Source organism: Chroicocephalus ridibundus, chromosome 5 (genome assembly GCF_963924245.1).
Source record: "Chroicocephalus ridibundus chromosome 5, bChrRid1.1, whole genome shotgun sequence".
Classification (NCBI taxonomy): domain Eukaryota; kingdom Metazoa; phylum Chordata; class Aves; order Charadriiformes; family Laridae; genus Chroicocephalus; species Chroicocephalus ridibundus.
In genome coordinates this window covers 62,147,957-62,292,135 of record NC_086288.1, presented here as the reverse complement: position 1 = coordinate 62,292,135, position 144,179 = coordinate 62,147,957, and the positions used below count along the sequence as shown (strand labels likewise).

Genomic DNA, 144,179 nt, shown 5'->3' with positions numbered 1-144,179 from the left:
GGTCCCAACATTGAGCGGAACGTGAGGGGCTGCTCAGGCAGAGCCCGCAGTAGCGGGGGGACGGTGGGAGCCCTGCCTGCCCTGCAGCCAGCCTCTCCCAGGGGGGGCACGACGACAGGCAAAAAGGCACAGGCTAAAACATGGCACAGGTGAAAAAAATAGCACCAGCAGCAGCCCGAATTCCATTTCAGCCAGAATGCTAAAAACAGGCATCATATCACGTGCTTCGGCAACTAAAGCCCAGATAAATTTTTCAAACCTCTCTTATTATAGCTTCTCTAAACTTTTATTGTTTGTCTTGAATGTTTAACTAAAAGGTTTAAGAAATGCCCATTAAAATAAAACAACCCCCAAACAAAGATCTGCTGATGCTTCAGGGTAAGAAATTTTTAATCACAAAAGAAACCCAATATTGTTCCCCTCTTGCTAACCTTTCCTTACTCTTTTTAGAGCCTCTCCCCTCGCCCCCACCCCACACCCCCTCTCCTCCCTGCTCCTCTTCACTCTCTCAACCAACCTTATATTCCACATCCTCCCGTTGCCTCCCACGTTGGACCCATATTCATGAATGCAAATAGCATCTTCCCAACAAACGAGTAACGGGGAAGAGGAAGAAGAGAAGTGGTGAAGGGAAATGTGAGACCTCTTAAATAAATAATAATATTTACACTCTTATGTAAACCTTAATTTGCAGATCTCAAAGCGCTTTGGGAAAGCGCTTTGACTCCTTTATTATTCACAGACAGTTCAGAGATTATTTTTTTTTAAGAAATCCATTGTTTTCCTCCAACACCATTTGTTAACCCTTGGCCAACACTGGACACGGTGTTGCCGGTAGCAGGATGAGCAAGTATAATTACCAGCAGCCAACTGAGCGTGTTTACACTGAGGAAAAGACTCATCTCACGTCTCCAACCCATCCACTTCTTCTGCAGCTGCGTTGTACAGGCCGCTGGCCTCCTCGGGTACGACAGCCGTGCTTAGCTCTCTTCGACCCAAATGACTTCTGCCTGAAAGACGGATTTGAGAGTGATATCAAATGAGGACTTTTGCCAAAATAAATACTCTCCCACAAACGTCCCACTGTTTCAAAGGCCATATATGCATTGATTCTGTATAGAACTGTACATTACAAATAAAGCATTAAACACCTCAAACTCTTGTTCAAAAAATATGAATTATCTCATCAATGCCACCGTTTATTACTTATTGTTGCTAAATCCTTGGCAGTATCTCCTTTCTGAGCCTTCAGCTCTGAAAGAACTTTTGGACAACTCTAGGTGAGTTACCTAAAGGCCATCTGTTGCCACAAGGTGAGAGAGTAAATGTCTTTTCTTTGAACTTACTTTGCATACAACTAATTATCCAACACGCTAATTCTGTATATATATATCTCAGTAAACTAAATCTACAAAATTAATGGCAAAATTAAACTGTTCGGTATTTAATAAATCTCAAATACAGTAACTTTCCTTAAAATATAGTTCATGAGCCATTACCCGTGATTATCCGCTAGTACTTCTGCCAGAATAATCAGAAAAGGATGTCAAGTCAAGTCAAGGGCGAGGATGGCCCTTTCCAGAGTGAGCACTGCAGTAATTTTCTTACTGCATTAGGCCAACTAGTTTTGCCACATAGTTGTGAGATCTTGCAATTAGGAGACCTCTCTGTGCCACGCATCAGAAAAATCTTCTTCTGTCACAGCAACTTCTCCCAGTGACGCCTGCGCCACAGAAACTGGTTTGGTCCAATCCTACCGTCACCTGTAAAAACTGTGGATGGTTTTGGAGGATTTTATTCTCGCAAAGATGACGCTATAGGTGGTGCAGGAACCATCCCCAGTCTCCCTGCAGTTTAAATTGGATGTTGGTCCTCAGCCTTCACAACAAATTGCATGTGGAGCAATGTAATGCTTTTTTTCTTTAACATAATTCTATCCTCGTGGACTTTCTACAGACTTCAGGTGCCCGTTTTTAAGAATCATTTAACGAGCGACTGCGCTGGGATGAGAAGACAGTCTCCACCTGTTGAAGGCATAGCTTCTTGTAAACCATTGAAAACTAAGATCTACCACAGACGCATAATTACGGTTCCTGTTTACTTAGAAGAACTTACACGCACATATGTAAGACATCATATGGACTAAGGCATGCAGGCAATGCTTTTTAATTGTTTACACTTCTTCCTTTTCCGCAAACATTTTGGCTTTATAAGGAGTAATTCAGGGAGCAATGAGACCAATATTTGCTTTTCCAAAGGAAGACTGTAATAGATACAATGTACACCTAAAGAAGAATCCAAGACAGAAAGCATTTCCTCGCAGCCCTCAGTCTTAGCCAATAGGCAGGGCTTTCCCTGCCTGTTTTTGTTAAAAAAAAATAAATTGATGCGAGTGTTTTTATTGCCATTATGCCACTTTACAAGGAAAATATATAACACCCTTTCACATTGGGATGCATAAAGGAGAACTCAAAAGTATTGAATAAATCTCTGAACCTTTGGGCTCAGTGCTGGCAGAAAGATTCTTCGAGCGGTGAGGTGGGCAAAAGTAACCAAAGGATTTAAAAATCAAATCACAGCCAAATATTCTCTGTCCCGTTCTTAAGCTGAATTCATGGAACAGGAATTTGAACATTTCTTGGAAATACAGAGGGATACTTCAAGGATACCTGACTCCATCATTAACTTTTTTTTCCAAAGCAAACAGTTCCGAACTTTGGCTGATCACTCAAGTCCAAAGAGGTAAAACTACAGCAGAGACTGCCTTCTTGCTGTAAAAGGTGGGTGTTGCTAGCTATTAAATGATTATGAACAATTCCTCTGCATAGGAAAATATAATTTTACCTCTCTAAAACAAATCAATTGGTAAACCTCTGGATATACAGTTTGGCTGCTCTTTAAAGCCACTTCAAACTTAAGCCCAAATATTATGCTTATCGACGAGCATAAATTTCCTGGCATGATATGACCTAATTAAGCTGTTGCTGAGTATCTCTATCACTCTGTAGGAGCTTAGTCTTAATAATCCACTACTCGGCTAATGCACTGTCAGTAAAATTGTGTCAGCATCAATAAAATGACAACACCACAAAAATAAGGCTTCCATCACTTTAAAACTGAACGTTCCTTTAAGTAACAACCATAAATTAGTGCAGCAAGAAGACAAGAGTTGCTTCTTAATTGTACTGGAAGGACTTTTTTTTTTAACCTGAAGGTAACAAGTGTCATTTTGCACATATTAAGATTTAAAGAGGCATCTCTGTTACAGCTAATGTGTAACTCAAGACTCACAGAGTTGTAAAACTGTAACTTTATGCTAATTTCCATAAATTATGTATAGCCCATTTACAAATGCGTTACCTGCTGTCCTTGATCCCCACACCATACTTGTATTGGTCTGCTATTTATTATCGGCTTGGTCTCCCCAGGCCTCATAAACTGTTACTGGTTACAGGAAATAAGATTTGACTTATCAGCCTTCTCCCCTGTTAGCCGGAGCAAGGGTTTCCACGTGCCATATATCACAATAACACTTTGTTTTGTTATCACGTGAACTTGAAAAAAGCCCGTAGAGCTGCTTTATTTGCGAAATATAATTGAATAAAATAAAAGAGGGTTAAAGTTATGGCAGGGCAGTTTAGATTAGATATTAGGAAAAATTTCTTCACCAAAAGGGTTATCAAACATCGGAACAGGCTGCCCAGGGAAGTGGTGGAATCGCCATCCTGGAGGTATTTAAAAGACGGGTAGGTGTGGTGCTGAGGGACATGGTTTAGTGGTGGGTTTGGCAGTGATAGGTTGATGGTTGGACTCGATGAACTTGGAGGTCCCTTCCAACCTAGATGATTCTGTGATTCTGTGAAATATAGAGCTTAGGATACTCAGAGGTATTTCATAACAGACTTTTCAGATTAACTATCGTGTATGGGTTTTCTTCAAAACACTGAAGCCCTTGACCAGATTTAACTGTTCCTTACTTGCAGTTATTCTTTTCATTAAAACTTACCATCAGGAATAACAACTGAGCCTATTTTATCCCGGGTGCGTTAAGGACAGCAGGGCACTCTGCGCCTGGGCACACTGCGCCCATCTGAAGCGCTGGCCGGGAACCACGGCCTGTAGGGACAAATGGTGCTGGGGACATGGGGAGGAAGAAGCCGCATGGCCGCGCTCACTGCCCCAGGGTGCAGCCCCCCATGTGCCCCCGCTCCTGCGAGGGTGCTCAACACACTCTCCAACGGCCACACGGAGGCCTGGGGGCCATCGGGCATCAGTTCCTGGATGTTGTGCCTTGGGAAACACAGGGCTGTTTCTCATGAACGAATAAGTTGTGTGAGGAAGTACAAGCCCTGGAAAACGGGAAGACAGCGAGCTGTCAAGGTGTCCACTGGAGTTTACAGTGTGATTGCACATACCAAACAAGTGCACAAGACGCCATCCAACTCCTTCCCCTTTCACTGATGGAAAAAGTCCACATAAACGCTCTGAACGGTTGCAGTTTGTGTTTCGTGTCTGTGATATGTGCACTTGCCTTCAAAGATGAAGCACTCTTACATAGCAGGACATTATAGAGGTGAAGACCACAGGCCACGACAGCAAAGGGTAATATGAGAGAGGGGAAATAGTTCCCACAACCCATTTATTTGTAATCAAGCACATTACTGTGTCTGTTTTATTGACTTACTGATACTTCCTCTGGAAAGTCGCTGCTTCTTGGTGTATTAGTCCCACCGCTTCCTGATGGGTGCAGTATTTACTATGTGGGCAGATTCAGGTACTGGTTTTGCACTTTGAAGATTAAAGTAGACCATAAATGATATTAATGCAAAGCCAGCACAATCTGTTCAGGAGGCATATATAACAGTTTCTAGCACCTTCGATGTATTCTGTAAACAGAATACATAAGGCTAATTATGTCTGATAATAGTATAATAACAACATCTGATGTTTGTATAGCACTTTTCACATTAAAGGGAATTAATCTGTTGCAGCATGTTGAAGATGTCAGATTAAGAGAGACACAAATGGTTAAGAGCAATTCCTGGTGAAGGACAAGTTAGCGCTGCCTGGGATGGATACCATACCATACAAGAAATACCAACACGTCTCTATTTTGCAATCTTTGTTGCAAACTTGCCAGATGTCTGGTGGTCCTGAGCTTAAAATTGTTCTTTGAAGGGGGGGGGACAGGAAGATGCCCATTTTGAACAACCCTTTCTGAGAACTTTCTCTACTTGAAAGTGCTTCCTTAAATGAAGTGGCTTAGTGGCAGTTTCATCCATGCCAGTAAGCACAGCGACATTTGAGAAAGCTGAAAAACCTTGCTGGGACACTCAGCTTTGAGCTGGACTCCCCCAGACTGCCCTCAGTGCAGAGCATCCCCCCACCCAACACCTTCTTCCTCCTCCACCCAGGCAGGCAGCCACAGGACACCAGGTCCCAGGGCAGCCTGACCACAGTAGCCCACAGCCCTCCTGTGCTGGCCAAAGAGGTGAATTCGTGGCAGGCGGGAGCAGCCACGGGGCTCACACGGCTTCAGGTGCGGCGGGCGGCTGCCGCTCCGAGGAATGCAGGAGCAACCCAGCACGTCAGGGCTGCTCATCCCCCAGGCAGCTGCCCCGGCACCCCCTGCCAGCACCCACAAAGGTGGGCCATCCTCCGGGAACAAACTGGGGGCCCACAGCTCGGCGATGAGGAGGAGCTGGCAGGGCTGGGGAATGGCAGAAGGGTGCTGCTGAGACCCGTAAACCGTGCGTCTGAAAGCTTGGTTGTGGTTTGCAAGGACAGGCGGGCACGGAGGGAGGGAAGGCGGACGAGGGATGAGCTCTTCTCTGCACAGTCGCACTTGTTAATGCGTGAGCTGGTCCTCGCTCTCGGCCACCAGCAAATCCAGCTGTGCTGTTATTTGTTGCCGTGCAGAAACATTTACCAGCTCTAACACAGAGAGGGTGAGACGTGCAGATCTCATCCTCCCCCAGGAGTTTACAACCGGCCAGAAGGAAAGAAAGTTCACAGACCTGGAGGCTCGAGGCATAACATGCTGATGCTTTGTCTAGTTCATAGATCCTCCTGGTGATACAGTAGAACCACTCACTGATAAGAAAATGCAGAGGTTTTGGTGGGCTTTGGATTGCAGGTTTGCAAAAAACGTTTGCAAGATACAGCTCCACCTTTTCTTTATTTTTCCTATTCTGAATTAGGACAATCTGGATGCTAAGACCACAGCATTAACTCTGGCAGGTGGAACAAGCCTCACTAAAGGAATTTTTGCCTTGGCTTGAGATTAAAGAAGTTAAAATGTGGCATTAGAGCTACAGTGGAGTTTCTAGTGTTGGAAGGTGACTCCTTCAGTGCTACAGAAGAACAGGGAGCCAGAATTGGCTGGATGAGCTACTCTCCCTAGACTTACTTCTCCAGCTAATGCAAACAACATTTGACTGCTAATATTCTTGCCATACACCTGTTTTGTATTTAATATATATTTAGACTGATCTCTAAGTATTGCAGTCCTCCAGGTTTTTTGGTGTGATACTCTGAACCTTATCAATACTGATTGCCTGATATACATCTGACAGACCAATGTCACACTTCTCACCCTAATACTTCTCCAGACTTAGATATTACTTCCTCTCTGAGAATATACTCACAGTTTCACAGGAACACAGATAAGGAATTCAGCAGGCCTAGAAAACCAATGTTTTTATTTAAATAATTTGTGAGTTAGCACAATCTACTTGCACTTGACTTTCTGTTTTATCAGCCTCCATACATTAATAGTTCTTGCCTTAAAAATTCTTCTGAGACCTTGCACATTACAACATACCTGTATCGGTTTGATCACCATTTTCTCCCTTCTTACATGGCTAACATGTAAGAGGGCTAACCCTCACTTTTTCCAGTCCTGTTGTCTCCCTCGTGGACTAGCAGACATTTAAGCCATCAGACCCACAATTCCCTTTGCCCATTATTTCAGAATTTTGGCTCACAAGTAACCATCCCCCCCCAGCACACTGCAGCTCTTGCTGACATTTCAGATAGGGTCCATATATCCCCACACCTCTGACCCTAATAGCTACCCTATGTTTTCCCCTGGGAAGACCAGTCCTCTTCTTTTTTCCCCACCAAGATGCGCTGTTGACTTGGTGATCAATAGGAGACACAGATAGCCACGTAGCCCAATTTTTTTAGTGGTAAAGAAAGGAAGAAACTATTTGAGCAACATTTAACAAACCCACTTACCTAAATCCCATCATGGAGTAGATCCTCCCCATGCTAGATGTATAAGCGGAGACAAATTAGCTGCTATTTAAAGACAGATCACACACTTATCATTTCCACAGACAGAAAAGGGTTGTACAGAGGATTTGTTCTGTTTTATACTCGTGAGCCTTTTGAGGCTCTAGGCTTTTGAACGTAATATCGCTTTTCAAAATTCTCTTTTTTTAGATAGATCTTGGATGTGAGAACTGCCTTATGGAGCATGTCATCACCTCAGCTGCTGTTACATCAAATAATAACATGTAAGAGCACACTGTATCTAGGACTGCACGTGGAGCATGGGAACTTATTCACCAAATGCCGCTGCACACAACGCAGTGCGTCAAAAATGCCTGAGAAACAAAATTGGGGGACGCTTTCAGTCATTAGAGTAAATACTTTCCTACCTGACAGCAGAGAAATTTTACTTAGTGTGTCACGCAGAGCAGCTGGCATCGCCTTCATATGGTGCCGCCTTCATCTGGTGCCAAGTCACACAGCTCGTGCCTCTGAAGGGTACTTGCTGAGTTCAGGACTACTGCTCACAGCCAAAGACACAAGCAAACGGAGCCAGCTCAGGATGGCTGCTAAACTTGGAGTGGTAGGTCTCCTATGCCCACACTGAGATGAAAAGAACAGGAGAGAGGACGCCTCTGAGGAGGAGGAAACCACTCCATAGCTCTCGACTACAAAACTAGAAGCTGGAAAAGCCCACAGAAAAGTCCTCTCACCTTTCCTGAGACAGTTCATTGGTCAGGTTGGCCAGCGCAGTGTGAGCCTTGCCCAATACAGAACCCACTGAGTGGGAGAACCTGGAGAAGAAAGAGGCCACTCTATCACCCTCCGTTTTTAAGCCCTTTCAATTAACTTTGGTTTTCTTACATTTGATTCAAAACAGTTTGTATGATTTACTACTTTTGTAGAAGGCCAGCACAGTAAACATGGGCTTGTATTGAACAATAGCGTACGTAAAGGTAATCAGGAACTTGGAATGGAAATTAGATATGTCAAGCCACTTGTCACAGGTTGATGGAACAACATAATGTAGTGTCTCACAGGCCATATATTCAGAGTTTTGTCATTTAAGCCCTTCAAGAGAAATGGGAGAAGATCACTCAAGCTGCCTTTTTGACGCATTGCCTAAAACCGCAAGGAGTCAGAAAAGGAGGTGTTTGTGATCTTCCACTTCTTGGGAACGCTGATTTGTCAAAACTCTTTGTGATTCATACATTTTTTTAACGCTAAAACTGCTGAACAAAAGGGTTTCTTGGACTGGGAAGCAGACTGTTGTTCAAACAAGAGGAAAGGTTTGCGTGATGTGAGCCCAGAAAGTTTAGTTCATGAGTAAGTGCCAGTAAGGCTTGACTCTACATCCTCCGCCAACCACAGCCATTCCACGCAAACACCTGTGGAGAGGGTCATTTGAATAGCAATTGCTGGGGTCAAGAGCTACACAAGCTCATTTTCACTGGAAAAGATTAGGACCTGAACAACTCAGCAGCAGAGCTGGCTTTGGAGGAGAGGTGGCCATCTGGCAGGAGCTAGAAGATACACCTCGTTTAGCTAACACGATTGCCCTTCATACAATGAGAAAATGACCAAAAATTTTCAATAGCAACCAGCATACCAAATTTTGAATGTTTAACACCAAGTACCAATTGTTTGGAGAGTAAGACTACAAAGGAAACATTGTAAGATTAGAAACATATCTCTTATATTCATCTAGTGTTCAGAAAATAGAGAAAACAATAGCCTTTTAATTGTTGCCCATACCAGGTGTGTATCACTCTTGGATGCAAAAACAACTGACAGCCCACGTGTGAAGGAAATATTGCATCCCAATAATGGCAAGTCACAGCAAATCTCAGAAAAAAAAAATAATTTACAGGCAAACAAAACATGAAGGTCACAATAAATGGAAGTTTAAAAGTTTGAAGTTGAAAGAAGCAAAGGAGGAGAGAAAAAAGATAATGGGTACAGACAATAACTACAGTACCACGTGAAGAATGTAGCTAAATACAAAGCTTAACATGCTTAAAAAAAAAACAAACGCAAAGAAACAAACAAAACTCCAGGTGTACAAAACAGTTTCCAATTTTGATCATTTCCTTAAACGTATCTCTTCTACTGACTCATAGGAGTAATTTGAGGACAACACTTTTAAGAGATGCTCCCATGGAAACACCTCCCTCATGCTGTTGCTTGCCATATATTCCAGGTACATAAGCAAACTATAAGATAATTCCACCTTTCTTTGAACATTAATTCACATTAAAATTCCCTTTTCTCAACACTACCGCTTTTACATTCACATGATTCAGATGTGTAAATCTGATTAGGTCTAACAGTGACTGTTTTTAAGAATAACAAACAAATGCCAGGAAGAGGTAAAAAGTACTTATGGCTGTGATGAGTATCATCAAAGAACTCAGAGATCTGTAGAGTTTAATGGCATTATTAAAAGCTGGCATTTCTATAGACCAACAAGAAAGTACACGACTTTTCTAGTGCTGATCTTAACTTCCTCTGTTTAGAAAAATGCAGCTTCTCTGTAAATCCCTTATTACCACTGGAGAAGAAGAAAAGGAAGCTATTTCTGAATCCAGCGTTCATCCAAATGCTCGGTAACAAGATAAAGTAAAATCAGTTCTAGAAAATTTGAAATATGTTGAGCTGAAGAGAGAAAGAGGGCAAGATTTCAGCCAGTCCTTTCAACACTGGAACTTGCCCCCTAGAAGTTTCCGCTCCACAGAATAGAAATAAAGGACATTGCTGTTACATGGAAACACATGTTGAATACCCAGTTTAAAAGCAAGATTTTAATTGTAAGATATAGCTACTGATCTGTGCTCAGGCCAAAAGAATTACTGGTTTCTTATCACATCGGGTTTGTTCTGACAACATATACCTTCACTGCAGAAAGTCTTGGGGGTAATTTGGAAGATGCAGCAGATGGAAAGGCACAGCAAGAATATCTGTCTTCCGGAAAGAAGAGAGAAACAATTGGGAGTTGCAGAAGAGCGCGTGGCTGCATGCTTGTGTTAAAACGATTTTTAGACAAAGAATGTCAAAAACCTGAGAGCTAGTGACCAAGAGAGGCACTGAGACAGCCAGCGTTAGCCTCACAAGCTTACTCCCGCTAGTTTGCAGTCAATCACAATCAATGGAGAAAGGCCTGCTCTTCCTGAAGGTGTTCAGAAGACAGCAATACACTGCAATACTCCTGCAAAAAGAGCTTTTTTCTCTGCTAATTGAAGAGGCACCCTGCAAACATTTCCTCATTTGAATTCTTTCCCTAAACGAATTTTCTGAACTAAGTCAGTACTCTGTGACCCCTGCTGATTGATGGGTTACATCAAGGGAACACCTTGAGCTCCCAGAAGGCAGTGATAAGCATGTTTCCTGTCTGCTGGACTAGGTTGAAGGACTTGATGACTTTAGACGTAGCAGCAGTGAGTCTTCTTCTTGGGAAGATGGGGCTTCCCGAGCGAAGGCTTCCTGGGTGAGGCCAGAACACAGAAGCAAAGCACTATGAGTATTAAGGTATGATCCCTCAAAGAAGGAGAAGAAAAAGATGGGGAAAAAACCCCACCATGTTTCCAGTTATGCTGGAACGCAGCATAGTTCCAGTAGGCTGGAGCGTAGTCTGAGCTTGCCATCTACCAACAACCTTTACAGAGATCTCAGATATATTTACACGCCCAGTGGAGTCGGTATTTAGGTTTGTTGACCCATTGTCAAACCCCCTGCAGAACTGAAAGAGTGTAACAGCATCACCTAAGCAGTGCTGCGGAGAGGACACTGTAATTAGGCTGGAGATAGTGCCATCCTACAGCAGCAATACCCTTCAGGTGCCCTTGCGCTGCGACCACAACGGAGAGCCACGCTCCCCTGACCTGGAGAGCTCAGCTGGGAGGATGCTCGGTGCTTTGCAAACCTCAGCAGTTATCACCGGGGTGAAGACGGATGGGGTGTTGCCTTTTGAATTGCACAGTTCAGGAAAGAAATGTCATGGGATATTTAAACATACTAAATGCTCAGGAACTCTAATTTATGTCCAACTCACAAGAAGGAAGTAACAGCGCCCCAAACCTAATGGCATGCAAAGCATGACAAAGGAAAGATTCCCCTTGGCTCAACTGTTAGTTGTACGTACTACAGAAACCTCAGCTCTGCCTCTGCTGCCAAACAGCATGCAAAGTATGAGAAGATTACAAGGCAATGCTCCACCATTGCAAGCAAAAAAAAAAAAAAAAAAAAAGGAGAGAAAGGATAAATTAGATGATGTTTCCTATTGATGAGGAGATGCCATTCTCAGAAAAATGGCGAACTCCATAAAACAGGTGGTGCAGCACGGGTAGCGAAGAAGCTCTCCTTTCCCTTTTAAGTAATTGGGGAGTTACATCTCTGCACAGTTAAGATCCAAAACCAAGCCAAACCTAAGCAACACTGCTTGACTTCAAACAAGAGAGAGGAAGACTGAGTTTAAAATAAAGACACCCTAAAATATGCATGTGTTGTCTAACTCCACTGTTTTCGTCTTTCTGCAGTAGTGGAACTTTTTAGGTTTATTTAAAAAAAAAAAAGCGTAACAGACTAATAGCATAACAGGCTCCTGTTCAATATAAAGTGTAGTCCAGCTTCACCGTTCCCATTAGCTCAAGTTTCAATCTGGATTTTCTGTAGTGTCTTTCTGGTATTTCTAAAAGAACCTGAAAGAGGTTCCATCAGCTTTGTGCTCTAAGGAGCTATGCCTATTGCTCTGGATCTATGTGTATGTTGCAAACTTCTTTTATACTTACTTTAACTACTGTTAAAATTCAACGTGTATTCTAAAGCAGTTTCAGTTATTCCAGAAGTAACATTAAGACCTCAAATAGATGCTTTTACCAACTTTTTACACCATACTGCTGATTAAGCCATACTAATATACATAGGCCTAAATATGAGAATTTGTTGCTCCACCTGTAAGCCTAAAAAACGTATAGCCGTGTAATATATGATACCCAACCCCAAACGTGTGTCTTTAGCCTATTTATTCACATTCAAAAATCTAATTATTGATTTCTGTTAGACTTGTGCTACATTTATAACTACACTGAATATATACTATACCCAATTGCCAAAATCAGAAACAAACCGTACAACTCTTTCCGTCGACATCGCTGGGAAGGGCTGTTGACAGCTTCTGGATGAGCAAGTGCTGGCCAACGTTTGATGGAAACTTCACGGAATTCAATACAAATGTAAGATTCATTTGCATCCACAAAAGTGGGAAGGAAATGGGCAAGCGTTATATATCTGTGGTTGGTCTCCACAGACTGACAAAACAGGGCATGGGTACCCCTGAGGGAGCAGAATTCAGAGGGATTATGTGGTGCCACCACACCAGTGCGAAGCAGTGTCTGAACTACAAGGTCATATGTGATGGGGTGCAGCATTCTGTAATGCAACTGCCTTGATTTTGGATCCAAGCACGCAGTTCTGTGCAAAGGCAATGTTTGTGAATATATTAGCTTGGATTGGCACTACTTCAAGTCTTTCTTGTGCCATCTTTCAGTGGCTGGCGCTGATCTGTCCTCTGTGAATGAGAAGCCCAAATTCCACAGACTTCTAATGAGACTGTTTTTGACATTACCAAGGGCTTCATTTTACTGTGACAAACACTCCTCTCTGGCCAAAACAGCCACGTTGCAGGCACGCATGAGGAACCTCAACATCCAGGGTACTTCTTCAGTGCCCCTACTCTCATAGTTGTTCGTATGGTTGATCACCAACAGTCTTCATGTCCCTCTCTGAGTACAAGCTTTTCACCAAACACAGACAATAAATTTTCCCCATCATTTATAACACTCCATTCGGAGGGCTTTGCCAAGAGCTACTTGTTTTGCTCTTGTTTTTTATTGTCTGTCTCTGCTAACAGCCTTGTAGCCAACAAAGCAGATGGAGCTGAAATACAGAGGCAAATAATTAAGTAGAAAAGTTCTGTTAAAGGATTCCTCCATTTCATAGAATGGGAGAAGAACATGAAAAAGTTCTGCCAGAATATATATTTTTTACATCACTTCTACTTTTCTTCTATTTTGCAGTATCTGCATGCTTAGGATGTCTGAAGAATAGGTCTGTTTTGGAAAATTGAGAAAGTTGAGAGAGTAGAAACCGGGGAGCACTGGTTTGCATAACACAAATTGTAGGGAAGAGGGGCAAGTCAAGGCCTGCATTTTTGTGTCCTCACTCACCGTAAGCAGCACCTTTCTCACTAGAGTAGGCCTATTTAAATCACTTGCCCTATAGAAAAGCTTTCTCAACATAAATATCAACAAACCGCAGATATGATAGACAAAGAAGCTGAGAAGCCTAGACTTTTCCTGGCCTCTGAAAATGTCAAATTCCGTGGGCTAAGCCTCTCCTGAACATTTAACAATGCTTCATTCCTGCAAAGTATCACAGAAGACAGCTTTATGATCCAATTAAAAGACAAAGTGTTTTGTTTGAAAAGCTTGTTAGCCTTTCAGATAAAGTCAGCTTAGCTGCAAACCTATCTATCAAAGTTTCATTTGATTACAAATGAAAAATCCAAATAAAAAGGCCAAACAAACACCAGCCAAACCTGAAGACTTACATAGTCAGGGTTCTTGGATGCTCTCTTCGTTTTCTTTGGCTTTGTAGTCGTGATTATTCATTACTATTTTTAGCCCCAACCACGTGCTTCTCTGAATGTTAACAAAACAAGAAGAGTCGCATTCCTACAAGGAAAGGAAAGTCAAACAGACAGGCAAGCACCCCAGCCTAGTTCTAGGAAGACTACGCACTATGAAAAGAGTAAGTCCAAGCAAACAAATAACACCCGCTGTGAAGCTTGCAAGACCATGCCTTGACCAGACATGTGCACGCACAAGCTGGCATATAGTAGGACCCAACTGTTTTAATTCCTGGGCTGGTGATCAAAGGTGTGTTTCTCCGTCAGCAACGCACGCTCACCACCCACTGACTTCTCAGGGAAGAGCTGAGGCTTCCGCCTTTGCCACCAGAAAGAAAACAATATCCAGAGAGATGGCACTGGTTAAAAGGGCCTTGGCCGTAAGAGACAACATACAGCGCAGGAGCAAACGAACGACAAGGTTTGAAACTGCATAACACCCGGAGCTGCAGATATCATCAACGCTGACCGATTTAGCACTGCATACTTGGCATGTCTAAAGAATAGGTCTTATTTTGGAAAACTGAGAAAGTTGAGAGAGTAGAAGCCAGGGAGCACTGGTTTGCATAACACATATTGCAGGGAAGAGGGGCAAGGGAAGGGCTGCATTTTCGCATCCTCGCTCACAGTACGCAGCACCTTTCTCACTACAGTGGCCCTATTTAAATCACTTGCCCTACAGAAAAGCTTTCTCAACAAAAATATCGTAACCTAATGGATGTATTTTCCACTTACAGCCCTGGACCTCCTTCAGAAAGACAAGAGGAAAGACTCCCCTGATACCTCCGAGAGGGAGAACAAGCAAAGCCCATGCAGGTGCTTTGTCGGTGGGAGAGGAAGAAGCAATGGCACCAGCATTAGTTTACCAATAGGCTGGAGACTGCTCTCCGCTCTGCTTTCTCCTACAAGCCAGAAACTGCAGCTGCCATACCTTGTTGGTTAATTGTGATGTTAACTTTCATTGTTTCAGTACTTGAGAACATGCACTACATCCTTGAAATACATTCAAGAAAGTGCAGAGTTCTATAAAAGCAACAACTGAGGAAAAAGTTTGTATAGATATAAGAGGGGCTGATTATTCATTCTCTCATCTGATTTGTGCATCTGCAATTTCTGAATTTGAGCAAAATACTTTGCATCAAACCCACAAATTTAGATTAAGTTGAAGCATCTAGCTTACAGAAAATATTTAGTCTTGGTTTAAAGAGACCAGATGATGAAAAAGCCAGTAGATCCCTAAATTAAATGTTTCCAGGATAAATGATCCTCACAGTTAAAAACATGAACTGTATTCCAAGACCCTCTCTGTCCTTCCTTAAGATCTTGAATATTTTCCTTGATGCGACGCATTTAAATATCTGGTACTATTCAAGCTCTAGCTTGGGCATACTTAAAATAGTGTCTGCCTACCTGCTAAACTGAAAAATTCACATAGGAGTTTAAAAAAAAAAAGAAAAAAAGGATTTTAAGGGCAGAACAAGTAATTTTTCCAAGATCTTTTTTTACTTCAGAACTGAATGCTATAGGCAAATCCATGCACAAATCCATTTTCTGCATTCATCCTAGCATGTTTATAATTAGAAGATAAAATTAAATGGGTTTAAAATTGTAAATAGACTTTCACACATAAGATTAATATAAATGATGCTATCATTTGGAAGAAAAAAAAATTGCAAAAACTAATGAATAATTTCTGTGTCTATTTGTTTTGTTCTATGGTTTCTCCACCATTATTTACCTTGCACATTACTACTACCAGACCTTTTCTATGTCAAGTAAAATTTTAATTAATCTTGGCCATGTATTTACATGCAGCACACAGCAGTGGCTGGAAATCAGTATGTGTATTAACACAATTTTCCCATAGCTGGTAAAATGCTAATTCATCTCCACTCTGTATTTACATTTGAAACTGCATCACTTGTGACCAAGTGACACCCAGGGATGCTGCCAGTTGGTCAACAGACTCAGCTCCCAGTGAGCATACAGCTGGATCACACAAACCTCGTTCACATTCAGCTCTGTTCACCGTTCCTCAGTTATAATGTCATCAGAGACACACCGGAAGACGGCATTATTCCTGCCAGAGACAGCAGATCAACATGGGCTGACAATGTGCACTCACAGCCCAGAAAGCCAACCACGTCCTGGGCTGCATCAAAACAGCCATTTTGATGGTTCTGGCCAGCAAGGTGATTCTGCCTTTCTGCTCCACGCTCCTGAGACCCCACCTGGAGTACTACATGCAGCTCTGGAGCCCCCAACATAAGAAGGATGTGGATCTGTTGCAGTGGGTCAGGTCCAGAGGAGGGCCACAAAGATGATCAGCGGGCTGGAGCACCTCTCCTATAAAGACAGGCTGAGAGGGTTGGGGTTGTTCAGCCTGGAGAAGAGAAGGCTCCAGGCAGACCTTATAGCAGCCTTCCAGTACTCAAAGGGGGCCTACAGGAAGGAAGGGGAGGGACTCTGTATCAGGGAGTTTAATGATAGGACACAGGGTAACAGTTTTAAACTGGAAGAGTGGAGATTTAAATTAGATATTAGGAAGAAATTCTTTACTGTGAGGGTGGTGAGGCACTGGAACAGGTTGCCCATAGAAGCTGTGGATGCCCCATCCCTGGAAGTGTTCAAGGCCAGGCTGGATGGGGCTTTGAGGAGCCTGGTCTAGTGGGAGGTGTCCCTGCCCAGGGCAGGGGGTTGGAACTAGGTGGTCTTTAAGGCCCTTTCCAACCCAAACCATTCTATGATTTTATGCTTGTGGCCATGGAGATAGTGCAGTCCCTCTGCCTAACAATAGATTTCTGTAAATCCACAGATGACAACCAGGCATCCCTTTTTTGTTACTATATTTACTTTCTTATCCTTTGTTCTTCACAGAAAGCATTTACATAAATAAAAACAGAAGGGAGTTTAGTGATAGCGAGTGCCAGGTTACGCACAGATAGCCCAGAAGAGACAAAGGGTGCGAAAGGTCCCTGCCCTGCCCCTGTGCAGGAGGATGGTGTGGTTGGAGACCCATGGGTGTCACAGCTCTGCACCCAGCGGCACAGGGCTCCCCTGCACAGCACCTGCCAAGGACTGGGCACCTCCAGACATTGCAGTGGGAGAGACCGAAAAGTCCCCACCGCCCAGCAGAGTAGCCATCCCCTTCAGCCCCTGTGATGGGTGAGCGGGCAACGGAATTGTAAAGGACATTCCATACTGCCAGCGCTGCACCCTCGGGTTTGGAGAAGGTTGGCTACCTGCGAAGCAGGATTTCTCAGACTTGTTGCTGTTATGTCTATAGTTACTAAACGAAAGGTATTGGGCCACACCCTATCTCATGCCAGGAGACATTCAGATATAATGCAATATTTAATTTCATGAAACCTGTCTTGCCAAAGTTTGCAATGATCTCAGCCTAGGTGCTGCATCCTCACCTTCCTTTGACTCAGGCGCTTCCACTCTTTTGCTTAGTATGTTGGCCTTCCTTTTGCTTCGCTGGCAGCCTTCTGCTTTTCCTTTTAATTCTCTTACAGTTCTGATAAAAGGCATTTGCCTTTCCGAGTATTCTGCCACTCTCCTCTGCTTGCTATCAGTGTCCTACAGGTCTTTGACCTTGGTTTCTTTCTCTTCACTTTCAAAAATTCCTCCTAGAATCTCGAGTGCAAACAAATTATAACTACAATTTCCATGACACTTCCATGAAGTGCTAAGGGTAGAGAAGGTCTTATGGGTTTTGTTTTTTTTTTTTAGACTCATTAGCAAAATAAAACTAGCATCTTGTGCTAGAGAGCTTATCGAGTGTTTTGATATCTGGTTTTGTATATGACATCCCTAAAACTTTATATACAGTATAAAAAAATTAATCAAGCCAGAGCTACTGCAGAGCTGAATTCAGTCACGTTCAGTCTTACAAGATGCACTTCAATTTCATAGAATCATAGAATATCTCGAGTTGGAAGTGACCCGTAAGGATCATCAAGTCCAACTCCCCAAAAAACTGGGGAAAAAACCATGACCCGATGACGTATTATTTGAGAAATGGTATGCTACATAACAAAGACTTACGAGTAAACAAGAAGCAGCATGACTTTTACACACGCAGGCTTACATGGCTGTATTTTGACTTCTGAGTACTTGCTACAGGCGTTTTGTGTTTTCAGTGAATTCCTTGAGAAGCGCACCCACAGGTTCCCGACAGACAACTGCCGTGTGACATCCTTTGAGTGTTATGAGCACGGGAATAAAAAGCTATGACTGTTGCGAGACAAATCTTGGCCCTTCTGAAACAGGTGTCAAAATCTCTACTGACAACTCCAGCTAGCCTTTCATTGTCACGTTTACAATCAAAGTAGCCTACTTCTGATAGAACATGTACAGTCTGCACTAGATGCGAGTATTGCTATGCTTACAGGAACCAGAAGCACTCCCAAAGAGAGCAGAACACAAAAGCTCTTAAGATTACCAACAATAAAAAGAAGTAATGGGTTAATAAAAAGAAATAATGGGTTTTATACACAAAGCCACCTGAGCTGGCTCCATCTCAGCACTGCTCTAGACTCCGTGCTCCAGCATTGCAAAGCAGGCACCAGCCCAAAGCAGCAGGAGCCAGCACTGGAGCTAGGAGTGGGGAAGCCTGCTCTCACACACCTGCAGTGGCCTCAGTGACATTTGCCCACCACCAGGGCAGAGAGTGACATTTAACCCCAAGAAAGGCGTGTAGAAACAACAGATTGGAAGAGGAAACAGATAAGAGTCTGGCAAGAATCGATTATCTAATAGTGAGGAGTTGCAGTCATAGTTGGTCATCAGGGTTGGCTAGATAAGGAGATTAGGGTTTAGAAATTAATGAGTTGTCTAGGATCAGCAAGAAGGGAGACAGCTCTGTTAAGGCTGGTAAAGAGTGTGAGACAGAGCCAGGAAACAGGAAAGCTTTGAATGGAGGGGGAGAGTGGGGAAAAAAGTTATGCTTGAGAGGGAGGGAAAGATTAAGGAAAAGGGTGGTTAGGTGCAGTAGGAACCAGCTAAACAAGCAAAATGGGAAAAAGCTATTGGGGTGCTGATGGGGGACAGGATCAGGACACCCCAGAAAGGAGAGTGGTGTCTGGGGAGGGGGAGAGGTTCACAGGTAGGAAGCTCAACGAGCTTGGGTGGTGATTTCCGTAGTGAGCTCAGGGGGACATCTGGGACCAGCTAGAGGAGGAGACTGGTAGAAGATACCTAAAGAGAGCAGAGGAGATGACAAAGCAGCCAGGGTGCACAAGGGACAGGGCTAGGTCAGGCTGAGATTGGAAAGGCGGGGAGAGACGTGACCAGCTTGGGGAGAGGAGCAGTTGAGTCTGTGACACCAAGTTCACACTTCAGTCTCTGGGACGCAATCCAGTGCTTCGGAGCCTCTTCAGCCTTTCCCTGTGTCCAAGCTACAGTGTGGCTTTCCATTTTGAACAGTGGCACACTTGCTTTAAATGGCAGCGCCTGCAGGAATTAGGAGTTCAGATCATGTTATTAACCACCACCTAACCCAGACGCAGTTACAGATCTGTTACAAGAAACTTGAGGTTATTGGTATATCCCTTTCTGATCTTCGAGTTCAAGTGGTGGTTTTTAACCTAAGTATAATGCTGTTTATTATACTAATGCTTATTATAGCAAGCGAGAACAGAGAACTTGAAAAACAGTAAACAAGAACCGTCAACATTATCTAATGATTGATCTAGACTGGTTAAGGAAGCCCATTAAGTGTATTTCGAGATTTGGTTTGTCATGAGAGATAATGCCAGACAGTTGACTTCTACAAGGAACATTTTTTTTCTCATTATTTTAATCTTAGAAATATATTAGAATTACAGAAGAGTGTAATTAATTAAATCTGTTTCTTAATTTCATTAGTGTGGTAATGAATACTGTTATCAAAGTAGGAAAGCACTTCTAAATCAGCGTTTATCAACAAAGACGAAGTTGAGCCCAGGAGGAATCATCTGAAACCGGACAATTAGACATTAGCTTGATGAATTTGTTGATTGCCTTTCTGGGATGGCTGTCTAGCTACAGGGAAGAACATACGGCCAGTGCAGGACAGGGCTGCACACCTTGGTGACAACCTATTATCAGATCAGTTTACATCAGCAATGAAGACTGATCCCTTTGACTGTATCAACCAACTGTAGACTTGTATTCCAGCAACTCTTACTTGTATTTGAGAGAGCGGGTATTACATAAAACTGTTTCATTTGCACTTAGGTGGGAAAAAAAAAAAAAAAAAAAAGGCTTTTTTTTAAGACCATACAATGACAACTTGAGGACACGGCTTTCCTGTTATTCTTGGGATATATGACTTATATCTGTCAGGCAAATAAGAACAGTGTTGACAACAGAGTGATTTACTTTTTTGAACGTGCATTGAATTCTTTTTGCTACGCGTATGCTTACATATGCATGCGCAAGTATCCTTTGCAAAAGACAGCTTGACGTCCAGATTGTTATCTTTCAGGAAGGACAAAACCAAACTGAACCTACAGCAGCCATAAAAACATATTTACTCACTAACCTGCACTGATATGTTTATGCCAAAATCAGATGAGGGTCGTGCACTTCCCTCAAAGGCAGCATTCATTATTTCAGGATGCCCTGTAAAAATCGCAAGTTGTATCTTCTAGCTTATCTTCATGGACCCCTCTGTCCCTCCCCTACTTACCTCAATATTTAGAATGCCTTTCCTTGTGCAAAGGCCCTCAAAGTGGTGGTTTAAGGTTTCCCCCAGAGCAACAGGGAGTCACTCTCCTGTCTGTCCCTTGCAAGAGAGGCATTTGGTTTGGGTCTGCTCCAGTGTTGTCCTTTATACTATGATCTAAAACCCTCTCAGGTCTTGCATTCCCCATGCTCACCTGACCATGGCCCTCCCACAGGGATGTATGAATACATATTTTTCCCTTTTTTTTTTTTTTCTCCCCCCGATCTGCAGCTTCCAAAGTTTGTTCATATCACCGTGAGAGTCCTTGTCCCCTACGGTGCTAAATGATCTTAAAGGAAAAACAAAAATAAAAAGCTTATTCAGGAAGATTTCAGATGAGACTAGGAGACTGAAAACAAAAGTATCACAGGTGTTGAGCACAACCCAGCTGACATTTAACTGGATACATTCCAAGATGCTTTTGCCTCCCTTGCCTCAGAGTTCCCAGACGTATTCCATTAGCTGGAGCTGGGAACACAATTTTTACAGCACCAATGCGTCAGCCAGGTGTGGGCTAAGTTCTGAAGGGAAGGTCAGGTCTCATCTGCTCCTCCCTCCATCAATTTTATAATTATCATTACAATTGCAATTTTCATTTAGTACCTTCTTCTCAGTATTAGTGGCCTTAATATTGATAAAGCTTCTTGACAATTTCTTCCATGTCAGCTTTCAGTGTTTCCTTACTGAGTTTGGGGTTAACATCTTAAAAATAAGGTAGACAAGTTGCTAGTTTTGCTTCGTGAGCAGGAAGGAACTCCCTAGGATGACACCCTGTCTCTACTTTATGACTGTTAACTCATGCCTACACCTTATCATCACACTGAATTACCTGAACGCTGAACTCTGACCTCGTGTAGAAGATATTATTTGACTCAGCTTCTGTTCTGGGGTCTCATCTTCTTATTTAATGGAAAAAATTCTGATATCCTAGATACTTGGCTTCATCCTACACCATTTGTTCATCTCACAGCAGTTACAGGCTCAAAACATTGGTAAAATTACCTGTGAATTTTTCCATGTTTAACGATCTTCTTCCAGTGAAGTTTTCAAACTTCTATTTATGTATTAAATTAAGGCAATATTGTTAAAGTTTTCATAATAAACCATTTAAAAATAATTTTCCTTCAAGGGAAACACCTGGATTAGGATGTGCATTTACAGCAAATAAAACAAATAGAAATTAGTAGCACAAATTCCTACTTCACTTTCCTTCCTGTGACGTTCCTCACTCCTGTCAAGTTCCTTCAGACTGAGACCTCGAAGTATGGGATAACGCATAGAGGCTTCCTCTCCAGAAGAGCCAGAAAATAGAAAAAAGAAAAAAATTACTCTAATTTGTTCACTCTCCTCTTATTTGTAGTGCCCTTTTCTTCAGGAACAACTATCCTACCTTCTGTCTTGTAGGCAGGAACTTGCCATCATCCCTCTTACATGCTTGAAGCCCCTACTCTTCCTCTGGTACCAGAGCTGCTGAAATAAAGTCAGGTGTAAGGAGAAGACGGTGCAGCATTGGCCCAGACACAGGAATCTGAGCAAAGTTTTGTGCTTGGGTGGTCTGTTTGACATGTACCAGAAAGCTGCTAAAACATCCTAAAAAAGTTTAGCCACTTCTGGATGGTATTGCAAAATCTAGGGAACCAGGGACATGACTTAGTATTTTGAGCCTGCTTTATAATTAATAGAAATTTCTTTTCAGGATGCACTTGCACTCACATATAGGTGGACTGCAATCCAAAATCAGAGGTACAGAACATTGTTATCTACAATGTATTCAACACCAGATCAACAGCGTGCTCAGCAACTCTGGAAAATCACACCTAGAAAAAATAATTCATGAAGCTTGTGGTGTTTGGGGCTCCATATTCAAAAGGACACTGATTACTTTTATCAGTTACAGGAGGGACTAAGTGTATACACGTGCTGAAACACACACAGTAAACTACACAAAACAGGCGGAAGGGACACAAGTGCTGTGCTGACTGGCATGCTGAAGATTTTGGGTCTACCTCTATAAAATGAACTCATTTTGGTTTACTTCCCCAACACAGCTGCGTTACTTTCACGCACATGCTGTGTTTCTGCTCACTCTCCTACCTTTTACTTTAGCAGCATTTGCCTCCTTTGTGTCGGCACTTCAGGGATGCTGCAGAGCTCAAGAACTTAAATATTAGCAGTTATGTGTTCTAAGGAAGTATCAGGAATTGAGTATATTCGCCCAAGAAACATTATGCATCTCACTGTCTGCAACCTCCTCTGGAGAACAGTCGTCCTCCACCTCTTCCTCTGGGACCACTTAAAGGAGATGAATCAACTCGTGACTTGACACACCTAATTATTACATGCTGCTATCATTCAAGGATGCTGTCAGATAAAGAAGAGGGTGTAGCCTTCATGTGAACATGCTTTCCTGCTCTCAAATCAAAGGCCTTCCTTTAATTACAGTCATCTAATTAATTTAGGTCCAAATGCAGCTTCACAGGCACGGGGAAATCCAGATGAGGCATCATAAATAAGCAATACAAATCCTCATTCATCCTATAATCATTAGATGTTTTCAAAACAAGCTTTACAAGGAGGCTGAGGTCCCCTATTGTTTCTATCAGGAAACGAAGAAAAAGCTTCTTTAATTACTTTATTTTGAAATATATTTATATAGAAGATGACTAAATGAGTAAATACAGTAACCTAAGAATTTTAGAAAGCAATTAAGACAGATTTTAAACTTATTTAAAACAGCTAACACTATTAGAATGATGGGCAATCAAATCCTTCCCTTTGAAACGCTTCTGGCAATTAGTTTGTATTTCCTGACTATGGGAAGGATGTTCATGTTTTTAATTTAGGAATTTCTAACAGAGGGAACCATTAATCCACCCCAAACACCACATTTCACTGTAGTCAGAGATTTGCGCTGGATGAGTTTACATATTAAATCCAAAATTGAGTGGTATTCCGGCACCGAGTAATGGGTCAGACATCTAACCAAGATGTAGCTACCAGTTTCCCATTTGCTTTGGTCCAAACTACCTTTCAGTACACTCTATCCACTAATCCCAGCAGGAAGGGATGGCAGAATGAGTCCAGCGCTATTTTTCTAATCTTTTTTTTTGGGGCAGCAAAGGGATGCAAATGGAGGGTGCTTTATTCTTCTAGCTACACCAGCAACATAAGGGGAATGAGATGAGGAGAAAGAGAGTCCCGGTACAGTGGGATTTCCGCAACAGGAAAACTGGCTTGTCTCTCTTTCTTTGCACCTGGCCAGTGCTTATCTCCAAGGTATCACTGCTCATGCAGACTACGGAAACGCAGCAACTGCCCTGGAAAAAAAGAGCAGAGCTCATGCCGTGGCTTAGGAGGCAAAGCCCTGTGCAAGGAAAGAAAGGAGGAGTAGGGTCTCTGTTCTTACCTCGGGACTCCCACAGCCCACCAGCTCTCGTTTATCTGTGCTAGCACATAGTACACTACTTTTCCTCAAGTTCTTTCAGGCATCTTCTGAAAAGCATCTTGAGACAGCCACCAGACAACTGAATCAGACACAAATTTGGGAAATGTGATGGTAATGAAACATTCACAGCAACTCTGCCATTTCATCTGAATCCATACAGTGGAAAAGTCATTCTCCCCTCTTGATCCGATGAATTTAGACAAACCCCACTTTCAGTTACAGCAACTATTTGAGTGCAGGAGTAGATTATATTGACCTCAGAAGATGGTCACTAAGTTTTTTCAAAAGGCAGGCGAAACAGGTTTGTAGAGAGAAGTAATATTTTGTGGGTTTTTCAACCAATCATTTGCTGTAACAAACTTTCAGAGACCGAAGCAGCACTTTTCTTCCTTAAAACAACTCTACTTTTTTCCAGCTACATCTGTTGGTCTGTTAAAATATATTAGTTTCTCCCTATAAATACTGCCTTCCAGAACGTCACAGATTTATTAAAACAACCACAACTGATTGTGATAGGCTTGTATACTAAAGAGTCATTTTAGGACAAACCGTGAAGGAGGATTAAACCTGTATTGCTGACGTGCCAATAATACAGTCGTAGCATCTCAGACTGTGCAAATGAAGACAGGACAGATTTAAACAGGGCAAATGAAGTTATTACTAAGCAGAGTACACTTCCTCAAAGCACTTCGAGGATGAAATCCAAATGGCCAAAGCATGGGACGAGATTTCCGACACTGGCTGAATTACACACCTTCCTGTCGGAAGATTCCCAGACACTGCGATTAAGTCAACAGTGAAAGTGTAACGATGCCTTCGGCGGGTCATTAAGCAGAAGACACTGGCGTTTGAAGTGCGCATTTGATATAGAGAAAAACATTGCTTGAAGCCTCCCAGAAATACATGCTTACTTAAGATGAAGACAAAGAGGAATTCAATAGCAGCTTTTACAGTTAGAGAACAATGAATCCTGTAAATATTTTCCACTCGCTCAATTTAAAAACAAATCCACCTAATCTGTGTTCTCATTTTCTGCATTTGCTCTCTATGTTTATTATTTCAAACAATCTGACTCGGCGGATTATTTTTAGAAACTGACTTAAAAGCAATTACCACAAAGAGAACACTTTGAATTTACAATGCTAATTATACACACTGAAGGCAGGCTGGACTAGCGTAGCCTAAACAAGCTGGGGGGGGGAGAGAAAAAGCAATTCTGTGTAGTCCCAATATGCAAGTCAGAGTAATACGTAGAGCTGGCTTCTTAAGGCCCATACTCACTCCAGCCACATGCTCCCCCAGCTCCTAGTCTCCCCACCAGCACAGTGAACCCAAAGGTTTCTGAAATCAAACTTCACACCATAATTCCTCCTTTTTCCCCCCCTCCTGTTTTATACAACAGCGTGGATCTCATGGCTTCTTCTTAAAAAGCCTCATCTACTGAAAGAGAAAGATGGTCCTGCCTTTCTTCTCCAATTGGGTTCTCACACTCTTAACCATGCCAGATCTATTCCTATCTGGGTCTAACAACTGGAGGACCAGTCAAGAAGGCATGGGTAATGTTCCTTTAGAATCACATCACAGTCAGAAATGGGAAAGCGCAGGTTTAATCAAAAATCTTGAGTCACAAATACGGTCTTCGGCTGAAGTAGAAATGACATAAAGGAAAAAGGACAGATTCAAAAGCCTTCCATTGTTTCTGTCCCCAGGCACAAAGTTAAAAGTTTGGCTTTGAGAAAGTAATGAATGTGACAAACACCAAGGCCTTTAAAATAATTCCGGTGCTCTATGTACTAAAATGCATAAATTATCCAGCAGTCAGGAAGCAGTACCACCAAACTTCTGAGGGTTTCTTCCCACACAGACCCTCCTCTCCCACTCTAGGTGGCCATTCGTTTGGCCATTTTCCTGTGTTTTCTGGATGCTGGGTAACTGCTGCTCCAGTGGGGCTATCAAGGACCTAGAAATCCTTGATAAATGGCCACCCTGCATATACAGACCAACCCTACAACGTGTGCACAGTCACCGCAGCAAGCAGGTTGAAGGCTGGCAATTCTTTATCCAGAGGCAGCAAAAATAAAAATCATGCCTTTCACCAAAATCTACACCAGTTTGTTGTGAGCATGCATCAGGTCCACATATAGTTCCAGATGAGCTCATAACAATAGGAGCACGTGCACAAATGCCTCGGTCCCATTCTTGGGAAAACATTCCTGACTGAAGCCCAGATTTTCAGAGGTACCTGCCTGGTGTGCAGAACCTCTCACAGACACACAAAACACCCAATTAGTCCTGGTGAACTCAGGAATAACTAGAACCAACGTAGACTTACATCATCCAACGAAACTTGAGCATTTTTTCCTGCACATACACTCCCTACGCTCAGTAGAACCGTATCAAAAAGAAGGTTCAGGATGTTCTTTTACCAAAAACAATTTACATGACAGAAAGATACGAAGACATGACTACCTAAATGAGTTGCTGTAAGCTGAGGTAGGGTGTGGATTCACGGCACACACGGCGTTTCACAAAAACTGCCCTTGAGCATGCCCTTACCGAGTGGTGCCAGTGAGCTGACTCCACCACCACTGCGCGGTAGCTACCTTGCATGTGCTACCAAAGGAGAGCTGCGCGTGTAGGCTCTCACCAGCCAGTACCTTATTTTTAATCAATCCAAACACTTCCACCACTCTGCCGTATCTCGTCTGTGGATCCATACACGCTGGTCCAGATTTTTAAAAGTAACTTGGGCATTGATGGATTGGCACGAAGCAAGACTATGTTCAGTCACTGCATACACTACAACAAGGACAACTGTCTAGATTTTCTCTTTTAATTAAGAGATGCAGCACAGAGTTTTTTTAAAGCACAGCCCCCACCTGCCTATGTAAACCTTGAGTTACCCAGAGCTAAGCTAATAACAGATAGCCTTATTAGCATGCAGAAACAATACTGGGCAGGTATTGGGAAACACCAGAAAGGTGTGCTCTATTTTAATTCACATTTTTCCAGATAAGTAAGAAAGTTCAGTTAGATTTTAAAACAGAAGCATTACATATTTGGCACTGCATTAGTATTATCAGTATTTGCCTACAACACTTTGAAACAAACCTTTCATTATATCCAGGCATGATTTACAGATACACTCCTTCAAATAGAAACACTGTGTTAATTTTAAGACAAATCCTCTCTTATGTACAGATCTGATTTACAGTTAATTTCCTTCAAATAAAAATCTGTGACGCAGATTTCCATTTGCTTTCTGCCAGAAACTTCTATTTTTAGATGCAGGGCAATTTTATACTCCTTTAATACGCCTACCACTCCTGTATAGCAAATGGTGCACCTTAGCAAGGGCTGACACATTCCATTAGATAAATGAATTCTGCAGAATTGCTGACAAAATTGTATCAACACTGATAAGAACAGCAATGTGTTTGGACCTCCTACTTGTTGGAAGTCTGCTAAAGAAAATTACTTTTTTTTCTTTCTTTTTTTTATCCTTTTCTTCCCCTCACTTTTTTTTTTTTTAAATTGTCATTTTTCTGTGTGGAAATAAACCAGAAAAAGACCTAGCTTTCTGGATACACTCCATACTGGAACCAAATTGCTCTGACACAAAATGTCCACCTGCATCTGTCAAGTTGGGGCAGCTCTAGAAGTCTTCTCTGGCTCTGATTTTCAAGGCACAAGGTCTCATGTCATCAGCTTTGCCCAATACTGTCTCCACCTATGTCTCTCCCATTTCCTCCCACACTTGCCTCCCACTCTCCATGCTCTGCCCAAATTACTGATGACTGACTCTTTTGGATTCTTTGTCCACTCCCAACTGGGGACCTTTTCATATCCCACCCATGCTAGTAGAAACAACCTCTCAGCCAGTATCTACCAAATTTCTCCCTCCATCAAGAGCACCCAGAAAACTCCTGTTCTGAAAAAACACTCCACTGTTAAAGATTATGGGGATATGTAGACAATAGGAAATTACACGTACCATATGCGTCTGACCCTTTGTCTGATATATGTTCGTTAACATACAGACAATGCAGATAAATATTTTGTTAGCTAAAGGAAAGTACAGAAATAGTTTTCTTGTTTTGCTTTTCTTTTTCCCCAAGTGACAAAGCTGGGTTTAGGTTTTCAATAAAAGTGAAAATTTGGCACACATCTGATACACACATACAGGTTTTTTCTTTTCCCTTCCCTATCTCAATATCAAGTCAAATGGAATTTTCCCAATTAGAAAAACAGTTTTTCTACCTGTCTTGTCTTTGTGATGGCCTGTGTTTTATATTTTATAAAATGATAACTTCAAAAGCCTGTATTTGAATACATAATGTGAGAGGTACACGCATTTACTGCTCTTCCTGAAACTAAAAAGCTTATTATCCAAAGTGTGGAAACACAAAGACTTTGTTCACTATTTTCATTCTCCAGAAGGCCTCTGCAACACAAGTAATGTCAGAGTGCAGTGAAGATCACGCAAATCAAATACTGTATTTCAGGGATCCATAACACTCCTTGTTGCAAGCTCCTGGGAAAGAATCAACGTCTTCTGGTAAAGGTTTTCTTCTATTAGCTAAATGATTTTGAGTTATTTGAAACTATGAATATTTGTCCAAGTGTTTACATTACTGAGCAAATGTTAGGTAAATTCCATCCAAACAATTAAGCAATTTCCAGCAATAAGTAACAGAAATAGTGCCTCCCTTACATATTTACTTCCGCGAATATCCAAAAGCAGTCCCATAATCAGGTATTCCAATGAGAAATGAAAGTCACTGGGAGGATCGCAACATTTGGAACAAAAACTCTTTCACCATAACGTAGATAAAGTCTGTGTAGGAAGAGAGAGCTTGTACTCGCTTTCATCACTCATGGGTGTTCTCACTATCTATTCTTCTCAACACTTCCAAATTATTTCCTGCTTTGACAGAACAAAACTATTTTTAGAGAATTTCTCAACTCCAGAAAAATGTTTAAAAATAACTTGGAAAGCCTACTAGAATGAAAAAGACTTGCCCCCCAGCTTGGTCTAACTGGCACTATCGAATATTTCCCATTTTATTTAAAACACGTTGATAAATTGAGAAAACAAGATCCTGGAAATAATTATACTTAAAATAACCCACAGGTCTGATTGAGCCCAAATGCCGTCTCCCTCACATTAATGACCAGCTCCTTCAAAATCATCATATTATAGGACTGCAAATGTTTAAAATTAACCATTAAATTAGGACTTTTGTCAAGGATAGCGTTATATAAGTGTGTCCTTACTATTACATGTGTTAAAATTAAGAACATGAGTATTGAGTATGCAGGAAAAAAATCAGAACTGAGTTTTACCTGTAACCAAAAGTTTATAGTTTACTAAGGAAGCTATTAGATTACAAAAATACTGTTTATACTTATTTTTGCCATATGACATTTTCTCTATTTTCTACAGAACTAGTTGAAACAAGAGCGTCACCTATGCAGCTTACACAGCTGTCTGAAACACTGTGAATATTTTTTCAAAGTCAGTGCCTGAAATTTTTGCTGGCTACCTACGACTGACACATTCCCTCCCATCCCAGAACAGACCTTCACCTATCATGGAGCTGCAGCACCTTGTGTCAGCCCCACATTTTCAGAGGGCTTCTAGATATACGGGAGGAATGCTGAGATTTTAAATGAATGAAAGGTCTTCCTTCTCTAAAACAGACAAATAAAAAAAAATATTAAAATATCACAGGCCATGATCTAAAGCGTTAACAATAATGATGTGTATTTAGGAACATTACTGTAAGTAACTACAAAGTTTGCATTCGGATTAAATAAGGTTATGATAGGCACAGTGGAAGCAGTCTCCAAAGAGCAGACCAGAAAACGGCAACCCAGTGCTCTGACTGCAGAAACCAGAACAGGATTTCCACCACTGCTGCTTCCCTACAGGCAAATCCCAGGTCCTTAGAGAAGGCAAATCCCCACCTCTTATTACGATTGGCTCGAGAAGCAGACTTTCCCTGTAGAAATCTGCTATTTCAAAGCAGCTGTTGGAAAAATAAAAGGTAACGTATGGCATGATCCATGTCCTGCCACAGTTGTTTCTCATCCTGCAAAACAGACACTATTTCCCCACCTCAACGTGCAGCAGAGGGATGGCATTGTCAGAGACTGCTGAAGCGCTGACACACAACGCTAGTAATGCAAACTGTATTTGGCAAAGAGAGTGAATTTAAACCAAAACTCTCTCTTGGGAAAGGGAGTTTCCCCTTGGGAAAGGGAGGAAACAATCTCAACTGACATCACTTGCCAGCACTGACACCTTAGTGACATAATACCATGACGAAGCTTTATTTTACTGCCAAGTCTGGTATCCTCTTGTGAACCTCAGTTGGGCAAAGAGGTTGTCTTCCCTGCATGTTTACCACTACTCTTCAAGCAGAAAACTTTTTGTGAGCAAAGACACCTGGATCCGCTTGGATAGAAGCGGATATGCTTCTATCCAAGATATGCTGGATAGAAAATGGCATGAGCAACACTGACTTTGCAATAGATCAGCTCAGGAACAGTCACAAAATCCATCTCAGAAGTGACTGTAACAGACGAGGGCAATAATGAAGAGCTTGGAAAGATAATATAGTTACTAAGGCAAACATACATCCAACCTTTCGTGAGGACCCAGGGAAAAATGCTATCTCCTCAAAACACCAGTGGTGTTCTGTGTACCACCTAGAAGTATCTTGTTCGACTCCTGCCTCAGTCCAGCCATACTTAATTTCTGAGATAGCCGCAGAAGTTTGCTATAAAATCCCTCCCCCCTCCAATGCCTTTTAAGGATCGTTACAGAGCTTTGAACTTATTCACCACCTTCATATTAGATTTGAAAATGAAGTCATGAAATTACCTGGTAAGACACACGTGCTATAAATCCACAGACCTAGATCACAAATGAAACCATAACAGCCAACAAAAAGTGATTTGAGTTTAAAAAAATAACAAAACACACACCAAAAAAAACCCCTCACTAAAACCAAAACCCCACACAACAGAACAGCTCCATAAATCTAAAGTTGCTCTCAGTCTGTACTTCAAGCATCCTAAGATGTTCAAATCCACATGAAATCTAAAGGCAGAAAAAAATATTGTCATTGGTAACACTCAAATCAAGGCAGGAACTTGGACCTTGCAGAATACCCATCAAGTGCTGATTTTGCAAAAGTCAAGCTGATCCGGTCTGAATACGCATGTTCTTGAGGTCCTGTGGAAGGGAGGCAAGTTTAGTTTCCAGATTTAAACATTTCTCTGATCTCAACTCAATGGCTAATTTTAAAATAGCATCACTTGAATACAAACTTTGGCTACCTCCCCAAAGCACAGTGCGTGCAAGAAGACAAGTATGTGTCCAGTCTCAAGTCGCAGACAGATCCCAGCCTACAAGAGAACTAAGAACAGTGAAGATGGGTTTCTGTTAAAAGCATTTGCAGATGCTTTTGTGCATCTGCACAAAGTGCAAGTGGGCTGTTTCATTCATTAAGAGTGACCTGCAGCTTCTCAGATGATCAAGATATTACACTGGGGAAAAGCCTGAGGACACAAGAGCTCCCTTGTGAGTTTAGGCTGTTCTAGCAGAGTTTTGGAGCTGCAGGGCAGAGGACAGCAGTTTAGCCGCAGCTACAGCAAAGTCCCGCGCACGAAGCAGAGCTTAGGACCACACCGTATACGGTGAGAAACAGATGAAGGAGAGAAACACCGACTGAAGGACACAAGCTCTTCATTTAAAATAGGCTTCACCCTGTGCAGTTTGGAACACAGTGTGGCCAAACGAGCAAGCAACGCCACTTCCAGGCAGATGACTGCACTAGAGGAGAGCTACTCCTCCCGCACACAATGCCCCGGTATAGACTTTGCACAGCAGAAAGGGGAGGCAACCACGGCAAACTGGATTAACCTCGCTGGTGTTTTACTGAAAGTGGCTCACTATAGATTGGACAATCCCACTCGAGGACGGCAAGTTCAACTCAAATGACAAATTTAACACGGCGTTAATGGAGCCACATGTGCGGGACGTTATGGAATAAAAAGTAGCTATCATCTCTAACGCAAGCAGAAAAACTAAAAGAGAATTTGGGTCTGTTACAGAACCTTAAATCTGCAAGTCTCTAGTTGTAAGGCAGAAAAAGAAAAAAAAAAGTCAATAATCAGTGTGGGAAAACGGAAGGTGCAAATGTCACCTACGTTTGTTCAGGACCCCTCCCCAGGTTATAGCTAGCAGGGATGCGCTTATTTTGAAGTTCTGCCTCAGTTCACTTTGACACAACCCAATTCCAACATGCCTACAGGGACTTTGGCACAGCTTCACTTCGGCGAGAGACAGCTTTTGCAGTCAGAGTTCCTGATGGATTTTATTCTACAAAATACATAATTGGTGCTTTTTTTCTTTTAATGCACTTTATTTCAACAAATTGTAAACATTTTTCTTGTGTTTGTTTACTGCTCCTCTTTGACTCTTATTTCCTGAAAAGACTTGCAGATTTCTGCTGATGTTAACGTTATGAAGCGAATCAGATGAGGATGTTCAATGACATCTTCTAAGCTTTCCTTTCATAGCTTTTGAGGAAGGAGGGAGAAGAGGAGGGAAGCACTCTCCCCTTGTTGGGAGATCTCCTTCCACCAGGACTTTAGAACTAAAGACTGACCCTGGATCAACTCTGCTGAGTTAAGAACACGGTGGCACAGGACTTTGCCTAGAGCTGAGATCATGCCAGTAAAATGTCAATATACTCAACCATGACAGATAAGGTTGCTCCTTCACTCAATACTGAGCGATCAGGCTTCAGGTCAAGGAATCACCAGTAATCTACAAAGATAAAATACGCTGTGGAAACAGGAAAGAGGGGACAGCGTCTCTTCACTCTCCTCCAGCTGCAATTTGTTTAAAATCCCTTACATTTTGGTCATCTCAATCTATCGCCTCCCTGAAAACCAACTCAAACCAACTCTCAGGGTGTCATTCTTCCTGAGTGAGCCATCAGATCCCTGGATTTAAATCAGATCTTACTTTCTCGCAACCTTCAGTAACGTCAAACTTCTCCAAAATACAGACTGCATCTTTATAAGAGGATATCACATCCGTTATTCGACATGTGATCATTTCAATACTTCTGCCAACTATGGTGATTCTTCACATCAAAAAAATATTCATTCTATTTTTAGAAGTATTTTAAAATTTAATAGATAGGAAAAGGGAGAAAACCAAGACATATTGTAATAAGCCGTGTATTTATGGATCACCAGCAAAAGTCCTTGAACGTGAAACTCACAGGTACAAACCATGACTCTTATTTGGGAGCACAGCACACCTAGGATTGTAGATACCCCTGCAGTTGAAACAATCCCCAAAATCTGTAAGGAAGACAGACATCCGAGTGTGAAGTAACTGAAAAGTGAAAGCTCGGTCATAGAGTCACTTCTGACTTGATTAGTGGCTGTTTTTATTAGAAGGCAGAGATCAACCCTGACACTTAGCTACTACGCAGGGAGCTTCAACTTAGAACCTAAGTAGAAATGAAACATGTAGTTGGGAAACTGAAAGCCTCGGTCACGTGCTACTTGTAGGGCACTATTCCAGGAACATCAGTGTCTTTTTAAATTCATATGAAGCACTCAGCTGTGCTGGTTTATATCTTTTGTTACTGTAGTCTGGACATTGATAAATACAAGGAACTCTTTTTATCCATTTATTGTAGGTCATATCATTGACCCTCCATGACCACAGTATGTCCAATCTCTGTCGTAAGTTCTGGTGAGAAACCAGACCAAAAAGTCTGATTTAACCATTGCCATAAACATAGTAGGAATTCAACAAAAAAACCCTGCTTTTAATTGTGTCCAGGAGCCTCCAGTGACAATCAAAGGTGGAATTTGGCCCAGAGCAATTTGCTTTTAAGTTGCATTCAAACATCAAGATGATTAAATGATACCACAGAGAAATCTCTAGACTTGTATTTTAGGTCTTCCAAAATGATCTCATCAGGTACATTGCTGAAAATCTTTACATCCAGTTCTTGCTCTCCACTTTCCCTTCATGGTCTCTTTAGCCTGGGTCCATCCTTTCAATCTTTAAAAAACACCCAGGTACATCCATCCCTCCTCTTTGCCATTATTTCTTATGTTGCAGCAGCAACACAGCAAACCACAAAGCCAGGCAGCGTGAGAAGGGAAGCTGATTTCATTTTGAAACAAAACTGATTTCATTCACTCACACCTTCATATCCACACACTCACAAGCACCTGGATGTGTGTATCCAAATAGCCTGTGCAGAATTCAGGTGCCAAGACTCCTGAATCCAGGAGGTCTGTCTAGGACTCCTTGAGACAACACAGAGAAAGAGGGACGCCAGCTATTGAGTTCTTACCACTTTGTGCTCTTCTTGGTCTGGCAACCACATGCTGGTTTTGGATAGGCCTTTTTGTACCCTTTAAGAACTGTCAGAAATCAGTCTGTCCATCTTGTCCTGCCTCTGAGTCATCAAGATTTGCTCAGGTCCTTCGGCCCGTGACCACCTGCACATAGACACATGCTAGGATTTCGATGACCTGCTAATTTAAGTGACTTCAACATGTGCCAATCTAATAGCCCTCCTGCTGCTGTTATTCCTTCTGGTACCTCTACATTCTCACTCACATCAGTCTTAACGTGTCTATTACGATTCTCCAAAATTTCAGTGATCATCAATCATGGAAGAGAACTACAGAAATTATAACCCTCTGCAGAACAAAGCTGAGAAATTGATTCATTGCACAGCAGAACTGCACAGTATTTTAAGGCAAGGAGTGAACTAACCATGTTTTGGCTACAGGTTATAAACAAGTTGTCTTCTGATATTAGGTTCTTTAATAGTCTTCTAATAAAACCATATGTATTCCATGTTATCTCTCTCAAGGGATTACTATACGTTGAAAAACTTTCTAGAAAACAAACTAATTTAGAACAAGTTTATTTCTAGGTACCACAAAAAAAAAATAATCATGGAATCATAGAATAGCTTGGGTTGGAAGGGACCTTTAAAGGCCATCTAGTCCAACCCTGCCTGCAATGAGCAGGGACGTCTTCAACTAGGTCAGGGTGCTCAGAGCCCCACCCAAACTTACCTTCAGTATCTCCAGGCACGGGTCATCTACCACCTCCTCTGGGCAACCTGTTCCACTTTTTCGCCTCTCTCAGCAAAAAAAATGTCTTCCTAATATCTAGTCTAAATCTGCCCTCTTTTAGTTTAAAACCATTCCCCCTTGCCCTGCGGCAACAGGCCCTGCAAAAAAGTCTGTCCCCATCTTTCTTATAAGGCCTCTTTAAGCACTGAAAGGCTGCAATAAGGTCTCCCCAGAGCCTTCTCTTCTCCAGGCTGAACAACCCCAACTCTCTCAGCCTGTCCTCACAGAGGAGGTGCTCCAGCCTGCTGATCATTTTTGCCGCTCTTTTCTGGACCCGCTCCAACAGGTCCACGTCTTTCCTGTGCTGAGGGCTCCAGGGCTGGACACAGTACTCCAGGTGGGGTCTCACCAGAGCGGAGTAGAGGGACAGAATCGCCTCCCTTGACCTCCTGGCCATGCTTCTTTTGATGCAGCCCAGGATACGGTTGGCTTTCTGTGCTGCAAGTGCACACTGCCAGCTCGCGTCCGACTTCTCATCCACCAGTAATCATCCCCAAGTCCTTCTCAGCAGGACTGCTCTCAAACCCTTTATCCCTCAAGCCTGTATTGATAACAGGGCTTGCCCCAACCCACATGCAGGACCTTGCACTTGGCCTTGTTGAACTTCATGAGGTTCACACAGGCCCAATTTCCAAGCTTGTCCAGGTCCCTCTGGATGGCATCCTGTCCCTCAGGTGTGTCAACTGCACCACTGAAACCTGCCAAGGATGCACTGGACCCCACTGTCTATGTCACTGATGAAGACATTGAACAGTACTGGTCCTGGCATGGACCTCTGAGGGACACCACTTGCCACTGATCTCCATCTGGACATTGAGCTATTGACCAATACCTTCTGTATGCAACCATCCAACCAATTCCTCATCCACCAAACAGTTCACCCACCAAATCCGTATCTTTCCAACTTAGAAAGCAGGATGTTGTGGGGAACCATGTCAAGGGCCTTACAGAAGTCCAGATAGATGATATCCATAGCTCTTATCCAAAACTCTCATCTGCTTTGCTCACTGGTTCATATTCCTGCTTTAACAATACTTTTTAAAAAAATAAAACAACTAGAAATTAGGGCAAGTGGTCTGTTGTTTTTCATGCAACTGATCAAAATGACATCACCTCAAATTTAATATATGTTGTTTGGAAACTACAGCACCCACTGATGCCTTCCATCCTCCTCCTGCATTTCAATATTCTGAACATTAGCTAAGTAGTTGAAGCACTGAGCCTAGCATAGACAGACAGGGGGCATCACAAATACCACACATTTCTAAAAGAGAAAACAAAAAGCATTGTCCACTTGCTTTTAGCCTAGTAGGATTTCACTACAAAGGGAATACGGTTAATTCAACATATAGAAAGATAAAGTTTATTGTTCTTCAGATGATTGCAACACTTGAAAGCACCTGTCTTTGTGCTGTCCTCAGGAAACTGTAGGTTACCTTAACAGTTTAAAATAAACACATGACCAGATGGTCAAATTCCTTACCTTTGCCCCTGTGGTTCTTATCTGTAGTGTCTGTTTAAGAGATGATTTTCAGTACACCTAAGGGCAAGTCTTCATGTTCATTGCAGAATTTATATATGAATTCCCTTGAGAATTACAAGCAGCAAAATTAATCTCTGAAGAATTTGGTTTAATAACTAATTTAAGAAAAAAAATTACAGGGAGAAACGAGCGCACCTCTAAATCTGTAAAAGAATCACCAGGGTGAGAAAAAGAAGGGGTTTTCTCAAATCCTATTTTCTGGTTGCTTTGGAAGGTGGCCTTGAACCAGGTGGCTAGCGCATACCCTCATCTCCAAACTGTAGCATAAAACATCTTTTGGTCAAGCAAACAAATAACTGGTTTGTTCAAAGCAAAAGAGATACAATGACGTACTAAGAGAACTCCAACACTAGATCCAACATGCAACAGCTCTGCTGACATGGGACTGAATTCCTTTTGTATGACAGTAAGAGTATGGATTTGAAAATAGAGTCTTTTATTTCCTGTACTAGGCCCTAAGTTGTTCTTCGCAAGAATAGATTTACTCTAGGAGGCAGGGCTCCTGGTGAGAACTGTAAGAACTAAACCTGATAGGATTCTTTACTTTATCCTCTAATTTAAGTGTGAGAACTGCATAAAACCACCCAAGGTCTTCTGATTCACAGGAGCAAGCATGATTACATGATTTGCACAGAGCTGCCAGCAGAGCTGCAAAACTGCCAGCTGGGAGCAGTAGCTGTATAATACCCCCTGGGGGAAGAATGCGGGAACATCCGCACTACATTTATAAGCCATTATAACTTACTTCAACCCTTCAACCCATTTGCTGCCACCAATGGTCTCCAGACTGATCTGCCACCAGCTCTATTACATAACCTAAAGGTATAGTTAAATGCATTTTATTCTCTTCCACTTCCAGAGGTAGTGTGTTGGTTTTTTTTCCTTAGAACTCCTCCACAGTGGCATTCTCCATAGAGATCCCTATGTCATTTTGCATCTCCCTCCTTGAAATGCACTCTCTGACAATTCCTTTCATCCTCTCTCCTCATCCATCTGCATTCTCCTTACTGCTTATTATGGTGAAGTCCATGGTGAAGTCTTCCTTCCCCTCTCCAAAATGTCCTTCTTAGGCTGCTATCATTGCTCCATGGCACAAGCTAGGCCAGCTCTTCCCCTAAAACCAGCTTGTGATGCAAGAAATTAGACCGGAGTCTCAACTCCAAGAACAACAGCTAGTTTAAGGCAGCAAGAGAGATCTTCTCAGACATTACTGCAGTCTGTAACAAGACACATGAGCAAACTCTGAGTACAGATTAACACAGGCCACAGAAATTTACTAAAGAACTTAAGCACTTACGTAGATGGCTTTCCCATTCTGTCAAGGTTTACATATAGACTTAAAGCTGTTTTAAGGAGGTTTTTCAAAGCCAAGCAGGATTAGGACCAACTGGTATTGTTACAGAAATACACATCCCTTCTCCCCTCTGCAAAAAGAGACAGTTAATTAAAACAAGCTTTTGTTCACTATTGCCCTCCATCCATCTCCTGTCTTTTTGAGCAGCTGAAGTGGTGGTTTATGAAGGCAGGTGCGAGTGCGCAATGAAATCCATACAAGTGGAAGTCAATAGTACCACGGCACGCCCAGGTTGTGAAACAAAATAGCACCAACTGGTGAGAGACTGAAGCAGAAACTCAGCAATGGGGCAAGTTTTCAAGTCATGGAGATCAGGCAGAAAGGCATGCACAAAAGGTCTGGAAAAGGTGAAAAGCAGAAAATAAAAGCTGCCCAAGATCTTTAAAAAACTACAAATGCCACATACAACACAGGTAGACATTAAAGAAGAGGCAGCAGTAAATGACTGATTGATGGAGACATAAGGGCTAGTATTACAAAAAGTGGATTGTGTGCACACTTGCTGAGAATATAATAAAAAAATCTTTTGACTACAAAACTATCAAGGAAGAATGAGAACTCACAGCAGAAAAAGACTGAATGAGCCTTCAGTTAGCATAAAAAAGGACAATGAAGAAGAGATCGAAGTGGCAAATGAAATCACCACGTCCAGACACCACCAAAATCCTGAAAAACTTCTAAATCAAGTATATTTCCTATCGCCCTTTTGAAAACAGATGCATAAGCACATTACTGACACCTTTATTATTACAGAAATCTGGTAGCAAAATAAAAATAAGTTTGACAGAAGGAATCAGCAATGCATTCAGAAGCACTGATCTAAACTGGTGCATTCATATCGTGTCACTGTGAAATGCAGAATACACATGTGCTTATCCAAGCCAGAAACAAAACTCCCATTGACTCAAATCCATCCACGACTGGATTAGAAAGATGCACAGAATAATCTCAGGGAGATTTCTGATGGGCATGCCCCTGTGGCACAAGACACACCTGCTGTTAACACAAATTTAGAAACAATTATCAGCAGGACAAATCAGATTTCCATATGCCCATAGAGTAAAACTACTTCGCAGAAAGCACTGCAAAGCAATTGCTTCCAAGGATTCTACTCTGACAATTCTTAAAAGTTAGAACAGAAGCCAAAGTTTCCTGGAAGAACACAAGGCCAGGCTTAAGATGAGTCGATTCTGCTATAGTACTCATCAAGAGTAACTGCTCTACACAGAAAATCCACAGCACTTTTGAATGGGCATTTCCGCTCCTGTCCTACTGCTTCATTGTGCCTTCAACCATTAGCACATTAGATGAGAAAACTGAACAGGACGCAGCTTTCAAGGAGGTTGGTAAGGCAGGCAAAACGTAAGTCTCTCTCAAAACTGAACAGCTTTGTTTACAGTGGTCTCCCACACACAGTCCAAAAACTGCAGAAGTCCACTTAAGAAAAGCTACTTTAAAATGGTGTATTTCAAAACAAGAGGATAAGTCTAGTATTTGATTTGTGCAACGCCAAATAGCAATTTCAGCAGATTTATCTTTGAAGTACAGAATGGAGCACATGCATAATACCTGGTCCTCTTCACAAATAAAAGGTACACTCACAGTTCTGACGGAAGATCATGCATTTAGCAGCATTGTTCATTCAAAAAGCTGACTTATAAGCTGTCAGTTAAGACTCTGACAGCTAGTAGGGAAGAAGAAAGCATTTTAGATTTCTAAACATTGTTTCTAGCTTCTACTGCTTAGCACTACGCTATTCCTACAGCAAAACATAAATCAGCAAGGAACATGACGATGCTGAAGCGTATGCACAACATACAATGCCACATCAGAATAAAAAAAATAAAATGTACTCTCTATTGGCACTTTTCATTGCAAAAATACCAGATGGAGAATACAGACTTTCAGGAACAATCTCACAGAAACTAGGCAGGCTGAGACATACAAACATTTGGCAAAGCGCGCGCACACACACACAGACACACACACAGACACACACACAGACACACACACAGACACACACACAGACACACACACAGACACACACACAGACACACACACAGACACACAGACACACAAAAATGTTGCACTGAGGACTAAAGAACAGCACAGATTGAAATGACTAAAGAACAGCACAGATTGAAATACAGTGTTACTGAGGACAGATGTTATCAGAAGAGTTTTTAAAAGTACGTATTTAAATAACAATTGGTAAATTTGTTGTCTAACTAGTCTTATGCTGATCTGCAAGCTTGTTGTTGGCCATACACACTCTTAAATTTTGGCTCTACAGGAAGCTTCTGCACCCGTTACTAGAATACGAAGTCTGAGGAAAAAGAAGAATTTGGTCCTGAGTTTTGTTGTTTTCACATTCAAGTTCATTTTATCTTAATAACAGTATTCAGGACTGAACAGGTTAACTACAAAAAAAGTCAGTTGGTATTTCTTTTTCTCTGCACCTATAAAAAATTGCAAATGGAAAAGCTCTCAAGGAAATTTAGTTCATACCAAACCATGTGCCAGACAAAAAAGGGTCAAATAAACGTACTCCAGAACACAGACAGTCTTAGCTGAGAAGCAGTATGTAATTCTGACACACAACATCCTACTACAGCTCCTCGAGTAGGTTCAGGACACGTCATCTCAGCAGCCTGAAGTTAGATTACAGTCTTGTCCCTTTACCAGTACAAAAGCCTACGTCAAGGGTCCAGACTCGATTCGTGTTCTTCGGTTTCATCAGGTAGTTCTTCAGCAGACGCATCACACACATTGTCCTGGTTATCTGCAGACTGATTCGGCTCATCAGGTTCCCCAGCAGCAATCTGAGTTGTTTCTTCTTCCTCTTCTTCCTCAACTTCGCCATCATCCTCTACATCCATCTCAAACACCCTCACATGACGGAGATTTGAACTTAGCTATAGAGACATTAAGAAATTTCTGTTAGTAAGTAAATAAAAGCACCGATACCATTTTTCATGTCAGACAACTATTTTGAAAACATCCTTTATCTTTGAAATGGAGGTATCAAGGAAATTAGCAACCTTTTTTTATCACTCTGCAGGCTGAAAAGTAAAGCAAGTAGGTCTAATAACTTCTGTTAGTTTTGCCATGTGGTGTTATGAGAGACGTATGACTGTATCCTGACACACTGATAACAGATTATGACAAAATAATATATTTGTTTTAAAAAAAGTTCTGATAAATCTCACTAAATTAGCAGAAACAGGTTATCACTCTCTCCAGTCATAGCATGTTTTCTTTAATAGTTTACAGGCTTGTTGAGAGATACTTTACTTACCACGCAGGAAACTTTTCTAATGCCATTTACAGCAACATACTGAGCTTTCATATTCTCCAGCACTCTCCACTGACTCTCCAAGAAGACAGTACGCGTGGGTATCTCGCCACTTTGCTCATCCAGCCTGCACACAGCCAAGAAGAAACACACAATACAGTACATAAGAAACAATTACAATACTAAGAAAAACCTCCGTCAGTCCAGTTTTTTATGTCTAAGTTTTGTTATATCATATGCAACAAGCAGACAAGCATATGAAACCATCATAACTCTGCTAACAAATATTCTAGAGCAGGGGATCCAACAGATACAGCACGTATCAACTGAGGTAAAAAAAGATTACAGCAAGTGAGAAGGGAGGTGTAAAGCCTGATCTTCCCACAGCAAACAGTAGAGCAGGAGGATGAGGATGGCTCTTCAAACCTCTCCTCTGCAAGAAGAGGAGTTTCTGAACAAAGTCCTGGAGACGATGCCTCCACTTACACAGAAGTTTGGTCACCGTGACCTTTCAAAGGTGTATTACTCCAATTCACCCCCACTCACAGGGGATTGTATCCTGTCTATTACAGTGGCCAGGATTACTTCGATCTTGTTTTTAATATTTTCTGTTCATTCTTCAATACCCAATTTCTTTGTGGCATGAAAAAAAATATTTACAGTTCAGTATGGCTCTTTATTTTGAGGTAAAAATATACCTTAAGCAATCCACCAGAGAGGCATAGGGGGGAAAAAAAAAAAAAAGAGGAAAGATGAAGCAATATCTGTATATCCTTATTACAGAGGTGTATGAGCAAATACGCTGAAAACATCCCAAATTCAAGTATTCTGACCAGCAAAGTCAGCATCCTCTAAAGAAAAGATTTCTGATTCGACAGGATGTCTTGAATTGGTCCTCCCATTTCATGAGAGCCACATGCACAGGTAGTATTCAGTCCCTAAAAAGCAAAACCAACCCCAACCCAACCCCCCAAAAAAACACAAAACAAGCTTCCATCACCCCACTCTCCTTGGCACAAAAAGAGCTTTTGTCTTTAAAATATTTACACACACACAAAAATCATGAGTAAATGTACACAATTAAAATATTTGCTTAACCTGCGTTTCAGTTCTGCATTTTCAGACTTGCTCAACGTTTTTCAGTACCTTTTAGTAGAATCCCAGATGAATTCCCTATCTTGATCCTCATCTGTGTATAGTGAAGATAAAGGCAGCTGAGCCAAGACTCTCTCCTTGCCCTCTTGCTCCACGCTCTCCTTCAAAACTACAGTTACAGTTTCATCATCATAGAAGTGTGCATCTAAACAACTGTAGCATCTACAGGAAAAAATTTAGAAAGCATCATGGAATAAAAGTGAGTACAGAACTAAAATATTTTTAGGTTGCACAGCATTCATGTTAAAAAGTGTTCAGTAGTTAACAGTGAGCTTTACTGTAAACAATAAAAAAGGTCAGTCATGCAGCTAAGACACTGAAAGACAGCCATAACCACGGCAGACTCCCTTATTATGCAGGAAAAATGATTCTGAAGAAAAAATAACCAAACAAACAACCAAACCACACCCAAAAAACCCAACTTACTAGCAATCTTATTTTTAACTATTTCAGGTGAAATGAAAGAAACAATAAACACAAACACCAAAGAAAATTTAGAACGCAACTGAAGGTACCAAGGGCAATCACATCTGGCCTTTCTACATGGAAAGGGCAAAATTAGTTTGCCATGCCTTCTAAGACGCCTTCATTCAGGCATATCGAGTCTCACTCCATCTTACTTAAAGAACACCAGACATAAGCAAAAGCTGTTTCCAGCTAGCTTTGTTTCTTGCACATGTGCCAAAGGTCTACTTTTTAACTAGAAAACTAAATTTTACTTGACCTTGAGATGAAGTGCAAAATAAGACTCCCACAATCCTACAGCTTCATGCACCTGTGCCATTTCTTACAGCCTGACTCCCTCAGGGACTACAAGCCGGTACAGCATCTGAAGTAGTAACTTGTAGGATAAAAGCCAAACTATAATGCCCCAGAAGTTAACTTAAAGTAAAATAAACACTCGAAAACATGGTCTTCTATTTAGCAATCTACAATTCTGGAAGAAAAATCAAATATACTGACCTGGAGTCTGAGCTGTCACTTATACTGTTGTTCAAGAAGTTTCCAAACTCTACTGCAAGAATTCCATTACTGACAGACCTAGAAGAACAGTGTTCATTATCTTGGTGATTAATTTCTTTTCCATTCATAGTGAATCCAAAATCTCTAATGGCAGCTGTGGTAAGAGATGGTGTAAGCCTGTCTAAGCTTAGCACAATACATGGCTGCATCCCAAGATAATGTACCTGGTGGATGGGAACCTTCTGATTTCTTCTACCCCTCAGCAAAACGTGACTAATGGAGTCAAATGGGAAATGGTGTCTGGCTTGAGGGATACAGTTCTTCTTTGCTAAACTCTTGGCTCAACTGTCCTAGTCTCAAGTCCATTAAGTTACTCGTTACTACAGAAAACGAGTTTAGACTATTTTAGGTATCAACGAGGAAGGAAATAGGATAATTTTGTCATCAGCAGCTCTCAACTGTAAACACAAAAGATAGCTTCACCATGTTTTCTTCAGCAGCAAAACTTCTTTAAGAATTCTCAACCTTATCACAGTTATCTCCTCAAATTAGATAACACAGATTATAAATATCAGTATTTTACAGAGAGGAGTAGTTTTTGTTTTCTAAACCCAGGTCATTTCAGTGATCCCACTGACAGAATGCATCTTAAGCAGTTTTATCAGCACAACTAGGTAGTGACAAACTGTATCTTGGACACAGAAACTCCTGAAGGTACACAAAACTACACGCCAAAGATGTATTCTATTTGTTGCACCTATAAGCCCACCTCCCATTTTCCCTTAGAGTATTAAATTACAGGCTGCAAGGGGTTACTCAAAGAATAGTATTTACAGTAAGACAAAGCAACACTGAAAGCATGATTCCCTGTAATTTTTCACAAGTCTGCACAAGCAAGTAATCCTGTGAGGAGCAAAACTAAGGGAGCCTGATTTTTTCCTAAGCTTAAAACGGTCTTGTGTCTTGTGATTACATCTTCTGAGTCTAATACAACAGAACCTCCTGCTGCAGTTTCCTAATGTCCTCCTCAATTTCTCCAGTATCCAAGACAGACTGTATTCATGCTGCTCTTTATTTCTTTTTACAAAAAGATTCAAATTGTAATTGTCTCTGTACACATGTGCTCATGCTCAAGCTCACAAACCACTTTTCCCCCCCTTTTTGTCTTACCTGGAAGTATCAGTATGTCTTCTCAAAATGTGTATCTTAGAAATAGAATTTTCTAATATGGTGAAGAGAACATAATGTATATTGGATGTTTTGTCATTCCACCTGTAATGTAGGGGGAGGAAATGAAAATTTAGGTCATGTTTTGATAATTGGTAAGTGACATAGAAAAAGGAATAGCAGCATACTTACAGAAATGGTAGTTTAAATAATTGAGGTGTGGAATCTTCACTGAAAAGAAAAAAACAATCCAGTTTATAAAATGCTACTGTAATTCTGTGCAACTGAGCTTCAGAAATAATGTAAAGAAATACCTTTCAGAAGTTTTGTAAAGAGGCATGCAGACTGCTTGATGCACAGACTTTCCAATTACATCCTAACAAATATAATGAAAATAGGCCAAAAATGCAGGTAGTTATTCATAACTATATACCTTTTTAAGATCAAAAAAACCCAACTAAACAAAAACACCTGACTACATCTGAAAAAAAAAAAAATCCACTAATATTTATGCTGGAATAAACATCCCTATTGCAAACACTACTGTTACTTGATACACTTGTTTCATGTTTCTTCATAAATGTAGACTAATGTATTGCCAACTAACACAGTTACCTAGTACATAGTGCATACACCCAGCTAATTAACGTTAAAAACAGATACCAATAATGTGGGAACAGAAGACGTGAAACAAAAAATTCCCCATTACACTCTCACTAGCCAAAGGCTTGAGACATCCTGGCAGTGGTAAAGCTGGGCTACACGCTACCACCTAAGCTGTACTCACTCAAAGGCAAGGATTAAAACTTCACGCCTTACTAAGCATGACTACTATCTTCAGTTGACTGCTACCCGAAAAGAAAGTTATCATTTATATAAACAGAACTTACCGCTGGCTTTTGTAAACACTGATCAATGACCCTTTCCATTTGCCTTTTGACAAAATGCAGTGATTTCTCAGGATGGTAGGGAAACAAAAGTGGACTTTCTGGAAACAGATAAAGTTAATTTAAAAAATGCTTGTATCTCTATAAAAACATACTACACTGTTATTAAAGTGACAAATTGGAAAGAGTCAGTAAGATGATCGTGGGGCTAGAGCACACGCTTTTACAAGGAGAAGTTGAGGGGGCTGGGTTTGTTCAAGCCTAGAGAAGCGAGGGCTGACAAGGAAGAACCCATAGGTCTCTTCAGCTGCCTAAAGGAGGAATTACAGAGGACATCATTTCAAAGCTGCACACAGGGAGAGGAGAAGATGTAACAGTCGTAAGCTCCATCAGCAAGGGAAATTCCAATCAGATATAAGGAAAAAAGTTTTCACAAGGACTGGTTAGTCACTGGAACAGGGTGCCCAGAGAGGCTGCAGGGTCTCTATCCTTGCAGGCATAGAGGACTCAACTGCACAAAGCCCTGAGCAACCCAGCCTAGCTTCAAAATTTGCCCTGCTTTGGTTGGATTAGGTGACTGCCCAAGTTACTCCCTGATTATAAATTCTAACTCAAGTAACTAACTGGATTATAATATGAAACAAGACAAACAAATGAGAAAGAGAGGCCTGCCTGCCCCTTCGGCTATTCTTCACAGCCCATTCAAAATCGCAAAAAGATGGAATTGCATTTACCCAAGAGCTAGAAACACAGTTGTCATAAAATACCTTGTTTAAGCAAAACAATTTCCATACTTACAGTAACTATGATTTGGCTTCAATAGGACTGATTCATTCTTATGAAATTAACTACTTTGTAAGAAGACATTTAGCTTTTGAGGTAAATCTCACTACTTTTTTAAGTACATAACCTGTTTCTTTTCCCATATTTAGCTGGAAAAGTGATAAAAATTACGCCAACCAACAAAATACCAAAGGGTAGAAAGTATCAATGACAGAAGCGTTATTTGTCCTATAAACCTGAGAGTTCTGGAAGCAAGCTTGCCAAATTAATGCCAACAGAATCATTTACAAACCATCTCCACAAACAATCGCAAATCTTGGGTGGTAACAGAAGTGACCACTCAAGCAGTCTACACACTTAAAGTATCAAACGTATTTTCAATGTATGTTCAAAAATACATTTCTCTAAATACCACTTTGCCAAACAAAAATGTTACCAGTTCCCCCCTTTTTATTGAATTAAATAGGCAGAAAAAGGCAGCTATAGCAAATTCTATTACACAACAGCTTATGCTGTAGGATTTTTAGTTAAAGTTAAACAAGAATCATTTTCACCATCAGCTTGTTATAGTCTCTTACTTCTTTTTCACCACTAATTAACAAAATAGGCTGACGCCACTCAAAGAGAATAAGTTAGGACACTTCCCTCAGGTATGACCTAGATGCAATTATTACTTCCCTGAACTGGAATTAAGACCTCTTAAAATAGACATCTCCTGGGATTCCTTCCAAGCCAACATTTCTAGGACTGATACATAAAAGGTAGGAAACTCCTAATACCCAGGAAATGGTAATTGACTGGGTAAGTAGCTACATAAAACTGCGCAAAATAACAAGGCCCATTTATTTTATTCTGCCCAGATGAAGACCCATGACTGACGCTACAGAAATAAGCCTGAAGAAACAGATTAATCTTCCACATTTGTTACATTCTACATATATCTTTGATTCAGTTTTACTTTTTACTAAAGCACACGTTACCTTTAAGATGAGTACTATTTTTAAGAAAGTTAAACCACTGGTTTCCCTCTGTATTGGGTGGTGATACAAGGTCATCATCTTCATCTTTCAAGTACTAGAAAAGGAACAGACATTCATAAGACTACATTTTAAGAATAAGGGACATTAACAGGCCCTGCTCTTAAAACTAGATATTCTAGCCCTTCTTGAAACACTATGAAAAATCAACTACTGTCTAAGACCATATAGTGATATTCCCTTAAGAAACTGATTTTTAAATCAAGTTTGAGCAAAAACGTTTTGAAATCCAGTGAGCAATGTCATAAAGACAACAAACATGTCTCAGTTGTATGTTACTGTTGCTGGCTGCAAAGAAGTTTGACCCTTTTCCTAAAAATATAGCATGTGTGAGGTAAAACTATAAGAAACATTTTTAAACACACCTTTTCCTAGTAATAGTGGAAAATAACTAAAATACTGTCCTTCACCATTACTGGAATGTGCAACACAGAGTAAAAGGGACAGAGAAGAAAAGTGGGCACAGCTTTAAAAGCTTCTCCATCTAAGGATTTTCTCATTTATTCTTTTTCCATTCATTCCCTCGCTCTTTACCTGGCCAACTCTCTCCACATTGAAGTATTTTCCTTTACGATTGTAAAGTTCTGGTGCCTGAAAAAATAACGCAAACAAAACCGTTATTTAAGACCAAAGTTAATGAGAAGTAGTGTACAAAAAGATAACTGAATTATTTTATTACAAGATTTTTCAGATTCATTTCATGGCAGCAAAAATACAGTGAGATGCTGTACTTGGCAAACCAATACACCTTACCTCATTGAAGTGTTCAGTAAGAAAATCAGCAACAAACGTGATATCTTTTTGAGTCATCTAAAATTAAAACAAACAATGGTGAGAAAAGCAAAGGATAAGAAATGCAGCTCAATGAACACGTTCTGTAGGCTGAACAAGCACAGCTCCCTCACCTGCCCTCACAGGGCAAGTGCTCCAGCCTCCAACCTGCTTGGGAGCCCTCTACTGAACTCACTCCAGTTTATTCATGTCTGTCTTGTACAGGAGGGCCCTGAACTGGTGCAAGTATTCTAGATGCAATCCAAAGAGTGCTAAATGAGGGTAACTACTTCCCTTGACCTCCTGGCCATGCTCCTGTTGGCACAGCCGTGGTTGCTCTTGTCTGCCTTTGCTGCCAGGGTGGTCTGCTGGCTCATGCCCAGCTTGCGTCCACCAACACCCCCAGGTCAGTCTCAGCAGAGCTGCTCCCCAGCCAGTTGGGCCCTGCTGTGCATTTGCAGGGGTTTTACTCTTCCCTAGGACAGAACCTCACATGCATCCTGGCTGAACTTCAGGAGGTCTTTATCTGTCCATTTCTCCAGCCTGTTTCCCTCTGGAAGGCACCTCTGCCCTTAAGCGTATTAACTGGTTCACCCAGCATGATGGTGTCTGCAAATCTGATGCAGGTGTATTCCATCTCCTCTACCAGGACATCAGTAAAGATGTTAAAATCTCATTCTGGTTAACTTAGTCATTTAGGGCATATAAAGAGCTGCTATACACAGAGGTCTCACATTCACATATAGCGTACTAAAAAGACTAGTATTAACAAAGAAAACAGAAAAAGGTAATTCATGTAGGACAGCACATTAGCGTGAATCTGCAGGCATCACCTTTCTCAAAGAAATGACACAGGCACTTTCCTGTAAGTTTTGGAATAAAAATAAACCTATAACCTTGCGCTCAAGTCAAGCGGAATACAGAGAATACCACCATTTATTAGAAAATGTTACTACTACCTTGTTCAGTTCTGGAAGCACGTGATCTTCTGACATCCTCAACATGGCTGAGGGAAAAATTATATTCTTACTGCTTTAATATTAATATGTTTTCCTATTATTCTTAATTTTCCATGGCTATGTAATAAGACACTGCTGATAAAATAGGAAAGAATAATTTGTCAGAAGCAAAAGAGTCTGGAACGAAGGATTACGAATTGAGACTGAAATTAAGTCTCACTTGTCCCACCACTAGCTAACAGTACAAATCTTGGCAAATTTTTACACTTAATCTTTTCCAACTGCACCGTACCCTGTACAAGACTGAGATAAGATTATAAAAAGGGTTCCTAAGAATTTATTCATGTATATACTAAGAGTAGCAAAATGTATATATATAAAATACATGACTCCTGTCATGCCTAGAATAATGTGATTTAAGAGAATTGCATAGAAGTAATTTTAAATCAGTGAGGCTTGGATAAACAGCTCTCTGTTTAGTTTCAACACAAGCAAACACAGTGAACATTTAAATAATGAAAGTTCTAACGCTATGACAGAGAACTCTGACAGTTCTGCTTTCTGCAATTTTTAAAATTAAAATTATTGTATTCCTGCTACTAAGTGCTAACACTACGTTTCTGGTGCTTTTACAGAATCTGGTAAGACTGATCAGTTTTTTTGTAAAGTAGTTCTAAAAAGATCAATTAAAAATTATAAACCTACTCATAACCACTTTATAAAAGCAAGCAGGCTAAAATATAGCATTCTGCACTCCCTTCTAACATTTTACGTGCAGCTACCCAGCTAAAATTGGAGGTAGCTAGTAAGTGCATCTGGACATTCAGAGACTTTACCTTGGTGTATAACCTTACAGCTAACTAGGTGTCCACAGGAGAAAACAGCAAGTGACAGAGTAAAGGAGAGTTAAGACTATACTTCAAATTTGTTGTAAACTAAATAAAGTCCTTTAATTTCTCCAAGTCAAGACCAGCAAATTGCTCATGAAGCAGACAACAGTTTGAAGCAAACATTACAGGATAATATACACAATACCCACTGTACACACAGTAAGTATCATTGAGAACTATCTAATTTATGATCTATGTGTTTAATATTGTAACTATTCTTGCCTCATCAACTGTAACATTCTACATGTCCAGAAATTTTCTATGACAGAAATAAATAGATGGTTGTAACTAAGATTGGCTTAATTACTTGCCGACATTTCAATGCTTACAATACAAAACAGATACTGGATGCTTACTATGTCATCAAGCTTACCAACATACAGCCATCGAAAAAATGCTTTGAAGTTTTTCATGCTACTGTCGATAACTCTGAGCAAGAAACAAGAGAAAAGATTACCAGATCTAAGCGTCACAAACTGCTCCAAGCTCAAGTCTCATCTTTACTACCAAAAGGCCTGCAAGCACCATTTTTTTAAAAATGCCCAGTGCAACCTTCTAAATAAGACTATTCTTGGGGTATGAGTCTACGAGATGCAGCAAGACAAGACAAAAGCTTACCACCAACAGAGGGGCCTTGCTCTCCCAACCTCCTCGGCTCCCAGCCACATGCTTCCCCTTAGATACCAGACCCAACAGGCACGTTTTTTAAACTCTTCAGACTTTATACTTACTGAAGCAGCTCATTTGCTTTCAGGATGAAAGAACCAACAGCAGTAATAGCCTCTGCAAAAAGAGCTAACCATTATTATAAGGCTTTCAAAAGAGAAATCAGAGTAGGTAAATACCACACACACTACTGTACCTTCAATTCCAGATGCATCTAATCCCAGAGACTCGTATTTTTGTTTCCACAGAGCCATTCCTTTCAATTCACTCAAGTGGTATAACAGCGCCTCAGAGCCGCTAGGAAGGCAGAGGACAGAAGTACAATCTTTTAGTCACCCTTTGGAAATTCACTGCTTCACTGCATGCTACTATTTTATCTTTTAATGTCTAAAGTGGAGAGCTTTATAAGGTGGTCTGGCATGTAAGAGTTAAAGTATCACTTCACAGAAAAGCAAATATCGTCCTAATGATTTTAACCACCAGCCAAAGTTGCTGTGAATATTTTGCATATATCCTATAAATACATCAGACACTGATATACAGGTGATGTGTCATGGAGATTGTTCAAAATACTTAATAGTTCTCCGTTACCCAAAAGTAAAATAGTACATTTTGCCATGATCCCGGTCTCCGCACCAGCACACCTACATACAAAGAACCACCAGTAGAGCACACTGGCTTTTAGCAAAGCATATAATATGCCATTTTATCTATAATTCATTGGAGCTTCTGTGACTTACCTCTGCAAATGGCTTATGACCAACTTTTGTATACTGGAATAGGAAGACTCTATGGACTGACCAAGTTTTTTTAAACCCTGTTAAAAAAGAAATACAAACATATAACAATGTTCTGTTAACAGAACAGTGATTAAAAGATATGAAAACAGATTAATTTAATATGTCAAAAAAATATTAATATACCTTTACTGTCAGTTGGTTCATTAGTAATGCCTGAAGTTCCAGACTGAAATGGGTGGGGGAGAGAACAAAATATGAATTCATTTTGTATTTCAGGATCAAATGCAAATGCGTACTCAGATAACACAACAGTAACTACCTTGCTTTGCCCCATAACAACAGCTGCATAAACTCATCCTGAACAGAAGTGGTTGTATTCTTTTCCTGTCAGTCAAAATAATTGAAATAGAATGGTGAAATGATTAAATCCAGGCTATCAGATATTCTCACAAACACTTCAATTAAAAGTGTATTGGAAAACTCACTCATACCCTTGAATGCTGAAATCAGACTACCAATCACTGGAAATTTTTCAGTATTTTAAGCTATTTTCAATTGTATTACACAGTAAAAATTCTAGGCAGTTTGCCATCACCAAGAATCTATTTAAAAAAAAAATAAATAAATTATTTAACTCAATTAACTTCTAGCCATGGTCAATGCACACAAAATTTAAGCAAATCCAAGAGTATCTTAATCCTAGCATGCTCTATTGAACTAGGATGTAAGTGCTGGTGGGCTGTTACTCAACACTTACAGTATTCAGTTTATCAGTGACCAAAGTACAAAGAGCACAACCTTAAATAGCTGTGCAAGCTGAAAACTATCACCTTTGAATAACTTTGAATAAATAAAATAAAGAAGTATCAGAATACAATCGTGCTTGATTATACTCTGATATCTTCGGCGTCAGAACACTTGACACATAATAGCTTCCAGGTTGCCTCTGAACTTAGAGATTGTTATCTGGAGGCATTATGCTTAAACAACATTAAGATATGCAGTACGTTAAGAAGAACAACCGACCTACTGCAAAAAAATGTTTTTTTTTTTCCAAAAGAATGGTTAATACTGCAGTACCTGTACAAACTTTGTTAATCGTGAGTCCATCTGCATCAATATTTCTTCCCACGCCTCACACATGCACGTCAATGACAACTTTATATACTATAATACAGATACAGACATTAGGATTATTGCCTTTCCCCACCTTAAAAACACAAGCAAGAACTGGATGTTACAATGCAAAGGGAAGATATACCGTAGATATTACATGAAATTTATAATCAAATTCCAAGTTAGAGCTCTACATTTACTAAAAATCAACTTCAGCTTCTTATTAGAAAACGTTTATTTTACTTTACATCCCCTTATTTATTAGGGAAGATATACCGTAGATATTACATGAAATTTATAATCAAATTCCAAGTTAGAGCTCTACATTTACTAAAAATCAACTTCAGCTACTTATTAGAAAACATATATTAAGAACATTGAAGCCTGTAAGAACTGGGATATTAAAAGGATGTTGTAACACAACCGTACCTGTAACAGAGTTGAAATGTGAGTAAACTTCCGAGCCATTCGAGTTACCTCAGGTAAGTAACTTGATAATAGACTAGTGTCCAGCTGTTAACAAATGAAACAAACAACAGTTAACAGATTATTTGTCTTTTATGAAGTTTTAGATTACAGAAATGAAGAGACAGATAGGGAAGACCCACAGAAAAACTCATTTCCCATTTCCTTAAAGTTGGTTTTAAGGGGGAAATACATTTAATTCAAGGGGGCAATAAAGATTTTTAATACATCTATAAAAACCCTGATTAAGTTCCTCATTTTGGAGTTTTAACAGTAATAGTTTTAACGAGGACTGTGGACAGACTGGATAATCAACAGCATTGGTCCTACGTCTGTGTGCAGAATGATGAAAATTGAATAACTGTAACTGTTACTGAATAAATGAATGCTACCTTTAAAGTCGTATTTTAAAAGAATGCCTCAGATCATGATCATCAGTCTCATTGGTGAAACTGCATGTTAATGTGATAAATCAAAAAACAAAATCAGGGTGAATTTCAGGAAGGCTGGAAATAGTTTGTGGTTTTTCTGCAAGTAATGGGAAAGCAATAAAGCCACCAGAAAGTAATTTAAAAAGCAGTTTTATTAAAATTAGATTACTTGCCTGAAAATATGTTATCTCTGCTTCGCTGTCTGAAGAGTCTCGCATTTCTGTAATAACTGACAGTGATTTCAAATCACTAGACAAACATAGTCCACGACAAGAACCTGCCACCTGAAGGATTCCAGTATAAAAGTTAATGAAATATTGCATTTCCTCTAGGTGTATTTACTGCCCTAACACATCCATGCACAAAGAAGGCTGCATTCAATGACACGTAAAAACAAAGTGGAATTTTCAGCTACTGTTCAGGAGCAAAAGCACTCCTTTTACTGTGGATTAGTGTTGAACTTTGTTTCATTTGAAACAAGATGTTAAAATTGCCAGAGTTAAAATGTCTCTCCAACAATAACCGCACAACCCAATCGAGAGCAACGACTATTCCTCTCTTTAAACTTCAACAACCCAGTTTCACTTATGTGTAAGCATACATGTGTATTTTTTTTTCATTTAATTCAGCTGTAGTTTGGTATATGATGAAGAAAAAACATGGAAAGAAACGGAACGTACCCCAGTTACTGCAGCAATCTTAAACATTCCATAAGCATAAATCTCAATAAATCCTGAGCTGCCACCAAGGACAAGAGCATTAAGCCTATAAAAACAGAAGAATATGTGTTGATGAGCATACTGAAACAAATTCTAATGCATACAAATATAATTCCTAATACTTAAATTCCATCCCTTTACTAAAGATCTTCTCAAGAATCACTGAAGAAAAAAGAAACACTGTACTACTGTCTACAAACCAAGAAATTCAAAAATAAAAAACGTATTAGCTTGGATTCCACTGATAAGACTTGCCTCTAACACTTACAGAAAGAGTTATCAATTACTAAATTAACTGAGAGAATAGGAAAAAAAAAAACCAACACAATTTAGACACAGAAGTCCCTCCTCACTAACTTTATAGCTTCTAGAGAACAAGAGTAACACTTTCAAGCAACAGCCCATGTACCAATACAGGCTGCAAAGCATTCTTACAAAGCTACTTTTGTGTTCCCCTGAGTTTATCCTAACTACATACAGAGTAAGCTTGTCGCAGTCACCCAGTGGCACCCCCGAGCAAAGAACAGCCACAAGTAACAACAGCACCAGAAACAGAAACCCAGTTCAAAAAATGGGGTCCGGGACAGACAGGTCTGTCTTTTGCTCGCTTGTTAAAACCAACTTGCTGCAATGACTTGGGAAAAGGCTTCTCTATGGCCCCTCCATTGTGTCTATGTTTAAAACGTTAAACTTTGGAGAGGGAGGTTGTCTACTGCTGTCATACACACATCTTCAACTATGCACATTTGCTTGCTTTGCAGCGAGCGGTAATGCTCTACCACATAAAAAAGAAGAATGCTTTGCGTGTCCCCTTATAAAGACAAGAAAATTAACTGCAACTTCTCCCTGTTACACACCTAAATATATGTTAAAGGAGAATGTCTTCATTAAAATCAAGACAGAACTTAACAAAACAGTATCTGAAAAGCTTTTGGTTTCATTAATGAAAGGGATGAAGGAGCACAGAACCCAGAAAACTCCTACACCACCAACAGCCTCTCTTTCTAGCAAGTCCTGCTGTAAGAAGAGATATAAAGTCCTAGAAAGAAATAACTGGTGACAGACAGAAATGCAAATTTTGAAATAAGGAGAACAATTCTCAGTGGTGAGACTGTAAGAACAGGGAAAGAAAGTGAATGTAAATACAAGGCACGGAGGTTAAGTGCCCTCCTCAAAGATGCAACACAAGCACTCCACAAAGCCAGTCTCAGTCTGCTAAATTACACTTCCTCCAGCTGCCCATCATGTGTCTCCTAATAAGAGATGTTTATTTTAAACGCACAGCAATTCCCCATCTATAACAAGCATTCACAAACGTCTCCAAGACCAGCTGCACCCCAAGATGCACCCCAAGAAATCTTCTTCTAAGGAAAAGAAAGATATGGCACCAACAGCAGTTGTTGATAAAGTGCTTTATAATCTCTCTAAATTGAGGAGAAAAGGTGTAAACTGATGGAGACTTCTTTTTTTTATATATTTTTTGAACTTTATCTTTGTACATGAAAAAAAGGATCCTTAAAAACAGACTATGAATAACTTAAAAGTAACCCCCCTTATTCATTACTTCATAGCTTGAAAAAAAAAAAAAACAACCACCAACCAAAGGAAAAAAAACCCAACACGTAATAACCCACATACCTTACATCACCCAGCAGCTTCATAATCTCATCTGACTTTTCTTCACTGAAAATACAAAACATATGATTGGGGTTTATGTAGCTTGTCTCAATACCAGAAATCCAAATAAAACAAAAACGAGAGAGAGAGAGAAGATGACAATTTCTTACCTGAAAATTTTTGCAGTGGTACTGTAACTGAAAACAAAATAATTATTCTCAATAACAATGAGCAAACATGTAATCCAAAGCATCTGTAGAGCATTAAAGATGAATAACCAAAACAATGACAACAAAGGACAAATTATCTCTTCTCAAGCTTATCAGTATAATGCTTACTTTTTTGGTAGCGCTGGTAATTTAGGCAACAGGAGATTTGATTCATCCTCAGCATTGTAAAAGGAAGTGAGAACACTGAAAAACAAATAAGACTGTCTTTACCACCCAAGCTGTAAAAATGGGGGGAAAGAGGATTTCTTTCTAACTTCAAAGCTACAGCACGTACTCGATATGTCGTGTATGTTAAAGAGTTACAAATATCAGAGGGTAATCCCTTATGGGGCCTTCAATAATTTATCAAATAATCAAATTAATAAAAGAAGTCTGAAAATCTTTTTTTTATTAGCACCAAAGAATGCTAGAGTAATGCAAAATGCCGTTATTTTCTGGCTATTTTAAGACTGGTGTTTTCTGGAGGGGGGGAATGCCCAAGTCACACTTACTCCACCTCCCTTTTTTAAATAAATATTTTATTTAATTATTGTCTTGCACTGCAATAAAAGTGCATATCAGAGGTTTTTGCAAGACCACAGGAATAGGGACCACGATGTCCTCCAGCTCACAAGTGCTGCTGAGAGTTGTCTAATGCCACAGCGCTGATGGTCACTAGGGGCAATCTGACTTCTTCAAGCAAGTACATCCACAACAGAAATGACACTGGGGATGGATGTAACACCAAAGGCACATCGTGAAAGACGTAAGCACCAAACCAAAGATCTTGAAAACACAGGTGAAGAAAGATTTAAATATAATACTTACGAACATAACAACATTATTATAATGAGTTTAATAAATTAATGGGTACTGAAGTAAATTGGATCAGAAGTAAGCAGCTCTTAAGAGGTGGGCACCCAAGACCATGCTGAAATTTTTGTGTACACCCTGAAGTGCCACAAGACTCTTCATATCAGCACCAAAAATATTCATATGAAAACCATCTATTCTAACCAAAAGGAAAATTTTAGCCAACTGGTAACAAAAAGCTATAGCTACGTAACATTATATTATTTTTTATGACTGCTTGTAAGATACTAAGTATAAATTATTAGTAAGGTGGCACTAGAGTTTTTTGGACTCACCTGCTTTCCTCAGTTACTTCCATCCAATGCATGTAAGTAATAGAGGAGTCCACGGAGAAGGAGTGCAAGCTTTCAGGTTTTTCTACATCACACAGAATAATCCGCTTGGTATCAGAAAGGCCAAAAGCCAAAACTAGAGAAAGAGGAGTAAAATGTATAAACAACCAACATGCAAAACTTTGTAGCTACTTTATAGTGAAATAGAAAATAATGTCTTCAAAGACAACTACTGGACAGATTTTTCTCTTTGTCTATGTACACTTGTCATGGTTTCGGCGGGGATAGATTTAACTTTCTTACTAGCAGCTGGTATAGTGCTACGTTTTGGATTTGGGATGAAAGCGATGTTGATAGTGCACTGATGGTTTCGGTTGTTGCTGAGCAGTCAAGGCCTTTTCTACTCCTCACACCGCCCCACCAACAAGTACGCCGCCGGTGCACAAGAAGCTGGGTGAAGACACAGCTGGGACAGTGACCCCAACTGACCAAAGGAACATTCCATACCATGTGACATCATGCTCAGTATATAAAGCAGGGGAAGGAGGAGGAAGGGGAGGATGGTTGGAGTGATGGCATTTGTCTTCCCAAGCAACTGCTACACATGAAGGAGCCCTGCGTTCCCTGGAGATGTCTGAACACCTGCCTGCCGATGGGAAGCAGTGAACGAACTCCTTGTTTTGCTTTGCTTGAGTGCACAGCTTTTGCTTTACTTATTAAACTGTTTTGTCACTTTTACTCTTCTGATTCTCTTCCCCATCCAAACTGGGAGAGTGAGCGAGCAGCTGCGTGGTCCTAGCTGCCAGCTGTGGTCAAACCACAACAGTCTGTTTTGGTCCCCTAAATTGGGCGCCAAAAAAGACTGTCATTTAACCCCAGCCACAGCTAGGACCATGCAGCCACTGGTGCAGTTCTCCCCCATTCCCAGAAGGGCAGGGAGAAGAGGGGAAAAAAGGAGGAGAAAGGGGGAAAAAAAAGTCTTCTGGGTTGAGGTAAAGGCAGTTTAATAGAAACAATAACAGAAAAGGAAAATAACACTAACAATGACACAAGTTACTCTCACCATCTGGTGAACTGGCACCATCCCAAGCAATGATCACAGATTCCCACCCCCCAGCCAACCCCCATTTATATACTGAGCATGGCAGCTGTGGTACGGAATATTCCACTGGCCATTACACGGCTCTGTCTGTGCTCCTTCCCAGCTTCTGTGGGAAGCTGAAAAAAAGACCTTGAAAAATATAAACATCACCTGGCAACAACTAAAACAACGTGCATTACTGACATTCCTTTCACACCGAATGTGAAACACAGCAACCACTAGAAAGAAAACTAACTCTGTTCCAGCTGAAATCAGTACAACAGTCCTTCCAAATTCTCATTTGAAATCTACTCATTAAAATGAAGGTTTGAACTCCTGTCATACTTCAGGTGATAAATTTAAGTCGAAGGCATGATCCCACAATTATTTATCTACATGTTGAACTGAACACACTTCTAACAACAATTCTGATAAAGCAGAGGCTCAGTTTTTGCAAATTTGAGGCCAAAATTATACGTGAAGATGGTCCACTCGGAAGGTTTGGGTTTTATTACAACAAAATACAATTTAAGATTTGCTGAGCAACTTTTGCATCACCTTCTTCTTAACTTTATTAATCTATGAAAGCATATGGCAGGCAAAGGTTTCTATGCTTACTTGCTTGTAATCACAGGCAAACAGCTTAAAAATAAGTTTCTTAAACTCCTCTAACTCTACTATAAAACTATATAGGTATAGGTCCATGTCATGGACAAAAATTGTTCACATCCTCTGGCCTCTAATGAGTCAAAAAATTAATCAGTTTCCATCTTGGGTTTATTAAGCTACTAATTTCAACATTATTTCTGTTGACAAGGAAAAGCCTTTTTTGTCTTCTCTGGTGTATTATTAGAGCAATTTTAGCCTCTAAAGTTCAGTCTATGCTAAATAAGCCAAGCTCTTTTGTCAACCCTGATCAGGCAGCCTCTATCTCTACTCACACAATAAATTTTGTCATTCATATAAAAATATTTTGCTTAAGTTAAGAACTGAAGTTTTGCCATACCTTGAAAAAAAGTATTTTGGACATAAATCCACCTTGCAAATTTTTCTTGCAATTGCTTTCAACAGTGTAACTCTCTCTATTACTTTGAATAAACCTACATAAAATTAAATCACCCTTCTGTTTAAACATAGTTTACTTGAAAGTTTCCTTCACAGATAAGAGGTATGATCACAATAACTTTCACTGATTTCCAATGGGATTTTTATGGCACCATATCACCTCAGGTACTTGTCATTACTTTTGCCATCCGGTCGCCAAGCAAGAGCAGTCACTTCTTTTCCTGTATTTTCATTTGGAGGCAAACTCCACACTCGTTGAAAGTTTGCAAGCCGATGAAGTAAAACCTACAGAGCAAACACAGCAAAGACAGAAAAATAAAACACATTGACCCATTAATTCCAGTTTATCAATCACTCCAAGACACACTTTTTTTTTTACCATATTTTAATAATACTACATCTTTTACCGTTCTTTAATAAATCTACATCTGAAATATCAGCTGCTCCTCTAGCAGACGACTGACTCCTATGTTATTTTAGAAGACAGATTACTGTTTACTATACAGCAACACAGAAATAAGGTGTGCACTGTATCAGCCTCGAAGCCTGTAACCAACAGGGGCTCCCCACACTTTTCCATCAAAGACAGCCTGAAAGCACAACAGTCTGTCCTCATGTGTGATACATACAGCAGTTCCATGAACAAAACACCTGAAAATAATTTAACTGAAATAGGAAATTGCATGTGCTTTACAATCCCACAGATGCAGGCACTGAGAGCATCATCAGTGAATTCGTTTGGAAATTAGAGAGTAAAAAAGCAAGCGGCAATATGTATTGAGAATACTAATTTAATTTAAATGGAAAATTTTGCGTGCTTTAAAACCCCACAGATGCAGGCACTGCGAGCATCACCACTGAATTCGTTTGGAAATTCGAAAGCAAACAGGGAAGGGCCAATAATTATGGAGAAGCGTGATAAAAAAATCTACTATTCCCAAACGCTTGCCTGGACTTACAGGCATCATGGCACGGATAACAGCAAAGGCACCTCACGGAAGGCGCAGACCGCCGCCAGCCCCGCGGCGCGGCGCGGCCCGCACTCACCTCGCCCGCTCTGTTGGCCAGGGCGATGAGGTCCCTCTTGGGGGACCAGGCCATGAAGACCACCTCCTGCGGCAGCTGCTTCTCCCCGACCTGCCGGAAGGCGGGCATGGCGGCGGGGTGCTCCGAGCGGCCGCCGAGCCCCCGGCCTCCCGCCCGCCGCCCCCAAGCCCCACCGCGCCGCCGGCCTCCCGCCCTCCGCTCCCGGCTTCCGGGGGCGGTGCTTCCCGCCGCGGCGCGGCTGGGGCCTCGGCGGCGGGCTCGGGGGGCGGGGCGGGGCGGCGGGCCCGGCCCTGCCCGCCCGGCCGATGCCCCTCAGCGGGGTGCGAGGTCCCTCCCCTCCCCGGAGAGAAGCACCCGAGGCCTTCCCTTCAGACTCCCTCTCATCACACAAATAGCTAATCCTACACCCAAAAAAGGGTTATTTACACAAATACATGGTGCGTGCTTTACTTAGCTCTTTGCACGTGTGCAAGTAACGATGTATAACAAAAGAACCGGCACTTTTAATTCAATCAGGTTTTATTTTGGATGTTAATATTAACATTTTTAGAAAATGGAATCAAAGGCTGGCCATAAAAAAAAGTATTAACTAAGTATCGGCAAGCAAAGTCACATCTTTTTTTTCTTATTCTTTACTTTCTTCCTGAAGAAGACGGCATGCTTCATAGCTGATCTTTGACGGACCCCCGCCTTTATCCTCTTCAGAGTTTTCTGCTTTTGCTTTTTGTCAGCTCTGTAGATCAGAAAAGGAACACACAGATTAGGATAAAATGGAGAACATACTTCTACATTTGCTGGTATTTTAAATAATCTCTCCTTGGAAGTATATGAACTCAGAAGTACTGTCACAAAAAGCAAAAGCAACATTCCATCTTACAATGTTATGACATTTAATCTTCCTAAAACTGTTGTCCACTTTACTGCCATTAATTATTTTTCGTGTATGTACTTATTCAGCATTTGCCTTTAAACAGAGGCAGAAAACTTCAGAAACGCCACTCACCAAGTACCAAAAAAGCACACACAGACTTTTGTGCTCAATCTATAATGCATGAATATATAATGTAAAGGATTAGAAGAAAGTACATCAATTTAATAACATTACAAAGACTCCCACAAATAATACAGGACCTAAAGATAACTAGCAAGTGCACTGTTTTCTGTCTCTGACAAAGGATGTATTCCGTACCACAAAACATGGAATAATTTTAACAAATAAAACATACATATTTTTATTAGAAAAAAAGTCCTAAATTACCTTCTGCAATAAATCAGCAAAAGAAATAACTGATGGCCTAACGGGACTAAACCATTCCAGTACAACAGGAAGAATAATACCTTACTTGACAGAAGAAACAGATGAGGTTTCATTAATTTCTTTTAGTATCCTTTTTACTTTTTTAAGCAAAGAAAAAACATTGAAGGACGGAATTTTTAAAAGACATACGTAAACCAAAATATTGCTACCTTTTAGCTCTAATACTCCATAACCAAAACTCAGATTAATGTCACAGCAGGACATGAAGCAATACCCCTGTAGTCCTCTGCCTTCCAGCAGGCATCTGGTGAATCTCCTGATGCTGACCCAAGAGGTTCGCCATCTGAATCTCACTATGCAACGGATGTACGTCTTTTGGGAGGGAAGGTTTGCATTTCCACAGCTACAGCCGTTCAAGTCAAGAACCACAAACAAACCGACACACTCTGGAGAGGAAGTTACAGCTACCCCGAACTGGAAAGACTGAGCCAGCTGCTGGATCATCTTTTAGCAAATCCCCTTTCCTCTTTTCAGTTAGTTCCATCAGAAGACCATCACACACCTTTTTTTTTGACACATACAAGTATGTGCTTATGTATGTGTAAGTATGTGCTTACAGAAGCACAACCACGGTATAATGAAGTATTTAATGTGACCCTCACGAACACAGATCTTACATGGTGGACATATTACAGAGAGCACCTGAAACACCAGTAGGGAAAAAGGTGCCATAAGAAAGCAAAAGACACAAGAAGGAATGAGTGTAGTGACTCTTCTCTGTCCTTTCATAAGGAATCCAAAGGCAATAAAATTGCTTCAGTACTTTAATTCTGAATCTTCTTGACAGAGCTATCCCACACACCATTCACCACGTTTGGCAGCCATATAAATCAGTTTTGCAAGAAAAGTAACAATGAGGGAACTGGGAGCCACAGTAAGTGACCTTCATGTTTTTTATCATCTCCTCCTCCAGTATATACTCCCCAGCAATACAGCAAGTGGACAATAGTGAAAGCTGATGACACCACCCAAAGCCCAAAATTATATCTTTCTAAATCACAGAATCACAGAATAGTTTGTGTTGGAAGGGACCTTTAAAGGTCGCCACATGCAACCCCCCTGCAATGAGCAGGGACATCTTCAACTACATCAGGTTGCCCAGAGCCTCGTCCAACCTGACCTGGAATGTTTCCAGGGATGGGGCATCTACCACTGCTCTGGGCAACTGAGCCAGTGTTTCACCACCCTCAGCGTAAAAAATTTCTTCCTTATATCTAGTCTGAATCTTCCCTTTGTGAGTTTAAAACCATTCCCCCTTGCCCTGTGGCAACAGGCCCTACTTGAAAGTCTGTCCCCATCTTTCTTATAAGGCCTCTTTAAGCACTGAAAGGCTGCAATAAGGTCTCCCCAGAGCCTTCTCTTCTCCAGGCTGAACAACCCCAACTCTCTCAGCCTGTCCTCACAGGAGAGGTACTCCAGCCCTGTGATGATTCTTGTGGCCCTCCTCTAGACTCAGGTCCATGTCTTTCCATTAAAAAAGACCTAATCTCACCTGAATGCTATCTTTTATTACATCAATGCAATATCACACTTACTGGCAAGCTGTTCTGGCGTGGGAGAGACTGGGACAGGTACTGCGTTTGTGACCTGCCTTGCCACAGACAAAACAGCCAGCATCAGTCTTCTCACAAGGGTGGTTCCGAAGAGCGCAGCAGTTGCAATTGCTACAGTGAAACCAAGCTGCAAAGTAACATGATTTATGATCTCCAAAATGTTTACAATGATCACTCTGAAACCAAGCTTTAAATATAGGCTGCATTACTAGGTTTTCAATTTGGTTTTAGTTTTACAGAGATGGGTGTAGTCAGTTTCTCTTCCCTTATCACGTTTCATAAGGCTGCCAGGTACTTCTTCATTAGATATACTGTGTAACTATTTCAACATAATTGAATTATTTTGCCATTAGAACTATTATCCTGTATGTGATCTTAACAAATAACAAATCCCATAGCAAATATAAACGGGACTTAGTACGCCTTGGCAAGAATTTATCAAATTTCCACACAGTGCAAATATATCTAAGTTATTGAATGGCAACTTGTGCAAAATTGAGATTTTCCCTTTACTCTGTCTTCTGAATGATTACATTTTATTTCTTTTACAGAATATTTTCTCTTCTGGTTTGTCACCTCAGTTTCTTTGGACTACAGCTTAAACAGTAAGCATACTTTTATTTAGAAAAGTATTTTTCTGTACTTACAGGGTTTTACACATTTTTTGCAGAGAACACAATGTTTCCATTGTCTACCATCCTGCAAAAGATGAATAAATGCATTGTTTGTTTGTTTTAAAAAACCACTGATTCTATCTTAGAACTAAACTACTGACGTATGGTCCCCATTATTTACAGAAACAGGTCCTCTGTGGGAAGGACTGTAACTTAAAAAACAACAGTCCTGAGAATCTGTGACAACCACAACAAAACAGCTGTATTTTGAAGCTTCCAAGTTCTACAACTTCTGGAACAAGAAGAAATGTGTCAACAGACTACTGATGAACACGGTATGGTGCAAGTGGCAAGTAGCAAACTTTTCTGTCCTCTTTGCAACACAAAGGAATCAGAGAAACAGAAATTAATTCCCAGTGGGCTGTAAATTATGTCCTGTGAAGTTAGTAATAAGTCTACAAAACAGAACTGTCTGGGGTTTTCCAAGGAAATCGACGTCAGAATAGGTTTTTACCAGAGCAAAAATTACCGAAGTTATTATTTGACTATTCCTGAAACTTCTATCCTGAAAGCAGTCAATATACTTACTTTTGATGTACATGAATTGCATATCTCACAGTGCTGGTTACCAGAACTAACATACCGCTGACATATAGCGCAAAACCTGGAAAAAATAATTATAAAAGTATTGGTCCACTATTTGCTCAAGAAGCAATATAAATTGATTCTATACAAGCTCAACAATATTCATAAGGATTGCAAAGTCACTTTGATAAATTAAAGGTGATGTTTTTGACACATAAAATCACCACTTAGGCCCAGAGCCTCATAATCATTTAGACATAGTACATTCAAATAGTAAAATTCAGGTGCTTGAATTCAAACTATCAACACTATCAGCAGTAAATCAAACCAAATCCATTCCTTTCTCCTTGATGCTTCTCTTCGGATTCACTTTATTAACTACTGTCTCAACCAAGCTGAGTATCAGGGATAGCCATAAATCTCTGTCTCTCATATACATATACAACATTTCCTGTGGACTAGCCGAGGAATCTCATTATTCCACACTGGAAAACATAAATGTCTTTTTAGGCACCCAGCTCTCCTACACATTGTTTATAGAACATGCAACCTTTGAATGAGACAGAGAAATGTGTTCTTCAAGAGCCTGGCATCCAAAAATTAGGCATGACAATAATGAACAGCACCATCCCAAAGTCCTTTAGAGACTTTATGCCCTGATTAAGAACAAGCACACTCTTTCAGTCACTTGAGCATTAACACATCTTACCTGTAACCTTCTTCCACAGGGAGTACAATCATACTTGGGGTGAGGTTCGTGAAAATACGGACAGGGGACTGCCTACGACCTGTCTTGCCATGTTTATAAAGTGCATGATTATCATAGTCTACCTAGAAAAATAAAACCATAGAAAAAGAGTCTTAAACTGAACGCTAAGCACAGACAGAACTATTTATGTCATTAGTATCTTCAGAGACTTGTCACAAAAATTCTCATCTCTGAACACTAGCAGCAATGCAAAGTCTAGCCTAGCACAAGTTTCCAATTTTCTTCACCAAATTTCCATTCTCCAAGATACAAATATGTTGCCCAGAACACCCATGTCAAACATCATGCAGAGCTGTTATATGAGAGAATAAAACTTTAACATCATGAATACCTATGACCGGTCTCTCAAAAGTCACTGACGTATGCATTCCTAAACAATTTACAGAATGGATACAATACTGGAGAAGCTGATGCCAGATTACTGCTTTATCACTGTCAACTTCATTTATTACGTAATTCCAAAAAATATCCATTGCTGTAATTCTACTCTGGTCCCAGCAGTTTTAGAGATGAAAGACCTTAATTATTTTTTTGACCAGGCTGGGCATTACCCACCAAGCTACTGACATTTCAACACCTGGGAAAAATGAAACACTTCAAGTTCCCTCTCACCTCTGCAATATGCACCTGCTGAAATTAGTGCAAATTTTGTCACAAAGAAAACCAGGCAGAAGAAATGAGTTAACGGACGGATGACAGACGAGGTAAAGGTATGTAATAAACTGTAGGAGTGTGACAAAGTTATCAAAGGTATGACAGAACCTGGGGTTCACACGACGAGCACCACAGGGTTTGCAGTGCCTCCGATGCAGTCAAAATGAAAGTTCAAGAAGGCAGCTCATCTACAGACAAGCACAACCATTGTATTTGCTTTCATTCATGTTCCTGTCCACACTGCGCATGACTGAAATTTAGCAGGTTCACTGTGTTCAGTTATACCTGGTAATCCATCATACTGAAGCTTGGGAAAAATTCCAGAATACGAGACTCAAAGAAGTATGGAAATATCCAGAACGTGGGCATCTCTTGGCTATTATGACCTAGTAATGAAAAGACTTAGATGTACATTAAAGAAAAACAAGCTACGTGAAGCATGAAAAATTCTACCATAAATACATAAAAATGTGTATGTATGTCATGCTGGGCAAAAGAACTAGTTCCTTTAGGCGACAGCAAGTTTTGGTATATTTTATATACGCGGAGCTGTAAGCTCCGTTTCACTAACAACTCTTGTCACCTGCCTGCATTGGTAAGAAATGGTTCTGGTTTGATAGCTTATTCTTCTCTACCTTTAAAGTCCAATTTAATTGCAAAGTAGATTTTTAAACAATTTGTAAAAATTTTTAAGAGAGACTTAGGGAATTGAGTATTATTAAACTGAAAGCATCAGGAGAGTGTATTAGATAGATTCATCTTTAGAAATTATAACATGAGTGTGTTCACATTCACCTGAATAGCAAGAATCACAGACTTTTAAACAGGTACTTTTTCTTACAGTGATGTTACAGCTCAACCCGCTGATCTGGTTGTAATACATACCTCCTTCCTCTGCCTCCTTCCACATTGCCATCAGTTTTTTAAAACTAGAAGCCAGTGCTTCCACTAGACCTCCAAATGGGGGATCAGTTACCATAATGACTCTTTCGCCATTGTGTTGATACAAGAATTTCCTACAAGTTTCACGTGCAGCCTGTAAGAAACAGAGGTTAATTTCCAGACATATAGATTCAATAATGGAAAAAATATTGCATTTGGCAATAAAGTGATTATTTGAGAAGTTTCAACTTTGAGCATGGAAGTTATTTCCTCTCATGGAGGTGAATTTCCTCTCGTGTAGCATTTTAAAAAAATAATCAAACTAGATTTGAAGTACTGAAAACAAGTGCCCTGTTCAGGTAGATATAACATATCACAGGCAGATGCAGTTCAAGCTTCATAAGATAGTCTTCTTCCTGAGGGTACTAAATTTAACTTGGAAAAAAGATGATATTCATAGCAACAAAGCAAAGTTCAGGCTCAGAATACATTTTACTCATGCCCTTTAACTTTAGTTTTATTCTGTAAAGCATTATCAAAGTAATGGGAAAAAATTCAGTCCACTGAAAACTGATTCAATCCGTACTGACAACAAAAATATATATCATGTTAAAATTTTAGCAAACCAACCTGGACTCTATTATTAAAGGAAACGTAAAAAGTTCTGTATCCACTGCCATCTTGCAGTGTTCTCTCATCTATTACTTAGATTCTATTGCATTCCAAAATCAGATTTTTAACACTGATAGGCATTCAAAGGTGCTGCAATTCAGTCCTTGAATACACTGCAATACAGTGCTATTACAGGCGTCCCTCTTCACACCTTGAAAAGAATGCTACAGTGTTTATAATGCAGAAGAACAGAATCTTTTGTCTTAATTGAAAAATACAAAACTTGAATCCAGTAATGGATTAAAAAAAATCAAAGGTAAGGCTTTCAGACCAGCCTCCTGTTTCATTCTAGACAATTCTTTTTATTTAAGATCCTGTTCAAAATTAGGCCTTAGAATAGTAAAAATCCAAAAATTATCTACATAGTGTGATAGGTATAACAACAGACAGGTTTATGCAAATCAATGGTGGCTTACTAATAACGGCAGGGGAAAAGCGAAGAGTGAGTATACTATTGGGACAAATGTTTGAAATTAATGTTTGGAATTGAATTACACTGTGATTCCCTGTACAAAGCTACCATAAATGTCCTACTGAAGCCACAGGTTTCCTAATGAACACAAAATTAAGCACTTAATGTGACATTTAAAAAGAAACAAGAAATTCAGCATTTTTTTTTAACTATGACACTAATTCAACTTCATGTTATGACAACAAGGTTAACCTTTTGACCTTGCTTGCCTGGAATAAAGCAGGAAAACCTTCTCTTCCCTCCCACCTCAAGTAACAGTGAACAAGTCCCATGGCATCCATTGGGCTTCTAAGGGCTGTGAATAAAGCAATTAATTCTGTTGTAGCAACACAAGAGAAGGGCTAATGAATACTTACATAAGGTGACAACTCACACCAAATGGTTGTTTTAATAAAAGCAGCAGTTAAGGTGTGTATGTAACATTAGTTAGCATAAATTTAATAGGCAACTTTATCTTTGAATCAAGTGGGAGAGAATTACTGAAGAGGCACTGTTATTCTTTGATTTCCACTACTGTCAATCATTTTTATCTCATGCTGGTTGTTTTCTACTACACTACCCATCACTTTCTTAAATTCTGCATCAACAACATGTACTTCTTTACAAAGCACTCAAGAAATACTTGGCCTTACCTCTCCACCAAAAAAATAATGATTAAACATGTTGTAGTGGCAGAATTCATCTTCTGCGTAAAACTGTGAGTACCTGTAAAATAAGTTTTAAGTAGTAGAAAAATATAAATAACTTCTTGCCTGCCCTAAAGGGCATTTATAGTGAAATCAAGGCCTTAAGAAAAACATTTTTGGGTTCTGATTACTGACAACACATACCAATACTGGGAATTATTAAGAATAATTACTGTTCTCATAAACTGGTTTTCAATCGTGTATGTGTGCAGGAACAGAGATGCAGAGACAGAAAAGGGAAAACAACCACCAATTGATCTTTTAAAGCAGTAAGAACACATATCTTTGTACATACTCTTCAAATGGATAAACATTTATCAAAACCTACCTGAAATCAATATCTAGCAGAAGGCTTCTAACTCTGAAGTCTTCTTCTTGTGATGCTTTTGACTGGATGATTTCATGAAGCCTGAAGTATAATTGGAGCAAATAAATTTAACACATAATCATTGGCTTCAGAAATTATCTTGCAAGACAAGAATGCCTGGTACTTTACTAAACCTAAAACCAAACAGATAAAGAAAATGGAGTAATCTGAATTTGGATTATTCCATTTCGCTAATATTCAAAATTAGAAAAACATGTTAGTCTTAAAGATGAAAAGTCAGTGGAGCCTGAACAAAAAACCATGAACAAAAAAACCCCAAACATAAGCAAAGAAACTCACTGTCACTTCTGTACGAAAACAAGACATGTAAAGTGTGTGTGTGTGTGTGTTATTTGCAGCGCAGCTACAATCTTCTTTGGTACCCTATGAACTCAAGGCTAGACCCCATTAGACACTTGGATAATCTCAACCAATTAAAGCACAGAGAACCTCTTATTATTGGAGAATCCTTGATTATTTAAATATTAGTAAGCTGCACAGTTTTGAGACAGAAATACTATCTGAAAGTCTAGCAATTCTGACGTACCTGGGTGTGCCAACAGAGAGCACTCGTCTGAATCCTAAATCAATAATAAGATCCAGTAGGAACTGGCAACTTCTGTCTGCAAATAAATACTGTGCATTTGTTTTTTTATTCTCTAGTGGATACAGAAGTCGGCTGGGACTTTTTAACTGGGCAGTGGAGATATCACACAGGAACTGGTGATCCGAGTGTTTTTCCCATTCATCTGGTAATAGCAATTGCTGGCACTCCTGGCAAAACCTCCTTTTTGATAACGGCAACAGAACAAAATTCTTGTACCTTTAAATCAAAAGACAATAGGGAACAAACTTTGTAAAAGCCTCTATAAAAGATGTGAAGGGGAGCTATGAAGGGGGTTTCATGTTTTCTAAGAGTTCATTTAAACAGACAATGTAGTTTAAGCTGATCTTGCAGATCTCCACTATCTACATGTGAACAAAGTCATATTTATGAAAAAATATTAAGAGGACACTTTGAAAAAGCCTCCCCTGAAAGCAAGCATGTAATACGCTGGCCAAATATATTGAGAGTCCCCATAAAATAACTGGATTACAGAGTGAAGACTCTATGTCAACTACCAGCAAGCAGTCCTGTGCGTTTATACACAGAACTCGGATGTTATTTATTACTATATTACCTTAGTCAAGTTTTAATGAAGAAAATATACATAACAATACCTTTCCACGTTCTGTCTGTGTGTAAAAAAAGGCTGATGATTTCTATTATATTCTTCGCGTGCTGCAAGCCTAGTTTCTGACACCTGTAAAATTTACGTATATAAAAAGTTACAAAATGAACAGATATCACTCCACATTGTACATTAAATCTCAATATTAAACAAAAAGAGTGCATCGCAGGTCTCATGCTTTAGTTACTCGGCATAGAAAAAATACCATATTCTTTGGATTGCTGTTTCAGAATAACAAGCACGACTGCAGCACAGAGGCATGCTGCATAACAACACGAGTCTCTCACTGTGAATTTAAACTGTGCAAAAAATAAATAGAAGCATTTCACTCTTCGACCACACGTAATACTCAGGGAAAAACGCAAAACATGATTATGACGAAGATAGAAAGAGATATACTTTCCATTATTGCATGCCAGCAGCTGCATTCCCTCTGAAGAACTATGATCTAATCCTGCACAACTGATGACGGTATAAATGTTGCCCTAGTCTTTTGTGTGTGATTATTTTAAAAGCATGACAGCTCTTCTCTGGTTTTCTGCTTTGTTCCCACAAAACATACTTAATGGTTTCACAACTAGTAGTTTCAAGACATTTGTGCAAAACTTACAGAACTGATTTGTTTAAAGGGAGAGACAGTTAAATTCAATAGAAAAAAGACACCGTGATACAAGTGACTTCAACATGAAATGTCACTAGGAATACCATTTAAATCTACACAACCGAGTGATTAACCATCTCATTTTCTCTTTATACAACTTTTCAGTAATAACCAGAACAGCAATGAAACGCTTCCAAACCTGATGAAATTCCAGCCTGCCAACCTGCTGAGGACAATGACCACAACACAAGATACTCATTTAGGAAACAAAAAAAGTAACACAATATGTAGAGGACAAACACAGCGATAAATTCTCCATGAATACATGTCAATCCCAATTTTGTTCCTCTACAATTATCTGACCAAAGTTCCTCACACAAAGAGAAATTACTGCAGATAGCCTGAGACTAACGAGCATCACGCTGATCCCCACCATCTCACTATTTTGTATACCCTACTGTTTGCCTGTATCCATCAGATTTTCCCCGTCTTAATCATGAAAGACGAGGACATCTTAGGATCAGAACTATCCTATTTTGTTCAACGTTGCATAGTGTTGGCATAGTTCAGGTGTTCACTTGAACACCTGTGTGTTTTGGCAATACAGTAGCAAATGCCAGTTTTGCTCAAAATGTACATAGCCTTCCTGGGAAGTTATACTTGAAACATGTCCTCCTCACAGCAATAAGTGCTCTGCTAAATACAAACTATTAGACAAAGTTTACAAAACAGTAATCGCCAAAGATTTCCAGAAAAAATACACTTTTTAAAAAATTTTTCTGTTAAATAGAGGAAAAAATCCCCAATATTTACCGTAGTTTTAAGCAGCGCTCTCTTACCTTCTCATCTTCCCACTGGAAAAAGTTACAATCTTTTCTGTCCCTACAAGCTGAACAAGCATAAAATCTTCTTCCCTCCTCTTTTCCTTGGCTGGTCTTTACAAACAGGAGAGCGGGACCTGAAGGACAAACGCAATTATACGATGACACACAGGACACACGCTGTTTTAATGCCTCCGCTGCAAGCCCCAGGCTTCCAGAAGAAAGCATTGACAAAGGCTGCTGTAAAACACAACCCCCCTGTCAGGGCAGCCGCGAGAGCAGCTGGAGACGAGAAACAGGGACGCCCAGGGAGGTGCCAACCACCTCAGCGGGGCCCGTCGGAGCCCCCGGCCGGCTCCCTCCTCCGCCCGGCGGGGTCCGCACCACCCTCCCGCCCGAGGGGCCTCCTCGCCCCCCGCCTCACCGTGCGGGCAGCTGGGAGCCCCGGGCGCCAGGCCGAGCAGGGCCAGCCCGCCCGCCGCCGCGCCGCACCATCCCTCCCTGTCACCCGCCCCGCCGGCCGCCATGTCACCGCCTCCTTCCCGGCGGTCCCCGCCACCGCCCGGCGGGGAGAGGCAGCGCCCCCAGCGGTGCGGCGGCCCCAGCGCCGGGGGAAGAGGGAGCGTGAGGGAACAAACCCAAACTGGGGTCTGGTTATCGCAGAGCAAACAAGACATCTGAGCTCCGAACCCGTGCGGTTTAGACTAGGACATTTATTTCCTTCGGTAGGCACGTCTGGTACATAAACACCGTCTTCGGTTTCTTAATAAACTGTTCAGATAAAAACAGTCACGGGAAGTTTATCAAAGTGGTCACTTCAAATTTACTTTGAACTCCACTGTACAGTGAATTTTACACTTAAGGCTTAAATGTTTCAGTTAATCATGTGAATTGCCGACATGCTACATTAATGTTTACATCCACTCAAAATTATATAAAATACAAGCATTTTATTTTTTTTTTGAGTTCAACAGTATTGCTTAGAATTACAAAATACAGCAACATCTGAAATACTGAAAGTTTAATAAAAGCAGCAATTTTTCTCCCATTCCCAGTCTTAACTGTCCAGAAAATTACTGAAATAAAAAAATATTTACCATGTTACATAAGCCACAGATCTAGAAACGTGACCAGCAGGTCTTAAACCACAAAACTTAAACACAAACGCAAATGGCAACCAGCTGAGGGCACAATATGAAGTCTCTGTGCTCTATGTATTACAGTTGGGTTGTTTTTTTTTTCCTCCAGTCAAAAAATAACAGTGTGTTTAGACAGAAATTCAGAAGGCAGACCGGCTTTGTGATGAACACGTCAGTGCTTCTGTCGCTAATCGTGCAGAACCACCCTGGTGACAACCGATGGACACATTTACACACGTATGGCAAAACAAGCCGGTAACAACACAGTGCAACTCCTTCCTTGTGATGGCTCCATACAAGAAATATCACAATTCCCCACACATGTGCTCAAAGACACAAGTTCTAAAAGCTACAAGTGAAATTTCAACCCCTGGAACATACACTCAGTTGATTTTGTCACAGTAGGAACTGTGTGTACTTACTCGGGTTGAATTTTGCTGTAATTCAACTATTTAACTATTTTTGGTCCCCATGTGCAAAAAACCAACTTGGAGCATTTTTTTTTTCCGCCCTTCTCCCTTTCTTTCACTTGTCTGTCAAGGACAGATTGATTTTTTTTTATTTTTTTTTATTTTTTTTTTTTTTTGTTAGTGCATGACTTTTCAAGTAGCCTATGAAAATCTACAAACAGCTTAAAATATCAGGAAGAAATTCCAAGGAAAAGCATTTTCACAATCAAAGATAACATTCTATGCTTTTTTTTTTTTTAAGTCCATATAAAAAGAAACTGATAGTGTATAGGTTCTCACATTCATACTAAACAAAAAAAATCCTGTTGTATTCAAAAGTAGTTTCTCAGCATATGCAAACTGTGTATCTTCCTTTATTCAGAATACATTAATTTAGCCTATAAAAATACAATATGGACAAGTTCTTCTCACTCCCTGACATAAGAATTCACAATTTTGAGACAAAAATTGTAAACTTTTATTACATTCAAAATACATTTCCTAAGTCTTTAGAATTTAAGTTCTGAGGTGTCAGCAGTCAGAGCTCTTGGTATACAGCAGAAGTACGTTATTGCAGAACCTTTACACAGAAGTAGCTTTCTAAAGTTAAGACAAACTTACTCTTCCAACGCATTTTTTTGTTGCTACCAGGAGGAAAAGAAAGGCTTCCTGCTATGAAAGGTCTGTGTGAACGCATTACTCAGGTGAACAATCCGGCCCTGACTTCCAGTGCTGCTTCGCTCCACAATCACGCGTGGCATCTGAACAAGCTGAATGGGACTTTTTTCATCCTTTAATGCCTGAGTAAGGTTTAGTATCTGAAAGAGTAAAAGCAGGTAAGGTGAAGGCACACAAATAAAACTGTAGCTAACAGGCTTATAAATTTAGATGCCACTCTTAAATCAATTCTGTAGAGGACTGAGCCGTCCAATTGTTTTTAATTGATTACTCTATTCAAGTAGAAATATTTTATTTATTTATGTGGTAACATTATGACATCTTACTGCTATCTGACTATCTATTCTTTTCTTGAACAGTTCACGTAATCCTCTTGGAATTTTTGGAAAATGTTAGAGACAAAAATTTAAGAGCATTTTAAGTTTAGCACATCTCTTAAGAGCATTGCACCTTTAATGACAAAAAACCTACAAGAAAGTAATCAACATATATTTAACATTGGATCTACCAGGAGTTCAGCTACAAGTTATTTTCACATCAGAAGACATGAAGTCATATTATTAACCCACACCAAACCCAGTGCTAAGATCCAAATTCAGACCTCAGCTCCCAGGACTCTGTTACCTTCCTTCCAAAACTTCAGTGCTCATGAACTGCCCTGATAGTCTACTCCATGTTCAAGGTTATCCTGCTGAGAACTGGGGCAAGTATTCAATTTAGTTCTGGTGACAAATTTGCATTATCCTGAATAACAATCCTTTTTTTTTTTTTTTTTTGCCTTCCACAACACCCTTTTCTTCCTTGTGCAACTTAGTCATCCTTTGCTCATTCTGCACTTTCATGGCTGAAGAACCCTGACAGATAAAGTCATTTGCATGGTTTATTAAAATTTGTCTCTTCCAGCCAATCTACCTGGCATTTATACTTTCTAAGGCAATCCTTTCTACACCTGCCTTACCTGGTTGCTTAGTCTCTATATTCTTGAGAAAACTGCTTATCTTGGGTTCAAATATTCCAACTTCCCCCCCGCCCTGCTTCACAACAATATGCTTCTACTTTTGGTACCTTAGAGATCTCGTCCCTTACATGCAAGATATATTTCTTTTCAGCCTCCTTATCTTTATCAACTAGATTCTTCATTTTACAATGATTAAAGTTTTGATTTTTAAGGATATATTTACAGATGTTTTGTCTATCCTGCAAATTCATCTTAAGTGAAGGAATCCGTTATCACGTGATCTAAATACCCAACTCTTCTATAATGCCCTTGTAACATACTTTGGTTTTACACCAAAAGCAAGTCTAAAATCAGTGCTAAGAGGCATCATTTGCTGATGTATTTCTAATCACAACCAAGAATAACTCATTATCTGCATTGCTTCGCTAAATCTATGCCTGAAAACCTGACATCTCCCAGTGAAACACATTCTTATCTAGCTAGAGATATCTAAAAAGAAGTAACAACAAAAATAAACAAAACAAAACTCACAACAAAAACCCCAAATCTCTGCTGAAATCCGCCTCAGGGAAAGGGTACAAAGAAAGGGTCCAGATTTAGCCTTTACGGTGGGAAATTAATTTAGACAATCTTAGCTAGATCTCTCTCTTTCTCTCAATTATATAGATCAAGTTTTTTTCCTTAATCTTTTTGTTAAAGAACAGATGCCCGGTAGCCAATTGTCTCATCACAAAAAAGCTACTTCGCACAGTTCAAAATGGATGAATACTTCAGAAGTGACCTTCCAGTGACTGCACAAACTTCTCATAAAAGTTATTAAATTGAATTAGAGGAGTTATTTCTGAAATAAGTAAGGTTTGCTCACTTGTAGTCACCACACATAAGTAATGTTACCTGGGATTATGTTTGACTAAGCAGAGCTGCAGTCTTGTGCAAGGTACTTCTTGATATGGGAAACTCTACAGAGAAAGGTCAGATTAAGCCACTCTAGGAACTGTGAGTGTCTGGCTTTAAACTATCCATGCTGAATTTATGGACGCAGAAGTCAGTTTCAATAAATTCCGAGCAAATGGGACTATTAATTTTTCTAGTCCAATTCCCTTATGTTTTCACAAATCACCGTTTTATGCCTACAAAGAAATAAATAATTTGTTCTTAGCTAAAGCTTGTTTTCCAGTATGTCACACCAGTCTTAAATTTTAAAACAGGAAGATGGAGAAACCCTTCTCCTCTCTTCTTTCAGTATTAAAAAAAAAAAAAAAAACAAAACCACCCAACAATTAATTATCATCAAATTTCTAATCTAAAAATGACTGGATTGGTTCCAAGTATGGTTCTGACATTTGCTAGGACTAAGAAATTTTATTACCTAATATTGCTTTCTTGTGAGAGGTATTTCAATTATCAAGTTAACACTCCAAAATAAAGTCACATTTATTTTAATAACATAACAAAATTACCCACCAAATTTTCCATCCAAGTTTATGGCTCTTCTCCAGTGTTTCATTTTTAAAATACCCTCTAAGAATATATAGGTATTAAGTCCTCCCTTATCCCCCACAAAAGCAATAAAACACAATTACATTATTTAAGAAAGTCTTCTATAAAAATAAAAAATAATAATCAGTACACACCTTCTGCTGTCTCATCTATATGCAAATAAGAACAAACTCTAGAAACAAATTTAGTCTTCTCAGATGAAAATACCTTCAAGTGTCTTTCAGTTCAATAGGAGTCACTTTACATAACTCTAAAAATACATAAAAAAACCCATAAAGAAGTTGTCTTACCTGCCCCCTCATAACAGACATCTGGTTTTCAAAAGTAGCCTTGTCGAATCCTTTGTCGGTCTTTAATAAGGAAAACAAACAGTTGTTATAGGAAATGACACATTTCTTTTTAGCCATGTATTTAGCACACAAATTCGTCAATTTCATAATATGCATAGTCATATTTACCAACATTATAATAATTTTTGGAAGCTTCAAATAGTCATAGTACAACCTACAAAAAGGTCTATTTTTTGCAGCAAGTTTACATATGTGAAAATGAAGGACATTCCACATCATAAAAGTAAAATACATCAGTGGATACCACTTTAGGGCATTGGTAGGTAATCTTAATACCATCAAATAATGTTACACCACTCTCTCTCTCACCTTGACTCTCACAAAAGAATACCTCTTCCTTCAGATTTATTAAATACTTCCACTTCCACTGGGTTCAAGAGACAACCCAAAGTCACTCTGAATACAACTGAGTCAAAGACGCAAATATTACAAATGTGTTTCAGGATCTAGTTTTGACATCACAGCTGCATTTTCACTGAAAGTTTAAAATTTCCATTTTTTTTTTTTCCATCCTGATCATTTGGGTTATTTCACTCGAACAGCTGACACAATTGTTCATGGAGTGTTTCAGAGAAAGACACTCCTTCACATGTCAATATTGTAGCACAGTTATGGTATCTTTAAAATAAGTTTAGACTTACCTGATCAAGATTCCAGCATCAGCTTCACACAATATACGTATTTAAAATTAAGTATGTGAAAGGTGTGCAGTTACTTTAAGTTACATTAAATATGTGATTTTTTCAGGTTGATACAGTTTATCTTAAATGTATACACACCACACAGGTATGTTAAATGGAGTTTCTACACAGATCTGTGCTATAAAAGTTAACTAGCTTTAATTGATTATGTGAAGCAGATATAGAGAAGGTAATTATGTTTTCAGATGATCTGATTATCAGTTAGCCACATTAATGACACAGTTTCCTTTTAATTATATAAACCATTTCTACCACACCAGTGTTAAAGCTAAAATAGTACAGTATCATGACATACAGAAGTTAAATTCATAAACAGAAAAACCATCTAATTGTTCTATTTGAGGTATTAGCTATTTCAGTAACGCTCTATTCAAAGCGGCACTCGATTCACCTTAAATAGTTCATAAAGATCTTCACAAAGATCCTGTACGAAGTTCATATCAGAAATGCGAGGAAGAACTAAGTCTCTGGTCTCCTGAGAGAAAGGGACTTTTGCTTGAGACAGCCAAGCCCAGTGAAAGGGATCTAATGCAGAAAAACAGTACATTTACTGATTAACAACAAGCAAAAATGAAATACTCAAGTGCTTACTACTGACACAGTACTCTGCTGCCTACTGGAAGTCTCAGTAACACACTGTTTTTCACAATGTTGTTACCCCATATACCTCTTTGGCTACAGTAACAGAAGCAGTATTACAGCTACGGAGCCTTTTTCCCAAAGAACAAAAATATATTTTAAGTAATAAATATTTAGTTGAAGAAATATGTAAAAAAGGTAAATTAAAATATAAATAATTGAAATATATAAATTCAATACTGTAAGCAACAGTAAAGGCTTTCTCCTAGTTTAGTAATGCAGTTTCCTTTGGAGTAAAATAATGGCTGCAATCAGACATCAGAAAGATTTTTTACTCATACTGAAGAATTAACAAAAAAGTAGCTGCTATTTTTTAATAAAATGTTTAGTTTATTAAAATGCCTTCTTCTAAGCATGCTGCAAAAGACGTTCTTAATTTTTCACATAATCGCTATTAAATAGCTTTTTCAGGAGATATTTTAAGAGTAATTAATATTACCAGATGTTAAACATGACACCAAACGGTATCAGTTGCTGGAACTGAGGAACATCACTAGCAGCAGGCCACCCACTGAACTTTCTAACACTGCTCACAGTCCTTTGAGTCTGACAGTCCAGCCAGTTTTCCATCCACCCACCTCACAGTCTGTTTGTCCAGTTCGTATCTCACACTTGACTACAAAAATACTACGAGACACCACGCAGAAGACCTCGCAAAAGTCAAGGAGGAAAAAAATTATATCAGCATTCACTGCTCCCCCCTCATCCACTGAACCAGTCATCTTATTGTTAAAAGCTGTCTAGTCAGTCAAGCACAGTTTGTCCTTAGTAAATCCATGCTGGCTTCCCCATCACCTTCTTGCTCTTCACATGCTTGAACATGGCTTCCAAGAAGATTCATTCCACAGCCTTCATGAAGACTGAGGTTAGGCTGGCTACCCTGTCATTCTCTGTAGCCTGCATCTTGCCCTTCTTAAAGATGGATGTGATACTTAACTTTTTCCAGTCATCAACAACCTCCCACATCACTACAGTGTTTCAATAATGAGAAAAGAGCCTCACAACATCAGCCAGTTCCCACTGTGTTTCCAATGCATCCCATCTACTCCAAAATATGAACCTAACCCTACTCTGAACTTCTGTATGTCCATTTTGCTTAAGCGCTCCCTTTCTTCTGCTTTGGGCGATGACTCATTCACAGAAGCTCTGCTTATGAACTCCGAGACCTAAGAGCAAATCTTACAAGTGAAAACTGAGGCAAAGTCAGCATTGAGTAACTTGCTCTTTCTCATTACTTTTGTCTTTAGGTCCTTGCTGCACTTTTCTTCAGTTTCACTCTCACTTCTGATTTACTTAAGCCTTTCTTGTTGCCCTTCATGTCCTCTGCTAGCTTTACTCCAGCTGAGCTTTGACTCTCCAGACTCCATTCTTGCACTTTTGGACAAAGTCCCTGTTTTTCCAGTGGAGTCTCTAGATGGTTTTTTTTATTTTTTTTAAAAGGTCCTTAGTTTTTGTATGCCAGTTCAGTCAGGAGTTCCCTGTTCATCTATGCTGGACCAACTTCCTGCCTTTTGGATAGGCTGTTCCCTGGCTTTGAGGAGGTTATCCTTGACAACCAACCTGCTCTGATCACCAAGAAAATATGCTCTAGCCCTCAAGAGCCTGTGATTTTAAACAGCATTATGCTACAAGTTTACCTTTGCAGAATTGTCACAGGCTTGTCCAACTGCAAAAGAACTCTAAAGGACCACCTAAGATTATTACTTTTGATGCTGAAGTAAAAGATGGTATAAAATAAGCAATAATTGCCATGTCTCTAGAATAGCTGCAGAAGTGACTGTAGCAAAGAGATATGTAGGACAGTGACTATTGAGTATCAAGATATACAGAGACAATACAGAGCTCTGGGTGCGGTAATTAACTAGCCTTTTGACAGCAAAACTAGCCCACACTTAGCTGCCATAATTACCCGATTGGTCAATAGGCAACAGAGATAATTGTAAACCCTATTGGGCACTTCCCGCTAAACTATAAGTGGTAAGAAACATGGTCAGAAGCAATCTAGCTTTAACAGTAATATCAATTTTCAGTCTGCTCAAAAATTAACTTCTACAAAATAAGCTAAAGCTAAGAACAAATAAAAATAACATGTAACATGACTCCTTGTTCACCTAAAACATTACACTTTGTATTGAAATAGGAATTTGGCCATTAGAGAGACAACTTGCATATCCTTGCACTCAAATAATTTTCTACCAGTCCCACCATCAGTCAGCTTACATACAGTAGTACGTTTATGAATTTTCATGTATTAATATTGTTTAACAGTATAAGGAAAAAACTATGAACAAGGACTAAAATCATGTCTGCCATTGCAAAAATGGCATTTGTTGCTAACTTCATGAAGATGAGCATGTTATTTAAAAATTCAATATATAACTAGAGTGATGACTTCTTAGTTTCTTACTACAACGACCCAAATAAAAAAAAAAAAATACTAATTTGGAAGTTACTCTCCCAAAAGGAAGATGATTGAAGAATGCAATACTTACATGCCCTCCACTCATCAGGATGCTTAAAAGGAAATGCTAAACCATTGTCAATTGCAGCAATTTTAATAGTAGATTCTTTAGTTACAGTCCATTGGCTATCCTATGGAAGGAATATTTCAAAAATAAGCGATACCTAAGTGCTTACAAAAATTGTGAAAAACATTAAAAATACTAAATAATATACTTTTTAGCTTCACTGCTTAAAGTCAACTTCAACGATATAAAGGAGTATCCAAATAAACTCCAGCACATATAATTCTGACTCTACCACCATTAAGAAGGAGCTCTTCCCGCAAATACAAGATCAGCTACTCATGTGCTCTGCTGTTTTATTATAGCCCAAGCTAGTAAAGAAAAAAACAGCTTCTAGCACTGTTCTATCCAGACTAGTCTAATCCAAATATCTTTTCAATCTTTTCACCTAGAATAATTTGCAGTTATCACATTTCTTGAGACCATGCACCAGGATTAAAGCCACACATTTAATCCCCTGCAAGACCAAGTTATAAAACTAAACAATTTAAAGAACATAAGTTTCACAGTACAGTTTTCTTACCTTATCTGACAGATCAAGTCCATCATCTTGTTTTTCGTACCTGACTAACCAGTTATCGTTACCTCTGTCTTTAAACAGGAAAATGCATGTCACGACATGTCATTTATAAAGAAATCATCATCTAGAGTGATATACAATGACTGATATTGTAAATTGAGAATTTACCAAAGTAGTCAGGCAAAACTGTTCAAAAAGTTTCTTCTTTCACAATACCTGGGTTTTAGCTTTACTGAAATGTTTGAGACAACTGATATACTGGAAAGAACAAAAATTTACCAAGTATTCTTTGGTATGTATTACTGCTTTAGTTTCCCCAACTGGCTGAACATACAGCAAAATATAAAGAAAACTAAGAGAAACTATTTTCGTCCATTTTATACAGAAATATTGGCTGTATTGTGTATTTCCTGGGGAAAATACTGTTAGCAGCTGCAACAATGACTTAATTTTTAAGCTTGTTTTAATGCTGACAGGAAAAGGGAGAGGTCCTCAAAAATTATAGATAGTTCGATGTTTGATTACATGGAGAGAACATACTGTTCAAAGATGAGGGGCGGGGGCAGCTGAAGAGCCTTTCAGAAGCTAAAAATGTCTGCACTGTTCAAATAAAATTGAGACATTGAAGGCTCTGACAAGGTCTTTGATAGGGATGACGGCATGGATTTGTAGGTCCTTCTGTCATCTTAGGCTGCTGCCTTAAGTTTAGTTAAACATCCATCAGAAGATTTTCATGTTCTATCATGATTACATATACTAGATGAAGGTAAAATGATCCACATAATGAAGTTTTGCATTTCGAGTATTTTCCTTACAATTTCAAGAAAGTCACAGGCACAGTAATTGTCTGGAAACACGGGGATCTATCTGGTAAAGCTGACAGACCATAGCAGCATCTAGAAAGTATTACTTTCTTGTGAAATTTTCTTCTTTTAGTTTACTTATAAAAAGTCACATGTTAGAGTGACTCATTTTCAAATGGATTCCTTTCTAATAAGTGAATTTAAGAAAAGGAAAATGAACTAGAGCTGGTATATCTGAAGAAGAGGAAAGGTGCCCACCTCTGACAAAGCAGCAAAGAAAGTATTTCAAATATAAAACTGCCTTTGAATTCTTGAGGAAATAAATCACCTACATAGTCAACAGAAGAATCCCAGCTTCTCAGTGAAAGCAATAAGAATGCAGGAGAACAGAGATAAACATCACAGTTGTACTTCAGTGCCTAGTCACAATGAATATGAACTATTTCGCACTGACGCGAAACTGTGCTGTTACCGGCTCCAGCTTAGCATAAAAGGAACAATAGTCATGGCTTACTCTTATAGGTCCTGAAACCCCACCATCCCTCATCCTAATCAGGGGAAACAGACAGTTAATAGCCTACTGACAGAACTAAAACATAATGAAAGTATTTGTTCTTGAATTCTTACATTGCTTAAAAATATCCCGTAACAGCCAAAAAGGTCTGTTTGGATTTTGTCATATTGCAATATTTAATGTTTGAATACAAAGTAATTTTCTTTTAAAGAGTAAAATGCAACATTCTGGCCTTCAATTGTGAGAAGAGCGTCTGAAACACATTAAAAGCATTACTCAACAGCTTTCAGCCAGCACTGCTTACCACTTCTGCTTCACAAAATCAGACAGATACTGAGACACTAACAAATACCTGTATTTCTGATGACATAATCCAAGATAACCAATCTTTCAAACTGTGACTGAAATTCTTTCCTTGTGTTCTCAGGTAAAGGATCGGTTTCAAACTTCCTGAGCCAGTAGTCAGCTTCCTTATAACCTTCAACAAACAGCTGGAAGGAGCCAACCTGTAACATTAAGAAACCGCATTTGGAAAATGCACGTAGGTAGGCCACACAACTAATCTTGATATTAACAGAAAAACTGATTATACACTTTCAAAGTTCAGAACACCGGAAGTATGACATTACAAAAAAGTAGTTTCTCTTTCATCCCTAAATTCTTAAAAAAAAAAAAAAAAAAAAGTAAGACTCAAATCATGAGGGTTTTTTCCTGAGGTTTTTGGTGGCTTTTTTTTTTTTTAAAAAAAAAACATTTGCATAAGCACCGACTGAGCTTACCAGGAATAACATGTAGCCAGACAGCTCAACATAAAATGAACATTCAGTATTACAAACAATATTTGAAACAAAGAGGAAGAAGTGGTATCTATTGTCTTTTTTCCTTGAAAACACTTGGTTCAATAGTTCATAGGAAACTCACCAAAAACTACAGGAGAAAAATCTTCCTCTCTGAAAAGCTTCTAAGTTTCATTGATGAGAACTGCAGCATTAACCATTTTTTCAAGACTGACAATTTTTGCATGAAAATGGCTGAAATACATTTCCCAAAAAAGTCCAAGGAAGAAAACTACAGATGGCATAGGCTTCATGTGTGTGGGCAACTGGAGAGGTGCTCAAGATTAAAATTGAAGAGAGAACTTATAGTCGAGCAGTAAAACACAGGTAGATGCACATGTACAGAGACACGGATAAACAGACAGCATGTGGAATAACCATGCTGATACAAGCTTGCATAACATATGTCACATGGATCAAAATTGCTGGGAACTGACACAAGTGGATTACCCAAGCTGTACATAACCTGTATTTTAAAAGTTTAGGAGTAGAACACTGTGGTGATATTTTGGGGATACAATAAGGCTCATTAGGCAAGAAAGATGTAAGGTTTTAGTCAGTGGAATACTGCACACAAGATGAAAGGAAGGTAGGACGAAAACAGTAAGATACCTAAAAGAATAAAACAAACAAAAGAAGAAAAAAAAAGATTTAGGAAAAATTAAATAACTAGATAAACTTCAGGGGAGAAAAAAAATTAGACAATATAAAAACACAATACTGAAATGAAGAGTACTAAACAGTCAAGAAAAACAGTGAGAGATGTACAACATTTTAATGTGTTACTCCTCCAGCAGAAAGCAAGACTGCAGACTGATACAAGGAGTGGCAAGATTATTAAAGTAGTTCAAATGAAGGAATGATGTAAGAGTGGATAGATTTTTGCATAGAAAGAGTCATAGTTATCAAACCTGTCATTCAGAGACAGTTTTCAACAAGCAACTTCTACTGTTGAAGTTACCAACAAATATTCTTTTCTTTTTTTTTTTAAATTCAAAATTTTGTATAAGAATCAGGAAATGTACAAATAACTTAATTTTCCATCTTACCTTAGGAGGTAGTCCAATTCGATTAAATTTTTTAGCAACTTTTGGCACTTTCTCTAAAGCATATTTTTTTCCTCTTGACTTTGCACGATCTATTGCACTGTAATTAAAGGTCTCACTGACAAGCCAGACAACCTTAAAATATGAAAGTTAAAAACACATCTCAGAATTTCTTATTATTTCCATTATAAATATACAGTAAGTTTTATGCTTGGTTGTCAAAAAAGGAAAAAGGAAGCATCAGGCATTTCCAACAGACAAATTTTATGTGAAATGAAGAATAGTAAATATTCAACTTATCTCAAACAAAAACGTGGTAAAAGACTTAAGTGAGAATCTTTATATGCTGCTTTTTGCATTTCCGATGCATCTCACCAAAACATGAGACAGAAAAAGTCAGAAAATGCTAGAAACAGAAGTGGTTCCAAAAAAGAGAGATTCAATTCAGATCGCAAACTTATCCTTTAAAACAAAAATCACAGTCACTATTTCTACATCAAACCCCTGCACCTTTGGCCTTGCAATAGTTTATAAATGACTTGGGGGATAATGCACGATATGCAAGCACATCTCCACAACTACAGTCTAAAGACTGATAAATCTGTCACTATATATTTTTTTGCATTCAATAGTTTATGTATTTTAACTTTTACCTTGGTTTTAGGTACAACTCCCAGCCCCAGCTTGTCATCCACAAGATAGGCACCAGCTTCAGAGAGGTATCCCTGATTTGGAACGAGGCAGCCTCTGCCAAAGCAGCAAGGACAACAAACTTTGTGAAAATATTTGGTCCATTTTGGATTTAGATGTCCATAAGGCTCTTCAGATTTTGGTTTGAACACTCCAATAATTTTCTAGGATAAATAATATAAAATCAAAGTATGAATGCTTTAAATTGCAAAAGATTAACCAATACTTTCAAATAACTAATTTTCAAAATAATTTAATAAATTGCATTTTACAGTTCCTCCTTTTAGATCATAAAGTAATAAAACTATCAAAATAGTATTCCAAATAAATTTATCATCAAATGCTTGTCTAGAAGTAGTACAAATTCAAAATAAGCTCTTTATAACAGAGTCAAAACCAGCTAACATTCACTAGTTTTTCAAAACTAGGACTGCATTTTAGAATATACTACGTTTTTTATATTCTAAGTTTTTAAAAAAGGAGGTTTTAAAAATAGTTTTAAAAATAATTTTCAGACCACCAATTACTCATTGACGAGATGATTCACATAGAGACATAATGTTTCCAGGAAAAGCGACAAACATACAGAATGCTAATAATCAAATGTTACCATTTCTCTTTTATATCTATTTTATTTATTGCATTAAGTTAGAATGGATCAAAACGTGCTGCACTTCGCAATTCCAAAGAGTGGTGGTGTTTACCACGCTGTAGATTCCTCGACTCAAAGCTGACAGTTCACACTATCAGCCACCACTTACATTGGAGACATGTAGTAAAGCTTAAAATTACTCAGAGTACTCTATCCAATTTTGGACACTATGCTTGAAGGAATCTGTTAACAAACTCAAGAAAGTTGAAAAACCAATGAGATTAAGCATAAAAAATGTGAAAGACTGTACAAACAGGGATTGTTTAGCCTAAGAGAAAATGGGGCACAATGAACTGTGTAATAGGTTGCTATAGAGAAAAAAGCAACAACACATCTACTGTTAACAAGCCAAGAAATGATAGGCTTAAATCCCAGCGGATAAGTTGCAAAGAAAAAACCCTTTTGAACCTTAAGAGTGTCTCAAGACTGGAACAGACTGCCACGTTGTGGAGTCTGCAAAACAGGATGTCACTAACAACAGGTTAGGTTAGACATTCATCAGGAATCACTTTAAGATGATCCTGCTCCACAACACAGGCATTAAATACATGATTTCCCAAGGCGCCTCCTACACGTGATTCTACATTCGTTAACCTCAAACCACAAGATTATTACCACACTAAAAATATATAACCTTCCAATTGTCTGTGATAAACTTTAGCCTAGTGCATAACATTCATGTAATGAGACTTCTGCAGCTCAAGAGAAATGCTGTAGAAACGCCCTATCTTCATTCCTTCTCACAGGACCATACTTAAGAACAACTGTTTAAGAAGCATTTTCACATATTAGTACTTTGCCGAACCCTTATCAAAAAAAGTGTTTCAATAAGCTAAACACTGCCTGTTGTTGCACCAACACTCATAGCTGATTTACACTATTATGTCATGAACAAATTTGCTGGCAGTCAGAAACCAGCATTTTGCTTCAGTAACTGCTGATTCAACTAGACTAGAAAGAGGACCTGGCTAGTTGTTCTAGCTTCTAGAGAATTTTCACTTTGTCCAAGACAATCTAACTAGTCCAAAGATTGCCCAAGACAATCGTGCTTTGTCCAAGACAAACTAACTACAGAGAACTTGTTTCATTCAGTTTGTAAACAGATTATGCAAGACACCAGGCATTAGTGGCATCACCTGTACTGTCCATTTATTTTGATACATTCCCATCAACTACCAGGAGAAATAAGTTACAAAATATCACTATTTGCATTCATCCTATAAGTTTCCTGTCAAGGGGGGCAGGAAACAAATTGACAAAAATTCTCTTGTTTTCAATATGCTGTTACCTGTGATTGTAAGGTTACATTTAAAATCATGAACAAATTCTATGCAACTGCACAGGCACAATTCAATTTAGACCTACATAAAAGGTTACACTTACAATAAATATTCTATGCAACTTGAAAGGCTGGGATGTTCTCTGAACAGTTTACTATTTTTTTATTTTTTAAATCACAACACTTTGGAAAATGAATTTACTTGGTATATGAGTTTAGTCAAAATTCTAATGTTAGGTTTATAATTGTTTAAAAGTTCTTTAATTTTTTTTCTATTGAATCACGGGTATCTACCTGCTCAAAACAAAACTAGCAGCTTTTCATTTCCCAGAAACGTAGTGGCATATTTGGCAGTATATGCCAAGTCATTAATTATCTCTTTTCTGAATCACTCTTTGGATAAGACTTCCCACAAACTGCCCATTTTAAAAAGGGGCTTAGCTTATCCCATTACTTGCCCAGACTATACTGCGCTATGCTATCAAATCTAGATGTGGCTTTCAACGTTTCACTGAAGTCAGAACCTTGCTAAATTTTGCAGAGCCAGTTCTGTTGAGGACCAGCGTAGAAACAGAAAGCTAAATATATAAACAACCTACCAAGGCCAGTCTTAATTTTCCAAGTCAAAATTAATTTCTAGACTGACTCCATTGGCCTTACCAAATAGCCAATAGCTAAACTGTCAAAAACATGTTGCAGAATAGTTTGTAACACACACAAGGTCTTTTACTTTGTTGGTTACACAACGAACAACAAATGCAGAAACATTCAACACTTCAGCAATAGTGCTGCTTAAGTACTGAACTACTTCATACCAGTATAGAACTATGCCAATAAATGTAAAAAGTTAATAATTTTGATTCGGCAATTTGAGTTTTATCTTTCTGATAGAGCCAAATCAGCAAGTAAGATGACCTAATGGAAACAGGTTATTTTACCTGTAACTTGGTATTAGTGTGGGTAAACACTTCAGAAGCGGACAAGTAAGAAGGCTTAGCGTGTCTTTAATAAGCTCTTTCCCAGCGTAAGGAAGAAGAGATTACTCAAGAAGAATAGGAGAAAGCAAGTCACAAAACTGGTCTGAGGCCGAATGATGCAATACTCTGTCAAACAAGATATGAAATCTATTCCACAAATGGGAGTTGCACTATTGACAAAATGAAAGTTTATCAGACCTTTAATATGGATAACAAATTTCGATAAGGTCTCAATTTAGTGCAAAGAATAAAAGCAAAATTGAAGGTCGGCTAGGAACTCGGTATCATTCTTCTCACAGTCCCATGTTGGCAAATAGTTTCATATTTTGCAATAAGATTTTTCTGGCCCACATAAAAAAAAAATAAAATATCAGGTGTTGTTTAGGCTTCATTTCTCCTAAATGCTTATTCAAATCAATGACCTGCATGAAGGGCGAGGGCAAATCACTACTAGAAACTTAACTAGGAACAAAAACAACACTTCACTGCAAAACAAAAGTAAAACCAACAAGAAAAATCACCACATAAGAAACCAGGAAATAAGGTGTTCCATCCAAAACACTACGGTTATAAAAATGACGTGTAAGTACTCTCTCATTAGCCCTAGGGCACAGTGAGTCTCTCAGGCATTTGCTAGTCACCAAAAAAATGCAAAATCAGTCTTAGAAATAAATTCATATATTTATTTGTATTAAATCAGGTAACTATTCTAAAAAAAATCACACACCAATAAAAGTGTAAAACTATCACCAGAAAACTGGCATGGAACCAAACACCTATGAAAATTAAGTGGCAAAACAGGAATATATTCTGTAATGACCAATAATATGAATAAAAGCTAAACAAAAATGAAAAAAAAAAATCAAACCACCTTCCTAAATGAATGGGAAGTTACCATTTTGGGGATGCAAGGAAGAACAACAATCTTGAATATGGTCTGAAACCTAGGCACTTAAAATGTTACAACTTCCATGTCTAACACAACGGGGATCCTCAGGATTAATGAACACCTACATCTGCCTAAGACCAGAAGACTGTTCATTGAGCTTAAAATAAAACCAGATATGACAGGTTAACAAAGGTGTGGGGGTCAGGAACCTTCTTTTTTGGAAGAGGTTGGGAGGCAAAAAAAGTATTTCTGATTTAAAGAAAACAATGTGAAAGTATGTCTGAAGCGTCACTTTCTCTTAATAATGCTAACCAAATGTTACTTTTCAAGCAAGATTTTCAGGTAACTGTTAGTTCTCTGTCTCAAAGTAACCTCAGGACATCTCTTCGATGATCACTATTGAAGGTACCATTTACCACTAAGGGAGGGGAAACCAAATCTTCTAAGATTCAGCAGCCAAGTGCAAGCTAAAAGGTAGATGTGTTCACATCACTCTTCTTGCCCATCTACCAATTGTACAAGAGGAAGGAGACATGACCTAAATATAAGGCTATCTCAAAAGAAAAGATAAAAATACAGGGGGCTTGGCTACAGAAACACAAACAGTGCACAAATCAGAAGCTCAGTTGTGTCAAAAATCAATTAAAACGTACAAAGAACAAAATGTTAGGTTCTGCACAAAGGAATCCCTGAATTGTTTTCAGATGTTAAAGAGGGACTTTTATTTTATCTTTATTTCTTTGGTGTAGATCACTGAAAACATGGTAAAACTGCAACAGAGAAATAATAGTTATTTTGGCTTAGCTTATGCTGCAAAACATAATTAGAAATCTAAATATTACTTGCATTGATTTTTCCAACATAGATTTTGGCATACCATAAATTATTAAACAACTTATTTAAATGAGTTTCCATTTAAATATAAGTTTAAAATTTCCATTTTAAACTCGCTGCTGATAGCATCTCTGACTTTGCAGTTAAGTGCTCACCCCTTTTGGATCCTTGGCAAAGTAACTCCCACTGGATCCTTGAGAGATTCTTTCTGGAAAAACTCCACAATCTATAGCTTGTTCTGCTCTTAGAATAATTTCTGCAAATTCTGGATCATCTAAAAATATATTCATATCAGCAGTATGTCCTGTATGCCCTGAAAAATAAGAAAACAAGCAATTATAAGTGTAATTTGTATTAGGAATTAATAACAACATAAACACATTGAAAAGCTAACAGCCTTCTTTACTAATGGCCATTCAATAGCAGGCTGAAAAATACAGTCCATTAAATCAGTACAAGTTTTCCCACTGATTTACCCATGTCTAATCAACCTTTTGTTTAAAATAAATCAGCCGAATCTGCAACAACTAATTTGAGACTACCATCACAAAGCGTTTATACTTTTCAAGGATATTTTTCATTTACATAAGGAAGCCTATAAGAAAAAAAATACCTTCAAAATCAGAACTGTAGAAGTGGTGCTAAAGATATTACATACCATTTTTATTAGGATTTTTGTGTCCTTTTGTAGAAAAAGCCACCTAAAAGTAAACTGTCCGTGACCCACTAACTATTGGAATGGTATCATACCATTCATTTAACAGCTTGGCTAACATGTTCATTATCTGCTAAGACACAGCAATGCTATTCACAGAACAGTCCGTTCCATGCAGCACTGAGAAGTGACACCAATATCCCAGTGAAGCACTGCATGCCATCACCATTCCAACATTGAAACACTATCACCTACTTAGAGAATTTCTTTACGTACCGACCAAAAGATCATCTCTATGCAGGCATTCATGCAAACTCTATGACTCTATTTAGAAAGATAACTAGAAGAGAAGTTGCCAGGATTTAATACTTTACTGCTCTTTATAAACTTTTTCAAACTATTCCTTTGCAAGTCCTGAAACTGTAGATTTTTGTACCTTACTTTTAAGGCTAGAATTATTCCACATTCTTACTGAGTGTATTTTAATGAGCCTGTGCATTAGGGCTCATTTCTGCATTAAGAAACAGCTACATTATTCTAAATAAAACGTTTACAGATAAAGTTGCCTACTTCCCATTTCAGCACTTGAAGAAACGTAAGATAAAATAAAACACATACATTCTTCTGGAATGACAACTGACACAGAATCCATTCAGAAAAGATACTCCTAAATAGTTTATGGATAGCCAAATAAAAAAAAAATACTCTTGGTGTTTTGGGACACCTTTTTGTAGCACAGTACATTCTTTGAAGTTTTCTAGAACGTTACCACTTGCTTGCATGAACCACTCACAAATAATAACATGGATTCCAAACAAAAACTAAAAAGCATAAAACATAGGAAAACCTTAGTTTAAGTTGGCAACGGGAAGAAAAACCTTAGAACTAGTAACAGTTCATTCTTAAGGATCAACAACTACAACCCATTGGATCAGAACCTGTTAAGAAAACTTGGCCAATACTTCTGCGCTAAACTACAGTTTAATTTTAAGACTATTATTGTGACTGTCAGATACAATCAATGAATTGCATTTCACGGAGCCAGCCACCAAGAGAAAGGGAAAGAGGTCTAAGATTTCCCTGTCAAAGTACTTAAGTGAGCTAGGGAAATAAACACCAAAACCTACAATACACTTATTTTTACGGACAAAAAATCACTTTGAATCAGTGGATCTTACTCCATATACAAGCCTCGACTATCTCTACACAAGAAACATCACATCATACAGCTGAGCTGCGACTACTACATATTTTTGTCAGTGGAAGTAAAGTTAGGGTTGTGCACTATACTGTTACCAAACGAAATGCAACATCCATATGAAGCTGCTCTCTGTACATTAGTCTTCCAGAGGAAGACCTCCAGATTAACTTTCTATCACAGGGACTGACGTTGTCTATGCAGAACACAACTTTCTCAGAGGTCAGTTTTTCATTTCTGTGCATTCATTCCAGAATCTAAAACCATAAGAAGTCTCACTGTCTTGCGGAAATTCTTCAACCAGGTATTTTCTAACACAAAAGATAACTGCAGGAAAAATATATTTGATCAAAAATCTAGTTAAAAACAAACAAACAAACCACATTATGCCATATGCTCAAGGAAGAAGAGAAGAGAAAAAAAATTCTGAAACTTATGATTTATTCATTATTGCTGCTGTGCTACTAGAAAGTCTTCTGTTACCAAAGCGATGTGGCTGTACAAAAACATAGGCTGAAAACAAGGAAACAGGCAGCTTTAAGAAATTTCCTTTCTGTTTATCTACGCTCTCCATATGAAATAAGCCATTTTAATTGAAGCTAACATTTGCAGAACGCGGCAGGGTCTTCCGAGTTGGTTTCTTCTTCAAAAGTTATTTTAATCAAGTTTTCCACTGTGAAAATATGTTACAGTCACAACTTAATTCTAGTCTTAATCCAGTCTCTAAACTGACAAGTATGATTTATCAAGGTTTTTTTCTTGCAACCACTCCTGAAAACTATTCTCATTAAACTCCCACTCAGGAGATCAGGGCTCGCAAATATAGTCTAACTACAAAGCTTAATAGATTTTTTTCAAAATAATGTGGACAAGGCCTAAGGCTGTGAAGCTGCTATACCTGAATGAGGGCGAGCCAAAGATGATACAAATGCATGTAGACACCTCAATCTGTTCTTCCATCAAGTTAACATGACATAAGCTAAACAAATACACTTTGCAAGAGTAACATGTGTGAACACTTTCAATACTAAACTAGCTTTATACGTTATACATTTTAACATTAACATAATTAAAGGTAGTCCCTTCAACCAATTTCATCTTCCTCTGTGAAGTTTCACATTGTGACCATAATTCCATTATGAAGACACTCTCCATGTTGCAATAACATGTATGAATAACGTGTTGCATATCTGTTCCACCTGACAGATGAAACAATCCTGTACCTTCAAGTGTTAGACATACAGAAAAGGTAAGGACAAGGAAACAAGAGCAAGAGATGAGATGCTGCAATCAATCACAGTTCTGAGATTTTCTTTCATATTCTTGAGGCAGATCCCAGGTACTCTGCATTCACCATTTTAATTGCCGCAGTAGTGCAAGACCCACGGCTCTAGTCTCCACTCTGAAGCATTAACTACTACGTTTTGCTAGAATGTAGTCTCAGTAACACATGTGGGAATGAGACAGGAGAACTGTCTCAACAGGAGAACATTTTAACACCATGTTCACATTACAGGTCTGGTCTACTCTTGGGACCATTGGTTAAAAGATTAAGTTTTTTTTCTTATGATTAAACAGTACACTAGCAAAAGCTCCCTATGGATACTAAAAAAGTTATTAGCATAACTTATTTTGCTCAAATTGATGGGGGTTTTGTTTGGATTTTTTTAATATGCTATTGTTGCAAAAGGAATAATTTTTACCAGTCTCTGGCAAGAACTCCTGTGGTACAATTGCAAGAGCAAACACTATTAAGTTATGGAAGTCTACAGATTTCCATCAGCAAACCTTTCCTAGATGTACACCTACTTACAAAGTTGCACAGAATCAGAAAGCTTGAAAGTCTAAGGAAAAAAACAGTAAGCAATAAATATTATGTAGTTTATCATATTACCCATATTTAGAATTAGATAATGGCTTATGCTTCTTTTCAAGCTCATATCTAAGTTCTTGCATTTCTGAATTTTCACATCACGTTTCTTTCTCTCTTCAAGACTGGATTTCCAAACATGGAAAGCAGATACATTTTTATGAAAATGAAAAATATGACAGAAGAGTACGCACCTAAAGCTCTTCATACATGTGATGGCACAAAGAAGTGAACGCATGATTGGAGCAAAGAACAGAAACAGAGCAAAAAATTTTTTTACAGGATGAAAAGATGGGGGTCGCAAGCAAGTGATTGCTGGAATAGGCCAGAAAAATAGAAAACTTTACAGAGTTTGCCAAGTGTTCAGGAAGCAGCAGCCGGCCCCACCACAGAACAGTCTGTAAAACTTGCAAAGTCAGAAGTTTCAAAAAAAAAAAACGGCAGAAAGAAACAGAGCAAAGCACAACAAAACATAAGACTGAGAACAAGGAGAAGTAACAGTGGAGACACTCATGAAGATGCAAATGAGTTCGTGCAGCCCTGCACACAGAGACAAAGCATTTGAACTTCAAGCCATTCACAACACTTTCCCTTCAAAGGCTACTAGTCAGCGAGCCCACAAGCCGAGCATGGGCAACGCACCTCTGCCCCCCGCCGACACTACGCCTTCCGATGAAAACTCGTAACAAGCTCCCCATGAGACGGGGATACCTCGGGGAGTCCCCGCCACCTCAGCCACAGCATATCAGCCGCACTTCAGGCCCCACAGGGGCTTTTCCAGCCTCGCTGGCAGGGCAGGGCAGCGGACACCCCTCTTCGCAAAGACACCCGGGCAAGCCCCCCCCCGCCGCCGGCTCCCCCGCGCGCCCAGCCGCGCCCGGCGGGAAGGCGGCGGCCCCGGGCCGTACCTGCGGCGGCGCGGGGCTCCTTCTCCCAGGAGGCGCCCGCTCGGCGGCCGCGGCCGGACGCCCGCAGGAGAGGCTCGTCCTCTCCATCCCCCTCGGGCCCCGAGTCCTCCTCACCCGAGTCCTCCTCCTGGAGCCCCAGCTCCCCACACAGCCTCACGGCCCCACCGGGGGCGGCTTTCGCCCCTGGCGGGCCCCGCCAGGGCGGCCCTCCCTGAGGCGCCGGCTCCGACAGGAGCAACAGCCGCTCATCGGGCCCCTCAGCACCTGTCTCCGCCATGGGCGGGGGACCGAGCGCGGTGGGAGGAGGAGGCGCCGCCGGGCGGGCTCAGGCCCCTCCGCCGCAGCCCATGGCGAGCTCGGCCGCCAGCTCCAGCTCGGCAGCCCTGGCTCCCGGCACGGCCCTGCGCACGCGCGTGGCGCCGGCACCCCGCCCCCGCCACCTGCCTTAAAGGGGCCGCGGCCCCAAGCGGCACCGCCTCTGTGTCCCGGCACCGAGGGGACATCCCAACAGCGATCGAGGTCCGGCTTGAGCGCGGGGCTCCAGGGCCTTCTCCGGGCCACCAGTTTCCGCTAGCCAGCTGCTCTCCCTCCCCATACTTTAAAAGGCACTATCACGGTAATTTCCAAAAGGAAGCCGAAACCCAACATGAATATATTCCCATTATTCCCCCGCCCATCCTGGCGTTATTGACTGGAAGACAGGGAACACAGATGTAACCCCCACAGCTGCTCAGACTTTGGCCTGGATGCCTTCTCCCATGCCTCCCCAGAGAAGAGGGGTTTTCCTCTTCTCAGGAAACTCAAAGGTTTTTGGTGAAATAGGGCTACAGGTACTCAAAGATTTTGGTGAAATACAGGAGAAAAATACACGCATGGAGTACTTGTATGGAACTGGGATTCTGCATCATACTGGGAGCAAATCAATTCTCAGCTAAAACAGCAATTGCACATATTTATTATTCATTATTCTCATAATTATTCATGATAAAATGGATTAATTCTGTACTTTACCTGGATCACAGAAAGAAAATTACCGTGCTTGGTTACCGACAAAAGCAAACCTTACCGAAATGCTTGACTTGTGTTTGTTTTGTCTCAGGTTACTCACCAGCCACTGGACTTTGGAACTAAGCTGAGTGTCATTTACTTATGTAACTATTAATGTCTGTAACATTCGATAAAATCCGTTCACACTTGCATTTCTGTTTCCGTTCTTTTCTATTAAAAGTGAACATATTCAGTCAGCTGTGATTCCAGATGAATAGCCATTTTATGCCTAGTAAACAAGTATATGAAGGCTACAGCAACTGGATGTAATTTTCTGTATGGAAAATTATACAAAATGTTAATTCCTGTGTGAAGCAGACAGAAAGATCAGACCAAAATGGGAGGTTTTAAATCTAAATTTTGCTCAGCAGACCATTAAGGAAGACTGCATCTCCCCTTAGCTGCATTAGTTATGAGTGTGTTGTGGCTGTTTCAATAATGTTCTGTCAAACAGTTCATCCATGTGTTTCTAAAAAGTTTGTAAGTTCTTTCTTTTGAATAAACTAAACAAGAAATAACTCATTAGTTATTTCTTCTGATTTAGGGATTCATCTACACATGCTAGTGTATGTCTAAATGCAGTTAACTTAGTTTTTATCTTCTACTGCAAAGAGAGAATTCGGTAACTTGCTCACACATCTTGATCTAACGAAGCCTTTACATTGCTTCAATCTTCAGTAGTGCAGAGTTCAAGCACGATGACAGCTCATAATTAAGCAAAATACATATCACCATCATAGTTATTAACAAACTATTAATTTTAATTCTGAGTAGCTAATACCCTCAATTAGCCACTTGGATTAAAATTACTAACAATTAAATCATGCAAATAAGTTGTATCATTTTCCTCACGCTAACACTTTTGCCCCTATCCTTCTAATCCACAGAGCACACTTTGTCATCTGGTTACAGTGTACATCTGAGCACCATGTCGAAACATCGGGGTGGGGAAAACGGGAAGAAAAAAAGGGGGGAATACATGCACAATCCTGCACTTTTAGCTTTAGGTGAGCGCCCTCTTGTGATAGTTTGAAATAAAGAACAAGATGAATAGCTGCTCAGAATTTCTAAAGAAACGCCAACACGACACATCGTAACAATCCGGATGCCACATGACTACGGGGAATAAGGAGCGTGACAATTCAACTTGCAAAGCTCTTTTCTGTTCAAAAGGACTAAGAAACTATGTTAATTATAGTCTGAGACAACAATTCAAACAGGTGTGTAAGATTACTCGTCAGAACGCCTGAAAGATCCTAATCGGGCTAACTAAACTTACAGAAGCAGGACGGTCACTATGTACTTCGCACATGTCAATTAGCCGCCTGAGCTTAAAACTGTAAAACAGAAGAATCGGATACGACTTCATAAACAAATTCAGTTGACCAGGTACAGGCTGGTTGAAACTAAACACTGGAAGAAACGCACTGTGTACTTAACATACCTCTTCCATTTTTGCACGCTCGCTACTGGTTATTTTCAGATGGCGAGTGGCAATCTGCCAGCCCTGGTGGTTGCCGGACTGCCAAGAACAGCGGAGGCAGCGAAGGGCTCCAATGCCCAGAGGAGCCCCTGTGCTCCAGGTAAGCTTCTACTTGCTGAGGCTTCACTGGCAGCTCCTGGTAAATGTGCAATGCCTGTCCCAGATTTCCTACTGGGGTGACTGGGGTACTGTGTCCAGTTCTGGGCCTCCCAGTTCAAGAAGGACAGGGAACTGCTGGAGAGTCCAGCAGAGGGCTACAAAGATGATCAAGGGAATGGAGCACCTCTCTTATGAGGAAAGGCTGAGACCTGAGTCTGTTTAGGGTGGAGAAGAGAAGACCGAGAGGGGATCTCATCAATGCTTATCAATATCTAAAGGGCAGGTGTCAAGAGGATGGGCCAGACTTTTCTTAGTGGTGCCCAGAGACAGGACATGGGGCAACAGGCACAAACTGGAACACAGGAAATTCCAGCCCAACATGAGGAAAATCTTCTTTACTCTGAGGGTGGCAGAGCACTGGCACAGGCTGCCCAGGGAGGCTGTGGAGTCTCCTTCTCTGGAGATATTCAAAACCCGCCTGGACGTGTTGCTCTCCAGCCTGCTCTGGGGGAACCTGCTCTGGCAGGGGCTTGGACCAGGTGATCTCCAGAGGTCCCTTCCAGCCCCAACCATTCTGTCATTCTGTAACTGCCTTTTCCCAAATAATATAAAAAAAAAAGGAAGCAAATTACCTCTCTCCTAGTAGCTTGTTTCCCTGCCTGTAACGACATTTTCACATGGCCCCCAACAGCCCTGGTGGGTAGGCCGGGCACAGCAGATTGCCTTTGTTTGCTGTGCGCAGACACACAACCAGCTTCGCTGACAGAAACGCTGCGAGGCGCGGAGGCGGCTCTTACCCTGACAGAAAGAAGCCTTTAGGGAAGGCATGTGCCCGCTCTCGACAGCCTGATGCTAAACTTTAGGCGGGAGCCTGCTTCCTGCCGGGCTCCCCCTCACGGCGTAGGAGCGCGGGAACGGAGACCTACCTCCCCCGGCAGCTCCGCCTCCGCAGCTCTAGCAGGGGGACGGGGACAGCCCAGGCCAGCCCAGGCCTCCTGCTGCGTGGGCCGGACCGAGGCGGCCCCGCGAGGCGGTTCCTTCAGCGCGGAGGGCAGCGGCGGGGCGGCCCGGCCTCCCTGAGGGGAGGCTCCTCTGCGGCGCCTGCGCGCTCTCTCCGCGCCTCTCCGGCGGGAGCGGAGAGGTTCGCAGGTGGGTCGCTCGGCCGCCCCGCGGCGCCCGGGCTGAGCGGCAGCGGCAGCAGCAGCAGCAGCAGGAGCCCCTCGGCCATGAACGCGGAGAACTTCGGCTCTAGCGAACGGCTGGTGACGGCGGCCTATGTGCGGCAGGGGGCGCAGGGCCGCCGGGCCCACGAGCTGCGGCTGCGGGCCCTGCTGGAGCAGGTAACCGGGGCCGGCAGCGGGGCCGTGGAGCAGGGGAAGGCGGCACTGGACCCGGCCCGGCCCGGCCCGCCGCCCCGCCAGGGAGCCGGGTCCGGCCGGAGCATCCCCGCAGAGCCCCGTGAGCACGCACGCAGGCCGGCCGGGCCACTCTTCCCCGCAGCTCGCAGGGTAGTTTTGTGGCCCTCTGTAAGCCGGTGCCGGTGGGCAGGGGCGCGGCCCGGGCTCGGGAGGGCTCGGCCGGCCTGGCCGTAATGGCAGAGACTTTACGGAGCACCGAAATGAAGGGCTGCGTTTGGGAGTAAAAAGTGATCGCCTTATGTTGTGTGTTTGCTGAGAAAGGCCCGGCAAACAGTTAAAGAAAAATTTCAAAGTACTAGTGTATTGTTATGTGAGGTAAAAAGTGATATTTGTAAGGTGCCAGAACAGTATATTTCTTTGTCTCCAACGTGCAGAAATCATTAGCAACGAATTCTCAAATGTTTCGGTTCTTGAGCATCCTTAGTCACATTATCCACTATTTCAAACTTTCATACCACACCTTGGAAGTGTTATTGGGACATGTAAAAAAAAAAAAAAAAAAAAAGCCGTTGGACTGTGGAGGTGCTGTAGTAATGCTTCTTGAGTTTATGTGTACCTTTCTTCTGAGGGTCTTTTCTGCAGTTCTCAAAGATGAGCGCAGTTCTTAACGCACTGCTCAAAAAAGAGCATGTCTGGTTGCAAGTTTGACACATTACATTCTGTAAGTGGTTTCCTTACCTATTGGGTAATAACTAGCAAAGTTATAAAAAGATAGGAGGATGTGTTACAGGTGAAACTATATTTCCCTTCTGGTCATAATTAATATTTTTCATTCTATAACACCCAGTTATCTCCTTTTCATGCAGTTCTCTCTGAATTCCTGTAGTAGTAGGTTCTTGTTTAGAGAATACATCAAATAATCTACAGTCTTCTAGGGAGTAATTAACATGTACGGGCTGCAGTGGTTTTGTGTGTACTTTAAAGAACACTTGAAAGTGAAAAATATCCTGACTATTTTAATATCACGATATGCTAATGTAATTGCACTTAATATATGGAAAAATCATTATTTAACTTTTCTATGAATACAGTTTCATAACATTAGATAATATAAAAAAGCATAATGAAAATACAAACTGCTGTTCAGCGTGGGAAAGAAGGGTAACATTAATCAAACAAGTTGCATAAAGTTGTGTTCATTTTTAATTTCCAAATTTGGTACTTACCTTTATATTATTGTTAAGGGAAAATGTCCCGAAGATGGATGGGATGAAAGCACCATTGAGCTGTTTCTGCATGAACTTGCTATAATGGATAGCAATAACTTTCTGGGCAACTGTGGTGTTGGTGAGAGGGAAGGAAGAGTGGCATCAGGACTCGTTGCCCGAAGGCACTACAGGTACAAATTATTGGCAATTTGAATTATTCAGATTTATTAGTGCTTTCAAATGGCATATTTTACTGTGCCTTGTTATCTGAGACCTTGATAGCATTTGAAATAAGCAATATAATGCAATATTATGTGCAACTTTCAATTAATTATCAAGCTATTGTTGATTTCAACCTATCGCTTGAAATGGGGAAAAAAAATTAAGCTGTAAAACTATGCTCCAAGAAGTTCTGAATTCCAGACACTCATCAGACTGCATTTTACTCTATTCCCAAGACAAAAACAGAATTAAAGCCATAAATAGATGTGTGTTGTTACTAGTTTACCTGAGCAGCTGCTGCATTTCAGCCATGGGTAAAGCAAGTTCTGTAAGCTTGTATTTTATACACAATTTCAGGATCCTCCACTCCTGAAAGATGCTAAATAATATCCAACACTTATAAATGCAGTTTACAAGCATAATTTATAAACAGAATAGAGAGAGAGAGAGAGAGATGGTATTGCATGATACATACTATTGAATAGTAGAATGAGGTAGATGAAGTGATGATGTAGAAAAAGATGGGCAAAATGATGCATTAACCTAACTGTCTTTCAGGACATTTTGTCACCGTATGTATTATTTCTTTGCCTTGTGGAGATGAAGCATTTGTCAGGGGAGTATCTGTATAATACCACGACGCCTATGGTATGCTAGACTGTAGGCAACTGATTTTTGTTTTCCTTGGAGTTTTGTGTCTGAACATGTCAGCATTTATAATGCTAATTCAACAGACATCAAGAAATGCTGAGGTGCGCTTAAAAGGAAGCCTGCCAGATGTTAAAGGTGTTGCTACTATGGGTCTTCTCAAAGTTTTTACTTGTGCACTGGAACACTGTTAATCTGCTGTTAAAAAAAAAAAGTCAGTTTCATATGAATATGTGTAGTTTGTTATAATGGAAATCATTGTAGTAGATATTGATATTGCATTGGATACAGCTTTTTCCACAATTGTTTATTAAATTAAATTCTCTTTAGTGAGCAAGAATTATTGCTTTGGGATGTGGAAAAAACTTGATGTATGTTTTCAACTTTTTTTGTTTAGATTGATCCATGGAATTGGAAGGTCAGGTGATATTTCTGCAGTCCAGCCTAAAGCTGCAGGGTCTAGCCTCTTGAACAAGCTTACTAATTCAGTAGTTCTGGATATTATAAAGCTGGCTGGTAGGTGTAAATATGAAAGTATCTTTCATTTGTGGGGGCATGTCATGAGTTCTTCATGTTCGTTTCTGACTTGCTTTTTATGTGCAGGTGTCCGGACAGTGACCAATTGCTTTGTGGTTCCTATGGCAACTGGCATGAGTCTAACTCTGTGTTTTTTAACATTGCGGCACAAGAGACCAAAGGCAAAATACATTATCTGGCCACGTATAGACCAGAAATCTTGCTTTAAGTCAATGATAACTGCAGGTAAGAAGGATTACACTGATTACACAGTGTGTTCATTTAACAGATATAAAACAGAATGATCAATTCATGTGTTTGCATGCAGTAAGATCCATAAAAGGCCTAATGCATAGTAGTTCTAAGTGCTTTATTTCTATATTCCTGATCTCTAATATGTTATCACACATACGAGTTTTCTTCCTAATGCCTTGTAACGTGTAGGTGTTTACTGAGGTACAGGGTTGTATAAAGTAGTTGATAGAGAACGCAACACTAAGGAAGTTACAGTTCACACTCAGAGTGAGATGCCTAATTTGCTGTCCTGCTAATTATGTGAAACCAAGGCTCATGGTTCAAATCTCTTTTAGATTTATGCAAAAAGCATATGTGTCCTAGGAATTGTGATCAGAAGGTAACAAGCTGTCTGATTTGCACATTCATTTATTTTAGAACATGGGAAGTGTTAGCTGCCCTATTTGTTTTTAATCTTGCGGTGTCACTTGGCTTACTCAGGAAATAAGTTTGGTGACTTTCTTAGTTCAAACCTTAATATCTCTCAAATGGAGTTCCTTGTTTACCAGTCTATAAATAAGCTAAGGGTAGAAGTCTGTCCCTGCACTGAAGCTGTCCCCTCCTGCATGGGATCAAGGAAAGGGCAAATAAGGGAGACCATAATTTTCCAGCTCAGTGCACATGCCTGCAGGTGGTGGCATAGATTTTGGTCCTAGTTCCTAGGACACATTTATTTTTTGCATAAAAGAATCATTGGATAAAAATGACTAAACAATTGGAATTCTGTCCAGGTAAGATGCAGAGATGTTTAGAAGGGATCAGATCGGAACAAATAGAACATGTACATAAGAAAAGTGGGAGTGTTTTCGGAATATTATGCTCAATTTAGAACATCAAGCTCAGGAAGTTATGTTTATAATGGAGAAGGTGGTGAGGAAATATAATTGATCTGTTAACTTTTTGAATAGTTAAGACAGCTATCACAAAATTAATTAAAAGAATTATCACCTAAAAATAAGAGAGAAGCAGGTATCAGATATCTAACAATTATCTATGGAATGCAATTTCTGTCTTCTAGATCACTAATTGAAAACCAGACTAGGGCTAACAATGTCAATACATCATTCTAGTCCAAGTTCTTCTGTAGAGTTTGAGCTTTACATGTCTGCGTTAAGGAATGGTGTTGAGCCATGAAGGAAAAATTTACATAGCTGCTGCCATGTTACACTGCTTTGGAAATCACTCCTCCCCTCCTTCTCCTTTACTTTCATTCAGTAAACTGAACATCTCTTTGTTTTTTAAGAAAGTAATAGTCACTTCAGCTAGTGTGATGTTGCTGCCATGCCAGACCTGTTTGGGGAAGGGAATATATGGTTTCCAGTGGTTTAGTCTGTAAACAAAACCTTTCTTATTTATTTATTTATAAGCTAGAAATTTGAGCAACTACCATGACAGGCTTTCCTCTTTAAGAAAGAAAACTCTTTAAGCGCTAGGTTAGGTTGACCATGATATCTAGATGAATCTTGAAAATCTTTGAGGATCGAGATTCCACAGTCTTTCTGCATAGCAGTTCCAGTGCTGTGCTGTCCTCTGCATGAAAAAAAAAGTTTTTATTGCTGTTTATTCTGAACCTCTCAAGCCAAAATTTGTTGCTGTTGCCTCTTATGAGATCCTACCAAGAAGAGTTCAGCTCTCTTGTCTTTGTAATTCCCTTTCTGGTGCTCGGGGGCTGCTATTAGATATTCTCCTTAGCCTCTTCATACTTGACAAGTCTAGCTTACATCCTTTCTTTCTAAGCTGTGCACGCTATACTGCACCCAACTTGGTAGCCTTCTGATGGACCTTCTCTGGTTTTTCAACATCCCTCCTGAGCAGCCTGTTGCAAAACTGGAAACGTTCCAGCATTTAGAAGAATGCTGGAACATGTGTTCCATTTAGAAGAATGCTGGAATATGTGTTTCTCATATGTGTCCTTGAGAAACAACTTTACATGGTTTAGCTGTTGTACTTCTTAAATACAAACTTAAACTGGAAACTTATAAAATAAAAGTCTTGGGAAACAGCTTGGATTTTGATATGACAAAGTTCACTTTCAGAATGAGGTAAAACGTGGGCGTTTTTGTCTTTTAAGAAGTAATTAGGAAGTTTATAGATTGACCAAGGCAGAGGCTTATGATGAAAGCCAATTCATAATAATCATTATTGCATTGCTACATCTAACAGCATCCTTTTTTTAGAGAGGCTCTTTTAGTATGCTCATGTTTTACGAGAATGCCACTCAAACACTTTCTTTTTAATTGTGAGGGAAGAAGTTAATCTGTTTTTAAAGCAATCTTCAAACCTGTTGCTCTTGCGTGCAAAGAATGTAAGGTAAGCTTTTGTCTGGAGTCCACTATTTAACAAGAATATTATTGTAGTTTTTAGCAATATGGACATTGTACAACAAACTAATTTATCTATCTGTGTTCTTAACCCAAGTCTGAAAGAATTTGTTAAAACAACAGAAGCAAGAAGATTTTTTTCAGATTTATACTGGGACTAAAAACCCACAATTAGTCAGAGACTTGGTGATACGCATTCGGGTCTTGTTTTTTTTGGTCAGGTTTTGAGCCTGTGGTGATAGAAAATGTATTAGAAGGTGATGAGCTACGGACAGACATTGAAGCAGTGGAGGCTAAAATCAAGACTCTTGGTGCTGAAAATATTCTTTGTGTGCATTCTACAACATCTTGCTTTGCTCCAAGGGTACCTGATAGGTAAGTAGTCTTTCTAAGTAGTGTGTTATTTGTTACTGTAAAAAAAAAAGCAAACAAAAAAACCCCTGTGTGTTTTCAATGTCCGTCTTCCTAAAATTGCTTAATTACTGCCAACAATTAGTAAAGATACTGTAATCCCCTTGCTTAAGGAAAAATGGCAGGTTGAAACAATGTTCCGTTTTGAGAAAAGTATATTAAAAAAGTGAGAATAATGCAGAAGGTTTGCCTTCTGTCATATAACTGAGGTTAGTGATGATCTGTTGTGGTGGAATGAATGTCATTTTGGCAGTGGTTTTCTTACCATTTCATGGAAGTGGTAAAAGTAGACTTTAATAAAAGCATAGTCCAGGAAATGTAGTTCCATAGCTAATGCCATGTTTTAATATTACTGTTGCCTTTTCTACTCTTCTCCTCTAGCCAATGATGAATTTTTCTAAGCTGTTAATACAGTTCTTAAAAAAAAAAAAAAAAAAAACCAAACTACAGCTAAATTTTAAAGTCCTTGTTTGAGTTACTTTTTCCTGTATTGTACTGATGTTTATAGGGCTAATTAAGATAGACTGGTGTAAGGAAATTCTTGGAAACATCTAGGGCAGATGTGCTGTACAAGTATAACACGTAATTTGCCCTGCTGTAACTTATCTTGTTTTGAGCGGTTGCTGGCAGATTGCATAATGCTGCTACTTATAATTTCCAGCTGTTAAATCACTGTTAAAATAAGCTTAAAATACATTGCATTCTTTCTTAATATTATGTGTCCATATACCTAACTTCCGTAGTTGCTACGAAGATGTCACTCAAGCACTAGCTGAAGCTGAGATGAGCGTTATGGTTATGGGTGGGAAATAGAGTATCTGAAACATTATTTCAACGTGTAGCTTGGCTATGAAATACTTGAAAAACTTCTCAATCTGAAAATGACCTGTTGGAGTAGAGGTGCCTAAAGTACTTGGTATATTGAGTCATTTGTCCAAAATGAGCGCCATTGTTACTTGCAAAACATGCTTTCTCTATTTGCTTATGAAAATAAGTATCAAGAAGCAAGTTCCTTAGGCTTTACAATTGAACTGGTATATTTTTATGGGCTTGTATTAGTAAGATGTCTTTTTTTATATGGTTTTAAATGTAGTGTCTCAGTTTTCCACTTCAACTGTTTTTAATTTATCACAAAATTGAAAAGACTTATGTTCAGAGTTCCTCTGCAGTGCATGCTTTTTTGTTAATTACTTTGTTATCTGGAAAATTTAATTAAATATTTGCAAGCGTAGGAAAGAAAGATCATTGACTCTGCAACACAGCAAGCAAAGATATGTTCCACTCTGTTTTCCTACCTTTAAAAAACACCCAGTATTTATCATAGGTTAACACAGTTGCTAGAAGGAAGTTAAAACCATATAATTCTGCCAGAATACTATGAACATTGCTTGAAGTTGACTTGCAGATTTATTGGCTAACTTAAATCACAGCTATCAAAATTGAATGGTCTGTTTTATAGCTTGGGTAAATGAATCTTTTCCTTATCTGCCTCCACTTTTTGACATGCGATTGTTTTGTTCTCTGCAACTAAGAGATGAATTATTAGGTAGTGGCACTGTGTTATGATATACCACAGATACAGGAGGATTTGAAGACACTTTCTATTTAAAGGATACTGTCAACTATCGAAGGCCATAACATTCATCTTCCTACAGAAAGGAAAATCCCATACAGCATTTCTGGAGGGTACCATTTTAAATGTCTATTTTTAAATATCTTGCACATGTAAGGCGTTGTTTAGTTGTGGTGGTGGTGTTTTAAAATTTTAAGTGGTTTAGGATTGTTAAAAAGTGAGGATAAGAGTTTTATGCCTGTGTACTTATAGCTTTCCTTTGAAGTATTGTTTAACTTTACGGGAATATACACTTTAAGGGTGTATAAACCCCCTTTCTCAGAGAGACTTGAGTTCTTAGTCTTTTACCTGCTGTTGCTGGGAGTTGTCTCTCAAACTACTGTATTTAAAAGAGAACTAAAAGAAAAAAGGGTATTTTTCACTTAGGTTATGTACTTAGCAGAACTCTGTATCTTGTTACTTTAATTAATATTAGAAGAAAGAGCAAAGCTTTCATTTCATGAACTTTCACAAGTAGGAGACAAAGAAAAAATACATTGGAAAATATTTCTCTGAGTCCTATTTGCGACTTTTAAGAACTCAAGTAGTAGCCAAACTTATATTAATGCTTTATTTTCCTGATATGACTAGCAGCACTTTTAATAGTTCATTTTAAACCTTGGAAGCAGACAAGTGCTGTGTGTGTTTGCTTCCCTTGCATAATCACATATGCTTTTCAAACTGTAGCACTCTCGTCTTGTATTGTAATATGGATCTAATTGTTCAATAGAATATTTTTAGGAAAAGTAAAGAGACTTTTCTGTTTTCAGTACTTGTGAAAGCTAGCTTATCGCTCCTTTAAGTCTCAGGAGGTAAGAAAGACAAACATACGTAGCAGTACACCCTGTATGTTTCTAGTTTGGTGAAATTCTCTACCTGCACTTGAAAAGAAGCATGTAAGAGGGAAATTGTTTTCCTTTGAGTCTCTGTGGAAGGTGAGGAATGAGTCTGATTAAGATCAGCAGATCAGAAGGCAAAAACTTTGCCCTGTGTAGTGTTATGTTTCCTGAAGTATTCTGTTAATGTAGCATAGTTCATGATTCAGGACATTGATAAATGTGAAAAACTATTGGACACGCACCTCCTGACGAGTATCCTGACTGCAGAAGATCAACGTGTACATTATACTCTTGGTGTTTCCTATTCATGAAATACTTGTGATTTCTTTAGGAATAATATGGTGATTATGATGTTTTCCTAAGGATTCAGGTTCCAAAAATTTAATCTGAGGTTTGCAGCTGAATTTTGTGTTACAAAACAATGCCAGGCAATGTAATAGAAACAGAATGCAAAGGAACGTCACCTCTTGGAAAATGCTTTCATACTCTGTCACATTTTATATGAATGTCAGTAAATTACAGCGAGAGGGTGTACAGAAGGAGATAGAGTAAAAATGCATTGGAGGTCTAGAGTTTGTTTTTTTAAAAATAATATTACCTCTATCATCACTTTGAATTATTATGTATTACCTTATTTTTCAAATAGATTTTATATCTAAAATGTATTCACAAGTTTGGGGGGAAAAAAAGATTATTTTTTTTAAAAATACAGCATGATTGGAGTGCTTCAAAAAAAAGTGTACTAAGAACATGTATGTTTAAAATGCGGAAGACCCTTGCCCAAAATGACCTATGCACCCACATAAATCCAAGTTTGACTGAGAAATCAATCCAGGCAGAGGTGACGGTGATTTCAGGGATTTCTAAAGGCAAGTGAAGAGTTGTCTTTATTTCTGAGTAAACAGTTGAACGAAGTTTTGATTTGTTGATCTCTACATTCAAACATTTTAGGGCTCTCCATTCCTTTGAAGAATATCTCTTCTGTTAATCAGTTTATCTGAAATATGCAAGTGAGGTTTCAACCAGTTGAAATATTAGTTCTTTGAAATATACAGAAGTATGTAAAAACTTCCTGTTATATGATGCTTTTGATTCCCAAGACACATCTTGAAACTTCCATTAGGCCATTTTTCAGGTTGAATATTAGAAGAAAAGGAAAAAAGTGTGGATAACTAAAGCTCTGATAGTTATCGTTAAAGTAGTATTAAAAAAATCTTATATCTGAAGCAGTATGTTTTGGGATCTATTAACTGGTTTCTAGACAGAACTTTTCAGTGAAGCATGAAAAATTTCATCCCAGGTCAACAATTTGTAGTCTATGTAAAAGCTAACAGAATTTCTTCTTAACCTTTTTTGATTAAGGTGTTGAGGTACTAATCAAAGAAGTTTCTTTCCTTGTTCTGACCTCCTAGTAGGCCTTTCAGTCTTTTAACGGTCTGATTTGTAACATGAGTTACCGTTATTAATGCTTCTCTAAATTAAAATTTTATGTTCATAGGCTGGAGGAACTGGCTGTAATTTGTGCTAATTATGACATTCCACATATTGTCAACAACGCCTATGGAGTTCAGTCTTCAAAATGTATGCATCTTATCCAGCAGGTAGGAGCCATGTATTTCAAATACTAATTTTTTTTTTTAAAAAGTACAAGTAAATTTCTGATTGTAGACAACACTAGCAAATTTTATCGTGTGTTTCACAGCTTTGAGACTAATCCCGTGCATGTCTGATACTTGAACAATTTTCTGAGAAAATGGACCAGAAGGAAATAGAATTTAAAAATAATATTTGTTATTTCTATTATGTGCTTTTTATGTATTAACCCCAAATTTATTTAGATTTTGCTCATGTTGAAGTGTCTTTCATAGTGGAAAAAGGTCCTTAATAAGCTTTCTTAAAATGTTTCATAAACTTATTAACTAAAAATAAAATAATGGATCATACTTGAATAGGGATTAAGCCTTCAACTGAATGTGAGTTGCAGATTCTCAATTGAAGGTACAAGAGTCTACAGCAACACTTTATAGGTGTTGTCACTGTTAAAATATTGTTGGTAGAGAGAATGACGGAGGAAACTGAGTTAAGTTCAATGTTGTGTTTGAAAAAAACATTTCCATTCCTATTTAGTTTGAAAAGGAGGTAGCTTAATACCCGAGATACCCCTGAAGCTTAGAATTCTTGTGGTTTTGCTCATTGCAATGTATACACACTGTTTCTTCACTGTTTCTCTTTTCTCTCTTACCCATACCGAAAGAATAGGGTTTGTTTTTTTTTTTTTTAACAGGATCCAGGGGATCCTGAACGATTATGAATTTATAATATGCTGGCCATTTTTTTTCTAATTAAGAAGACATTATGTTATTAACTGGGCACAGACCAACTTGGTATATAATTACGACAGGAATGTCATGTTGGCATTTCTAAATCTTGAGACACTGAAGGAATCTGAGAAAACTTGAAGTGATATGTGAAATAGAGAATGTCATATGCTTTATTTGTAATGTACTTGTTACACATTTGTTCTATTTAACTTGCACAAGTTTAGTGAAATTCTGACATGAAGGGGGCTGTGGAATTGCTGAGTTTCACTGCATGAAATGTATCTAATGGTAACCTTTTCAGACTACAAAGCTACAAATAGAGCTGTTACTGTGTTGCTTTCTGTGTTTTTTCTTGTCGTCTTGATAGGTTGTTTGGGGTTTTTTTTTGTTTATTTGTTCTTTGGCTATGCAAAGTTATTCATTTGAGCTCTGATTTGTTTTACATTTATTTACAAAAATGTATTTCCTGTGATAGAAAATGCACTGTCTGTGAGAAGCAGTTATTAACGAATACTTAGGAATATGTACATGCTGAGCACAGTGTGAACAGAACTTGCAAGAGTATCACAGGAAAGTGCTTTTGAGACCATTTCATTTGTCATGCTTTTCCTCTGATGGTCTCCTGTCAATTAAATCAAATGATAGCTGCTGGCATTCATCTTCCCATCAAAAAGCTGACAAACTTGGAGTGCTTCTTCCCATGCACTAAGCTATTAAAACATAGAAATAATAACTGTGGTTTAGTTGGATCTGCTTTTTTCATTATTTTTGCCATAGCTATTAACTCTGTTTCTATTTCTTGGTTTTATTATGTAGAACTTTATGTATGTATTTGAATATACTTTAATATGTATGTTCTTTAGGTTCTGTTATGCTGCATACTTTTTAATTGTACAGTTCACAGTAGCATATTACTCAAATTGAAAATATACTGCAGAATTTACATTTTTTCCTTTAAGAATATCTGAGTGACTAGGTATAGGTTTTGTTTTCTGGGAAGCGGGGAAATCTGCTATAGGAAGTTACCTGGATCTTGATTTTGCAAGCAGCCTTATAAGAAAGAGTGCTGTCACAGACCACTGGTTTTAATGCAAATTTATAGGTGTATTAAGAAAAAATCTTCTTTGCTAATGAAGCATTAACCTGTAGCCCTTTGCTGTAAGAATTTGTGAAATGTTTTGGGTTGAACAGTTTTAACTGTATAATTCCCATTAAATTCCAAGGATTTTCTTTTTTTGTTGTTGTTGAAAATAAGCTACACTTAGACTTGCAGGAACTAAAATAAATATTGTAAATCATAGCAAAATAGGAATTTGTAAGGTACTATGTAAACAGACAATGGTAATAATAGTGAGCAATGCTAGGAAAAGGTAATATTACGATTTTTAATTTGTCATCACAAATACAATATCTGAGAGAGTTTCAGGAATTATACTTATTTCAGTTACATTGCTGTGTAATTATGGTGCTATCACGTGTTTCCCTTTTCCTAATGTGCGCTGTGGATTATTTTTTTTTGTTCCTTTTTGATAAAGGGTGCTCGAGTAGGCAGAATAGATGCCTTTGTTCAGAGCTTGGACAAAAATTTTATGGTTCCAGTAGGTGGTGCTATCATTGCTGGCTTCAATGAGTCCTTCATTCAGGAGATCAGCAAAATGTATCCAGGTAAGTAGTTCATGGACTGATTTCATCCATACAAAATAACTGTAGAAAACTTGATTATCAGCTTTCTTTCACATAAAATTTATTTTTGCCAATTTTATCTGTATTTTTTTTTCAGGACGAGCATCTGCGTCTCCTTCCTTAGATGTCCTCATTACACTTCTGTCTCTAGGTGCCAACGGCTACAAACAGTTACTGAAAGAGAGAAAGGTAAGCTTTTTGTTAAGCAGCACTTTCTTGAAGTCAGCTGTTAACAAAGTCTTGTTGCAAAACTGCTTTGTGTAGTAAATCCAGTTCTGTCTAGAAAGACATTGAACGACTTCTGAGCTCACAGCTCTGAATCTGGAAAGGCAGTATGATATAATTACTTGGCTAAACGGTGCTCATGAGTAAGCATGATTTCTATGTTGTTTTCCAAACCAGAAAGCTAAACGGAGGTCCTGTACTATCTTTTAGAGTATTCATATTTGTTATTCTAAAGTGTGACTGATACAGTGGAATTTTGCCCACAAAAGCTTAATCTGAGAAGTACTGTGCTGCGTTATCATGGTCACACTGCTTCCAGGACTAAAGCATCAGATTGGATACTCAGAGGTAACCCAGGGGTCTCTGCTCTTCATCATTTGGCCCTGTTGTGCCTTTGTGTTATGATAATGTTTTATTAAATGTTCGTGTACCACGTTCTCTGAAGAATCACAACTTCTGGTTAGGTTATAAATACTGTGCATGGCCACAAAAATAGAAAAATACTGTAATTCCAGGTATTCATTTAGATACAGAGCTAGGTTTCTTCTCTGCCTCTCACAGCCTACATGTTTTATGTAGGGTATAACTGCATTGCACAAACATTCAAGTGGTCTAAGGTTAAAAGCTGTACATCGTGAGTTGTCCTTATTTCTGGACATAATACAGGCCTGATTTTGCTATCTTAAGGTATTAACACAGAGGATTCTTTTTGTAGAGGGTTTTTTAGGTAAGGAAATGCTGTGAATTAAGTACTGTTAAGTTAATAGTTTTAAATCATGCATGATCTGTTCCATTATTTTATTTAGAAACTATGCTCTGATTGTTTCCTGCTGACAGCTTGCTGATGCCTCTGATTACCTGAAAGGGCAATAGTGGTGGGTGCTGTGATTTGTTTCTGGTTGCTTGTAGAGGCATCCAGAAATTCTGCACTGGAATTGAGTTCCCATAGGAATAGCTAGACTGTAGGAAACCAAACCAGCTTAGTGGCCTTACAAAAACTAAGAAAGGAACTGTGCAACTAAAGTGAAAGCAAGGCTTATGAAACACTGAAAGCAGTTACCACTTTTGCCACTATTGCAATACAGTTTCTAACATTTTGTTCTGGACTGTTGTATATATCACCATGTATGGTTTGTGTCTTCATTAAAAGCAGATTATATTTTTTTCTTGCTTTGCTCTCATCTCCAAAAGAATCTCAAAGCGAATGTATCATGTATTCTGCAAAGCTGATTTTGGTGTTAAATTTACCCTGGTAGCAGATACATAATGGGCAGTATAAATATTCTTCAAGTCATAAATAATAATTCTTTCATAAATAAAATGTCTTAATGAATAGCTGTATATTTTGAATCATGTCACTTTCTTGGAAGCAGAATTCTACAGTGAATAAAACATTATATTTTTACAACTTCAGGTCTCTCTATTCCAAATGTGAGTATACTCTATAAATGCAGCCTTATATATGGCATAAATATGTTTCTTTTATTGGATTTGCTGTAGAAATAGAAACCTTTTTTTGCTTAAATCTGTTTGTTCCTGAATTGTAAAAACGTAATAGTGATAGTTTATTGCCTGTGCTCTGTGAAAGCAGAGGCAGAGCTATTAGGCTCCCAGCAGGAGCTATTTATAGCTTGACATTGAGTACTCCTTTCTATATCGGTGCAGCAACACCTACTCGCACAAAAAGTGAGCTATAAAAAACTTAAAGATTTTTTTTTTCTTTCTCTCTTTTTACCGTACCCTTATTCACATGGGTGTTACTTCAGGTTATTTGAGCTCAAGCCAGAAAGACTAGAATATTACTGAGAGGAGATTAATCTCACACAACCAAGGGAAGAAATAGTCTGCCCGGTTTTCCTTTTACACGGATGAACTGTCAAATATAGAAAGGGAAAAGATTGTATGAGGGAGAGGCATGTACATGGAGTGGGATTTTTCTGGCAAGTTGGCAGTTCTGGAGCGTGCAGTTGTTCAAGGGTATGAGATTAGATGTTACGATATGAAGGAGTAAAATGGGTCTGAGGAGTAACACACACATGCTGTCCATGTGTCTCACTAAAGGTGGCCGTATGTGAAAGCTTAATAAGGAATGTTTTCAACAGTCATATTTAGCCTTGATGTTTCCAGAGAAAGGATGGAAGAAGACCACCAACAGTAATGTTTTCTCACTTGTTCTAAGTCTTCAGTATTCTTTCTTTTTATGTTTATGTGGCGTTTTGAACAGAGGTTTTCTGGTATCAGTAGGGGCTTCTAGGTCTTTTTGTAATGCAGGTAATGACAGCTGATCCATAGTCAAATTTGTTAATATCCCTGCTTTAAAGAACTCATAATATTATGTAAAGGTTATGTTTTTGTAGCAACTCCTTTGATTTCCTCCGTACAGGTTATTCTGCATTGCCAGGTCTTAAAACTGTCTATTTTCATGTATCTATTTGTATGTCTGAACCAGGCCACGTGTAGCAAATACAGTGGTTACACTGTGTAGTAAAATAAACAGTATACTTCAGCTCTCACCTCAGAACTGATGGAGGGCAAGGACCCTACGTTCAGGGTTTACATTCAGGACCCTATATGTCAGGTTTAATACCGGTTAACTATTTTCCACTGTGGCCCATTTAATCCATTTAACTAATTATTACACTGGTATTATTGAAGAGGTGACGGCTTCATTTTGTTTTCAGCAGTTAGAGATTTCCTCATTAGACTTTCCTTAACAATCTCATGTTCAAGATAATTCTGATTTTCTTAAATGTATTTCTGTGTTACTTGGGACGTGATGGAGATTTTTATATCTGTATCCATCTGTCTGTATACTTTCTAAGAGTGATTAACTGGAGTAATTTTCATGTCATTATGGAGTATGTATCTAAAATATTTAAAATCACATTGAATGGGAGGAAATTGCATGGTTTTTACAATTCGGTAAAATACTGGGCTTACATTTCATGGTTTATCATTGATGCAATTATTCTGATAGGAATAAATTATTTGTATGGTTCAGTATGAGTTTATATTGCTGCTCTATTTATGATTGAATTTAAGAATAAGAGAAAAGTCATTTAATGCTGGATATTAAAAATGTAAAAAATCAAATATTCTTAGAAATAGACAGACATTTGTTACTCCTCTGTTTTTTTTTTATTTTGTCTAGTTAGTTTGCTGTGCTGTAGTTCGTCAAATGTGTGGGAAAATTGAAGTATTTTCCTCATGTGAGACTTGTGAAACCATATTGAAATTTTAGAGTGGCTGGAGGCAAGATAATTCAACTGAATGTAATCATTATCTTAAATGGTGTTGTGTAGTCAAACCAAGGGCCAAGTATGAATGGAAGCTTCAGAGGCCTACGTGCTAGAAGCATGCATTGGAGACGTATGGCCTGCAAGGAGCCTGATATCAAGGTTTTGGAAGTGCTGAAGAGAAAATGTTTTGACCCATGTTGTTAAGGGAGACCTTATTAAAAAATATGAATGTGGTAATTGACAGCATTAGTGTTACCATGTCAAGTGGGCAAGATGTACCAGGCAGTTTCTGTTAGATTACTTTTATATGCTATGAAGACTTAAAGGTTCTGTAATGAATTTCATATTTGTAAAACTTTCCATTAGATTGAAAATTCAGAACAAAATTCTTGATCTTGCAATGAAGAGAATCTATATATGAGGATATGCGGTATATATAGGTGTCACACATGTACACATACAGTTTCTGTCATGTGTTTGGCTGCATTTCAAGAAAGGAAGCCTTCTCCCGGGGCTCTCTGGGGCATGTCTGAGCAGGTGTCCATGCTCAGCACCACAGCCTCTCTTTGTCCGTAGGAAAGCGGTGTGCCAAGGGGTCTGATCAGATCACGGCTCAGATGCAGGTGGGCAGTCTAACACACAAAGCAGCAGAGGGGCTACGGGGGGTGCATTATAAACAGCTGCTGCTGCGAAGGAATTTAAGGTGGGAGCAGATCAGTCTCAGGTACAGCATATGAGAGGTGTCAGTCTGTACCTAGTGCAAAGAGGTTGTAAAATTCTTCTCTGTGTCTTCTTCAGCACCATAAACTGCTATATGGCTGCTCTCTGAGGACAACTCGTCTTTTCAGCTGAGAGTGAAACAGGGAGGAAGGCAAAGTGCTACAGACTTGGACCATAAGCAAGCTGGATGCTTAGAACCAGCTAGGATAGTTTCAATCATGCACAAAAAGTTTTCTGGCCTTCATCAGTTATCCCTCTGTCACCTAATTAGGACTAATGGCATAGTTAGTACCCCCATCTTCTGCATTTTCTCTGGAGTTACTGCCTTTTTCCTTGCTTGTTTCCCTCTGGTTATTTTCATTTGGAAGAAGGACAGTGCCTATCACAATGGAGCAACAAAAGAAGAGTCACCCATATTAGTGTAGGTTCTATTGAAAAATAGGTTTATAATGTAAATACAATATGATTCAAATATTTCTAATAATTGTTACAAAAATTCTCAGAAATATTTTTGTGTACGTACGTGGAAGAGGCCATTTATTCCAAATAATTGAATCATTTGGCCCATTTGATGCATACACCATTGTTGACTTATTCTTCATATTTTTTAAGGTATTTTATTGATTTAGGTGCTATAAAGACCAGAAGAGCAAGACATTTTCGCATAGTTTAGCATACATTTCACTAGCCTGGTGAGGATTGGGGTCCGTTTCTAAGGGGAAAGAGTGAATTAAATAATGAAATTTAACTGACATTTAGTGCTTGGATTGTTCAGTGCAACTTTAGCATAATAGTTAGCTTCATTGGGGAAAACTTGAGTGCCTACCATGGAAAATCAATTATCTAAGAGATCATTTGTATAGAACTGCTTAGGGTGCTTATAAATTTTCCACAAAATAGAAATATTTTACAATAGAGGTTGGTTATAGATTTGACCTCACAAAAATATTGCTTTTTTGCAACAAACTGCTAAACTTCTGAAACTATAAAATATCTAGAGGGCTTCCAATGGAAAGATGCGAAATAGTGTTGTTCATAAAAATAAGAAATTTTGAATTTATGTTCAGGTACCTTTGATCAAACTGATGAAAATATATACTTGGATTTTTTTTTGGCCATCTTTCCATTCTCCCGTGTTTTAACAAATTCCATGTATGTAAAGGTTCATCCAGTAACCTAGGTATTTAATCTTAATTTAATTTCATAAATTTATACAGTGGCTAACTGGTTATACCAACTTGCAGTCCTTTCAGTAATAAATACTGTAAGAGATGCAATAGAGAATTCCCTAGGTACAACACACAAAAATTAATTACCTGGGAATTTATTCCTGTTCCAGTACAGTTTTTTCTCAGTACTAACTTTAACAGTAATTTCTCCATAGTAGACACAATTTATGTATATTTCTGTAATGCTTTGTTTCAGTTGTAGAAGTAAATAGCCAGCAGAGGGAGCACAAATTAATTTATGATTTGGATTACAAACAAATACTGATAAAATGGCTAACGCATTGGTGATGCTTATTGTGGAAAGCAAATAACAAATGAGTAATGTGTTTGTATTCAGTGAGGGACCAGAAGGATGGCAAAAGTGCCTGAACATTAGAAACATAAATGTTTTTCAAATTCTGCAAGTGAACTATAAATAAACTGATGAATGGAAACCATAAAATCACTTGATTTACAAATGCCTCTGAAAAATCAGAGTGATTTTTCACAAATTTCAAGTTCTGATAATTAACCATAGGTGCCTCCCAAAATTTTTGTTGTTGTTCCAAGTGTTACAGAAGCTTTATGCTCTTGCTGATGGTTGAATCAATAGCCTAATTCATTTAGACAGTAACACGGTAGTTTTTCCTCTCTGGCTGAATTAATTCGATGGTATTAGGATTAACAGGTCAGGAGCTGTGTTCATTTGGTCACTTGTGAAGTGAGACTGGGTTCACTGCAGCAACTTAAGAAAAGCAGCTGGAACATTCTTCTAACTTAGCTACCACAAAGCTCATTTGGTTTCATAAGGCCTTTGGGAGGTTCTGCTCAAAACCATCATTTTGATCACAAGCTATAATTTGTATCTGTCAGAGTGCACAGGTCAGAACAGGATACCGGCCTACAAACAGACGAGGCAACTCTATTTAAAGAATGAAAAATCACTTGTCAGGTCCAGAAATTGATGAGGATGCTGAAACAGGCAGTCACATTGAAGCAGATGAGCAGCACAATCTTTACGGCCAGAAAGAGGAAAAATCTGGTGTTTAGTGTCTTTTAAAAAGACTACGCAGTATCTCTATATTTTTTGCTAGCTTTTATGAGAGACTAAGCATTAAAAAGGATGGAAAAGAAGTCAAATGATACAATAAGAAGGGTGGTGTTTATTTTCACTCTGTCTATGAATATTTTGAGCTGATGTGTGAAGAGGAAGGTATTAAACTAAGGAAAACCATGAGCAATTATCATAGGTTTCTACTGGGGAAATAAAATAGGGGTGAAGTGAGAGAAGCAGGCTTTTATGTGCAGCGTATCTGAGCCAAAACATTTATGAATCTCAGTTTTATGACACTTTACAGTAAAGGTGCAATCTAATTAAGTGGTAGCAGAAATTCAGGTATCTCCATTCTTTTAGTAGGCTTGCACAGGAGAAGTTGGTCCCAGGAAGAGCACTGGCTACACAACAGAGCTGAGTATTCAGGAGAGTATATATTGCGTGAAACAAAATACATTCAGATGTGTATTTATAACCTTCTTAAGAGACTGTATTGCAATTCTCATACAGAAGAAGAAGTCTGTGCACCAGTGGTAATTGTGATTTTGTGATACATGGTAACAAAATGCACTACTTTTAGTATGAAATGTATTAATAGAGAGAAAACGAAGTAAGGAGTGATTTGCCATAACATGGCCATCTGTGATGGTAGCAGTTCGTTCTCGGTGACTCGGGGGGCTAGTATGGGGGAGAGCTCTTGCAGGAGTGGGGTGGGGTATGACCTGCTGTGCAGTGGGAATCCCTTCAAGATTTTACCTCCCTAGGTTTTCGGGCCACAGAGAGAATGACTGACATCCCAAGCACATATATTACACAAGATAGAAAGCTTTGTACCAGCTTGAGGGGGAAGAACGGTGTTCAGGAAATGGAGCTGTTTCTTTATAGAATGATTTCAGAGAATTGTCTCATCCACTTACTTGGTACACATGAAAAGAGGATCAGCTGGACACCTGTAGGATATAATGGAGTCTTAACAGTTTTGTGAAATAGGTACTATTTTCTCTGTTTGATAGCTAATAACAAAAATATTGCATCCTCTTTTTCCAGGAGATGTTTTCCTATCTTTCAAGTGAGCTGAAGAAGCTGGCAGACAACCACAACGAGAGACTGTTAGACACACCACATAATCCCATTTCCTTAGGTAACAGTTGTTTTTTTATCTTTTTAAAAATAAAATTCTAATATACTGTGCATTCATAATGCACTTTCATATACAGTTCCTATATATTAAACATTGTTCACTACCCTCCATTAAATTGTTCTTAGGCTGATATGAAACCACTGAGTTCAATAAGGTAACCTACTATAAAAGAGTAGTGAATTGACCCCTTTATTTTTTTACAAAATCGTTCCTGTCCAACGTACTCATTTATTATAATCAAGGCAGGCAGAAGCATGTTATCATGTAGTAATACTTTATAAATAAGTAGATTTAAAAATAAATTAGAGTATAATTATTTTAACCGTCGTCTTATAGTGCTGTAAAAGATATTATGGAATTCCTACTCAAGATATTTGTTTTAACCAAAATTCTGCTGAACACCAAAGTAACATTGCCTGCCTCTGCAGAATGTGCCTTATGTCTAACCAGAGAAGTAATCTATGATAGCTTGTGGGAAAATTAAAAATTATGACATGTAGTATTTGTATTTATTTTTTTCTTTATATCTGAACACAAGCATTTGTCTAAATTTTTATTGTTGAAAAGCAGCTTGTTCTCTGTGGTTCTTCTTTGGAGAAAAAGGAGCTTTGTAGTAGTTTTAACCTGACCTTTTGTTACTTTAGCCATGTCACTGAAGAATCTAGATGAAAATAATGATGGTGCTGTTACCCAGCTTGGATCTATGCTTTTCACAAGACAAGTTTCTGGAGCAAGGTGAGGATGCTGTGATTTTGAAAAATTTGGGGTGTTCTATTAGCATATGTTTTATGAAATCTTATAATAATTGTTTTGTACCAGTTGTCTCATGATTGCAGATTACAGTCTGACAAGAATGAATCAGAGAGCAGTACAACCTTCTTTATCACTGTTACCTACTAATAACGTCTACCTGCCTGAGTTAGCAATGGGGCCCCCTTTGTTAGCTTTGGTAGGCTAAATAGATAAACTATGCCCATTTAATTTCGTGTCATTATTCCCTAGTACCCATCGGTTTCATTTAGTTTCCAGCTGTTGCCTGATCTTATAGTTAAGTTGTAAGCTACTTAGGGAAGATCTTTGTTTGTTTATTGCACCACAAATATGGTTGTGCTGGATGTCAGGGGAATAAGCTTTTAATACCCTACACGGCTTTTTGTCATATGGAAGAAAATCCTGCTTTCTGTAACTAATTGTGTTTAAAAAAAAAATAATATTTTTTGTAGATCTACAACATGAACCAATTTATTCATAGAGACACTGGTACATGGAAATGCAAGCCAAATAATTTTTAATTATTTTGATTTAAACCTTTTAGAAGAAGAGAATGATTTAAAATTTGTTTTGGCAGGATTCCTTAATCTGAATATTACTGCTGCCATGCTAACTTCTGCCATAGACTTAATGTCATTTTTTTGTAGCAGAGCTGAACGTTTCCACATCAGAAGGCATGCTTCATTAGCTTGGATTATTCCACTTCCTGCACAGATGAATGACAGTAAATCTATATGTACTGTAGTTAGATGCTCTCTTTTAATTTGCTTGTCCTAACCTTGGCTTGTCCTGCAATTTTAGCTATCTTTGGCTGAAATGATTCAAGAGATTCAATTTTTGAAGTTAAAACTCTCCAATTCTTTGCCTGATAGAAAGGTTTCAGGTTTTTTCCTGTTTTTACATAAGCAAATAATTCTTTTGTAGTATATACACTGTTTGACCTAGCATTTCAACAAATTTTAAATGTTATACTTGTGCTGAATGTCAGTGGTGGGAATAGCAACTCCCTACTTCGCTAGCTTTGCATAACCTGTGGTCTGCACACTTGGGCAGAGGAAGGATCTGTTAATCCTAGTGGCATTCATCTGAATGCAGTTTCTTTTACAAACTGCAGGGAACCTCTCTGTAGAGGTAGTAAATTCTTATCAATTGATTGGTGTTAACTGCTTGTGAAGGCTTTAACTATAGCCACAAGGCAAGGTGTTTCTTTAGCAAGTAAGGATGTGGATTAGGGTCTTGATTTATCAGGGAATGGATGTCTACTGAAAGTGCTGAGAAATAGGGTGTAATAGGTTAGAGGCTCTTAATGTTAGGAAGAGGTAAAAGCAATGGCAGAAAGTATCCACTACAAGGAGGGGATGAATATGGGATTAACATCATAGGCTGGGAGGAAGGGGAGGTGTAGTAGGGAGGAATGGATGGAAGGAAGTTGGGATACTGAGCCCCCTGAATCACTTGAACGCAGATATTTCGGACTGCAGTACACTGTGCCAAGCAGGTGTCTGCACTAAAGGTTGCTGTCAATATGGGGATCCCATATGTCAATGTGGTGATCCCAGCATCACCACATCCCCTAAGGAGGGGTGAACAGACCCAGGTCAGATAGTCAGGGCTTGTTATGGAATAGGAAAGTTTGCTGCAGTTGTCTTTTTCGCCCCACACTGGGGAGCTCATAAATACCGGTTAATGAAGACCTTAATAATTTAACGGAAGAGGGGAAGGGACATATGCATATGCACACAGACTCGAGCTAATTCAGGATCTGCTACTACCGGCACTCGTGGTGATGCTTGGGCACTAACCTGGAGAATGCCTTCGTACATTCATTTGTTTAGAGTTAGCAGATATTACACTGTATAGGAACTTGCGTAATTGTGTTCATCATAGGGTAACACATAAAATATCCAAGGCATCTTTAACTGAATCTCAATTTTGTTTGTTTGTTTCAGGGTTGTTCCCTGTGGGTCTGTACAAACAGTGAATAACTACACTTTTAAAGGCTTTATGTCACATACAAATGACTATCCCTGTGCTTACCTCAATGCTGCCTCAGCAATTGGAATTAAAAAGCAAGATGTAGATGTATTCCTAAAAAGACTCGACAAGTGTTTGAAGACTTCTAGAAAAGAATCAAAGAAAGGAAAAGTTGTAAATGAAATAAGTAACTCTAATACAGGCACAGAACAACTTGAAGGCCAGAAGATAGAGTTTTAGTAACGTGGGAAGATACGCTTTTGTTTGACGTATGTCAGGTTTGTATTGGGTTAGCATTCTGAATCTGCAGTGGAGAAAATATATTCCTGATCTGAAAATATACCTGTGTAAAAATACATGAAAATAATTGAGTGAAATTCAGTTTTAAAGACAGTAGGTGATGTTCTCTCAAAGACAGAGGGCCAAACGCAATTTTTTTTGCAGCACATAAATACACTTAATATCTGCCAAAGTAAAGCTTGAGCTGGCCTTTCAGCCTGTGGAAGACTATTTGGACCGGTGTTCAGCAAAACGCAGAATGCTTATTCACATATTCTTGATTAACAAGAGTTTCTGTGGCAGTGGTTGAATTCCTTCCTAGGTATAGGCCATCCAGCAAGAAACGTTGCACTGCTATCAAAATATCTGTTTCTCATCAGCATACTTGCCAATTTTCATTTATTTTTGAAGATTTATATAACTGTTGGGGTAGCCCTTACTAAATACAATATTAAAACCACATAAGGAAATGGTAGAGTTGGAGTAGTAGTGTTTTCAGCTGTTCTCAGTTCTCAAGAACCGTCTAGAACAAAGCAGCCCTCAGTGGCAAAGAAAAACCTAGAATACCTCATATCCTGTCAGTACTCAGCTCTTGGAAACACTTGCATAGTTCAGCAACCCAAAGGAATTTTAATAATGAAAGCAAGGGGTTGTGGAGTGGAGAGGTACAGTTGTCTTTTTTCTTTTTTTTTTCCTCTTTCTCTCTTTTCCATTTAATCTTTTCTTTGATAGGGCGATCAGGTCAGAGACCCACTGAAAAGGAGGAATGCCTTGTGGGATTAATGCAGCAGTTTCAAGAGCCAGTGAGACCTGAGGGTATTTTGGCATTTTTATTCCTCTTTTTTTTTTTTTTTTTTTTTTTAATTTATAGACTTCCATTTTTGAAGCATCTCTTGCCATTTGCACCGTTGCTTCTGTGGCTGTGTGCTGTTGCTGATCTGAATTCATTAAGCAACCAGTAGATTCAGAGTCTGTTCCTGAAACAAAGGTTTCGTATCATCAGAGTGACAGTGCTGTGGGTTGCAAAACTTTCAGTTAATTATTATTAAATGCAATTACTACATTGTATGTAGTTTTTATGTCATTTGCTGTTCAAAGTGAGCTTAATGTTCAAAGACGTTTTCTTTGTCTGTCTGTAATGTAGTAATACTTGGGACACCACAATTAATGAGTTCTAAATGTCAGGAAATATCCTGGCTGCTGCGTTTGGTGGGATCTGAGACGTGTATCCTTCAGAGCCCTCTGTAAATTGCTTAATCAAAACAGTGGTGCTTTTTGAAAGGATTGTCTATCCAGCGTGTTGAAATGAATTGATACAAGAGGTGATGTTAATATGAGGAAGTTAATAGTACACTAATCATCATGACGGGGCTGTCACTTAGCAAGGTTCATTGTATCTTAAGCTTAAATTGAACTGCTGCTTCTACATTGTTATTGCTATCGTTACAGGTTAGATTGATTAAAGCTTGTAAAGGTACGGCTCCCCAAACTACAGTCACAGTTGTTATTTGCTGTACAAACACATCCTAGGAGAAATGTAATATAACTTAACCACTGAGTCTTTGTGGCTATAAGGAGATATAAATTTCTTTTTTTTTTTTTTTTTTATTGAGAGCATGCTGTGCCTCAGTTTTTCCAGTCAGTAAAGCCCTTCTACAAACTTGGGTGTCAAAACTCTGCCTCAGAATTCAGTATATTGGAGTAGCCAGTGAAAACTGCAATGCCTTAGTGATGCCTTTCTTCCTGGTTTTCAGTATTGCTGTGCTGTGCCTGAATGAGTATAAATTATTGATCTAGATGACTAGTCACAGAATGTGAGCATTAGAACTATTGTTACGAGAGTTTAGGGAGGTGCATGGTAGCAGCTAAAATAAGCAGTTGATGAATAATATCCTGAAACTGAATAAAGAAAACAGCAGTTGCATTCTCTGAGAGGAAGAAACCTCTACCTTTTATGTTCTCATAATAAATTGTCTGCTGCAAATAATTCACTCACTTCTACTATTAACTGAACTGCTTTCTCAGGTAGTGTTTTTCCTGTCTTTGAAATGTTTCCCATTTGAAATGAAAGCTGGAAATGTCAATGAATCTCTATAAACAAGTATCCAGGGAAAGAATTAAATGGTTTGTTCTCATTTTAACCTTTTAAACCTTTTTTTAATTTTAAAAAAAGTTTCAGATTATGTCTTTAATTGAAAAAAAAAAGACAACGCATTTTTAATTTGTGTGTCATTACATCTTTGCAAATCTTAGTGATGCCACCTAAAGTCAGGAAATTTAAAATATCTTGAGAAATGTGCTCCATCATGATGTATAAACTCTTGAACTAAATATTGGTGTTATGTTGCTTTGGTAAGCTGGTGTACCAGTTTTCAGTTTTGTTTGCTTGCTTTGTCCCCTTAAATGTCTTCAGTTAATATGAAATTTTTAGAGATGAAAACATTATATAATGTCATTATAAATAAAATGAAATTTGAAGTAATTCGAATGGCAATATGATTTCAAGTAAATGAAGAAGAATTGGTTATTTAGGAGATTCGGTAGATAAAAGGTATTTTTCAAGAAAGAGTATAAATCACTTATTCTCTATTCACTAATATCTATGGTAAAGTAGTGAAATAATATTGGAACATACACGCATGATCAGAGTTTTTGTTTCCTTTGTATAACAGATATGGGGAGATTTCATGGCTATGGCAGGTCTCACCCACTAAAAGTAGTACTGTGAAAGATGGTAATAGCATGGGCATAGGTTTGTCAAACTATGCAGAGTAAAACAAATATATTTTAGCAGTATTTGCCTTCTGTGAAGATCTTTCTAAGATTGTACAGTGAAGTAAGAAGCTTCTTAATTAACTGTGCATCCCTTTTTCTGGCCTCTACATGGGCACATGTCACTAAGGGCTTCCACATACCTCAAAAATCTGCCAATCCACGTTACTAGTGAGACATCTAGGAAGGCTGCCTGGACTTCAGAATGTACTTGGGGTTCATACAGCAAGAAGCCGTAGCAGAAACGGCAAGAACAGATGCCCATTTAGTAGGGCTCTCTCACAGCTACTATTTAGCTACCTATCTGCATCATCTACTAGGTCACAGCATGTGGTTACCAGCTGTGAAATAGCAATGGGCAAGCACTTAAAATATTCCAGAAGAGCTGAGGGTTCAGAAAGAGAAGTTTAGGAGGTTACCATTCTTGATGCCTAATCTGCTGTGCTGAGTTACTGCCCTGTAACAGAGGTAGGAAAGTGATCTGCTTGGCAGCTATTGCAATTCATACAGTGTATTAACAAATAGTGAAACTGGGGTGTGTTTGAGCATTGCAGGTACGAGAAGCAGCGGCTGTAGAATGAGCGTGTTTCCCATTCTTCTTTTGCAGAATGTATATTCTACAGATACTTGCTTACCGAAGGCAGTAATGGGGCAGGATGCATGGGTAGGCAGGGACCCTTCAAATTGCTGCAGTCTGGATCACCAAAGTGACTTTCCTCACTTATGGTGCCTGTAACTGTTCTGAGAGATGCTTTTCTTCCCATCTGATATTACATCTTATGCTATCTGGATCCGTATAAGTGAAAGAAATGAAGGGGCAGATGGATGTGCCTTATAAAAATAGCACTGGGATAATATAGTGCAAGCAAACTGACACGGAATGACCCATCTCACAGGCCCACTCTTAGTTTACTTCTTTTGTAGTATCTGAGATAATAAACAAAACGAAGGACCGTTTGAGCAATAATACTGCCTATTCACACTTTGTTCCTAACGATTGCCTAAGACACAAAGCAAATAAAATCTACCAGATGCAGCAAATTCTCTTGAGCCTAAGAAAGCAAAACTGTAATGTTGCAAATGTAAATGCTGGCATTGCAGCTTAATACACGTATAAACTGAGCAATCTGTATTGTGCGATCATCATTTTTTAAGAAAGGCTGGAGCCCAGAGACTAGCAAATGTTCTCATCTGCAGTGTATCAGCAGTTCTCAGTCTTCAGCTGCTGTATAGATAATAATTCTAATTGAAGAATCATTACATGAATCCATATGTGAATGATAGATGGGCTATAGCCTTTTGTTCATGATGCTTTAAAAATTGAGTTGCTGTTTTCACTTTTATAAGGGGTGATTAGATTGCCTTTTTTTCCCCCTATTTTTTTAAAATGCAACATTTTAATCAACCTGGCCTGACAAGATTTGGAATCCAAAGGAAAAACAATTTCTGTAGCTGACAATTTTTTTAAACAATAGCTATTTAAAGGCTTGAATTGGTTACAAAGTGACTCTCCACAAAGAGAACCTTTGTTCAAATGTTTTTAATTCTGAAAACAGTGCTTGAAAAATTGTGCTCTGTGTGCTCTGTAATAATTGTTTTTCATGTATTATACTTTTTTCCCCTCAAAGATAACAGCATACGCTTTAGTGCAGTTTAATAATTCTTTTTAAAAATCATAGTTAAAAAGGCATTTGCTCTGGCACTCATCAAGCATCTGTCATATCAAAGAACCTAGTAATATATTTATCTTGATGGATAAGCTTCAGTGTTCTGGACCAAGTTCAGTGTAACTGGACCAAGCTTTCAATGCTCCTTTGGGGATCCTCAAGTCAAGTTCATGATCTAATTAAGATCGGTGTGATAATTATATCTGCTGCTGAACAGGAGTCTTTCATCATACCGCATTTCGACTAAATTCTTTAGCGTGGTATCAAAGCTGATCCAGTTCAGACACTGAATTGCTTTCTTAACGTGGATGGTGAAATTTAATTTGCCTTCAGATGCTGGATTCAAATCCAGGCTGAGTCGGCTATAGCAAAATTATAACTGCTTTATTTTAACCTAAAGTGAACAGAAAGAATACAATGGTTTTAGTCGGGTGCTACCTTTCCTGTTACTTGTTCTCAAAGAGCTGCAGACGTTTGGCTACCGTCTTACACTTACTGGTGGTGGTGGAGCTGGTTCAGTACCAATAACATGACAGCAACAGAGGTGTGTGTGTTATTAATCTTTTCTCGAGGCACCTCAAGTAGAAACACACCACTTCCTTGGGAATTCAAGGCAAACATGTAGTGTTTCTATTGATCCGTTGTCTCCAAAATCCATTTCTCAGGCACGTTGTGATGGACGGGTACTGGAGGAGCACGTAGCCAGAATACAGGGAGAAGGAGCAAGGTCTCCAACATTTCAGGTTTCTAGATTGGTTATATGTGCTTGGCTTTTGCTACGTATAAAGCTCATATTGCTGTGTAAACTCTTGAAAAAATGTTTGCAGCCGTTCTTGTCCCTTACCTAACTGTTTTTGAGCTGGATTTGGGGCAGCGTGTGCGTCTCGGGCACTGCAGCCCAGGGCTCACTCTCTAGGGCAGCAGCAAGGTCTGGCTGCAGGAGGAGAATTCCATACCCAAGGAGGGCACGGAAGAGGAGGGGAAGAGGTTCCTGTTTTGGTGTGATGCTGGACTGCCAAGCGGTTGTGACAAGCAGAACTAGTTTGCAGACACAATACTGTTGAGCAGTTAGTTAATCCTATAACTAGTCTTTCTGGAGCCTGAGGAGCTGCAGATGGGAAGAGTGCTTAGTCTGGTCTGTAATATGTCAAACAGGAATGCAGGGAAGAAAAATCTGTCAACTGTAACTAAAGAAAAAAAAAACATGCAGCGTATTGTATAAACTCTTGATTAAATCCAAGTTGTCTTGCTACTCTCGTTGTTTTCTTCTGGTTCTCTCACAAGGAAGCTGTAATGCAGGTTCTGGCTCCTGACTTTGTACAGCATCTATTTCAATAGTGGTAGAGGAATTGCAAATAGCTTTGTAGGTGGAGGGGCTTGGTATACGGATAAGGATACATTTTTTGAAATGGAAGACGAGGAAAACGTCTAGGAAGTTTATAAAAATAGAAATAGCCTGAGATGCTGGGCAGCCGAGGAGGTAGTGAGTCTCCAGCAAGATCTGAGTATGCATACTAAAGTCTTGACCTGCTGCTGCACAGTGCAAGCACTGGAGAATACTGGCAAAATACAGCTGTCTTTCATCGCAATAGTAGCCCGCTCTCTAATAGTATGAATTTCTAGTACTCTGTTCTCCCCTCACCCCACTGAGTAGTTTGGGGTGGGTTTTTTTAGCCAAGTCTGCTGGACCAGTACATCAGCAAAAGGATGGGGAAGGGGGAGGATGCCTGCCAGTGCATTGCCATCCCCACTGAGGCAGAACTTCAGTGCAAGGAGTCGCCTGGACCGCACAAAGGCAGCAGGTGCAAGTGCACATGCCGACAGCTTTTGAAGGGTTTATCATCAGTAAATGGATTTGAATATAAAAGTGTTTTTTAATAATGGTATAACGGATGCTATTAAAACTCAAGCTGGTATTCCGTGCAGATGGCACCAACTGTCACGCTCTGGTTTTCTCTTCGGTTTTGTTTCTAAAAGTTTCAGCTGAATGTTAAATCTGTGTCAGGGCAGCGTTTCAGGTTGCAGAAAAGCTGCATGCCATGTCAGTCTTCTAGCAGCAGGTGGCCAGGTCAGGCCCCATGCAGTTCTTTCCCCTCTCTGAAGGTGTGCTTAGGAATTTCAGCCTCCTTGGCGCCAAGGCCTTTGGAAGTGAGGTAGCTCTCAATGACTCTGCGAGTTCAGAAAGAATCTGTTGTGGCTGCTGGAGCCCTTTGTAGGCTACATATACTCTTCGCAGTGCCTTGTGGTGGCTTCATGCAGTGACTTCTGGATCAGTGTGCTCTGATACAGGTAAATAATTTTTTATCTCTCTTTTTGCACCGAGGTGGGCAGGACAGACACTTCTTTATTGCTTGTGCACCCTTATCAGTATTAAAAACACTACTGCCACTTCCAGCAAGGCTGTGAGGCATGTGTGGGTTTGCCAATGGCGTGGAGCAGGGCTATGGGTGTTCCAGCCCCAGTAGGAGCAGCCAGGGTAGGCTTTGTGCTTTGTGCTCCGAACAGTGCAATGCCACCACACCGCCAAGTGAGGCGGGGGCTGCGGTGGCCCTCGGGCAGGTGTGAGCTGGGCGAATGTGAACTGCAGCAGGCCTGGGCTTGTTTGTTCTGCCGATCCAGAGGGGACTTGTGTTTTCTCTTCTCTAGATGCGCCGGCTCTGCGGCGGGCTCAGGAAGAAGAGGCAATAACAATGTATTTTTGTCATGGAAGCAAGTAGCTGTGACTCACAAGGCTCCTGGGGCACCATTTAGCGGAGTTAAAAGATGCTGTTTTCATTTAGTTGCTACATAACTGCATTTCTGAGCCTCCGTTCACTTCACTTCACTCGTGCATAAGCCCCTCTTCCTGCATTTCCAGGCCCTCATTTTCCCCTGCCTTGCACTGTCCTGTAGATTTCTACATCCGTGCGAGTGGTGGTAAAACTCAGCAATTCTGATGTGACAGCATTTAGCATATATGCCACATTTACTTGGCACAAGCATAGAAGGCCGTAGCGGGGGCAAGGCAACGGGGAGTCAAGCCAGTTGTTTACATCTTCCTCCAAAGGACTGGCAGGTCAAACATCCTTCTCATCCACGATACTCTGCCGTTAACAGCTGTTCGTGAGTGTTGGCGCATCGTATTTTTTTTCCCCCTCGAGGCTGAGCGCATTATCTCTACAACACTCCAGCACCTTGCTGGGAACATGCCACAATTCTGTTTTCAGAGTGTTTTGTTAATGCGTGTGACCTTGGTGGTGTGACCACAACACCTGCTTTACCTGATAAGATCATTAATTTTTTTCTCTGCAGCCTTTGTGTTGAGCATAAGCAAATCTTCATTTGTACCTGGGAAACATTGCCCAAACATCCGCTTACTAGAGCGCTGACCTGTAACTCCCGGTATTTTTTAAGGCGTTAAATAGGCAATTAGAAGAAATCACTTCAATAAAGGCGGAATGAACACGAGCCTCTCGTTAGCTGCAATGGAGCAAGACGGGATTGGAATCAATCGCGCAGCTTTTCAGCTGTCACTCTGCTGCAGCAGCAGCTGTCTGTCAGCGGAGGTGACAGCGGAGAGCTGATCTATACTCTTCTCTGGGCCACGGAGATAAGCTGCACATGCACAATGAATGTGTTCCCAAAATAAACACATCAGGACGAGCAGGGTATTTTTTTAATGATAAATCTTCTTGCCCTGATAACTGTCCCTCCTTCTTCCTTTGTTAGTTTCACAGGTTGCTGTCACCCCCTGCCTTTTTTTCTTACAGTGGCTGCATGTTCTCCTTCTGCCTTTTTTCCTTAGGGGTTTGTTTTTCTGCATGCTGCTGCTTTTGTATTTCTGCGGCTGCATCCCACCCTCTGCTGCATCCCACCTTTGGTCAAGGTGGGACCCATCCATGGAGGAGACGCAGGCGGTGCTGCCTCCCAGGCAGTGCCACAGCTGCACCTGGTGTCTGTGAAGTGCTGATCGGAATTGTTCGGAAAAGGTTTCAATGGGTGTGAAATTAGGTGTGGAGCTGTAACTCCAGGGCTCTCTGAAGGGGCTGGCCTAATGCAAGCCTTAACCCACTCCTTTATGCAGGCAGGACTCCAGGGGGTTTATGTTTGGTTTTGTGTCTTTATTGACCAGGCATGAATTTATTAAATGATAAGGTGGCTCCAGCTTCTCCCTCCCCACCGTTTGCTCCAGTTTTGTTTTTCCACTGCAGCAGTGCTGATATTATTTGCATTTACGGGGCAGTGCTGAAGCTCTGCTCTCTCTTCCTCACCCCTGTGTTGGATGAAGAGAAACAAATTTCCTTGGCAGAAATCCTCTGCTATGGGACTTACTTCACGGCCTCATGCACAAATACATCCCGGTCGTATGCCCTGCGTGACAGGGCTGTTCAGGCAGCTCTGCTCGCCAGTCACGCTGGGGTTGAGGTTGCTCCTGTTTTTCTGCCTTGCTCTACGGTAACAGGCATTTGCATTTAGGAGTCTGTGAGTCTTGGGTGACCTCATTTCCTCAGTAAAATATAGCCGCGTAAGCATTGTGTCATGAAAGTGCAGGGGATGACAGTGGCGCAGAAGATTGATCGTGTCACTGGTCCAGACTAAGAGCACGTATGTCACGAGGGACTTGCTTCAAGGCCTTCCAAAAAGACCGGTAGAAACTAGCAGCTGGCATAAAAAGGGGAAAAACTGGTCTCAGAGAAACCTTGGCACGTAAAAAAAGCCCCCTAAATCTTTTCATTTAAAAAAAATCAATTTCATTCTTTATTTTATGATCTTGGTTGTGCAACACTTGCGTGTATTTTTTAGTTTTGACTGAGGTCTACAAAGCCTGTAATGGAAAGCATGGATTTCTCCATCATTCTGAGAGATGGAGCTGAGTAAGCTGAGCATTTTATAGGTAAGACGTAAGGATTGCCTCTGAGTGCCGGTTGCCTTTTGTGTAGCCGTGCTGGTTGATGCTGGTGCTGCCCTTTGGTTCCATCTCGGAGAGCCCAAAGTAGCGGGTCAAACCCTGATGCCCAAGACAGGTAGCTCAGGAGATGTGCTGGCCCTGGCCTTGTGTTTCTCTTTCAGGCGCAGACTACTTCAGCTCTTCCATTTCTAACCGTTTTCTACTTAAACAAGGATAAACACATTATTGCCTGAATGCGGTTTGCTATGGGATGCACAAGACCAAATACCACGTTATGGCCTATACAGGGGTAAAATCAGCAGCTCCCGTTTTCCTGGCTGGTGGCTTTGACTAGCTGACTCCTTGGATGATTTCAAAGGGCCTAAGATAAAAGGAGCTTAAAAAAAATACAAAGACTTCTGGTTTCCTCCCAGAGGTGCAGTGGGGGAGCAGGGAGGTGACACTGAGCCATCACCGTTTCTATTGCTCGCACTTCACTGAATATGCACTGCCAGAAAATGCCAGTTTTCAGGCCTGTCAACAGATATTCTTCTTAAGTATTTGAAGTACCTCAGCGCTGATAGTTACATAGCCACTTGCGTGCTGCCAATCCTGCCTTTGAAGTCTATGGTTTTAGGAAAGTTTAATACAGCTTGCTTAAAGTTAAGCCAATAACTTAGCTATGTGCAATGGAAGTCTGGTCATATTATAAAACTCTTTTTTTTTTTTTTTCCTTTTTTCCCTGTTACTTGTAGCTTTCCAGAAAACAATGTGTTGAAAAGAAGATTTTGACAGCAAAAATTTCAGCACTATCAGTTGGAAACATTAATTTTCTTTCAGGTTCTACCTTAGAGTAGATCTTTTTCTTTGAATTTTAACAGACAGAGAGTGCGGAACAACAGCAGCATACGCTGCATCTATACACAGAATTTGGGTCGCTTTCCAATGAGGTTATAACTTCTGTCCAAACTTAGGGAGTTGCTGAGCTCTGGTTTCAATTTTACTGCAAAGTCTCAACAATAAAATAAAGAGAAGGCATGCAAAAATACCTAAAATTAAAGGCAAAAATTAACAAAACCAGTCACTTCTGATTTTTTTTTTTTAAATCCTAATAGTTTAACTTATCGTAGAATCGTAGAACGGTTTGGGTTGAATTTAAACTATTCTCTTAGTAAAAAATAGGTGCCATAAATCCTGATCACCTAAGCCACATTTAATCCATACCTACACAAAATTTCCCTTACCGTTTCACGTGTTACATGAATGCTTTCAGTACGCAAACACCTTCCCAAGATTTTTGTGAAATCCTGGTATTTTTAATAGTGAATGGAAATAACAACTGCATGCAGAAATGTCAAACACTAGAGAAGTAAGCGATATGCCCAAGCAGCAGACAGAGACATAAACTGTACGGGGTCTGCCTTTCGGGGCCGGCTTGTGTTCATGCGAGGGCTGGATCAGGGGTAGGTTATTGATGGCTACCACACGGCTGGGCCAAGCACAGGCAGGTCCCAGCAGGATTGCTCGTTCTTGCCCCTGCCCTTTATTTAACCCACTGTTAAAATGCGAGGAAGATAACCAAGGCACGAGATAAACCACTGCTGTTTGTGAACGCTTTTGAATAAATCCAATTAGGTGTTCATAGAGCTTGCAGGAGCAGGGCCTGATCCTACCAACCAGCAAATGAACTTCAGGGAAAGCTAAGGCTCTCCCTGGTGCTTGACATCAGTCCGGGCAACGGCCACAGCTCCTGGAGGACCTTAATCAAGTCTCTCCACGCAGGCCTTTCCCACTAATGTTTAACCTGTCTGAACTGCAGACCCGTCTGAGTCCTCCGAGTGGAGGTTTCTAGCTAGCAAGAAGAGAAAAAAAACAACCAAGCAAAACAAAACGGCAATTAAAAGAAGATGGGCACAGCGAATAGACAAATTCATGTATTTAAATTGTAGGTTTACTAGGGCAGCAACTGTATTGCTCCACGTCCAAGTTACATGTGCCGTTATAGAAACTCCTTCGATGCTGGTAACCATTCAGTAACCATTCCTATAACCGTGACAAGTGCTGACTAAAAGCCCCCAGAACAACCCAAGAGGTCCAAGCTTATTTCCAAACAACTCCTAAGAGCACTGATGCTATGATGGATGGCGCCTTACTTGAAATCTCCTTTCCCGAAAAGCACAAGACTGCCAATATTTGTAAGCTTTACTCACACAGGTCAGCAAATATAATAGGCAAATGTGCAGAGCAAAATACGTTTTGATTGATTAGACGGGCTTTGGAGAGAAGGCACCGAGTTCTTTATTACAGATATTTATCTTGTAGTCTTTTCCACTCTGCTGCTTGTTAGTGCATGTGGAGATTTTTGCATGTATTTTTAAATACTAATAAGTGTGAGCGACATGGGAAGGGCTTTTTAGCGGATTTTCTCTTATTTTAATTGAAATGAGGTCAGATATAATGCTGGCCTAATCATATCTTGTTAAGCTCAAACATATATATTTTCCAAGTACTTACGGCGTTATGAAGAATCAACCTAAAATATGTCACAAGAAGTGCAACTAAGAATCTCATCTTTATAAATATTTAAGTGTCCGTTATAAAAACAAACATCATAGTAGCAATGGCTTTTCTCTTTTATCTGCATAAGCGTACTTGGGAATATGCCAGCATTTTCCCATACAAAATGGTCACCAATAGGTGGTGCTAACTATTTCCAAATTCATTACAAGGTTCTTCCCTTTTGTTCCTCAAACGAGTTCTCCCACCTGCCTCATCTTCCTGGCAGATCTTCCTCAAAGCCTATTCTTGATAAATATGCAATTCCCAACAGGTTAATCTCATCTTTTCATATTCCTTCTTTGCTGCTATGACCTTTAGTTGCTCTTGCATGCTGGTCTTTGGGTTTTCCCCACGCTCCAGTTGGTTGTAGCCAGCTGTCAAGCAGGAACTTCTGGGAACGTGATTCCCACACCCGGAGCTTTGGCTGCACTCCCGAAGAGCTTACCTTTGTCTTTGTTCAAAGTTCTTTGATCTTAACTGTATTTTTCCATTCTTTATGGAAATGGGTCTTAACAGTGCTCCAAAAATAATAAATCATTTTCACTCAAACTCGTCTTTAATACAACTTTTTAAAACTTGTGCTTTTGAAAGCAAAAGGGAAAATGTAAAGAAAGGAGAAGGTCATACAAAGTGAAGGCAGTCGGATGGTATAGAATAACTCTGGTGACTTCAGTCTTTTATCTTGAGCAAGAATATTCTTTAAGCTCATTGATTCAGAATTCAAACTGATAGGTGTTTTCTGTTTTCAGTGACTGCCTGGTTCAGAGCGCTATCCTGTTCCTTCAGCTGGCAGGTACTGCAATGCTGATTCTCCTGATGCAGTTGTGGCATTAGACTTGCATCGATGGGGAGAACCAGGCTCGTGGCTATTCAGCCGTCGGCATTGCAGATTGCGTTGTCCTGAGCCCTCTGCAGGAGCTGAGAAGCGCCAGTGATGGCTGGGCCAGAGAGGGACTGCGTGAGCCAAACCTCCACAGCGGAGACCAGCGTCCTCCTTTCGGAGCTGTCATACTCAGGGTACCTATTTGCATTTCTAACGGTTTTGCTAAGGCTTTTTTCCAGTGCTGTCTATAAAAAGCAGTAGACTCAACACAACAGTGAGCATATCCTCTATGCGCACTGGGGGACTTTGGGGTTGCGTCTGTGAGCCTGGATCTGGAGTGGGGCACAACCTATAGGAGGAAAGCTGCCATCTCCGGTGCCCCTGCAGCACAGTAGGGCCAGTCCACCTCCCTCAGCTCCCTCTTGATTCCTGCTAGAGGGTATATCTAGGCCAAAACCACTTTTGGTAGGAGACTGCCTCCCCGGAGGCTAATTTCCTAATGGTCAGGAACAAAAAAAAAAGACATGGGTACCTCAAATGTGATTCTGTGCTCCCTGACCCCCTTGATGGCAGCCACAGCCCCCAGAGTGTTTATAAAGAAGCTGCCTTTCTCTTGACCTTTTGACCTAAAAATTATAGACACTTTGAGCCCTAGGACACGTCTGAAGGACCAGAGGGCCTCACTTGGAGGTGCAGGCAGCCATGGGAATTCCCCAGCTGGGCCTCAGCAGGGGAACCTACACCACTCACTGGAAGAGTGGTGGCATCCTCAGAGCACTGCCCCTTCCTTCCTGGGCCATGAGGCCACAGGTCATCAACCTATTCGTTCCTTCTCCTCAGTTTAATGAATGTTGAGGGGATTTTTTTTTCCTTCCTTGGCACACCTGGAAGGATGAAGTTCATCCTTCCTCCTCCTCCAGAGGAGACTCTAAGCCTCAGGCAAAGACTCTTCCCTCTAGGCTCAGAGAATCCCCTGGGGCAAGTCTGAGAATAAATTTTACATTTTCTTGACAAATGGTGATCGGAAAGCTGTTGATGGAAGGTGGTGCTTCTAATGATACTTTAGAAGTGACGGTATGTTGAGGTGCTCTAAGAAAACATGGTGGCTCAAGGGTTTCATGGGGACAGGGGCAAAGAAATGCCTCATTTCTGCATCTTCTTTGAATTTAAGTATGCCTGATCTGGACCACTAAGTCTTGAGCAGTTTTGTGCATGGACACCTTTTGAATTTAGAACCCACAAGAGTTAAGCAACAACCAAGCTCATTCGAGGGGTGGCCACCTCACTACCGAAAACCATGTTCTGTAGGTGATGCTCAAATTCCCAAGCTGTACAGCCTGCATGACTTCAGACATTATCATTCTTCTCTGAAAGGTCAAGGCACGAGAAGGGGTGACTCAATCATTTAATCTAGCACCTTTACATCAGGTTTTCTTCTTTTTTCCCCCAGCCTACCCCGAGTTAGCTGTTGTTACTGATCCATCCTCCTGCCTGTGGGAGGGAAGAGTCTTGTGCCCTCCCTCATGTGGCCTTCAAGGTCCATCTGATACTTTGCTGAGGTTTCAAGTGTTCTGCACCCAGCCTTTGTACAGAGAGCTATTATCTTAGTTTCCCAGCCTGTCTTTTTTTCTTTAAATGAAAGGTACAACTGCTAAACTGCAGCTTCTAACATGTGTGCATTGCTCTAGGTAAGATCTTGCTGACCCTGTAAGAGACTTCACAATAAAAGAAATCATTTCGTTGCATCAGTATGATTTATGAATACTGAAATGCAGACTAGGATCCCAGCAAGGGAAATAGAAATCTGATATGAGGAAAAGAGAAGCTGTTTGGGTACACAAATTGGAAACATTGACATCCTTGTTATGGCTCTGGAGAAACCAGATCAGGTTAACCGTATGATCCGAAACATAATGGAGTGTCCACATTAATTTTAAAGACCTCAGTAAATCAGTAAGCATCTTGAAGGGTGAAACAGGTGTCCTGAGCTTGAATATTCATCTTTGTCTCCAGTAGGTTTTATATTAATCTAGCTGTGTGCTGGAAGTTGGTGAAGCAACTGTCTTTCACTTAGTACCAGCACCAGGCACAGTAAAAGACATACGTAAATTCACTGAAGAAGCAGCGTCATCTGGGAAGATCCTTGACTACACCTGCAATGGAAGAGAAAAACACAGAACCGAGCAGAAAGTCAGACCTACCCTTAATAAGTGTGACCCTAAGAAAAACCCCCGAGAGGCAGGTTTGGAAATAGGCTGTCTGGAAGAGACTTGGTAGAAACACAGAAACTGTCTTTGTTTACTTAATCCCTCCAATGCCGGAAGGAACAGGGCTCAGGAATTTTGTAAGAAGCAACATTGCATCAATTTCTTCGAAGCAGAGTGACTTGCAAGGCCTCTGCATTTTTGGACAGAGAGACTCTTGGATTTGCTGTTTTGCAGCTGCTTTAGGATCAGGTTTTCAAACATTTTCTAACGGCATCCTTTTTTCCCCAGTTTATTCCGTTTTATCAGGCTTGTCTAGGGCTGGTACATATCGTCACTCCTCTGCCAGGTAGGAACAGATTTGAAGCTTTGCAGGTTGCTGTCCTGTTGAGCAAGAAACCTGTGCTGCAGGAATGTGTTTTTAAATACCTTTGCTTTACCTGCACACGTTGTGGAGGTAGATATGGATGGAAAACAGATTCAAGAAAATACCTCGTCAAAATATGTGTAACCAATAGCACCTCGTGGCTCCTGCTGCGCAGCCTCCAGTGCTGTCCCAGCCTTCTTTGTGCTGTTTGTAAATCACTGGCTTCTGCTGACCACTGCTAAGTGACCTTAGTCACTTATTTAACCTTGACGGAGATTGAAGAGAACAAAGGTTAAAATAGAGATGTGCAAAAAATTACTTAGTGCCATTAAAAGTCTTTTCTGCTAATAGATAAGACTATTTCTGTTTAAAATATTTTTGACTCAGTGTAGGCTATGACTGCAAAAAAAGACATTTATGTGTCTTTCTGGTGTTTCCCAGTTCAGATGCTTTCTTTTATTCACTCTTTTATTTCTTTAATTTGTATTAAACAGTTCCAACATTTTCTCCTGTTTTTCCTGTTTCTCAATGTTCCTAATAAAAACTCCAGCAATAAAAGAGCAACGAAAGATAAATTCACACTTTAGCTGGGATTTTATCGTGTATTTTTCACGCATTCGCAAATCCCCACCCCCAAAATCCACAAATAGGAAATCATTATTCAAGCCAAGGGATCATAGCAGAAGGTACCGCTGATGGTATCGCCTAGCCGTTGCTCACATCATTAGCCAAATGGGAATAATGCTTGGAATTAGCTGAATAGGTGCTTATTTTCTGAACTTCCTGCAAAAATTGTTATATATTCTATTACTTTACTGTGGAATTACAAAACAACAGTATTTTTTCTCTAGTCTGTAAGTGTTACTGCATAGGCTCAATGCCACTCACAAAACTGTATGAGCCACACACACAAGGAGGGCTGAGTACACATAAAAAAATCAGTCTTAAAATGTCACCCTTAGACTTAAGAATCAACCACCTACGTTTTAAAAGCAGTTCCTATTCCTGCCTATTAGCAGCCTTCCAGTACCTGAAGGGGCCTACAGGAAAGCTGGGGAGGGGCTGTTTGCAAGGGCATGTAGCGATAGGACGAGGGGCAATGGCTTTAAACTAGAGCAGGGCAGGTTTAGATGAGACATTAGGAAGAAGTTCTTTACAATGAGGGTGGTGAAACACTGGCACAGGCTGCCCAGAGAGGTGGTGGAGGCCCCATCTCTGGAGACATTCAAGGCCAGGCTTGATGAGGCTCTGAGCAACCTGATCTAGTAGAAGATGTCCCTGCTTACTGCAGGGGGTTGGACTAGATGACCTTTAAAGGTCCCTTCCAACACAACACATTCTATGATTCTATTAATTCAAAGGTGCTGTGCCCGGTGGCGCTGGTGCCCATGGGGAGGGGATGGGTGGGTGAGCGCCAGCACCACCACCAGAGACATCACCAGAGCAGGCGATGGGGCCTGGCGAGCAGGCCTGTCCCGCTTCTCCCTCCGCCGGCGTTTGACATGAGCCGGGTGCAAATGTTTAGTCCTTTAAAAGACTTCCCTTGAGCAAGGCTGAAGGATTTTGGCCAAATTGCCTAGAGGAGCACCTTTAGCCGGTGCAGGACTGGTGCGGGGCAGGGTGCTTGTCCCTGGGGTGGAGGTGGGCATCGCGCCTGAAGGCAGCGAGGCTTCACCGTCCTGGTAGGTGCACACGAAGGAAGATGTGGTCAGCTGCTTTCCTGATCACCAAGCCTCTGCCTCGCGCTTAACGGACTTCAGCTAATCAACCCAGAGGGCCCAAGGCGTTAAAGGCAGACATAATTCTTTCTCTCACAGCAGGCTGGGGATCTGCGGGCAGGGTTCAACCACGATGCTAAAATCCCATTCAGGCTGAAATGTCACGTTATTTACTTACTAAAACAATGCTCTTATTACAAAGACATGTTAGGAGTGAAAATATGACAGCGTCTATTTTAGGTTGTCATTGATCTTTAATTTGCTGTGACCTGAAGGTTTTCTATGTAGTCAGTGCTTTTTGGCCAAAATATATGACTGCAGGGAAATGAGTAAATGAGTGCCAGAGATGCTCTTTTTTTTCCTATGAAAAGACTGAAATTGCTTTGTGTAAATGTGTGGAAAATGCTGATATTTTGTTTCTATAAATACTTCGCCTCCTGCGTGCTGTATTTCATTTGTGCTGTTTCCTAGGAGTATTTGGCTTCTTATCACTTTTACGCAGGGTGCTGAATACAAATGAGCTACAGTTTACCCAGCAACCAAGCTGCGGAGCGCTTGTGACTGTTGTGCATTTCCTGAGCAAGAGTAACTACTGAATGAAGCATATTACCCTGTAGCCTTGCAAAACACTGAGGATTTAGTAGATAAATACACAGGAAAATGCACAGACGCCCTCTGTTTCCATATATATATATATATATATGGATGTGTATGTATATGAATATATCTGGGTGATGTAAAAAAAACAATCCTGAAATAATCCATCATTTCTAATGAGAATTTAAATATAGGGAAGGCAACAAAATCCAAAGTTGGTTTTCTTATTCTCAGCGACACCACCTACAACCAGGCTCCTTGTTTATGGAGTCTTATAAACAAGGCTCGTTACCACAGACTCATGTGATCACAGGATGATTCAGGTTGGAAGAAACCTCAAGAGGTCTCTACTCCAACCTCTGCTCAGAGCAGGGCCAGCTCTCAGGTCAAACCCGGTTTCTTGGGGCTTGATATAGTTGTTCCTTGAAACCCCCGGGGCGGGAGACTGCACAGCCTCTCAGGGCAGCTGTCCCACTGATTGTCCTCCTGGGGAAAACCTTTTTCCATATATCCAGTCTGAACCGCTCTTGTTTCACCATCTGTTGTCTCTCACTCTCCTACCGTGCACCTCTGTGAGTGAAGACCTGCCTTCTCTATGACATCCCTGTAGATGCCAGGGGTCTGCTGTCAGGTGCCTCCAAAGCCATCTCTTCTCCACGTCTGGACAAGCCTGTTTTCCTCAGCCTGTCCTCATGGGGAAGTGCTCCAGACCCCAGCCAGCCTGGGGGCCCTCTGCTGAACGCACCCCAGCTCATCGTCCTCTTTCTTTTGTTTGAGAGGGGCAAAACTGGACGCAGGACTGCAGACGTGGTCTCACTGCTGCTGAGTAAAGGGGTTTAGTTACTCTCTTGACCTTGTGCGTGTGCGCGCGCCATTGCTTTAATTGCTAAAATACATACATGGATATGCCTGATCTTGTTACGTGGGAGTGTTTGTACTGTTTCAAATCAAATCAAATGAGTCTTGTTCAACTGCTTGACAAATGCAATATAGATGGACTTGGCAATTTTATGCTTTGCTTAAATTAAACTGTAGTCTGTGGTATGGTTTGCCAAGTTAGGCAAAATGATGTTACGATTATCGTAAGCTAGTGGTCTCTGTACCATGATTTCCACCTACCTGATACTTGCAGTTTTAATCCTGCCTTCTTTGCTATTGTACATTGGGATAAGCTTTTCAGTGCACTGGATTAGGTTGTACGTTGTAATAAAATATAAATACATTTTATAAATATAAAACATTTTTGAACATAATATAACATCATATAGATATATGATATATATAACACCATGCTATGATTCTATCATTAAACACAGAACGCACTTAGTGAAAATCCTACTTACACCCTGTAGCACAGTGGTTACCACGCATGATTTTCATGGGACTGGGATAAGAGAAAATGAAAGGAGGGACTCTCCCACAGAAATGAGTATAAACAGAGGAGCCTCCTTCCATCCTGATGCTCTCCACGTGGGCAAGACAAGTGGGAGGGCATCCAGCGATGAGCGACCCACCTTCAGGTAGTTGCTTTGTGAAGAAACACCTGGCAAGGGAGCAGAAACATCTACAGGTATTTCGGTGGATAAATACTGTGGTGGAAATGGAGCAGGACAGACTTACAAGGGAGAGAAAAAGGAGCAGGCAGAGCTTGACAGGGCCCCTTACCCTTTGGTCAGCGCTGCCCCTTCACACTTCCAGCAGCGTTTAGTATGCCCAGGACGCACAGCGAACCGAAACCACATAGAAATTAGGAGGAAGATGAGAAAAAACTAGCAAACATGGCACCAAACGCTATGCTGCCAATATACCCAAGCTGCTCCACATCTCTTTGGGTAATCTTGGGCTCTTCTGCCTGTCCTCCTGCGCTGAGGAAATGGGGTTTGACTTTCCTGAAATTCAGAAAACAGCATAGTACTTTCTAGCATAAATAAAGCTGTGCCAGGTTAAGTCTGACTGGTGTTTACGACCTGGTGTTTACAACCTCCAAGCTCAGCAATGTCTGTCGCGTGATAGACGTTATCTTTAGCTTCATCTCAAGTGTGCAGAAGCCAATTTGGGGTCACTTTCAGGGAAAGTGGGACTGCAGAGAACTGGTCCTCTTCTGAAACCTAGCGACTGTTTCTTCCGCAAGGGTGCTGTACCCAACAATCCTGGTTTAATGGCAAGGTTTGAAGTAGTTCAGCGCACATGAAATCAATAAGCGGAATTGGGGTGAAATGGTCAGGGAACAGCCGTTGATCAAATGGCATTAAAATTTATTAGCTGATTGTACAATTTGTCAGTAAACAGGTGTATACAAGGCAAAATCTAGCCTTCTTCATCTTAATAGTCCCCTGCCATGATTCCCTGCCTTCCTTCTCCCCCAGCCTCTCTATTTCTTTTTGTGGGTTATCTGAAATTATAGGTTATCTAAGGTTTTATTTTCAAGTGCCTATGATTTTTAGTGACTGCAGGTTATCTGAGCTTTGGCCATACATGGAAAAAAATACAGTAATTCTGTTTCATTGATTTCAAAGGACATAATCCACCCACGAGTGGACCACTTTCTCTGTAGCCAATGCTATAGATATTCTGTCCTTAAGAATAGAAAGGATGAATTTTATTTTCATTTACAAGTCTAATTTATAAATATTTTTTTACCGAGTTTAAGGTAGAAAGAGAAAAAGGTTAGATGGTCAAATGGCATACCAAATTTCACATAGTGAAATAGTGAAATGCAGTCATCCTGCAAATATGAAAATCTCTTTTTCTTGTAGAATTGTCATCTGTCTATGGGGTTTTTCTTTTGCCTGGTGTCCTAAAGAAATGAGACTTCTGTTATTGCACAATCTGTTTGCATTTGGGCCTGTTTGCAAGAACCCTTTGATAATTTTGAGCTCTTTTGGTCTGAACAAGTTTGGAGAGAAGGACAGAGGATGCAGAGCTTTCTCTTCTTCAGGCTGAACAAGCCCAAGTGTCTCAGCCTGTCTTCACAGGAGAGGTGCTCCAGCCCTCTGATCATCTTTGTGGCCCTCCTCTGGACCTGTTCCAATAGGTCCATGTCCTTCTTATGCTGGGGGCTCCAGCGCTGGACACCCTCCAGGTGGATACCCCAGGTGGGGTCTCATGAAAGCAGAGCAGAGGGGCAGAATCACCTCCCTCGACCTGCTGGCCACGCTTCTTTTGATGCAGCCCACGATGCGGTTGGCCTTCTGGGCTGCAAATGCACATTGCCAGCTCATATTGAGCTTCTCTTCAACCAACACCCCCACCCCCCTGATCCTGAGTTCTCACTGAGCCGGTGGGAAGAAGAGATGAGGGGCAGGCAAGGAGAGCTCAGCTGCTCCCTGTTCTGGTCACCCTTCGCAGTACCAGCACTTGGTGGCAGCCATGTTCGGCACACCCAGAGCACAGTGCCAGCTGGAGGTACTCCCAATTTCTTGCCCACCTGGCAGGCACAGCGACGGGGCACGTGGCTCTTAGGAAGGAGGTGACCATTGCACGAGATCACTGAAACTGGGGTAGCAGGGAAGCGCAGATCCCGGGTCGGTGAGGATGCTGCAGGGAGGGGAGGCACAGTGGGATGTGGATATGCAGCCTTAGATCAGACTCCCTTCATTTTGCTCTTCAATGAACAACTTGCAGATCCTTTGGTGTCTTAGGCATTCACAAGTGAAGAAAGAGAAAGGCATGTGGATTGTTATGTCTATTAAGTTTTTATGCCATACATGGTTCTAATATACTATTAATACCTTTTCTAAAGAGATTTATTGCAGGGTAGGACCACAGGTGAAGCTACATGTGAAAACCTCTGGGGCACCCCAACTTGTTCTGCCTGCTCCTCTTTCCATAGTGAGTCCTTTCCAGGTCTGGGGGTTTGGAGCCACCGTGAATCCCTATTTAGGAGCCTTTTGGAAAACACAAAAGCAAGGACAGCACGTCTCACCAAGTCCTCTTTTCCTGGTGGTGTAATGTGAATAACCACCTCCACCACACACGGCATGCAGCACACCTCTGGTGTAAGACACCGGGGCTGGTGAGCAAGGTGTCACTGCAGAGGACTTGCCCACTCTCCCAAAGCAGGATTTGGCAAGCTGTACTTTTGTTTGATTTCTGAGAATATTTTTTTTAAATATTTTTCATAAAAGCCTATCTTGTAGTGCTGCATTTAGGCAAAGAAAACTGCTTTTGCGCTTCTTTAAAGGAAAACTGCGGTAACATACCAGGTGTGCGATCTGGACCAGAAATCTTCAGGAGTCAAAAGCAAAGGACGTTTAATCCTGACCAAGCAGACTAAACATTTGGTAGGAAAGCTGGAGAATGTTCAAGATGATAATAATGTACTCTGCATGTTGCAGTACATCTCCTCTAGCAGTTGGAGTCCAAAAAGGTCACATCAGCCATGAGTGGAGAAAGAAAGGAAAACACTCAGCAAGATGAATATTGCTCAGAGCATTAATTTTCCCATACCTTCTTCCACAGCAGGGTCACAAGCAATTAAGAGTCCTCATAGTGGGAACACTTCTACTGACATACTTTCCTCTCACCCACCATTTTTTTTCAAATTTCTTGCTTTGGACAGGTGGTCAGTCATGATCCAACAAAACTCATTTTTATTTGCAACTTAACCTAGAAATTAAATTTTCTCAGACAAAAGGTTGAAGTGTTCTTCCCTTCTATATTTCTCGCTTTGTATGGGGTGAGCTGATCAGCAGCTTTTTCTCCACTTCCGCCAAGCTACTGGAAAAAATACAGTAAAAGCATTTACGTTAACATTTACTCAATAAAGCATGGATTTTTATGAAAAAGGGTTTGAGAAGCAAAAATGAGAATGTGTGAGAAATACCTTCCTGATCTTGAAGAAACAGAGCTGACAACTTTCACATCAGGGTATTTATTTTAATATTTATGTGCTCCTAAATGTTCATCTGCCTCCATTTCTCTTCACAATTCAAGGTAAATATCCGAGATTTTGGAAAAGAGAAAGAGTCGTCGTGTTAGCAGGAATGACGGTGATAACGTAATGCATCAAAACGACAAGATGTCTGAGCTGTACCTCGCTGGGGATCAGAATATTTCCCATTTAACGTCCACTTGGAGGGTGACGCACTCCGTTGGACGTGTCTGCGCTGGGGTATGCGCGGTGTCCCAGGGGACCTGCGTGTTCCCCTGCACACCCGGTCACGGTGACTGCTTCAAGACACGGCATATCCTTTGCACCGCACGTACCTGTTTGGAGTTTTATCTCATGCCCATCGACATGCTGTCTGAGCACTGCTTTGATTGTGTTACCCGTTTGAAATGCCGTTTTATCTATGGGCATCTGATAGCACAATCATTCATATGCAGTTGACTGCATTTATTTGTGGCATGACTTAAATGGATGCACCTGCAAGCCTACATAAAAAATCACCCGAGCCTATAAACTGGAATTTGAAGGAAAGCAACAGAACACACATTTCGGTGTCACTTCTCATTCTTTGGAGCTCTATTTCAATGCCTTTTTTCTTCTCAAAGAAGACAGAGTATTTCATTGTTATGCAGGGCTTCTGTATGGATACAATAGACATCACTTTTTAAACCAGGCAATTTTTGCATGTTATTTTAAGGAAATTTATATATGTGTGTGTGTACACCTGTGTATATGCATATTTATACCTCTACCCACACACACACCTGTTTTCTGTCATGTGAATGTTCCA

General features: G+C 39.9%; 3 protein-coding genes across 7 annotated transcripts; 1 reads left to right on the top strand and 2 right to left on the bottom strand.

Annotated features, from left to right (window-relative positions):
* Positions 1-40,331: 40,331 nt before the first annotated feature.
* LOC134516204 (anaphase-promoting complex subunit 4-like) lies at positions 40,332-72,216 on the bottom strand. 2 transcript variants are annotated; one of them, XM_063336152.1, is made up of 40 exons: positions 72,066-72,216; positions 71,660-71,778; positions 70,209-70,291; positions 69,535-69,810; positions 68,949-69,029; positions 68,567-68,639; positions 66,794-66,944; positions 66,194-66,294; positions 65,195-65,316; positions 64,489-64,564; positions 63,934-63,985; positions 63,269-63,413; positions 61,052-61,148; positions 59,548-59,653; positions 57,226-57,358; positions 56,207-56,281; positions 56,039-56,065; positions 55,890-55,934; positions 54,213-54,297; positions 53,706-53,816; positions 53,066-53,149; positions 52,601-52,687; positions 51,840-51,904; positions 51,704-51,746; positions 51,521-51,597; positions 50,977-51,077; positions 50,846-50,897; positions 50,488-50,543; positions 49,225-49,271; positions 48,248-48,304; positions 48,029-48,085; positions 47,438-47,531; positions 45,678-45,775; positions 45,102-45,163; positions 44,980-45,018; positions 44,791-44,892; positions 43,621-43,698; positions 42,649-42,819; positions 41,506-41,629; positions 40,332-41,122 (listed from the first exon to the last, which is right to left on the bottom strand). In XM_063336152.1, exons 1-40 carry the CDS (start codon positions 72,166-72,168, stop codon positions 40,907-40,909), a joined length of 3,771 nt encoding a protein of 1,256 aa, XP_063192222.1. In that variant the 5' UTR covers positions 72,169-72,216; the 3' UTR covers positions 40,332-40,906. The 2 variants fall into 2 exon arrangements, with proteins under 2 accessions (XP_063192222.1, XP_063192221.1); XM_063336151.1 differs by lacking the exons at positions 61,052-61,148; positions 63,269-63,413; positions 63,934-63,985; ... (8 more) ...; positions 71,660-71,778; positions 72,066-72,216 and adding an exon at positions 60,416-60,614.
* A 355-nt stretch (positions 72,217-72,571) lies between these two features.
* PI4K2B (phosphatidylinositol 4-kinase type 2 beta) lies at positions 72,572-97,723 on the bottom strand. Of its 4 annotated transcripts, XR_010071257.1 has the most exons (11): positions 94,252-94,649; positions 89,776-89,933; positions 84,953-85,153; positions 84,303-84,434; positions 82,770-82,923; positions 81,104-81,171; positions 80,548-80,647; positions 77,808-77,941; positions 76,656-76,715; positions 75,760-75,995; positions 73,916-74,047 (listed from the first exon to the last, which is right to left on the bottom strand). XR_010071257.1 is itself a non-coding variant. In XM_063336156.1 (10 exons), the coding sequence occupies exons 1-10, from the start codon at positions 97,706-97,708 to the stop codon at positions 73,874-73,876; spliced, it is 1,212 nt and encodes a 403-aa protein (XP_063192226.1). In that variant the 5' UTR covers positions 97,709-97,723; the 3' UTR covers positions 72,572-73,873. The 4 variants fall into 4 exon arrangements, 3 of the variants coding, with proteins under 3 accessions (XP_063192226.1, XP_063192224.1, XP_063192225.1); XM_063336156.1 differs by lacking the exons at positions 75,760-75,995; positions 94,252-94,649 and adding an exon at positions 97,678-97,723 and having other exon boundaries at positions 72,572-74,047; XM_063336154.1 differs by lacking the exon at positions 75,760-75,995 and having other exon boundaries at positions 72,572-74,047.
* A 195-nt stretch (positions 97,724-97,918) lies between these two features.
* SEPSECS (Sep (O-phosphoserine) tRNA:Sec (selenocysteine) tRNA synthase) lies at positions 97,919-123,349 on the top strand. The gene is made up of 11 exons (XM_063336153.1): positions 97,919-98,220; positions 99,483-99,637; positions 100,714-100,832; positions 100,920-101,078; positions 103,669-103,822; positions 107,808-107,910; positions 110,166-110,295; positions 110,411-110,502; positions 117,807-117,900; positions 118,545-118,635; positions 120,621-123,349. Exons 1-11 carry the CDS (start codon positions 98,107-98,109, stop codon positions 120,883-120,885), a joined length of 1,476 nt encoding a protein of 491 aa, XP_063192223.1. The 5' UTR covers positions 97,919-98,106; the 3' UTR covers positions 120,886-123,349.
* Positions 123,350-144,179: the final 20,830 nt, after the last annotated feature.

Bases quoted from the DNA above. Each gene is read 5' to 3' on its own strand.
- LOC134516204 (XM_063336152.1), bottom strand. From the start codon at position 72,168: ATGGCGGCCGGCGGGGCGGGTGACAGGGAGGGATGGTGCGGCGCGGCG. The intron at 48,086-48,247 runs GTAAGGTGTATT...TTATTTTTTCAG, and splicing joins TTACTGAACACTTCAATGAG to GCACCAGAACTTTACAATCG. The intron at 41,630-42,648 runs GTACTGAAAAAC...GGCTGTGTGCAG, and splicing joins ATCTGGGATTCTACTAAAAG to GCTGGATGAGCAAAGTGGCG.
- SEPSECS (XM_063336153.1), top strand. From the start codon at position 98,107: ATGAACGCGGAGAACTTCGGCTCTAGCGAACGGCTGGTGACGGCGGCC. The intron at 103,823-107,807 runs GTAAGTAGTCTT...TTATGTTCATAG, and splicing joins GCTCCAAGGGTACCTGATAG to GCTGGAGGAACTGGCTGTAA. The intron at 107,911-110,165 runs GTAGGAGCCATG...TTTTTGATAAAG, and splicing joins GTATGCATCTTATCCAGCAG to GGTGCTCGAGTAGGCAGAAT.
- PI4K2B (XM_063336154.1), bottom strand. From the start codon at position 94,528: ATGGCGGAGACAGGTGCTGAGGGGCCCGATGAGCGGCTGTTGCTCCTG. The intron at 77,942-80,547 runs GTAAGTATTGCA...TTTCTGCATTAG, and splicing joins TCCTGATGAGTGGAGGGCAT to ATCCCTTTCACTGGGCTTGG. The intron at 74,048-76,655 runs GTAAGACAACTT...TTACTCTTTCAG, and splicing joins TGTCTGTTATGAGGGGGCAG to ATACTAAACCTTACTCAGGC.